At 38.6% G+C, this 111,764-nt stretch overlaps 3 protein-coding genes across 5 annotated transcripts in view; 1 reads left to right on the forward strand and 2 right to left on the reverse strand.

The window, feature by feature from the left end:
* The first annotated feature begins 2,032 nt into the window (after window positions 1-2,032).
* On the forward strand, window positions 2,033-55,771 carry pdlim4 (PDZ and LIM domain 4). Its single transcript, XM_079585046.1, has 7 exons — window positions 2,033-2,206; window positions 12,576-12,727; window positions 29,066-29,147; window positions 36,116-36,315; window positions 41,164-41,327; window positions 47,194-47,347; window positions 54,187-55,771. The coding sequence occupies exons 1-7, from the start codon at window positions 2,114-2,116 to the stop codon at window positions 54,389-54,391; spliced, it is 1,050 nt and encodes a 349-aa protein (XP_079441172.1). The 5' UTR covers window positions 2,033-2,113; the 3' UTR covers window positions 54,392-55,771.
* Window positions 55,772-71,382: 15,611 nt separating this feature from the next.
* Window positions 71,383-93,424, reverse strand: dkc1 (dyskeratosis congenita 1, dyskerin). 3 transcript variants are annotated; one of them, XM_079585239.1, is made up of 16 exons: window positions 93,330-93,424; window positions 88,115-88,285; window positions 87,238-87,299; window positions 85,221-85,307; window positions 84,815-84,906; window positions 83,359-83,543; window positions 83,196-83,260; window positions 80,347-80,473; window positions 79,275-79,405; window positions 78,037-78,180; window positions 77,835-77,955; window positions 77,533-77,651; window positions 73,549-73,652; window positions 72,586-72,637; window positions 71,886-72,038; window positions 71,383-71,755 (listed from the first exon to the last, which is right to left on the reverse strand). In XM_079585239.1, the coding sequence occupies exons 2-16, from the start codon at window positions 88,128-88,130 to the stop codon at window positions 71,687-71,689; spliced, it is 1,527 nt and encodes a 508-aa protein (XP_079441365.1). In that variant the 5' UTR covers window positions 88,131-88,285; window positions 93,330-93,424; the 3' UTR covers window positions 71,383-71,686. The 3 variants fall into 3 exon arrangements, with proteins under 3 accessions (XP_079441365.1, XP_079441364.1, XP_079441366.1); XM_079585238.1 differs by having other exon boundaries at window positions 88,115-88,329; window positions 93,330-93,385; XM_079585240.1 differs by lacking the exon at window positions 93,330-93,424 and having other exon boundaries at window positions 87,238-87,296; window positions 88,115-88,163.
* Window positions 93,425-95,721: 2,297 nt separating this feature from the next.
* The window catches only part of tmlhe (trimethyllysine hydroxylase, epsilon), an 18,780-nt gene continuing 2,737 nt past the window's right edge, over window positions 95,722-111,764 (reverse strand). Inside the window, exons 4-8 of the mRNA XM_079585043.1 lie at window positions 102,786-103,065; window positions 102,547-102,666; window positions 100,837-101,073; window positions 97,286-97,424; window positions 95,722-96,128 (exon numbers count right to left, since the gene is read on the reverse strand). Of these exons, the coding sequence (XP_079441169.1) occupies window positions 95,997-96,128; window positions 97,286-97,424; window positions 100,837-101,073; window positions 102,547-102,666; window positions 102,786-103,065 (908 nt within the window). The 3' untranslated portion in view covers window positions 95,722-95,996. The remainder of the gene's footprint in view (window positions 96,129-97,285; window positions 97,425-100,836; window positions 101,074-102,546; window positions 102,667-102,785; window positions 103,066-111,764) is intronic.

A 111,764-nucleotide genomic window follows, 5' to 3' on the forward strand; every position in this document is an offset into this window, starting at 1 on the left:
TTGTATCCCTTAAAACTCATCTTTGATCACCAAAATGACATATTGAAAGTTTTTTCCTTGAAAATAAATTTCTTCAAGTCTTAAAATATCTTGAATGTAACTCGACACCCTTGCCTCATTTAGTATGCACGGTTCTATGAATATGCAAATGAGCCCCGCCTCCACTCACTCACTCACTCACTCAGAGATCCACTGGTGGACGATCACACGTTGATCTGATTGGTTACAAGGTAGTTTGTGACGTCAGAAACATCAGCGATTTCAAACCGTGTTTTTTGGTTCACTGAAGTTTTAAGGAGAAAATACTTATGAAAAATTATGAATTCATCATCATTATTCATTAATGAAAGTCACTTGCACAGTGTGATATATTTCCTGTAGTTGTGTACTTACAATATCCCAAAAGTCTCCAAAGATTTTTTTATTTCAGAGAAATTCCAATTTTACATAATGGCCCGTCCCAGAAAAAAATGTCGCCTGTCAACGATGCAATATCCGCGCTATCCTCGGTTTCCGCTCGTACTGCCGTAGCCATGAGGTAACCATGGCGACAGACGTGGACAACTGCGTAGTGCGTAACGTTTAGCGGCACGCTGTTCTTATTTCGTTCAAACATTATGGACCATGACAAGCAGACTTTGGGACAAAAGGAGAACTAAAATGAGGCTCAATATCGGCGTGGTGTTTTTTCGAGATGCCTGAGCTAGCGTCCGCGACTAACTTGGACTCGACAGAGCTTCACGAGTCACGACTTGACAGCGACACTGCTCTTGCACATACTTTATTAGACAAGTGAGCAAATGTACATAAAACAAAACAATGATAGCCGATATAGCTCAACATGATGACATAATAATAATAATAATTGCATTTATAATGCGCCTTTCTCATACTCAAAGCGCTACAACATACAGAACAAAATAGTCAAACAATCAAACATTGACGTAAAAATAGGTATCAAAAAATACACAATTTATAAATTAAAAGCTTGACTGAAAAAATGTGTCTTAAGAAGTTTCTTAAAACAATCCACAGAAGCAGCATCCCTGATAGACGCAGGTAATGTATTCCATAACTTTGGCGCATTATGTTAGAATATGATCTGTATGTTATTCTAATGTTGAACTAGCTTACTAAGCTGCTAGTTTCATATGCAAACGAACTAACACATAGAATAACATTATTCGGTAGTTCGGTAGAATTAATCTTTTTTCCTTTAACGTTATATCCGCGGGACTCGCGTGTAATATCTGTCAATCGCGACCTGCTTCATACCACTGTAAAGTTAAAAAACATGAATGTGTTCACTCATCCATTATTAGATCCATCAGATTGACAGCAAATCTCAGCATTCAGCTCGTCACTACGTCATAAACCTACGCCTTTATTGTAAGAGGTTAATAACATAGACAGTATAAACGGTTAATAACCCCAAACGGCGGGAAAAAAAACATAGGCCTATTGTAGCTTTAAAGCATATTAAAAACACCACGTAGACATTTAAACAACATTAAAAAGTTTATTATCATCAGGGGGACTCTTTTACTGGTGTTTTAAATGTTCAAACCATCATATGAAGGTGAGGATTACCCATAGGCATTGGTTGATTTATTGCTTAGCTGTGACCATTGAGACATTTCTTTTATTTTTTTCTTCTAACATAAATAAATAAATATAAATAAAAAGTACAAAAATATGAAAAGCAAATTATAACAAAATAAATTACACTGGGTGTTGATCCATATCGCCAGTAATTTAGAGAGTTTTAAGGCACTCTTCCTTTTTAATTCGGATTAAAATAATATTTTTGAAATGCCGCAAACCATGAGAAACTTTAACAAATCTACATTTGTGTAGATAAAACTTGGCTACAATCAACCAGAGCCGGTGGAAAAACATATTCATATTTAACGGCTCGGCAATCAACAGTTATGGGAGCGTTGAGTTTGTGTACGGTAGTCATGGCGACGCTGGCCCTTCCTCCCCCTGAGCCCCTGTGAGAGTGTGAGTTCGGTTGCTCCTCCTCACTCTCAGTCAAGCACTGGTTTCATTAAAGAGTGAATGAGGACTGCAGTTCTCCTGCTGTGGATACTGGATACTGTCTGAATCAAATATGTCTCACACTGTGCCTCTCGCCGGTCCCTCGCCGTGGGGTTTTCGCCTGGTGGGTGGACGGGACTTCAGCACACCGCTCACCATCTCCAGAGTACGTCTTTCTCATTCTTCTCTTTTAGTGATGGACTGTGTGTTTCTCAACGCGAGCCCTTTACAACCGGCGTGCTATTTCATTGTTGTAACGTGGACATTTGGGTTTACTTCTCTAAATGTGGGGTTACCTCTCCAAATGAACTCGATGAACTTTGTTTTTCTTGTTTGTCGCGTCGGTTCGCCTCGCTTATTCAGTAACGTTAGTTTATAACGAAGATATTTCAATTTCACAAAAGCTATTATGCTCAGTAAACTGAATAGAGTTCGTGTTTCTGTCCCGTTACCTAAAATATAAACGTTATTATCTCCTAAAATTTCTTTGGAGAAATAACAGGAAAAAATGAGACAATACATAGTTGACAATTATTTGAGCATATAGCTGTAAAATTAATTTGACGTTTGAACAATTGAAAGGATAAATGTTTGAGCTCATATTGAGACCTCTTTGTAGACTTTGGTACCTTGGCCACCGTTTTTTAGTTATTAAAATGATTTATTTTTTAATTTGCTGGAGATTTAAGGAGAAGTCTCCATTTAATCTAACTGATGTCTAGGAGAAACATTTGAGACATTAAAGTAATCTTCTGTGTTAATATCACTTTCCTTTGGGCATTGACTCCGATGCTTCTCAAATGAATGAAAAGCTGAATCATGCTCGACAAACCCTATCATTTACTGCACATTTGTGGTGAGTAAATGCCTATGTCAGAAGAAATCTTATTCGACTGCCTTACACTTACATTTAGAAAAAATGGCAGCTGGTTTTCACCGATTAATATTTACAGCCAGTCAGGGCTTTATCTGTGGTCATGGATGTTTAGTCTAGTCCAGCCAACCCTTCCACTGTCCAATGGATGAATGAAGGTGATGCCAGGACAGTTTTCGGGTTGTTTATTGGAAAAACTCAGTTTGAAAGTAATCTAACCCCTACAATAGCCTAGGTAGGCTATACAACAACAACAACACTGGGTTAAAAACAACAACAATTTGGGTTGTTTTTAGCCCAACAGCTGGGTAAATATAGGACAGAACACATGTTGGGCTAATCTTATACCCATAAAATTGGGTTGTTTATTTAACCAAACATAATGGGCTGATTTTATTAATTCATTTTTACAATAATAATACTATCTTATTTTACTTCGTAATTGAATTAGTCGGCCTACTTACAAATTAACTTAAATCCAGCTTTTGAAAAATACTCCAAGGGTTTCTGCAGGTTTTATTAAGGGCAATTTAAGACTTTTTATGACCAAATAAAAGACAATTTACTGAATAAATTAAAAGGATAAAACAATACATCAATATATATTCTTTAAATGTCTAGAGAGAAACACGAGTCGCATTAGCAACAGTTCAGAGTTTGAAAATACCGGTACAACATTAAAAAGATATCGATATCCATTACTTTTTAATTCATTTTACAACAAAAAAAGTACCTTGAATGCTCTCATTCACTAGTAGAGTAAGTTTTGCTGTATCTTCTGATCACACTGCAAAAAAATCATGTTCTTCCTTAGTATTTTGGTCTCGTTTTCCAGTGCAATGTCTAAACACTCTAAAAAAATGGGTTGTTTTAACCCAATTTTGGGTCAATTATGGTCAAACCCAAATGTTGGGTTAAAAATGTAATTATAAAATGTAACCCAACGACTGAGTTTGTCCATATTTAATCCAAAGTTGGGTTAAAACAACCCATAATTTTTTAGAGTGAAGATTCTTAAATTAAGATGCAATTTCTGGAGATACAAAATGTAAAGTCTTGTTTTATGTAAAACTGATCAAAATTAATCGAGCTTAAATGTTTAAAACAAGAACAGATATTTGCTAATGACTGACTCCATAACCTGCCCATAAACAAACAGTTCACAGTTCTGAGGAAATGTTTTAACATCATTGGCATGTAGGTTATTTTTACAAAGGCATGAGGTGTCTTCTCCATCACGTGAAAAGGTGACTTTGTTGCTTTGCACAATAACGATTGTACACATGACATAAAATGTGCACAAACCTGTATTTCACAGAAGAAACGAACTGATTCGGCAACAGAACCGCTCAAGAGGGTGCGACCGCTGGGTAACACAAAAACTACCCAAACACTGATCAAATAACCCCCCAAAAATGACCCTACAGGCTTTGAGTTGAGAATATAGTTGCGTTGTGGTGCTGAAGAAACATCTGCAACATGTACAGATAGCAGCTCGATGCTGGAAGCTGGCGAAGGGCTCATCAACACCACAGGATTGAGTATGAATCTGGTAAAGTGAAGCTGCCGCTGTACGGCTTGGCTTCGGATATCTTGCATTTACGTCCTGTGAAGGCTTCCATCTGGCGCTGTGGACCGAGTTCCCAGTAAATGCTGAGATTAAACCTCAGGTTTTGTTGGGGAAAGTGTCTGTTAGGGTTGCAGATGTTAAGTCGCCTGTTGCCAATGGAAAACCTCCAAATGGAAAAGAGGTAACAGTTTAAACTAGCGGTGTAACGAGACCCTCATGTCACAATACGATACATATCACGATACGATATTATAGCGATACTCCAAGACATATGGTAAAAGGTTAACAAAAAATGTACAGTTGATTAAAATGCTACATTTGATATTACATTGTGTGTGTAAATGAATAGTCTTGGACTTGCTGCTGAAACCCAAAGCACAGGACAATAGAGACACCAGAATAACAATATTCATAATTCTGAAGATGAAAATACACGGATTAGATATATTTAAAATAATGTAGGACACTTTTTACTGGTAACATCAGACATTTGGCATTATCAGGACAAATATTCCCACATTACATTATTATACATTATATTCAACATTATATATAGGCCTACCGTAGTTTCATGCTGACACTAAAACTCTGAAAACATGAATTTTTTCCTCTATCATATTATCATACATATTAAGTAGGGCTGGGTATCGATTCAGATGTTCCAATTCGATTCACAAGCTCTGAATTCGATTCAATTTCGATTCAATTTCGATTTTGATTCCCGATTCGACTCAATGAATATAGATTTAATACAAATCCTATATTTATTTATTTTTAAACGGTGAACATAAGTTTACGAATTAGCCTAATAAATGTGTGTGTGTTTTTTAAAGAGAGCCACAAGAAAAAGAGAGCCACAAACCTGTATATTAAACTTTTTTTTTATTTTAGGTGCTCTTGGGTACATTAAAAGCCAACTTCAAATGCATACAATGAATAGACAGGGTTTTGATGCAAGATGAAAAATTGATGCTGAAAATTAGACAAGACAGAACAGCCGCATGCCTTGATCAATCAGGATCAGGTTATTTTATGTTTAAGATAAAACTAACATAAAATCTCACAGCATTATCTGTAACATGGAGGCTGCAAGCCTATGAACACTGTAGGAAAACTAATACTGGCTTTTGGGTGATAGGTATAAATAAATATGAAAAAAAAATGATTTTTGGCCTTTGAGAATCGATTTTGAATCGACCACATTTTAAAAGTTGATTAATCGAAAAATAGATTTTTTTTTGCCCAGCCCTAATATTAAGCAATACAACTATCATACAAATTGTCACTATCCACGAGATGCATTTTTGTATTGCGATATATGTCCATGTGGTAATTGTTTTGGTGGGTTATTATTCTTCAGTGTTGTTTAGGTAGTGGACATTCAGACAATATAGGAGATCAAGTGGTAAAATGGAGATATTGTGCTTAATTATTACGCAGTTATATTCACAACATTGGACCATTGGTTTGTTGTAAAATGCTTTAGCTTCTGTGCTAATGGGATGAACAGTTGGTGTTTTCCTGGTGAATGTGAAAGTGCTGAGGTAAAAGTTCATTGAATCATTGCCAAGTGCAACACACAACAAATTGTTAGCACTTGTCCGGACCGACTGACAAATGTGGCTATCCATTTACAGGAATTCAGGACGGACAATGTTTTCACTCTTTGCCAAGTCAAAACCACTGAGAAAATCTGAATCTCTTTTTCATTCCTACGGTAAACTTTAAAGTAACCAGATAGACGTACGCCGCATTATAAACATATTTACTCTGCTAATCTTCAATGTCTGACTGGCTCCCTCTGGGATTTCACAGGGCTAATTTATTGCATCCAGGGCCTTCCTCTTGTTTTTGCTCTGTAAGGGCATGCAGTAATGCTGGCGGGCTGAAACTCATTGTCCACTTTTGTTCAGCTCCACATTTATAACACAGACACATTCCAGGAAGCCATGTGACATTATTCAAAATGAGATTAAGTAGCAAACTAGGAGATTCTGAGGCACAGGATTCATCAAAGTTTGCATGTTGCCAAGCTACACTGTTAAAGTTGAGTCTCATTTCACATACTTTCTATGGGTGGTCTCAAATGCTGGGTTCTTGGCTGTAACTGGAAAAATGGGTTGCTCTGTTCTGACAGGGTCACGGAGAGTAGGAGGACAAAAACAATGCTGGAAAAAAATCAATCAAACTCAATGGTATTTCAATGCAAATTGGCAGAGGTCACCATGGACATGTTGTTCCCCCATTCTTGAAAAAACAATGACCAAAACTACACAAGTTAAACCAAAATATGTCCCAGTTTTCAACAAACACGGCTTGAGTTGCAGCAAGGATAAACATAGTTGGTGCCGGCCACAATGAGAGCATGAACCCATCCATTCAGTGTTGCGTGGGAAGCCATTTTGTTACTTTGTTGGTACACTCTAAAAAAATACTGGGTTGTTTCAACCCAATTTTGGGTCAAATATGGACAAACCCAAACGTTGGGTTAAAAATGTAATTTAAAAATGTAACCCAACGACTGGGTTTGTCCATATTTGACCCAAAACTGTGTTGAAACGACCCAGCATTTTTTAGAGTGTACTTGATGTCCACTGTAAAACCGGGATCCTGAAACTAAACCGGTTTAGAACAACTTCTCTATACTTTTTTTTTATATGAAACTTTTTTTTATAAGAATTTGAGAGTAATCATTGATTTTCCTCCACTTTTTTTTATTTTTTATCCCAAAGGTAAAGTAAACAGAAGTGCCAAAAGTTAAGTTGTAAGGCTAGTTCAACATTCAGAATATTAGTTACATTGAAAGCAACATTGTTTTCTCTTTATGTCCAATGTTTTCCAAATCACAGTAAAAAAAAACATTATTAATCAGCAGCTTCATGTGTGGTTTGATTGATTTCCCATCGTAATCATCAACAGTTTTAATGGATATAAAGCTCATATTTTTATCCTGACTACAGTGATCCTTTCTCCTCATCATTCTCTCTACCTTTACAAGTTGTGATAATGTAGGCTATGTATAATGTTTTTCTCTGTAAAGCTTAGGCTAGCTCTTTTTTTTGGGCCAAAACAGTGAGGTCACATTACACGACTTGTTCTTTGTGGCTCAGCGGGGCAAACCAAGATGTTTCAAGATAAAGCACCATGTGTCTTAGTATTACTCAGGACATTCATACACATGCATGGAGGCCTGTTAAATGGGACGAATTAGCCTTATTAGTAGGTCAAGAGCTTCTGTTTGCTAAATATTTAGGGTTGTAGATATGTGCTTGGCTTATTATAGGCAGGTGGATGAGTCATTTAGTTAATGACTTGGATGTGGGCTACATCTGATCCCACTGTAATAACAACAGCCCTCGGTCCCTATTCTTAAGTCAAGTGTTCAGTACTTATGAACAATTTCAGGCAATTACCTGCTTAACATCTAAACTGGTCTTTTTAGAGGTCTATGATTACTTCAACTTAATTGTATCTATATAGTTAACTAGCCTATAGTGTGTAGAGGTGGATATATAGTGCTTACATTTAATAACTTTCACTATGCAGAAGTGCATTAAAATCTCTTCATTACAAAAGCAAAAGAGTTTACTTTATTAAAATGTTTTGATGCCTGATTTCTGACATCCATCCATTTTTCAATCCACTGGTCACAGGTCAGTGATTTATACTTGTAATGTGCCACTTTTTTTGAGAAAGTAAGAGATTAACAGTGTAGTAGATTTACAATATTGACCCTAACATCAAATGGTTATTGGCTATTTGCATTTCAGTTTGTTAGATCTCAAAGCCAGAGGGCACTGGCTGTGTCAGAGATATGATATGATATGATATGATATGATATGATTTGATATGATATGATGATATATGACATGATATGATGTTAGGGTTAACAGTGTAGTAGATTTACAATATTGACCCTAACATCATAGAATGAGATATGATATGATATATTGATGTCATGTCATGTGTAGAGAACATGAGGGCTAACATATAAATGTTTTTTTGAAGGAATTCAGCCATTGTTACTGTAATTGAACAAATTACTGTTCAGTACATTTAAAAAAAATATTGCTTCTCATGAAAACTGCTTGTCATTAAATCCATGACCAGATCAATATTTCACCATACATTTTTTTTTATTTAAATGATGACATTCTTTTAATGAGTCTACTATTTTGTTCCTCATTGTTAGAAGAAACATCTCTTTCGTTATGGCTAAACGTGACTCTACTAGGGCTCTACAAATTGACATTGTAATATATGTTTTTCTGCACTATTATGCAATATTGTGATTTGAAAACAATTTCACCAGATTAATTGAGCTCTTTTTAAAATCAAACTAACTATTTGTAATTAATTTTATGCTCTAGATTGATTGAGGTGATTTTTGTAGGGGAGTGAATCTGCATAGAAAAATAAAAATAAAAATAAAAATTACAAACATAGACAAATACACAAATTAAATAAACAGTGCTAACAGTATTCAGACAGTATTATTATCTAACAGTTTTCAGATACATAAATTGAACAATCAAATTTCAAATAGCACTGAGTTTACTTTTTTACATAAAAAGTAAGTGTCATTTCGACATCAATGTAAAAGTTGGAAAAAACCCTCTTTGCTCAGCTTAAAATTACAAACAATAAAACAAAGATACAAATGAAATATACAGGGCTTTAAGTTTTTTTTTAGGTAGGCCTACATTAGGTTTATTTAAAAGTAATTATTAATAATCAAATGTAAAAATCAAACACTGCTTAGTCTTCACTCTATGAATGAAAAATATATGAACTCTTATTAAAGCTACAAAAATTATTCAGTCGAGAGCAGTGAGTGATTTTCTATTTCCAGTGTGGATTACATCTTTGATTAAAATGGGTTGCATTGTCTTTTGTCACATCGTGTTGCACCGCTCTTGTCTGGTGTAGACACTGTGTTATTGTATTAAAAATCTTTCAGTTATCACAAGCCATTGCAATATAGACATCGCAATATGTAGCCTACATTTGCTATATTTCGATAATTCCGATATATCGTGCTGTCCTATAGTGGTAAGTTATTTTTAAACTCGATAGAGCATTAAAGGGATAGTTCACTTTGAAATTAAATGTTGGTATGTTTTATCTTACCTGAAGTGCATCCAAGATGTAGGTGTCTGTCTCCGCAGTAGTTTCAGTTTTGATATTTTTAGGTCAAACCGTTCTTGTCTGTCAGTCATATAATGCAGGTCTATAGGCACTGCCTCCAAAAGCATGCAGAGAAAAGTCCAAATTAAACAATTCCCCATCGTAAGTGCACATTGATGGCCTAAGCTCGCGCAAACTCATCCGGGAGTTTTGAGTTTTCACTTATTCCCCATTTGTAAGCCTTCTATCTTGACACACGACTCTCTTCATTGTTCAGGCCAATCAAAGGCATACGTTGAGCCGTACAGCCAATCACACGCGTTTCTGCTGAGTTTAAAAATGCATCGTCCAATCGAAGGCGGTTAGATTAGTTTCCGGGGAAGAAATCCGGTGTAAACAGATCACTTGGACGTGGTTGTCCGTTTATACTGTTCGTTTTCTCACACAAACCGCTTGCTTCGTGTCTTAGGCCATCAATGTGCACTTACGATGGGGAATTGTTTAATTTGGACTTTTCTCTGCATGCTTTTGGAGACAGTGCCTATAGACCTGCACTATATGACTGACAGACAAGAACGGGTTGACCTAAAAATATCAAAATTGAAACTACTGCGGAGACAAAGACACCGACATCTTGATGCACTTCAGGTTAGATAAAACATACCAACATTTAATTTCAAAGTGAACTATCCCTTTAACCTTTAAGCGCTATTCACCTAATATTTCACCAAGATCATGGTTTGATTCAATTTTATTAATGCTGATTTTACTAAATAAAAAAATAAAAACAGGTTGTTCTGTTCTCTATGTTGAGTTACAGTAATAAGACTGTTACAATTATGTTCAGTTAGTTTCTGTTTTCATGGACTTCTGGTTTGTTATTTTCAGTCTCAAATATGTTTCTTTGTATTAGGGGCTGATTACACGACACCGTTTTCAACTAAAACTGTACAACGTTTTATGCGTTTTGGCCGTTCATTTACACGACAGCGGTGCCTGAAAACACAAACATTTCAAAACGGGTTTCAAAGTGAACGTTTTTGAAAACAGTCTCTGTTTAAAGCTACACTGTGTCATTTTTTTAAGTTGATTCTTAGCAAAAAACACTTTGTTCTTTCATAATTATATGTGCTCATTAATGTATAATTACTTCTACCAACTAATCAAGTATTCTCGTAAGCCATTTATAATACATTCGGGTGAGCTGCTCGCATGGCGGAAGCCATGTTGCGCCTCCATCTTGAAAATACATTAGCCAAAGAGGGACATACTGGGAAATTCAAGCTTTGCCTTTCGCGTTTTTACACTCAGTGGCACCGTGACGAATGCGAGCGGAGATTACTCGCGACTGCCGGCAGATTAGAAATAATACGGCCACCGTAGGAGTTAAAACGCCCTTGGAATGGGAGGGGCTAGAAAGTAATATTCAGTTGGTATTCATATACAATTTCACAACTAGATGGGAGTAATTCCTACACAGTGTAGCTTTAAACAACATAAACATGAATCTGTGAAGACCATGACGTCATGCACATGTGCATCACGTGTTCAGTCTATAGTGTTTCATCGCCATCTAGTGTCCTGGAGGCAGAATACCGCGCTTTCAGTCGTTTTCGCGGATCCGTGTGAATGGGGATCGTTTTGACAATGGTGTCGTCTGTACACGGGAAACTCAAAGGAAAAACTTCTCTATTTTAAGAATATCATTGTCGTATAACCGTACCCTTAGTTTCACACCAGTCATCAGTTGTCATGGACACTCTAATCTAATCATCACACCTGTTTGTCATCATCTCATTATCACTGTGTATTTCAGGACAGGTTTACACGACAACGATATGCTTAAAACACAGTAGTTTTTCCCTTTGAGTTTTCACAGATGCACCTTTTAGTTGTTTTGTTGTTTATATACCGTTATATACCGCTGTTGTGTAAACGAACGGCCAAAACGCATTATGTTTGTAGTTAAAACGGTGTTGTGTAAACAGCCCCTAAGTTGCTCTGTTTCGCCCTTCATTTGTCGTTTGTGTCAGTGTGTAGACATGCTGTTACTTTGCCAGTTTGTTGTCATTAAAAGACCCTTTTGTTCATTGAAACCTTTTTGAACTCTTCTTCATCTTTGCAACAAAGACAGACATAAGATTGTGATTTTGTTAAAGGTTGTGTAGGTAAGAATTGTCTAAAGAACTTTTTTTCAAATTGGCTTAAACTGTCTTTATATACCAATACATAATTAAAATGTAAGTACTTTGAAAAAGAGAGTATAAAAATTGAGTGACTCTAGTCTATTTAATCTTCAAAAAACACAGCTCATTAATTCCATTCGGGACGAAACAAGTGATTGGCTTGCGCGACTGTCACTCTCCGTCGCCATGACTACCGCCGTTATTACTGGCTCTGCACGTGCGCGCAGTCGCGCACCCGTTTTTAGGTGGGAGTGAATGGAATTAATGAGCTGTGTTTATTGAAGATTAAATACACTAGAGTCACTCAGTTTTTTATACTCTCTTTTTCAAAGTACTTGCATTTTAATTATGTATTGCTATATAAAGACAGTTTAAACAAATTTGAATAAAAGTTTTTTTTAGACAATTCTGACCTACCCTACCTTTAAATGTGTTCAATGAGAACTTAGGGGGAAATATTTTTTTATGCAAAACACTTTTTTTTTCTGTAACATGAATCAGAATTTCCTTTATGAAATATACACGAAGCATAACGCCACAGGCAAGGTCTTACAGCAACTATGGAATTGCCTCGTAAGCATGGATGCATCACATTGAATAGCCACATCTCACACTAGTCAACTGAGTAATTGATCATCTGTCATTGGTGTGTAGTTGTAGGCTTTGTTTTATTGATGGCTTCCAGTAAGTCAGTAATGGTGCCCGTGGCTGCAGGCACTGCAGTGTTTGCCGTGGGTGTGGCACTTCCTTAACCTTTCTTCTGTTTGGCTTTTGTCAGATAACACCTGCGAGTAAAGCGGCGCTGAGCGACTTGTGCCCTGGAGACACCATCCTAACCATCAATGGAGAAAGTACAGAGACCATGACACACATGGAGGCTCAGAACCGCATTAAAGCCTGCACAGATCAGCTTGTGTTGGCCATCAGCAGGTACTGCCTTATAAGCCTGTATATATGCCTTACTATCCTTTAAAGGAACACTCCGACTTTTTGGGACTTTAGGCTATTCACCTTATTCCCCAGAGTTAGATAAGTCCACACATACCTTTTTCATCTCCGTGCGTGCTATAAGTCTGTTTGACGCACCCACCGCTAGCCTAGCTTAGCACAAAGACTGGATGTAAATGGTTGCAGCTAGCATACTAATCCAAATAAGTGACAAAATAACGCAAACATTTTCCTATTTACATGTTGTGATTTGTATAGTCACCGAGTGTACAAAAAACAAAGTCACATGAGACACAGACATATTTTAACCGTATAAATACTGGGAACTATATTTTCTGAAGGTGAAGCACTGCTACTTGGGCGGAGTGATAACCGCAGCACCTGAGACACGCCGTTGTTTCTTCTGTCAACAAAACCAACGTGACTAACTATCTATTAGCGGACGTGAATGGTGATCATGGCTGATTTTGAGGAAATTTCAGATGATTTTTACTTGGTCAATATCCAGAGCAAGTAGCCATTTCTTCATCCGGTCAGCGTTTTTAGTTGGAATTCTATGAAACATCATGGTATCACCTGGTCTCCCTGTTTATTGTCAAAGCTTTTTACAATACAGCGAAAACCCATGATTGTAAACTACGCTTTTACTATTTATAAATTGCTGACTCTGTTACCCAAACTCTGAACGAACTCTCTCTCTGCTTCTCACCTCGGCGCGTCTCAGGTCCTGCGGTTGTCAAGTAGCAGTGCTTCGCCTTCTGAGAATATAGTTCCCAGTATTTATACGGTTAAAATATGTCTGTGTCTCATGTGACTTAGTTTTTTGTACACTCGGTGAATATACAAATCACAACATGTAAATAGGAAAATGTTTGCATTATTTTGTCACTTATTTGGATTAGTATGCTAGCTGCAACCATTTACATCCAGTCTTTGTGCTAAGCTAGGCTAGCGGTGGGTGCGTCAAACAGACTTATAGCACGCACGGAGATGAAAAAGGTATGTACGGACTTATCTAACTCTGGGGGATAAGGTGAATAGGCTAAAGTCCCAAAAAGTCGGAGTGTTCCTTTAAACATGTTTTCACAAAGATATAAGATGGCATGCACATCTGTTTGACTTAGAATTTTGTCTTTGAACTTCCCTCTTTTTTTGCTGGACATCTGTATATTTCTATGCAACACTGTAGATTTCTACCATCAGGCTCTCAAAATTATAAAAAAATGTGGATTTAGATTTATCGGCGAATATATATATATATATATATATATATATATATATATATATAAAATAATAATAGCATATTAGATAACATCAGCTTTCAAGATAAATAAATAAGATTTAAATAAGATTTATTAGATAAATAACAGCAATAACAGCTTTCAAGAATTAGGCTATCAGTTATCGGTTTCTGGCTAAATGTGCATCCCTATCCACACTATTCCTGCGCCCCATGACGCTTTGCGCGAATTATGTGTGTGACTTCCGTTAAGCTGTAAACAATCAGTGAAAAGGCTCGCTCTATGAACGTAATTTAAGAAAGTGTCACCATAAAACGACGTTAATCTACTCACCGTTCAAACGTCGAACATTAAAAGGAAAGTTAAAAGTGTAAAAGCATCAACAAGGTACTTTCGTCAGACCAAATAACCCCAAAAGCGCGAGTCTTTGGTTAAATATCACATATATCTGTAACTTATGTTGCCTTAATCAAAAATGTTCATTAACTTCAGCATTACGTGTTACTATTTCAAAATGATTTTCGTCATTTTGACAGATTATAAAAAATTGCATTTACCTGTGAAAACAAACCTGGAAAGAGACGTGAGGATTTGATGAGAATAACGAGAGATTATTCATGCATTCCAGTGAATTATTAATGGAATATATCGTAAATTAAATTCGGGAAACAGACCATAAATGCGCAGTATATGTTGTCCTTTTTCATACTTTTACAGCGGATTGCAAAGGGAAAAAAGAAAATGATCACGAGGAAAAGAAAGCAGCGACTGAACAGAGCTCTTGCCGAAGATATTTATAACATGTACGTTAAAATACCAAGTGTATGTTATTCTCATGATGCCTGAAAATAAACCATGAAGAGACATTGACAGCTCATCCAGTCAAACTAACGGATACGCTTTATTTGTTTGGCATACTTATGATTTGAAATGATTAGTTTCAGCCTTTTTGAATGGAAGTTCCCCAAACCGGAAGTGCCGCCCATAATTCAAAACGCAGTGAGATCGTCAGGAATAAGGTGGATACGATTTACAATACGTAAATCCACTTCACAAGTAGAGTTAATGAAAGTTATCATAAGCATTGTAACGTTTTAAGCGGATGTCGGAACAAATGTCAGTAGACCGGGAAGATTTTAAAACGAACGGATCATTCTAGGGATGCACCGATATGAAAATTTTGGCCGATAACTCTCTATATTTGAAATTGACCGATATATTTGGCTGATCAATCTAAATCCATATTTTTATATAATTTTGAGAGCCTGATTACTAAAACAAACATCTCACCATTAAATGCCATGTCCCAAACACACAATTGTAACAATGTTCTCATTATAATTAATTTTATGTAGCCGATATGACAGATTTGCACTGCACATGTTGCACTGAACTGTATTTTCCTTTTTTGAAGTGATTCCAATCATATTTCAAGCAATTCAAAGCCATCATGTTGACCAGTGCGCATCTGAAGTGTCTCAGCTGAAGGAAATAATACATTATTTATCGGCTTTAATATATCAGCCAAATTTTCTTATTGGGCCGATACCGATAACAGTAAAAATGTACATATATATCTACCGATATGGTGGCATTCATAAATCAATACGATATATAAATCAGAAGACTCAACACAACAAGCGCAGCGCTATAAAGGTGCTGCATGCGGTCTATAGAAACAGTCTGTGTTTTGAGACGTGCGCTTAGGACTGCATATGCGCAGTGGAGAATCTAGCCTGATAAGTAATCTATTTTAACACTATTTGAGAACAAGTAACTACAGTACATTTATGATACAGTTCATGTCAGATTTTGTTGCTGATTTAGTATAGCAAGAAGTTTTTGAAGTTTCAGGATTCCCCTATTTAAGTAGATAAGACTTTATCTTTTTTTTTTTTTAAAGGGACTTCTTAGTCAATTCTGTGTTGACAGAACAGAAACAAACTCTGCTCAACCATAGAAAACTTTGAACATAATTTCCCCCCAAACTTTAAGCTGTCCCCATGCCAGGCTACACACCATCGAAATGACAATATGATAAAAGACGATCCTTTTCACACACACACAATTTTAGTGTGAGAGTGTGAGATTCACAGAGAGGCATCATATGCTACATCTTGCCATATTTGGTGTGTGTTCTCTGAGCAAGCAGCGCGTGTTATTTGGAAAAGCCCTGACCTCTTGCAAGACCTGCTCGTATATCATCTTTCGACATTAAGTGGTACATTCACATAGGAGTAGTAAATTTATTTAAGGATAATCTGGGTTGTTTACTGAGCATTCGTCTGGGAACGTTTTCCTCCGATTACATTTCAAAACGTTCAGCCTAACTTGTTTTTTACACCAGCAATTTAAATATTCATTACTAAAGTAACTTTAACTAGATTTGTACTACATTTACTAAACAATTAGTTGTTTGCCTGCATGTGCAAAACTGTCCAGCACAACACTAGGATTGCTAATGCCTTATTATTTTTATGCATCATCGATGCAGGATCATTCACATCAGCGTCGCAAAAAACATTATATCCCATCGCTCTAGTGGGTTGGGGATTTATTCAGTTCCTGAACCACAAGTATGAGCAATAGTAAGAGTGAAGCTTGCCTTGCCAAACACCACTAGTATCATTGATCTAGGTAGTCTGGGCCATTTGGAAATTGAACTCTAAACAGTCTTAGAGAGAAAACTATTCCACGTTTTGTCAACATTAGCCTTTTTTCATGGCCTGCATAGATAGCTCTGTGAAGGTCATGTGACACCATTGTAAATGCAAAAGCATGGCCCCCTGTATCTATTGGTATGTGACCTTTAGCATATGCCAATGACTCATTTGTATTTGTCTGCGCTCTTGCTGGCACGATAAGTACCGCTTCGTTCCCGTGTGCGTGATGTGCTCGGCAGATCACAGGCTGCAGCTTCTGTTCTCCGTGTGCTTGATGGAAAAGCAATTACTTGGGACACGGCACGCAGAGTCATATTCTCCTTGAGACCGTAGAGATGTGAAAACATAAATCAGTAAAAACCCAACCACTGTGTTTCTTGTTCACACTGTTTATCTTGTTTATTTAGCATTAAAAAAATTGCAATTTATATGTTATTAGCTCTTGTTTCAGATAAGAGATGATGAACTGTAGAAATGCATGACAAACTTTAATAACAACATGTGAGAGAATACATTACTTAAAGGTAGGGTAGGTAAGAATTGTCTAAAAAACTTTTTTTCAAATTGGCTTAAACTGTCTATATACACCAATTAGGGGTGTAACGGTACATGTATTCGTACCGGACCGTTTCGGTACAGGACTTTCGGTACGGTTCACGGGCACCGAATGCAATCTTTCACGTAAATTAGGCTAGTTTTGTGTGCGGAACATACGTCAATTCCGAGTTTCCACACAAACATATTAAGTGTCGGAAGTCTCCGCGTTGCACTGATTAAATCTGATTAATCGTTTTTGTGATTCAAATACATGTAAAATATTACCATAACATCTGTCTTCCTGTGTGCGGAAATTTGTTTATGTTGCTGTGACAACGAAACGCGTGCATGCGCGCCTGTGTTAAGAGCGCTTGTTGCTCCATGCGCGCTGATGTGCTCATCTGTGGACATTTCCAAATGCCTTTCAGTTGCTTAACAAAAGCGGGCTTTCCACACAAACAAACGTATGAGAAAAAACATATCTTTATGCCTGTCGGGCTTGGGTCGGGTTCGGTTACTGCTGTCTAAAATCTACTGCCTAAAATTCGGCCCGATCACCACATACACACTGTGCTCGCTTTAGCCCAGCCTCTCGCTAGCTACTAGGCGTCATGGCCAATATTGGTTTAAGAGTATTTTATTTAGTGGAGAACTTTGCAGCAGTATTTTATTTCTTATTCTTTTTTTATTTTATATATTTTTTATTAATTATATTTTATTAAAAAGTGTTTTTAAAAAAGTGTAAACAAATTGTTAAAAAAAGTTTATAGTAAACAACCAGCAGTTTAATGTTTTGCATTTCTTTCCCTTACTGTACCAAAAATGAACCGAACCGTGACTTTAAAACCGAGGTACGTACCGAACCGTGATTTTTGCGTACCGTTACACCCCTAACACCAATACATAATTAAAATGCAAGTACTTTGAAAAAGAGAGTATAAAAATTGAGTGACTCTAGTGTATTTAATCTTCAAAAAACACCGCTCATTAATTCCTACCGGGACGAAACAAGTGATTGGCTTGCGCGACTGTCACTCTCCGTCGCCATGACTACCGCCGCTATTACTGGCTCTGCCCATGTCCGCGCCGTCGCGCACCCGTTTTTAGGTGGGAGTGAATGGAATTAATGAGCTGTGTTTATTGAAGATTAAATACACTAGAGTCACTCAGTTTTTTATACTCTCTATTTCAGAGTACTTGCATTTTAATTATGTATTGGTATAAAAAGACAGTTTTTTTAGACAATTCTGACCTACCCTACCTTTAAGCTGTCTGCTCTGCACACAGAAATGAAAGCAAAAATTGTGCCTGAGGAAGACCTGATTGGTCGAAACGCTGCGCTGTTTATAAACAAATTTTTCGAGCTGTAATTTCAGTGTGCAGACATTATTATTATTTTTTCATTTATTGTTATCTACACCAGTGATTTCAAACCGTGTTTTTGAGACTGTCTTTGGTTCACTGCAGTTTTAAGCAGAAAATACTCAGCAATGCTGTCAACTTATGAATTTGCACATGGTTTGTCTTAAAGTATATTAAACACACTTCATATACATATAAATAACATTAAAAGCTGGATTTACACCACAGGGAAACATTTTAGACATCATATTTTCTCACATCAGGCCCAAAGAGAGACAACCATATGTTGATTTGCCCCTCAAACACCCATGGGTCATGGGTTATTATTATGACATTTCTTTCTGAATTTCAGTCTTTCTCTTCAGGAAAATATTAACTGCAAAAACTAGCTTTCTTTATAGCAGTGTTTCCCGACCCTGGTCCTGGAGAACCCCCAACACGGCACATTCTAGATGTCTCTCTTATCTGGTCACCGTGATTTTGTCACCAAGGAAGACATGTTTTGTTGATCCTGGAACAAAATTAATGTCCAAAAATGTTGTCCTAAACCTAGACCTAACCCTACCCATAAGTTATCCCTAAAATCAGAGGGGAATGATATGTGAATAGCACTGACCTAGAAGCACCTAACCCTGGCCGTAAGCCTAAATTTGACTTTTCCCTCAAATCTGATTGGTTGAAAGGAATGTTGATGTTGGTCCAGGAACATGTTGTACTTGGTGAAATCAGGTTCACCCACACCTATCTGAGGTCTTGGAGTCTTTATGAGCTGATGAGCTGAATTGGGTGTGTTTGCTTGGGAAGACGTGCAGCTCTGGGAGTGTGGATCGCCTGTGACCGACTGTATGAACCGAACCATGACGTGCGTACCGTGATACATGTACCGTTATCATTCACTAAAACTAAAACCATAAAATGATTGTTACTTGAAATAAAATCAAATATTTTTAAAAAGCTAGTTGCTGTTTTGCTAGTTGCCTTTTAGTTTTGATGCACTAAAACATCGGTTCCTAACAGGGGGGTCGCGTCGTATTTTGAAAAGTTTTGAGCAATGATCATTAAATAAAAGTCCTTAACTTTTTCTGTTCAAAATTTACAAAATTGATATAATGAGCGAGTTCATCATGAATCCATTTTCCAATCCGTGTTTTTGTCTTATCCTGAACCACTATGGTACTCCTCTAATAAGTGTTTACATTGGGATTATATTACACGGGTTCGGATGCGGAGTAGTCCAGGACCTGCGTGACTCGTCATAGACGTACACAGAGAGAAGTAGTTCCGGCTACAATGTTCTTCCGAAAGATGCATTATTCTGTTAATAAACACAAGTTTATTATCGCTCGCTATAGCGCCAAAAGTGTCAAAAATAAAGCCTCACATTGATAAAGCCTCACAAATAACATGCAAGTATTGAGTTCCCAGACAGCAGGCATTTAGTAATAGCCTATATTCTTTCTTTTTACCTACACACCAGTGTGAATATTTTTGTTATTGTATTTCAAATAGGGCCAATTTATAGGCTACTTCTAGGCTTACGCTGATGAGCTGAACTGGGTGTGTTTGCTTAGGAAGACTGGGAGTGTGGATCGCCTGTGACCGACTGTATTCGTCATCTGACAGTATGAACCGGACCATGACGTGCGTACCGTGATACATGTACCGTTACACCCTTATCATTAACTAAAACTAAAACCAAAACCATAAAATAAATGTTACTTGAAATAAAATCAAATATTTTTAAAAAGCTAGTTGCTGTTTTGCTAGTTGCCTTTTAGTTTTGATGCACTAAAATAACTCAAACGGGACAAAAAACTAGGCCCTATGGCATAATAAGTAATAAAAATGGCAAAACACAACAAAATAACTAACTTTAACTTTAAATGAAAACAGAAAGTATAAAAGAGCGAAAGTATAAAATGCAAAACCGGAAAATGCGAAATCTGGGTTGACAGACGCTCAACAACGGGCCGGACATTGGCCGATGGCTTGGTGTGTGTGTGGCAAGCTTTCATCGTCATGTGTTTTCTTTATTTTGATATATTTGAACGTTCGCCTGTCCCGCCTCCTCCTTCTCTGAACAACATACCTTCGTTACAGTGCGTCACAGCCTTAGAGGATAACTTCTCCGATTTTCAGCCGCCTTTGTATTGTTACAATGTCAGCAGTATAAATGAACAGTGTGTAGTTTCATCGTGTTACCTGCACCTTGATATCAGTTTATGTGTCAGCAAAAGTGTGCCGGAATATGCAAAACGCTTCACCTGGCAGACTTTTGACACCACCAGAGCTTTTGTGAAAACTATATATTTATATTCAATTCACATTTATTTGTATAACGCTTTTCACAATACATCGTTTCAAAGCAGCTTTGCAGAAGTCCACATTACAATTTAGAGTGATGTGTTATCAGAGGTAACTTTCCAAGTTATGCATTTCAGAAATGTACATATACAATCACAGTTAGCTAAAAAATTATTAATTTGACGTCCACATGATATCAAAATTGACCATATTTACTTTGTTTGCCTAAATTGATCGTTTTGTGGTGAACAATTCATCCATGCAAGTCAATCCACACAAAAACATGTTTTGGCTTCGTAATCTTTCATCAAAATCTGAAAATGCCCGTCCCCTCTGCATTGGAGGACCTTCCCTGATGACGCCGGTTTGACGGTTTTGGTGTCTGCTTAACATCCGTAACCACGCCCCTCCAACTGACAGTAGACCGGCTGAATGAAACACCTACTCTTCTAGATCCAATCAGGTGCTAGTTGGAAAAAAAAGCCACGCCCACTATTTTTCCTCATTTAGTATTCCGTTTCTCTCGGAAATACGTCACAACACTGAGATAAAGTCGGTTGCAACTTCCGGTTCACGCAGACTTTAAACAATATAATAATTTAAGGCAGAAACAATGAGCTCATTGAAGTAATGAGCCTAAACCAGATATACACCAGATTTCAAAAACAGAATTTATCTTCGGGGGTTAGTAACTTCATGAGCTAAAAAAAGTGATTTCGCTATACCACCCCTGCACTGCTATCGTGATTTTTCTAGTACTAGGGGCCAAAAATCACTACACTCTAAAAAATGCTGGGTTGTTTCAACCCAATTTTGGGTAAAATATGGACAAACCCAGCCGTTGGGTTAAATTTTTACATTACATTTTTAACCCAATGTTTGGGTTTGTCCATATTTTACCCAAAATTGGGTTGAAACAACCCAGCATTTTTTAGAGTGTATGAGACGTTGTCCCCCCAGATGATACCGATGGACCAAACTTGGGGCCCTGGCTCATGGACTATTGGTATCCCAGCAAGCAATTTTGCGTTTAAAAGACGTATAATAGTCGTCCAAACAGCCCAGACGTCTAGACTAAAACAAGGCAAGTGAACATGTAATAGACGTCTAAACCATCGCCCAAGAATAGACTAGTCATCAATTAGATAACAAAGAAATGAGTGAAGAAATGAAAGCAAACACCTTGTAATCACTAGAGCAAAGAATGCAAAAGAAGTGCTGCTTCAGGGTGTAAAATCTCTGTGCTGTATGGTTACAGAATCCAATAACTTAGGAACTCCAAGGCAATCGAAATAAGTAGAAAAAAGTTGCAAAGCCTTTATTTCATTGATGGCTTTAACATTAAAATTGGGGACAGATCCACCTACGCGTTGCGGCTTTACATGCCTTCGTCAGGGTGTGTGTAACCAACAACATCTCAGGTTCATTTTTAACAGTTAATTAATCAAATTGCAAACACCTGGTCACTCTGTGTAAAGAGACAATTAAGAAAATTTACCTAAAAAGACCCATAGAGGAGAGAGGAAAAAACTTAACCTATACCAATATCAAAAATACCAATAAAGTATGCAGGTCAAAATGCGCCAAACTCTATTGTATACATAACTTTTTTTATAAATCAAATTACATAAATTGAAATTCAAAAATGAAACAATGTATAAATCATACAATGCACAGCGCAGCCCACCCCCCCCCCCCCCCCCCCCCAAAAAAAAAAACTATACCAATATCATAAATACCAATAAAGTGTGCAAGTAAAAATGCACCAAACACTATTTTAAACATGACATAGCTTCTTTTTTATAAATCAAAATACATAAGTCAAAAATCATGCATTGTGTTGTAAATCATACAGATACACAGCGCAACCCACAAAAAAAACTAAAAAACAATACCAAAATCATACCAATAAAGTATGCATGTCAAAATGCACAAAACACTATTGTAAACCTAACATACCTTCTTTTTTTATTACCTTGTAATCACTGTTTACTTTGCTTACATGATGGAATATCAAGTCTTTTGGCAAAAACTACATGTAACCAAATTCAAGGTTATTTTGGCTAAGAGTGGGTTACTCATATAGGCTAGCCGGACTAGCCTATATTGGGGGGGCTAGTTAACCTGGCATTGGTATATCCTTGTATTTCTGGCTGCTACATTCAGTGATGCCATGTCTGGTTCCTGAAATACCGGATGTGTCCCCGGTTGACTTCTGAGTCAGCACTGGACAAAGAGGTTTCATGAAACATGTCATGCAAATCCACCCGGGCATATCCTCGAGCCGCTGTGAAGCAGCGAACAGCTGCTGGGAATCTCTCCGTATCTCCCTAGCCTCCTCCTTTCTCTTGGAGGAAAGCTGCAGTCTGGAAAAGGCGGCGAGTGCGGATGACAAAGATTTGTTTCCACAAGTCATGAAGCTGTCGGAAAGAGCTCGCTGGGCCAAGCAAGTTGAGTCATAAGACCTGGGTCATGAAAGTGCAGGGGAGCAGAGAAAATAAAAAAGAGGAATTAAAGGAAAGAGAAAACAGGGCAGGACTAAGTGCTTAGTGGACAATGACGCATGAATGAAGGATTTGAAAGCTTAGAGGAAGAAACAAAGAGAGGGGAAAGCTACGTCTGCCATTTCTTGACGGTTGAAAAGGGAATTTTGAAGGGATTGGTGATGATGTCATTGAAGAGAAGTTAGTCACTCGTCAAATACCTTTTTCGGTCTCATTGGTTTCCTTGGTTTTTGATTAAAGGGCACCTATTAAAACCTGTGGAATAGTCTTCCTCTAACAATTCCGGAAAAGTCCGATAGTTCACTTGCTTTGGTCCGGACCAAATATAATTTTTTTTGTTTGTTTGTCGGTTCGCTTTTGACACTGCTCTTTTTGCAAGTGAACCAAAATTTGTAAACAAAACCACACGTGTGCTAAGGTCGTCCATTCATTGGACAAGGATTCTCAAGTAGGGAAATTAGGAAGTGCAAAAAAAAAGCTATTGTATATACTGCTAACAAGTGCTGTCAACGTTAACGCTTGCGATTGAGTTTGACCAGTTTAACGTAAATTAACGCAGCACCCCCCCCCCACACACACACACACACCCACCATCCTTGTATTGTAACTATCGTTAAATTATATGAACTCGAGTCGCTCGTATTCATGCAAATGCTTTTAAAGCATTTATGCGCGATTAGACTAAAGAGAACGCTCTGAATGTGAATGTCCTGATGCGCACACACTCATTCATTCATTCCATTCCAGTGATGCACACACGACGCGCAGAAAGACGCGCAACAGTATCGTGTGGCCAGACAGCGCGCCGGAATGAAATTCTCTTTCGCACTTGAACGAACAATAACACAAACCATTATGCCAAAATGTAGTAAATCAACAACAGATCACTTTCCCATAATGCAACTCCGACTATGGAGGCCTGTTAACTCAAAGGCGCAGAGCTTTCTTGCAATTGGGTCGGTTCATGTTCACATCGTTAACGAACCGTACCAGAGTTCGTTTGGAACCGTACCGAGACCACCTCTTCAGCTGGGTCTCGGTTCGATTGTTTGGTCCGCACCCGAGTTCGATTGCTGTATTCACACCTGCCCAAAAGGTCCGCACCAAGGGGGGAAACGAACTAGAGTTTGATTCAATCGAACCAAACAAGGCAGGTGTGAATACACCCTGAGAGAATGCCTTACATATAGCTCGTTTAAAGTCCAGTTGAAAAAATGGTTATGGGCAAACCAAAGTTGCACACATTAGTGGGTATGTTGTATCTTAAAAGGAGGAAGGAAAGATATTTTTTTATTTTTTTTTATTTTTATTTTTTTTATAATGTGTACATGGATGAGTGTTTGTGAAGCTGAATGGATTTTTTTAAGTCTTATGTAATTATTGTATATAGGACTTGATAATTTATTGATAAACGATGTACTTACTGTAGATGTAAATGTTATTTAAAAATCCGCTATCTCAAAATCAAACTCCTCTCACAAAAACCCACGAGGTCAAGATGCGTTGACTTTTATACAGATGTGCGGTTGAGTGGTCTGTTCCCGACCCTGTCAATCAAACGCTGGTTCGGCGGATCATGCCACCTGTCGAAACACTCGTGAAACACTCCGAAGCTTCGTTTAGCCGTAGTCACATGACACGGGTGTTTTGAATCACGCTTCAGATCAGTGTTTCGAAACATCTGCGCTTCGGGATCTCGAAAAGCTTCGGAACGTCAGTTTCGCGTCAGCCATCCCTACCGCGCGCCCCCTTCTGGACTGGAGTGTGTTTCACGCATGCGATTGGCTGTTCACACTTTCATGTGCACTCGCTCCATAGTTATTCATGAGCTCAGGATCAAAGCCTGAGTTGACAGAGAAAGTTGACGATCAGTGTCATGTTACCAACAAAGCCTGATTGGACTGGTTTGGTTTTGTCAACATGGACCTAATCCTGTGTCCCAGAGTTTGTCTCCAGTGCTTCACGCAAAGATGGCATCATGCAGATACAGGTGGTCAACCTATAAATGGCTTACTTATAGCCTAGTTGACCGTGCATTAAACGGAGATAAAAGAAAATATTTTACTATCCAATAATAAAATAAAAAAATAAACACAATTATTACATGCATCAGGGCAGAATGAGCATCTTTGTAAAACACACGGCTAACAATTTATCATGCAATAATTCGCGTAAAAAACATTTTTAGAAATGTTTTACACAGAAATTCTACTCATGTTTTAATGAACGAGGCCAAACAACTTCAGATACAAGTACACACAATACAAACAAGCACAAGTACTAGTGAAAGTGAAATTTGACATGACACATTTAGAAACTCTATTTGAGCAGTTCATTGCTGTGTTTTCTGGAAACATCTGGGTATTAGTCACCTTTCTAAAATAAAATTGGAAAGTCAACAAATGTAGCAAAGCCAAAGTAAATCTTCCACTATATTGTAACTCAGTTACTCATTGAAGAAATCCCAACGAGAGGGGAAAAAATGTTTTATGTAAGACACCCACTTAGTACAAAACCATTTTAGTTTCAATATAATATATTTTTAAAGCCACTAAACCCATTCTTACCTCTAATGTTTGTATCCCACGGCAAGCAAAATAATAAGTATAAAAGTAATAGTTCAGTTATTGTATTTTGAAACAAGTTGGCAGAACAGAATGACATGTTATCGTTTTAAGTAAATTAGTTTTCTGCATTAAAACGATGCGACTGAAAACATCTCCGTGATCATAAATACAATATCAACTGATTAATTCAATATTTATAAATGAGGATTCATAAACATGTCTGTATCTATAATGTTGTTCATATGTATATAATTTACATTGATATTGTATTTTGTTATGCAAGCATAAGTAAATGTACGTGTGTGGTGGTATAACCACACTTAATTCATACATAAAAAGTAGAAATACTCCCAGAAAGAATCCCATGTGTCCCCATGAGGAGGTCATTTAAGTGTTTGTGTCTCATAGTTGTACTGATAAAAGACAGATTTTGAACAGGCTCACAATGCATAATTATGTGCCACATTCTGACTTCAAAATTGCTTGACGGATTATAATGGAGAAAGAGTGGAAACAAACCGGTTTATTGTGCGTCACCACTGCCCACTACATCTGCCTCGCTCATTTTCCTCTCATTCCTAACACACAATACTTCACGTTGTTGAGTACGAGTATGACTATTTATTTGTCTGTGTCTTCTTATGTGACTTTTGTAATTTCTCCAAAAGTAGAAGGCCTTAAACTTACTGTGACACATTTGTCTTCGCTGACTTTAAACACTGGCTGGTATGACCAAATCACGGAAAGTAATTCCATAGCACAGTAATGGTAGAATAATATTGATATTTTTTCTAGAAAAAATAAAATAAAAAAATTATTAGCTTTTCCCTCCCCAGTGAAATTAATACTTTTTTACAATAAAAAAAATATTTTACATCTTATTTTATTATTTCTTCTTTTTATTTGGAAATTGATGGACACAAACCTAAAGGTACTCATCACAAGTAAAGTATCTGTGCCATGCAAGCATGTTAAAAACTAATCTTAAGCCATATTTGTATGGGGACTAGTTTTCTAAACAATGTTTGGAGTTACAATTCTTATCACTGGATATCTGTGACTTCATGTATCTATTCGGACGGGACTGACATGGCAGTGCTTTCTAGATGTGGGTGTTACAGAAGGTCTTTTAATTTATAATTTTTTGAGATAATTGTAATTTATCATAAAAACATTATTTAAAGGATTAGTTCATTTTTAAAATGAAAATTCTGTCATCATATACTCACCCTCAAGTTGTTTCAAACCTGTATGAATTTCTTTCCTCTGCTGAACACAAATGAAGATATTTAGAAGAATGTCGGTAACCAGACAGTTTTTGGTTCCCATTGACTTCCATAGTATATTTTTTTCCTACTATGGAAGTCAATGGGAACCAAAAACTGTCTGGCTACTGACATTCTTCTAAATATCTTCATTTGTGTTCAGCAGAGGAAAGAAATTCATACAGGTTTGAAACAACTTGAGGGTGAGTATATGATGACAGAATTTTCATTTTAAAAGTGAACTAATCCTTTAAGTAAACTATCCGAGTTTATAGCAGCGGCTCTTTATAATAAACACGCATGAATTAGCAAAGAAATCTAAGTATCTTACTCTTATCTGACACTAATATTAAAATGGTTAATGAATGAATTGATTTTTTTTTTTTTTTTTTTTTTTTTGGATACCATCCATATTGAAATTAAATGAAATATTGCTGAAGATTGGTGTGCAAACGGTAGCTCAGATAACACAAATTTAAACTACTCCCGCACAAATGTGACAAATAGCTATCCTGCCCAGTTCCCACACACTTCTGTACTACACACAGCCCTACATGCAACAACTACTATACGTCCCCACTACAACCATTCACACGCCTCCGGTCTGCTGAGAGGGTCTCTGCATTCGAGTGGGTATATGGAAAACAGTCTTTAATCAGTCACATCCAGATGCTCCTAAGTCACTCTGACATTCATTTAGAAGTCATTGCCTCACTTTGCCACATCCAAGCCAACTCAGAAGGGGTGCATTCATGCTCCAGTGATGAAGTTTCCACGATGGGAGGCCCACAGAGCTTTCTTTGTTGCTCAGATCTGTGCATTGCTGTGTGCATGTAGGTGTACGTGGAGTGGGGGCAAAGGAAAACCAATGTCTTTGTTCTTCCATTTGGTCAAAAGATGCTCAATATCTTTAGTTTTACAATTTAACTTGACCATTATGATGTTGTTGTTGTTGTTTTCTTCTTCTTTAATGACAAGCAAAGCAAGCACATTTACTGTAACCCTCATATTCTCTTTACTATGAATAAAAATCTCATTCTAGTTTTATAACACTGCATTGCTTTCATTTGTACTGATTCTAATGAACAAATATATATGTACATTACATTAGAATCAGAACAAATGAAAGCAATACAACCCATACTACCATGACTTTGTATTTTTTTATATTTTTTCAGGTAAAATATCATGACATGGACATATCTGGAAATATTTTGTGAGATCCACCTACCTCAGGACATCTCTCCTGTTGGCTTATGTCGATTTTTTTGTCATTTGTGTGTACATTTATTCTATAAAAGACATATTCTTAACATAACCCCAGACTAAAATGCATATTTGAGCTGTTTTAACTGAAAGCAACTTGCACTGATATATCTTAAAATATGTCCGTGCCAGTGTTTTGCCTCAAGCTGCACAGCAGTAATGTTTTTTCTAAAGCATGTTTATAAAAGCCACTTAAATGTCCTAATTTAACTAAGGCCTAATCCTGGCTTAATCTAAGCCCTGTCTGTGAAACCAGGCCATTACTTGGGCAAAATGGATTTCGCTTTCGGTTAAACTGTATTAAAGAACATCTGGACTTGGTTATCCAGTTGTTGAAGACATTTTGACTGGAGAAGTATAGATTTCACATCAGAACAACTAAAGCAAGTCATCTGAGTGGGATGAAATGCATGCTTGGACGCACTTCTAATTGAATATTGTAAAGTGACAGGACTTGGATAGCAGCACCAAATGCCAAACACAAGGAGTGTGAATTGATAATTGATGTCAATCAATATTGTTATCAGTTATAGATAAAGAGAGGCAGGCTGTTTTCACTTATGTATGTCGATATTTGCCTTCATTCCCCTAACCTTTGGTTTGTTCTTTAGATCTGGAAAGGTTTGGTCTCCAACTGGAATAGAAGAAACCAAGACAAGTCCATACACCGGAATACTGGAGTCTGAGTCACAGGTATAACCTTCATATTTGATTTTCCCATAAGATACTATTACAGACAGCTTCATTTACATTTTAATTAAGCAGAAACTTATCCAGAGAAATTCACAAAATGCTGTGAGCATGTTGTGATCTGTTTCGTTGCCTAGCAACAACCGTTTGCTTCATAGAAATGTAAACAACTACACAATGCCTAATTGTCTTTAAATGTAAAGCAAAAAATTCCATTACAAAAGCCAAATTGAAGCCAAGTGGAAGTCAAATATATTTATTTTTTGCCTTCTGATCGAACGAACTATAACAAAGATGAATAAATACTGAAACGATGAATTTCTTGTTTTTTAATTTTAGTTAAAGTCTCCCTGTAGTCAATAATTGTATCCCTTAAAACTCATCTTTAATCACCAAAATGACATATTTATTATTTAAATGTTTTTTTTATTAAAAATAAATATTTATTTTTGTTTCTTCAGGAAAAAGAAAGTTTCTTCATGGCCTAAAATAGCTTGAAAGTAACTCGACACCCTTGCCTCATTTAGAATGCGCGGTTCTATGAATATGCAAATGAGCCCCGCCTCCACTCACTCAGCTCAGAGATCCACTCGTTGATGATCACACATTGATCTGATTGGTTACAAGGTAGTTTGTAATTTTACACATAAACAACATTTAAAAGCATGATTTTCACCACGGCACTTTAATGCATTAACTAATTTTAGTGTTACTTTTGAAATGAAGGGATGGACATGTTTATTTGACCCTTTAGATATGTCAATATCGTCAGTTAGACTCACAAGTTTACACATACAGTACTTCTTGAAGTCAAAGAAGCTGATGAAGTTTAACATAGGTGCTCTTTTATATGCCAGTGTACATTTTATATATATATATATATATATATAATATAATATAATTGGTGTGTTTGCACACATGCTTCAGACACTGGTTCCTCTAGAAGCATTTCCATAGTGTTAACACCACATTGCAGCATAGAGTTGCCTCAAAAGGGAACTAATAAAGACCAACTTCTGCTGAACTGTCAAAAATGGATAATGTCACTCCCTAAATATTATTTCAAAAGAGTAAATACTTATTTTAACCATTCATTTTTAAATAAGGTAATATCACATTATAACAGGTTATTACATAGACAGTGAAGGGATGATATTTTCACATCAGAAAGATGACTTTTTGGCTGGTGCTCTATAGAAATTAAATGTAATAGTCCACAATATTGCCTTTGAATTCTTCCATCCTAAAATACATTTTCAACATGATGCTAATGTTTTCTTTGTATTCACTCATGTAATGACAAATAGCCTATGTCAGCCATTTTGTGGCAAATGAGACAGATGGTTTGAAATCGTTCTTGGCCCTGACACTGGAGTCGGTTGGGCATTGCACAAATCTTCAGTAAAGTCACATTCACATTTGGTGACTGTATGTCATAACGTCTATAAAGTGTTTCAGTGATTTCCAGAGCAGATGTGTGCCTCATGCTGAGATGTAAGTCATTGTGGCTTTTGCCATGGCCACTGGAAAGTATGAATGTTGAAAATCTGTAAGAATAGCGATAGAACAAGTCACGTCATTTCCAATGGAAGGAGACACAGCCAAGCATGTGGTCGAGCCAAAGAATTTTTCAGAGGCTGTATTTTAACCCAGACTGTGTATGTCGGAGCATAACTGAGGTATTGTTTCATTGCTCGGAAGTCTTGTCACCAGTTGTAATATGAGACATGAAATATGTATTTATTTTATGAATGGAACAAAATTGCCCATTCCTTAAAGTTGGTCACATATGTTCCACCAGGCTTTTAAGGCCCTCTTTTATAGCCATAGTTTATGTATTTATTTATTTTGGTTACCAGTTATCAGCATCATCATTACTCCAGTCTTCAGTGTCACATGATCCTTCAGAAATCATTCTAATATGATGACTTGCTCAAATGCTCAATTATTATTAGGGATGCACAATATATCGGCCACCATATCGGTATCGGTTGATATAGGTTCATTTTTAATGTTATCGATATATTAGATCCGATAAATAATGGATTATTTCCCACAGCTGAGACACTTCAGATGGCACTGTTCAACATGATGGTTTTGAATTGCTTGAAATATGATTGGAATCACTTCGAAAATTATATCGGCTACATAAAATTATCATGAGAACATTATAATTGTGTGCGTGGGACATGGCCAATATATCGGTTATCGGCTTTCAAATATAAAGAATTATCGGTTATCGTATCGGCCCAAAATATTACTATCGGTGCATCCCTAACTATTATTAATTATCACTGGTGCTCAATTATCAATAATGGTTCTTATTATTATCAATGTTGAAAACGTAATATTTAATATTGTTATGGAAACTGTTATTTTTTTTAAGTTCTTTTAAATTGTTATAATAATTCAGGCTTAGTGAACATACAAGACTTCTTTCAAAAATGTATTTATTCCAAATCGTTTTACCAGGACTGTATGCATCTCGTCAGTACTGAAAACTTCCTGAATCTAAGAAGCTATATTTTGTTGTGTTTTATGTTACCAAATATCTCAAAAATCTCACATTGTTTGGTGCATTTTTAAGTCTTGTATGAATAAATCCTAAATTGTGTAATTTTTGAATGAATATCTCTATATTACGTGTTCGGAGAGGGAACGGTGATGTTACGGGGCTGGTGCTGGGAGTGGGTTGGTTTAGTCTGTCAACAGTGGCCATATGGTTTCCATTAGGTCCTCCCTTTAACTTCCCTTGCGGTGTTCAGGTCGATATCAACCTTCATAAATCACGGGTCATTTTTCCCAAAGCAAGCCTTAATTAATAAAAGTAGGTTTGAGGTCAGTTTTGATTTAGTTCATTGCTAGCAGTAGCAAATCGCCTTGTTTGGTTGGTTTCTGAATGTTCTGGCTCTGTGGGCAGTCACCCAGAACCAAAGGGCATGCTGGGATATCACTGTAAAACTGGTCAGTGAAACCTGATGATGGTCAGGATTTATGAGCAGACACAAACACTCCTCATAAATATCTCCCTGGTCTTTCTGTGTTTCTTTTGGGCCCTCACTGGCGATTATGGGAAACTAGCTTTACCCAGCAACATTTACTTCTGGAATGCAACTGTTCTCATTGGTTGTGGTTTGTGTTGAACCCCATCAGACCTGATTTTTTACCTAAATCATTGACATAAAATCATATTAATAAAAGTTAGGGGTCAGATCTTTGGATGATCGAGTGACCAGGCATTTCTAATAACAAACACTACCATGATGTATAATAGGGATGCACCAATATGAAAACTTTGGCCGATAACCGATAATTCTTTATATTTGAAAGTCGATAACCGATATATTGGCTGATAAATCCTAAATCCAAATTTTGATACATCTTTTAAGAGCCTGATTACAAAAACAAAGGTCTCACCATTAAAATCAATGTCTCAAATCAAATCAATTCTCATTATAGTGTTATGTAGCCGATATGACGGACTTGCGCTGCACGTTACACTGTATATTCCTTTTTGAAGTGATTACAATCATATTTCAAGCAATTCAAAACCATCATGTTGAACAGTGCGCATCAGTGTCTCAGCTGGAGGAAATAATACATTATTTATCGGCTTTAATATATCGGGAAAATCTTCTTATTTGGCCGATAACATTAAAAATCATCATATATCAGCTGATACCGATATGGTTGCAGAAATATTATGCATTCCTAATAAATACGTTACAATTTCAACAATTTATCTTTTTTGCATTACAATAATTTGCAATAAGTGAATTATATGAATAAAAAATCAGCTAAAATGTGCTTAATAGCAAAGTAGGCTACACAATACATAATTATTTTTTTTTATATTCATCTCTCATTTGTAATTCTTAGGTTTCGTGAGCCTTCTGACCCATTCAGAACTTCTTAAGAACCAAACTGTTTTAAAACTGTGTTGGATGGTCGCCTGATAAGGGTGTCTTGTAATATTCCCCCTGATATGAGAAGTATGATAAACGTAGCGTGTAAAAGGAGAGTCTGTTTCAAACACTGCTGCTATTTCAGTGATCCTCTAGATCCACTGTACGGCAGAATAGGTGAAATAAATCAATTTAATGAGACATGAGCCTTATCCAGATTTATTAAATAACAAAAATCTAAGCTTATATAGTGAAAATGTATGTTTAAAGGTAGAGAGGTTTTACAAATTAATGGTTTTCAATGTTAGACTACAAAACTGGCACTTTTATAAGCTATACACCAGATGTGTAGACTAGTAAATCTGCCATTTTTATTGCAGTTACACCCATTTGTGGCAGACATGTGAACTAAAGGAGCATGCATCTACATTTCCTTTCCAGCAAAGGTCAGAACAGACGTTATTTCTAAATATTATCATTATTATATGCTTTAGATAACCAGATATAATGTCTCTATTAGTTTCAGTAATCAGCCAGTGGTTGAATCAAAGCGGAGGTAAATCATATATAAGATATATAACACAAAACACCATCATGGTAACACGCATGACTATACAATAATGCAATAAACACAATTTAACAACATATGATGTACATAATGTGCATTACTGATAAAAAAAGCTATAAGAAACAGATTTATTAAAATTAAAAACGATCAAACCATCAACCGTCAGCTTTTCACTGCAAATTATAAGATGATTTGTTCTTTTTTATTACTAAAAATGGTACATTTAACTGTGTTTTACTGCAGAATTGTATGAAATGTAAGGATAGATTTTCCCCTACGTATATATAGTATGTATAAAGTTACAGTTTTCCCCTGTATATATTAAAGGAACTACAGTTCATGTTCTATACAATAAAATTTTCAATGAGGGCATTTAGAAAGATACTGGTGCAAAGATTTCTGTTTTTAACATTATGAGTAGAACTCAAGAGAACAAAAATGATAAATGATATGAACCTATTAAACCCATTATCTCGCACATTTTTTTTTTTAATGAGAGAACAGCTCGCTTCTGTCAGCTCAAACATGAGAAATGCAATAAAACTCTTGTCTTGCTGCCCATACTGACATTTTAAACTGTAATAAAGATTGATATGAGATATTTTTCATAGTCATAAGGCTAAAAACAGCAGAAAACAACAGATCCTTCATGATTCACAGATGAATCCTCCTGCTGTGGGACTGAAGGAAAGAGCACTGCTTACATGGCACAGTTTGACTCATGTGAACATATTTCTCCACTATCTATGAAAATGCTGACATTATTTATTGTCCCTCGGGTCGGTCCAAACCAATATGCAGTTATTTTGCCACACATTTTGATATCGACTCCCGAGAGTTGATTCCAGACTCATTTTCTTGATTCATCTTTTGATACCCAATGCGTTTCCCAATCTTCTGTCCCATGAAGATGCCAATCACAGTTCAGCGTGTGTCCTTGTTCAATTAAATAATGAATTTCTTCTTCTTTTTTTGTTATAAAATCTTTCTTACCTCACACTTTTGAATTGTAGTGTATCGGTTTCTACAAAACTGCTTTCAACATTGATTATAATCATAAATGTTTCTTAAACAGCAAATCGTCATATTACAATGATTTCTGAAGGATCATGTGACACTGAAGACTGGAGTAATGATGATGAAATAAATTACATTTTAAAATATATTCAAATAGAAAAGTTATTTTAAATTGTAATAATATTTCACAATATTACAGTTTTTACTGTATTTTTGATTGGATAAATGCCGACTCGGTGAGCAGAAGAGACTTAATCATTGCAAATTTTGACTATGATATCAAAACTACATCGCTCCCAAAATAGTGTCTTAATATTTAAATGGAAAAGTTGTTGACATTTGCCTGGCATTGCTTATTATAAAACATTTGTGCACACAGTTTTCCTTTTTTTGTAAACAGTTTTTTTGTATAATAATAAATTGAACCGCACATTTGCAAAATTTCGACTTCAGAATTTTCACCATCATTTATTATTTAATGAACTTTTGTTTGAACTTAATGTAGATTTATTACCAGTCATTTTTGACATGCAGAGTTTTAAATTTGGCAGCCATTAATATTAAATGAAGTTTCTTCTTCTCTCAGAATTACTCCCCAAATGTGATACTTCAGACAAACCGTTTAACAAAACAACAACAAAAGAAGAAGTCTCCACTCCATCTGCAAAGGATAACACAATAAGTTGCATTAAATGACTGCCGATGTCATAAAATGGCTGCTAACTTAATCAAAAGCTGACCAGAGGCAAATATGTATGATGGGAATTTGTCTGCAACAGTAAATATTTACATATTTTCTGAGTAAGCTGTTTATTGAGAGCATGTCAGATCTGTAAACCTGTCAAAGGCTGTTTTATTGTTCCAATTAGTCATCACAATTCGGATTATATTAGCTCTTACTTTGAAAGAGTGATAAATTTGCTCCAAATATTATTTTTTTGTGAAGAGATTTGGATGGTATTACAATAGGGGTGTAGCAATATATCGCAATACAAATATGCAACAATATGTATTATGGATAGTTCACCCAAACCAAGACATTAAACTAATGTAATGTAGAATATAATGTATAATAATGCAATGAGGGAATATTTCTGGGTCCTGATAATGCCAAATGTCTGATGTTACCAGTAAAAAGTGTCCTACATTATTTTAAATATATCTAGTCAAATATACGGAGATCAAGCATATTCATCTACAATAATTCTGTGTGTTCATCTTCAGAATCATGGATATTGTTATTCTGGTGTCTCTATTGTCCTGTGCTTTGGGTTTCAGCTCCAAGTCCAAGACTATTCATTTACACACACAATGTAATACCAAAATTAGCATTTTAATCAACAGTAAAAAAAAATGTTAACCTTTTATCATATGTATCGCAATAATATCGTATCGTGATATGTATCGAATCATGACGTGAGGGTCTCGTTACATCCCCAGCTTACAATCAAAAACTACTTTTTTTCCCCCTTTTTTTACAGACCTTTCGACCAATCAGCAGTGGCTATAGTCCCACTCCGAAGAGTCCCTCGCCCAAGAGTCCCATCACAGGCGGTGTGTCCTACAATAACGGCAACTCGAGACCTACTTACAACAATCCAGCCGGACTGTATTCGCACAACAACGGCAATGGTGCTCTTCCCAAGCAGATGGCAGGACTCAGCCTGGGCTCTCCTCACAGGTGGGACATTTTACAGTTTTTCACACATGCACAGGAACAGCATAATGGGCCCTATTTTAAGGATCTAAGCACATGGTCTAAAGCGCTGGCGCAAGTGCACTTAGGACGTGTCCGAATCAGCATTTGCTAGTTTAACGATGGGGAAAATGGTCGGCGCTCCCGGCACATGGTCTAAAAGGGTCGTCTCCATTCTCTTAATGAGTAATGGGTGTGTTTTGGGCGTAACATGCAAAAAAACAAACAGACTCTCCCATTCCCTTTAAAAGCCAGTTGTGCTCGCGCCATGGCGGATTCGCTATTTACATGGAGGAATTTACAAGCGGAAAAATGTAAAGCTTCTCTAGCGAGGGAACGGATCAAGATTAAAGCGTGCAAGAAGACCATCTACGTTTTATCTTTTATTTGTAATATTTGGCATGTTTGTGTGCTGCTACGTGTCGCTGTGTGTGTGTAATAAGCAGAGTGTACTCGTGTTGGACCCGCCTATAGAGAGCCTAAGTCCCGCCCCTCCGCTTCCGGCTCATGGGACCATATTTCGGAAAAAATATGTATCAATGGCGAGAGACAACTTATCTTTTTATTCCGTCTGAACTGTGCCCTGAATTACACATATGATGTTTGTCAATTTGAAAGATAATTATGAAAGTCAAGAAAGTCACAGTTTGTCTTAAAACAGAAGAGTAACATTTAGTTTTATGTGAAAATCGCTCAATGAACTACATCTCTCGTCTCGCACTATACGTCACCGTTGCTCGTGTGTGTGCAGTCTGGTACAACACACTCCGGCATCACGGCGTAACATTACGATTATAACGTAAGACTATAGAAAACATGACTAGGGTTGCCACCCGTCCCTTAAAATACGGAATCGTCCCGTATTTACAAGTAAGATGATGCGTCCCGTATCAAATCAATAAGGGACGCGATTTGTCCCGTATTTTACATTAGGCCCACATATAGTTGAATAAAAACATAAGGATTTTGCAGTATGGATGATACTAATAGCAAATATAAAGAAATCAATTTCTTAGTAGAGAAGCTCATTGCGTGATTGCATTTTAGCGTCTTTGTTTCTATAGCGACTGAGTCTCGTGAACATGCGCTGTAAACCTGCACATGTTTAACCCCTCGTGCGCTGTTCGGGTCTCTGACCCCAAATGACGTTTGCTGAAATAAATAAAACATTATATTTGTCCAAATGATGTGAGACTTTGCACGGTTGACAACACTTTCTACATCTACAAAAAAAATTAAATACATTTGAATAATATCTGTTTTTTATGTTAGTGTGGGGGGAAAAAGTCACACTTGTGTTGTTTCAACAAAATGTCATTTTGAAACATAATAGGTTTTTTTTTTAGGATTGATAGTTTTAGGAGGATTTATTGTATTTTTTTTACTTTAGGCTATATAAATAAATATTTTTTAAACAAAAACAGTAAAAAAAAAAAAAGTTAAATTCACTTTATAAAAGACCCACATTTCTAACGTTCATGGATATAGATACTTTGACATGGTTTAGTGTAAGATTTTTGCCCATCTTTTGGAAAATGCAGTTTTAAAAGTAAAGAAATTATCACTTTAGTAGATGGCTGCAGAGCTACACCATTTGCTATTTGACTAAAATACATATTTTCAAAAGCTTTTAGTTGGATTCATATTATCTACATATTATGAAATCACAATTATAACAATAAAAATGACTTTGTCAAAGTTGAGCATTTGGGGGGGGGGGGGTGATTGGGTGTCCCTTATTTTGCCACACTGAAGGTGGCAACCCTAAACATGACAGACGTTAGCTTCAGTAAAGTTAGCTTCAGTAAAGTTAGCTTCAGTAAAGTTAGCTTCAGTAAAATTAGCTTCAGTAAAGTTAGCTTCAGTAAAGTTAGCTTCAGTAAAGTTAGCTTCAGTAAAGTTAGCTTCAGTAAAGTTAGCTTCAGTAAAGTTAGCTTCAGTAAAGCTAGCTTCAGTAAAGTTAGCTTCAGTAAAGTTAGCTTCAGTAAAGTCAGCTTCGGTAGAGTTAGCTTCAGTAAAGTTAGCTTCAGTAGAGTTAGCTTCGGTAAAGTTAGCTTCAGTAAAGTTAGCTTCAGTAAAGCTAGCTTCAGTAAAGTTAGCTTCAGTAAAGTCAGCTTCGGTAAAGTTAGCTTCAGTAAAGTTAGCTTCAGTAAAGTTAGCTTCAGTAAAGTCAGCTTCAGTAAAGTTAGCTTCAGTAAAGCTAGCTTCAGTAAAGTTAGCTTCAGTAAAGTTAGCTTCGGTAAAGCTAGCTTCAGTAAAGTTAGCTTCAGTAAAGTCAGCTTCAGTAAAGCTAGCTTCAGTAAAGTTAGCTTCAGTAAAGTTAGCTTCAGTAAAGCTAGCTTCAGTAAAATTAGCTTCAGTAAAGTTAGCTTCGGTAAAGCTAGCTTCAGTAAAGTTAGCTTCAGTAAAGTCAGCTTCGGTAAAGTTAGCTTCAGTAAAGTTAGCTTCATTCATTGAGTGAAAAGGTATGACGTCACATGCGCGCCTTTTCGGTTTGTAGTCTTTGTAATGACGTATTTTCACAGTCTTATACCTCAACAGTTTTACATCAAACTGCGACTTTCTTGACTTTAAAATGTGTATTTTAAATTGACAAACATCATATGTGTAATTCAGGGCACAATTCAAACGGGATCAAAATATTTGTTGTCTCTCGCCCTTGACTACCGTACAATATTTTTCCGAATTAAGGTCCCATGGTGGTCCACCAGAAGGGGAGGGACTTAGGCTCTATAGGCTCACATCACTTACGCGCTCTTTAAATGACAGAAAAAATACTGCGCCATTGACTTTAGACCAGGTTTCAGTCGGTCAATGGCTCAGTCTATTTCTGTTCCTCAAAATAACAACGCGCCAAAAATGATAACTGCGTCGGGCTGAGACTAGCGAAACACACTGGCCTGGCGCCGCATTACACCGGTGAATGATAGGGCCCAATGCATTTTTCTTTGGAATAACAATTAGACCAGGAACGCAAGGTAAATATGTTCAGTTCTGAATTCATGTTAACTGTACACAGCTCAGCTCCAGCCAACACAAACCACACCGGTCGTGCAGTGGTGCCAGAAACACATATTTACGATCCTCACAAGGCTGTGAGAAACACAGTGATTTATCAAGGAAGCGATCTCGGGGATCTTTCCCATGTTGGACATCTACAGTGCAGGTCCTGTCTTCACTCAGAGCACTTGCACACAACAATAAACATTTCAGACTGAAATATGCCACAGCTCTTCAGGCATATTGTTATGTAAAAATGAGTTCATGAGTTCAGGACTGGGAGAAGGGAACAGTTTTCAGGGAACATCTGCCGCACTGATATTTGCAAAACATCCTTGAGTTTTTCTGAAGCACTAGTGTATTTGGATGAAGATAAGGGTGATCGAGAACGTTTGGTTGCTTGTAAAACTCACTGTTTACTCTGAAGATGACAAATCCGCTGTTTATGAATTCCTGCATGTACGTAAGGTAGAAGTTGTCATAACACTGATCACTCTCACGGAAACTTCCAACAAGGAAATCCATCAAAGTATCTGCTGTGTACTTGGGGGAAATCAGTTCCTTCAAAGATCTTGACACATTTAACCAGTCAAACTTGTTTGGACATGTCTACTCATTCTTTACTATTAGTAATGGAGATATCTGGGGCCGATTACGATCACTGTAAACACTGTAGTATTGGCCGATACCGATCACCGATACTCAAATAAATAACAGGCATACTACACTAACAATGCATTTAAGTATGGGTTAATGCCCGACGAGGTGTCCATTGTCAGGTTTTAATGGACGACGGCGAGGTGTGAACCGGCCGACGCGCAGCGGAGGACACCTCGAAGGGCATTAACCCGCTTATACCATGGTCACTTGCCAAATAACACATTTTTAAAACCTGACAATGGACACCTCGAAGGGCATTAACCCGCTTATACCATGGTCACTTGCCAAATAACACATTTTTAAAACATTAGTTTATATTTTAATTAGTTTTACAATCGAAATCTAAAGTTACAAGTTACAAACAATAACTTGGTTTCCTTGGTTACGCCTGACAGTTTATTTAGGTGTCCTCTATCACTTTTTAACGGACACCCTGCAGCCAATCATAATCGAGTATTCACCCAGACCATGGTATAAGTATGAATAAATTAAGAGATGAAAAATTATCATGAATTGACAACTCTCAATTCTTTTATTCCATTGAAAGGTGATTAGGAACAGCTTAAAGCTGAACAAATATAGCATTCCTGTTAAATAAATTATAAAAATAAACAACAGAGCCGTCTTTACTTCTACTAAAGAGCAGCGAGTTATTTCCTCTTTGTCTTAATATTAACGGCACAGACGGCAGCAGGAATATTAGGCCTCTGTCACTTAAAGAGCGGACTGCACGGATCCCAGTATATACTGATACACATGCGACTTATTTCCCAACTGTTTGTTTATGTATATATATATATATGTGTGTGTTAAGTGAACATAAATATATTTATTATTTTACACAATTTAATTTAAAGATAGTAAAAACACATGCATGACAATTGCTGTTAAACTGTGATTATTTCCAACATTAACAACTGCACGTTTATTACAAGATTCAGCTTTACTGTGTCCTAACTTTTGACTGTTAGTGAATGTGTGTATCTGAATATTTGCAACCGTGTTGTATTTGAATTTTAAACCAGTTACTTTGGCTTCCATTCCTTCAGAGATGTACTTGAGCTTTTATAAATAAGTTGATGCACTGAGATAGTGTTTAGTTCAGTATGCAAACACATGGCAATAGCAGATGTTTCTGGAAGCGAACGAGATCTGGATGTGTTTTTCTTTCAGTTTCAGCCCCGAACCACCAGTGAATTCATCAGGCAACCGCAATGGTTTCGACCCACAGTCAGACGTCTACAGGATGCTTCAGGACCACGAGGAACCGGTGTCCGCTCCCAAACAATCTGGCTCCTTTAAATACCTGCAGGGAATCCTGGAGGCTGAGGATGGGGGTCAGTTTTACTTCATTACTTCTCTCTCAGAATCAGGGCTTGACGAACGCAGGTGTATTTCAGAAGTGTAACGCAGTTACTCCTACTAGCCAGTTTGGCAGGTTGAATTTTATATATATAATATATGCATTTTTTTATTGTAGTTTTTTAAAAAGGCATCTGAAATAATAAGTGCAGTGTAGTGTTGTCAAAAAATGTATTGCGCATAATTTTACTCATTCCCACAGATTTTAAGCCCAAAGCGCGACACATAAAGCTAGGGCTGTCCGCAATAACGATAACCGCAATATTGTAGTACCGCTCTACTGACAAGCCAACCGCAGAGGAAAACAAGTAACCGCAGCAACCGCGATATTCGCGTGCTTTCTTTTTTCATAAGGCTATATACCCTTATTGTTTTGAATTTGTGCATGTATATTGAATGTTAAATAAGTTAATAATGATAACAAGACTGTTTATCATGGTCATTTGTACAGAGGCTTCATGGGTTTGTACTTAAGCCTAATCAGAATGAGAGAGTCTGAGAGTCTGCGTCTTTAAAGGTCAAGTCATATTCGTGAAAAGGTTGCCGTGGAAATCGAAATATTAGTCGCATCTCTCTTTTAACGTTTAAGGGTATTTACCATGAATGGCGACAGCGCTGGTCAGCATTCCTCAGCGCGAGGAAGCCGCGGGAAAAAAATCAGGGAAAAAAAAGCCGTCTCTATTAGTGAAGCATCAGCTTCAGCGTATGCTGGTCAGCTAAGCCTTGAAAAGTGGAGCTCAAAGTTAAAAATAATTAACACCTCGTTCCATTACATCTATCTTTTAATGATTCCGAGTTTTTTAACGTGTTCGTTGAATGAACGGTATTAGTTTTGGTTACATTGGTTACTGAAAATGTCCTCGTATTTGTGCATGCTGACCACATCGTAACACTTATTTATATGGCAACAAATAAATATTAATAAATCAAAATAAATGACGATAATGACGAAATGGCGCTATTGAGCCACTCAAAATTATCGCAAGGGAAATTCCTTCACCGCGACAGCCCTACATAAAGCCGCCTCTCAGTACTAAAAAAAATGTCCACTGCTTATTGCGCTTAAACAGTCAAATACTCACAAAATAATGTTAAAATGCTGATCTTGTCGAGTATTCACGTAAACACAGTCAGTTATGTTTTATGTGAATGTAAACAGTCGAGAAAGAAAACGTGTAACAGTGTAATGGATCCGTGCATTCTGTCTTAAAGTGACAACAGCCTAATAAACCTGCTGCCAAATTATGATAAAATATTAAAAATATCTATATGACAGTTTTCCCCATGGTATCGAGGTCAAAACTGTAAGCAGTGAAAATGCTGAGTGGCTGTAACTTTGGAAAACCACTTGTCACAGTGGCTGATCAGCTAGAAAGTCAAGTGTTAATTATCGATAATGTCCTATATTATAATTTTTTGTGTGATCAAACCGATAATACAATGATTATCGCCTCAGTATGTTCACTGGAAACAATAACATAAGAATGATGCAGTGTTTTATTACAATACATCGCTATTTACTTGTTACTAGAAATGCTACACTAATTCGAAAATTGTCTCGCTATTCAAAAATGTATTCAGTGAAAGCACTGCTTTGGATTCTGGATTTTTTTTGGGCCAGATTGCTCTCTTCTGTCTCGGAGGCTAAAAAGCTCCCAAAAATGTTGTGCTTTGTGTCATATAAGCCCCAAAATTTATTTTGTCTAAGTCAGATCCCACGGAGAAGCTTCTAGACCGTGCTATACTTACGGCTTCGCCATCTCTCGCACACTGAATTAGATCCCCATGGAGCCACAGGGATCAGGGATCAAGTGTTTAAGTGTGTAATTAGTGGTATTCGCTGACAGGTTTGGAGTAGTAACCTGTCCCAGCAGTTCTTGAGAATAACGCAGAGTTAATGATCTCACTTTGGCACAACAACAGTCAGATGACTGAGGCGGGCACCGCTGAGACAGTTACGCAGATTTCTTTTATCCGGATGTTTCCTCGTTCAGCATGAAACAGAGAAGATAGGAGGAGGCCTTGGCAGCTGTGCTCCATACTTGGCCATATGGCTCTGTCCCAACCATGCCCTGAAGCTAACACACACACACACACACGTGGGATTTTCAGCTACGTCTGCATGGAGAATAGTGTCTGACTCGGGATTGAAGTGTGAAAGACATTAATTCTGGCCTTCTCTTGTTCCAGAGACAGCTGCTAAGCGCTTACTCCGGGAGATTGTTTTGTTTTGGGCTAAACAAGCCCTCTTGGAAAGTCAGAAGTTGCTGTTCAAAGCAATAGTTACAATTCTGTCAATATTTTATCATCCTCAAGTCACTCAGAGCATGTGCTCTGCTGCCACTGGACACAAAATGAGAATTTTTTACTCTTTCCACACCAGCATTTTCTTTGAATCATTTTCACAAAGGTTTCATGGCCCCAATAATATTGTTGTATGAATATCTGAGGATGCAATACAACGAAAGGACAGACCCTCTGCTTTTAAACAACAACAACAAAAAAATGATTAAACTTGATGTGTTTTATCGAGCTGATGTGGCCGGTTTGCACGTTTGCATGTATTGCCTCAGATCATTTGCGTTTGAATAGCGCGCGCTCTCCGTGGGCGTGGTCACATTAAAAGATAACGAGATATAATGAGCTGAAATGAGAACTCGCTCTTTTTATATAGATTACATAGAGAATATTTGTTTTAGTTTTGAATTAGATAATTTAAAAGTACACACTTAAATGATTATAAAGATATATTGCTCATGCCTGGGTGAATAGTATTCGCTGAGTTTTGTTTACAGACGTGCACTAGAAAAAAAAGTTCACGGAGACGGAGAGGCAGAAACACCCTGTTTGTTTTCTTTATTTTACAAAAGCACAATGTTTTATTTCGATTGTAAGTGGACACATAAAAAAAGTAGACATGTAACTGTTGTGAATTTGGCGCTTTTCTTTAATTTTATTTCTTTCTTTATTTCCCCATATACATATGTACTACATATCCCACAATCCCAAGTAGACTACACTACTAAATTGAGTACACTACATTACCCATACACCCCCTGGTTAAGGTCTATAAGTAGGCCTCACTTCCTTCCTTTGTTTCTTTTGCATTGGTGAGGTGTGGGTGTTTGGAGACCCAACCATGTCCTTTGAGTCCTTTCCTTAAGATGCGTTAATGACTTAAACCCATCTTGTACATCCAATCCATCCGGTCCATCTGTTGGCATCTGTCTATTTACAACGTGTGAATCTGCAATCCATGAACTTTATGCCATGTGAATTACCCAAGACTTAATCATCTTGAACTGAAAATAAAAGAGAGCAAAGGACTGGTATTTGTCCCGTGTTTTAATCAGACACGCCATCAAGTTTCTACAACTCTGACGAACTTTGGGTATTTAACATCTGATATCCTACAGTAACAACTTATTTTTCATATTTCTTAAGTCTGTATGACCAGTATTTTAAGTCTATTTTGCTGCTATGTAAAAAAAAAAACGAGCAAAACGCGCCGGCGCATTTGCCGTCCCCAGAGGGTTAAAAAAGCAACATTTTGAGTAAAAAGCTAGAAAAAAAAACAATTTGTTAAAGACTACGTCTGGAAGGGATTCAGAACGATGAAAAAAACACAGATGAATAGATCGAGTCCATCAACGCCTCAAAGCTTCACAGTCCTGTAGCTCGTCCTGGGTCCACATTTGATTGAGTAACATCAGGCAGTTTTGATTTAAATGCCGTCTAATGTTGATGATCGCGTTATTTTACACACGCATCTGCTTGCATATGAGATCGCTTGTTTCTGCTTCTTCTTCACTTTGATCAGGAGATTCAGCACTCTTTCAGAAGCTGAGTAATAGCGCCCCCTACCGGATAACAGTGAAAACACGGAAAGCCCGAAATGAAGCGTTGTCTCATAAATTACGGAAAATTCTGTCAATGTCGGGGAAAGAGTTAAAGAATGAATTTAACTCTGATGAATAGGTTTGTGAGTGAATTAGTGGATGAATGAAGAAATTGGAAAGACTAAGTTAATGGGGAAGTTCTGGAGAAAAGAAGAACAGCAATTCACTTTGGGAGTCCAGTAATAGGAAGCCACAATTAAACAATTATGAAACATTATTTAGGCCAGGTGTGGTCACGTCTGCTTCTCAAACACACCTGAACAAGATCAAGGTCTTCAGAATTAATAGAAAGTCACAGGCAAGTGAAAAAACACCATGGGAAAGTGGATTTCATGATAATGTGAAAATAATGTAATGTAAAAAATAATGTACAAATATTCTTATTATGAGTGCCATTTTCTGAGGTCTCTTCTTTTGAAATCCCCCATCCTGTATGTTAATTTTTCTTCCCCGGAAGAGATGCACTTTGTCCCGGCATATCCCAAAGCAACTTTAAATAGCATTCAAAGTATATATTTGATCAGTTCCCTGGGAATGGAGGCCATGACGCCGGCGTTGCAAGCGCTATGCTCTTCTGTTTGAGCTTCAGGAAGGCTTTTGTGTTACAGATTTAATTTTCAGCATTTCAAGCAACTTGGTAGTAACATGTGCACAACACTACGACTTATCCTGGACTACGATATAATAAGTACAAACTATTTATAGCTCATTGTTTCAAAGTTTTGAAATTTTAAGTTTGCACCCCGAGATGAGTGTACATTGGATAATGTGTGCCTGATAATCACATCATCACAGCATTGATGTCACTGATTGGCTGACAGTTGTGTGACAGTCAATCATGCTTTGTGGATACTATCGAAATTACTGAGAAATGTCGTAACCGAATCACAAAATTGTCTGTGATTTTCTCTTGTAAAACATCAATGATTTCAGTGTAAACTCAAAAAAAAAAAAAAATTGTTTCTTATGTTCGATTAGAAACGATAATGTTCGATTCTTGAAAAAATAGTTATTTTTAGCCGGTTCACAGAATCAAACTGAGGCCACATTTACACATAGCCGGGTATTTAGAGAAACGAATATTTCTCCCCCTCCGTTTTCAATAATAACATCGTGCACACAACCCGCATAAATACGCCGTCGAGCGCCTTTATAACTATGCTAAACCTATAGGCGGCAGTGTAGGGAGAAGGATAAAGCCATGCAAGCCAATCAGAATCCTCAGAATCGACAAGAGAGAACCTAAAACCCCGTTTCTCCCAGTTGACACGACAACATATAACCGGCGTTTTCAGAAATCTCCACTTTGGCCGGAGTTTTTAGAAATGATCGTTTTCTGGGATAAAAACGGCGTTTTCGTGTAAATGACAGGCCAAAACGCAGAGAAATATCTGCGTTTTCCCATCGTGTAAACGGGGCCTGAATTAAACTTTAGTTCCGTGTGTGTGTGTGTGTGTGTGTGTGTGTGTTACTTCAGATGTGCGTCTTCTTGCGTCATACTAGCATTCTCCTTGCCTAATGTGTTTTCTCTCTGAATGAATGCTCACATACTGAACCAATAAGCTTGTCCAGAAATGCATGTTTCCGGTGATCCTGAAGACCTTGATGAGTTGGTGCAGGTGTGTTTCATTAGGTTGGAGGTAAACTCTGTTGGAAGGCCCTCCAGGAAGTGAGGCTATGTTCAGACTGCAGGCCAATCAGATTTTTTTCTCAAATCAGATATTTTCAGGCAGACTGTCCGCACTATTAATTCCAATAGAAGTAGTTATCTGCATGGGTTGCTTTGGTAAGGTTGTAGGCCCAAAGCGGATGCAGGAAAAATGGAGGTGCATCATTTCTGCATCAAATGTCTCTTTCAAAAGAAGAACACTTGGTTTCCAGTCTAAGATCTTATACAATAGTTGATCACTGTATCATATTCTGTGTGTTCTTTTATTTCCAGGGGTCTCACCGGTGGACAGGCATGGGGTGCGAGGCTTGCGATCCCCGGTTAAATCCCCCGTGCCGAAGCTGGGCAGCCCCATCACGGCTCCTCTGGCGCCCATGGCCGGCCTACAGAAGCTGCCTCAGTGCACGCGCTGCGGAAACGGCATCGTGTGAGTGCCATGTGTTGCTGCTTATGGGGGAATTCACTTTTATAATGTTTACTGGGGTGCATTTATAATGTTAGTGTGATTTTTACATCAAAAATTGTCATAATTTAGAAATAAAAGGCATTTTTCATACCCTGATTTTATGCTATGTTTTAAGGGGCGTGTCTCTGTGAGACGCCCACTGCTGTGATTGGCTGTGAGACTTCAGTGTAAACGCCCACTGCTGTGATTGGCTGACAGCTTTGCATATTAAATAAGTATTACATGTGGAACTTTTAGCACGTTTTTACAATTAGAGCTCTTAAAGGAGAACTCCAGCGCAAAATGAACCTTTGGTCTAATTATACATTGTTACCTAGTCAACCGTTATCTGAGATTTGTTTTCATGATTATCGAATGTAAATAGTTTTATCTCTAAAAACAGTTTAGCCTATAACGCTAGTATAACGCTAGTATATTGGGCGTAGAGTAATGACAAATACAAATCGCTTGTTAATACCACTAACAAGGCTCAAAATAGCCCCACACTAACACGGTAGCATAATGAGGGTCCCTACCTTCAAACCGAAGCATTGAGAACTTTGTCAGTGTCCAGACAGTTTAATAAGAAGATATTTTATACATACAGTCAACTTCACGTATACAAGCAGAAGCCATCTTTGAAAACAGACTCGATCAGTCAATCAACGAAACGCCGATCTAAATGCACTGGACCATATGAGATTCTACACAGTTCAGCGCATTTGGATCGGCGTTTCGTTGATTGACTGATCGAGTCTGTTTTCAAAGATGGCTTCTGCTTGTATACGTGAAGTTGACTGTATGTATAAAATATCTTCTTATTAAACTGTCTGGACACTGACAAAGTTCTCAATGCTTCGGTTTGCATGTAGGGACCCTCATTATGCTACCGTGTTAGTGTGGGGCTATTTTGATCCTTGTTAGTGGTATTAACAAGCGATTTGTATTTGTCATTACTCTATGCCCAATATACTAGCGTTATACTGTAGGCTAAACTGTTTTTAGAGATAAAACTATTTACATTCGATAATCATGAAAACAAATCTCAGATAACGGTTGACTAGGTAACAATGTGTAATTAGACCAAAGGTTCATTTTGCGCTGGAGTTCTCCTTTAAGATTTACAAATCGTGAAAAGCGTTGATTATAGCATTATAAGATTGTGATAGAGACACTATAGAGACAGAGCATAACGCGTCATAATCTGATGACCACGCCCACCGGGGGGTGGGCGGGGGGGAAAACAATCCAACCGTCTCCATTGACTTTGCATTGCGAGAGGCTCCTCCTGGTCATTTCTTGCTTCTAACTAAAGACAGAAAAATGGCTAAAAGCTGCTGTGTGACGAGGTGTCCAGCAAACAAGCTAAGAAACCCAGAAATAAGTTTTTATAAGCTGTCGACCCCAAAAAACGAGCGTTTAAGGACTTAAAAGTAGTTTTTTGTTTACACATAGTCCTACGGTTAAAAGTTTTCAACTAAAAGAAAACTTTAACCTATATTGTAAGCTTGTTGTGTATATTGCCTAATCATAAGATTGTTCCCGAAATGGTGACAACATTTTTTCGTTAAAAAGTTTTTCGTTAAACGTCATTTAAATAAACGAATATTGGAATATTAGATTTTTATGAGCCCGAATATTCGAATACAATATTTAAAATTAAAAAAAAATCCCCACAAGGCATCTTTATCGCTTAGTTGCTTGATCCAGTGTTAGCGTCACGTCTGTGTCACGAAACACACACGGGAAAAGGTAGATCCAATAGCAGTAGTTTATTGAGGGGTAATCCGTACTCACAATCCAGTCCAGGCAGAGGTCATAACCAGGGTAGCAATCAAACATAAAAATAAACAAACAACAGGAAAACAGGCTCAAAAGTACAACGGAAGTGTGGGGACAATATACAAGGACTCCGTGACAAACACTGAAACAGACATGGTATATATACACAAGTGCAAACAAGGTGACGAGAAACAGCTGAAGGCAATGAACAATCAGTGACAGACAGGATTATGGGAAATGTAGTGAAAATGCCTAGACACCGTGAAAACTGAGACCTCTAGTGTTAAACCCAGGGAACCACCAGACACTGTGACAGTCTGTTATTTTTCTACTTCTTGTCGTGTTCGAATCAGTGGGCGGGGCTACTGAACTTTAGGGTTAGTGATGTCACCAACCCAGGAAGAAGCTCGTTGTAGTCCGTTTGTTGTAGTCCTTAAAAATCGATTTCTGTAAAAGCAAATATCTCCCTCTGCATTGAACTTTGAGCGTTGCAGATGTTGTTTATGATCAAACAGCAACATTACACACTAACTACAGTTAGAAAAGTGAATTCATAATCAACCACACCTTTAAGAATGTTTAAATATACAGCAATATTTGCCCCTAAATGAACATCAAGACACTAGATGGTATTGAATAGACTTAAAGGATTAGCTCACTTTTTTTTTTAAATTTGCTGATAATTTACTCACCCCGATGTCATCAAGATGTCCATGTCTTTCTTTCTTCAGTCGAAAAGAAATTACGGTTTTTGATGAAAACATTTCTCCATATAATGGACGTCAATGGGCCCCAAACGGGTCAAGGTCCAGATGACAGTGTCAGCGCCGCTTCAACGGGCTTTAAACGACACCAGACGATGAATACGGGTCTTATCTAGCGAAACCATCGTCATTTCAAAAATAAATAAAAAAGTTTTATAAGCACAAACGCTCGCCTTGCTCTGTTCTGTGATGCGCGTTCCTGACGTCACGTAATACGCAATTACGTTGAAAAGGTCTCGCTTCTATGAAAAGTCCAAAATTTCTGTCCAGACTAATTTTTTTTTTTGCCTTTTTAATATTACAACACCCAGGATACGCACACGAAATAGGCATTTTAAACGATAAACTGACACAAAGACATTTGAATATGTGTGTATGGTCCTCCTTCCGCACATGTGTAAACACCAACTCGTCAAGCGTGACCTTTTCAGCGTAACTGCGTATCACGTGACGTCACGAACGCGCATCACAGAACAGAGCAAGGCGAGCGTTTGTGCTTATAAAACTTAAACTTTTTTATTTATTTTTTAAATGACGATGGTTTCGCTAGATAAGACCCGTATTCATCGTCTGGTGTCGTTTAAAGCCCGTTGAAGCGGCGCTGACACTGTCATCTGGACCTTGAGCCGTTTGGGGCCCATTGACGTCCATTATATGGAGAAATGTGTTCATCAAAAACCTTCATTTCTTTTCGACTGAAGAAAGAAAGACATGGACATCTTGATGACATCGGGGTGAGTAAATTATCAGCAAAAGTTTTTTTTAAAGTGAACTAATCCTTTAAGAAGCCAGTGTATGTCTGGTTTATTATCTTTGAACATAAGCCTGTAAGTCGTGCCTTCAGTAGATGAATGACTTTAACAGTGACGTGTGGATTGAATACGTGATGGTTAAATGAAGCCGGGCCTGCTGGAGCATGTGGCACAGGTGTTCCCGATGATCATGATACTGTAGTCACTCTTCTGCTGTTGGCACTTTCCCACAGGAACATCAGCAAACAGTGATGTCATGTGATAAGAGCAGTTCCACCGAAGAAGGAAACAATGCGCCTATTGTAAATGCTGTTGATAGATATTATAGCCTTCAAATATGTACCTGTTCATAGAGATGTGAATAGGAAGTGAATTAGTGATAAGAGATTAGCCAATCAGCCGACAGGTGTGCATCAAAGACATTTGTGCTCTGTGTTTTATATCATGGTTGGGTCATGTCAATTCAGATTTTTTTTTCAGCCCATTTATGAAAGGAATTTATTGTTTGCTCGTTTACTGACTAAACATTAATGCTAATCCTACTTTAGCAATTGTTGACCACTGTTTTTATCATACAAGCCTTTTCAAAAGCTTTTAAAAGTGTAGTATTAGGATAGTTGTTCAAAAACCATAGATGTTTTTTCACTTTAAAATAACGGTCCAGATCACTAGTAGTTCCTAAAGAGTGACTGGGTAACACTTGAGGAATTAACAATGCATTTTAGACTATATTGAGGGTCAAAAAAAGACAGTTACGCACATCTCAGACACGTTAATGTTGTGATTATTACTTAATTCGTAATTCTTTATCATTTGTCGTAGTTAGTTGAAAGTTATTAAAGTCCCCCTGTGGTGAAAATCCAGCTTTTAATGTTGTTTATATTAGAGAGGCACAGATTACAATTTTCAAGGCCGATTCCGATATCCGATTTTTCATTGAGTTTGAGCTGCCGATATAGCCTACATCAAGATGTTAAGTCTGGCCACTCACCATTGGCAGGGTTCAATCCGAGGAGCGGGATAAACGATTGTCTTTCAAATTCCCTCTGCACGCAATAGGATAGCGCTACAACCAACCAGAGCAACGAAGCGGCAAAGATCCGGTCCGGCAAATCACCGAACACTTCTTCCTTTTTTAAGAATGACTTAAGTGCCGTTCTTTGCTCTTTTCTCAAATAAAAACTTAAGTCCTCCAGAGTCGCGGCCAAAGCCGATTCGAAAGACCGCTGTTCTCCATCCGCAGCCGCCATCTTTGTTTTCAAGTGGCAGCCGTCGCAACTCTGTCGTCATATGTTAAGCCCGCCCCGCCTACTCTATACACGACGTGATTGGCCTGACCCAATTTAGGTTTTTGCAGCTCGAAAGTCAATGGAGAGTTGCTAGACTGCCCTGCTGCAGAATACATTTAGCTGCCGCTAGGGGGCGTCTAGATTTCTAGGCTACTGCCGATACTGATTTTAGCTATTTTATTTTTTCTAACCACTTTACAGCACACACAAATATTTATTTTCTATATTTTTTTTATTTATTATAAAACACCATATAGGCTACTTTTACCCAAACTGAATAATAAAAACAAGTTTAAATGGGTAAATTTTCTATAAATATTTTTGAGTCTTCGTTTTCTTTGACATTTTGTTTGGGCACTTTTTGGGTCTCATTCATGAAACACGAGCAGAACTAATGTTTGTGTAAATCGTGTGTAAAGTGGTTCTGGCGTAAATTTTCGGATTCATTAAAATGTTAGTATTTTCCAAATGTTAGTTGGTACGAAATAAATCTCCACCTGCTCCCAGCCACGCGTAAATATGCGTTTAACATCCGAACGTTTTGCTCATTAACAAGGCTGCATTTTAATTCCCCTTAATCGGGTACATATTTACACAGCATTTTGAAAAAATATTATATATAGTAATTACATTCGGTTTTTCTTTTTACTTTTATTATGCGAGCCAGTGATAGCATCTGCAAACGGAAAACTTTAATCAAATAATTAATTGCTTTCAATAGGGCTGGGCTATATTTTTTCGAAGTGAACTAATTAGTTCTTTGCAGTCGCTTCATGTCGAACCATTTTCTCTTCACTTCTGGGACTGTTCGATTAACAGATGAAACTCCAGTAACTGCGTCTGTAATATCTGCCAAGCTTCCTTTTTTTAGGACCTGATACGCCACTATGTACGCTTGAAAATAAAATGTGGCGTTTTGAATGAACTTCTGATAATAAAATATTATCTGATAATGAGAAATTTTTCTTTTTCATTCGCTTTTGAGAAGACATGTTGAAATCCTTAGTTTGGTGTCATAATATGATGCCCATATATGGTTGTCAGTCGGATTTAATGGGCGGGGTTTATGGTAATTGAGAATAAGCGTACACGCGCGTGCGTCCCATTTACGACTGATTGGAATTGATTAACACACACACACATTTCACTATCACATCTGACGTTTACGAAATATTTGTGAATCAGGAGAAGAGTTTTCGGGAAGGTCTCTTTACGCGCAGATCACTCACATATTTACTCGTATATTTACGAATGTTTCATGAATGAGACCCTTTGTGTGAAATCATATTTATTTTGTCCATCAAAAGTGTGCCTTCACTTTAATTGAGTGTGAGCAGCGCAGCAAAAATACTCTGCGGCGAAACCGCAACGCTCCTGCTTGCGGTGTGAACGCACTCATTGATTAACATGTACGGCGGATAAAATACGCGTTGCTCGTGCTAGCGGTATGAAACGGCCATAATTCACGAGGTTTCCTACATGTGCGTTCCGTGTGCACGTGTGATGCTCATGTTGTGCAATGTTAATCATGCGGTGCCCGAGTGCATTGACCGGCATAAAATCGGCATATATCAGACTGACCGGCCGGTCGCCGCTCACGTGAAAATCCTCCAATTCCGATCACCAGCCGATCAATCGGTGCATCTCTAGTTTATGTGTCTATGTGGTGTTTTTAATCTGCTTTAACACACACCATGTGTAAGTTCATAAGTCGACAGCATTGCTGAGTATTTTCTGCTTAAAACTGCAGTGAACCAAAGACAGTCTCAAACACACGGGTTGAAATCGCTGGTGTTTCTGACGTCACACATTACCTTGTAACCAATCAGATCAACGTGTGATCGTCAACCAGTGGATCTCTGAGTGAGTGAGTGAGTGGAGGCGGGGCTCATTTGCATATTCATAGAACCACGCATACTAAATGAGGCAAAGGTGTCGAGTTACATTCAAGATATTTTAAGACAAAAAACAATTAAAGGAAAAAAAACTTTTAAATATGTAATTTTGCTTGAAGGGATGAAATTGTCTACAGCGGGACTTTAAATGGAACCTTTTGCTGAAAATGGCATAAAACATTTTTCGAAACCAACATAAATACAAATAGTACATTTCTTTTTTGGTATAAAGATTAGTCCTTTTCTTTCTCCTGGACCATTGACCCAATCACAAAATGAAGTGACAATAAAAGTAACAATAAATGTAATTTAACAAGTGTCTTAACTGTTTTAACACAGGGGGACGATCGTGAAGGCCAGAGACAAGCTGTACCATCCCGACTGCTTCATGTGTGACGACTGCGGGCTGAACCTCAAGCAGAGAGGATACTTCTTCATCGATGAGAGTCTGTACTGTGAGACTCACGCCAAGGCTCGTGTTCAGCCTCCCGAGGGCTATGACGTGGTGGCCGTCTATCCCAACTCCAAAGTGGAGCTGGTCTAAGCACACACACACTCACACACACACACACACACACACACACAGGTTTCGTTGAGGATTCAGCTTGGCAACGTGGAAATGAGAATAACAAACTCTTTTTTCAGTCCCTGCTCGCCTTCACCCTGGACTCACGCTCTGTAGTCTGCTAACCTCGTACTGACATCTTGCCCTTCTAACAATCCGACGGAGCAGTTCTGGTGTTGCTTTAAGAAGAGAGTTTGACGTGTGAGATAACCGAACGGCCCAGACGAACATCTGTTCACCGAGATCCCAGTGGCACACCAGCGGTTTATTTCTCTGAACGCTGCGGTGAACTTGAGGTGCTCAAAACGGCCACGAAGAATGTCTCAAGCCATGTGGAAAATGGAAACGGTATTCATTTATTCGGAGCGTTTGGGACGCTGTGTTTATTCTTGGGCTGAGAAGCCGAGCTGTGTGTGTGTTTCTCGATGAGCAAGCCTCCATCACCACCACGGCCAGCTTTATCTGAAGAAAATGAGTGCAGGAATGGAAAAATCTGATTGCCGTTGAGCAGATTTAAGGTCCTTGCACACCGAGTCCGATCTTTCGTAAATGTAATACATGTACACATATGAAATATACATATATGAAATATATCCACATATATAAAATATATATGCCCATATATAAAACCTATTAGAAAATGGAACAATTGACATATAAAACCAGCCCATATATTTGATGTATGTATAATAGTGTTTTTTATATACATGTCACATATATAATTATCAGTTTTCAAATAGAATTTGTGTAGTATTTGTTTTGTTTTCATGAGCTGGTCAAGAAGAGGTAAAATAATAATAAATAATACATTTTATTTATAAAAGATTCGAAAATGAGATAGAAATTGAAATGAAATATGGATATGTAGACTTGATCTGTAGACTTGAAATAAATAGTTAAATAGTAAATAGTTTGGCATATATAAATTAAACATATCGGTGACATATATGGTGAAAACATACAGTATTATATAAATAATAATCATATACATCATATTAATATATGTCAATATACTCATTTAATATGGAAAATTTATATATGTTAAAAACCTATATCAACATATATGTAGAGATATATATATGTGATAGCAATATATAGTCTTATATTAAGCATATATGACGGCGTCACGATATAGGGACATATATGTCATATATTACATTTCCGTATGGGCGTCACGCACTGAGTCCGATGCGTCGTAATTAATCCGTTGTGAAAACATTCGTAAAACAATACAAAATGGAGTTTAAAGCAGTGAGGATCATTTAGTTCTTAAAAATACAAAATCACTCTAAACTGTAATGTGGACTCGTGCATTTTCTGTGAAGCTGCTTTAAAATGATGTGTGTGTTGTGAAAAGCGCTATACAAATAAATATGAATTTAATTCAAATGAAAAAATTAATTACAATTGACCCTTCGCTAAGCCCCGCCCTCCTTAGTTACTGTTGCTACGCTTGGCAAGCTTCCGTGCCTGGCACGTCTATTACAGTGTGTGTGACCGGTGTCAGACATTCCCAAGGAGATAATTGGTCATTTTTGGCGAACAGGTGAAATATCTGAGAGAGCGAGACAGAAGGGACTGCAGTGTGCATTCCAGGGATATATCCACAACCGATTAGAGAATAATTTCATCAAAATTGAAGCTAAAGCCTATAGTCCCAGTGCAAGCAGCAGCGCCTCATACGCCGACCATTCACATGGCAAACACACACATTGAGGAACAGCTGTTCATGCACAGCAGGGAAAGTGACATGTGAAAATAAATTATAATCTAATAATTATAAATCAAACAGCTTATCCATAAATCTAGTGGAATAACACTAACAGCGGGAGAGCCGCGATCGGATTGGGGTAACGTAACCTTAAAGTTACTCAGGCCGTCGATTAACAAAATGCTTAAATATATTTTAAAATATGTCAGTGAGCCTCCGTCTTGCCTTTAATCGTCTTATTTTACGTTCAAATATATGCATTATGAACAAAGAACCGTCATTATTTCCAAGCAATATTAGGTTAGGTGTTTTTGTTAATCCAGTCGATGTTTAGTTGTGAACGGTGGCGTCCCACACCGCTTGATCCACACGCAGCATTTCTCCCCTCGGCTTTTAGGTTTCGTAAGGAAAAAAAACACATCTCCCGCACCTAGTTACGGTTGCTAAGCCACGATTGGCCTGTGGCGGTTTTCGGGCGTGGCTTAGCGAAGGGTCAATAGGTCGTTTCACGTGACGTCATGCTGCTGCATCACGAGAGCGCGAAATTCAGATGGAGGACAGGAAGTGAGATCTGAGGATCTGCCGACTGAAAAAACGCCAATGTTTTGTGTAGTTTACGGCTGCTCCAATCCTTCTAATCGAGGAAAGGGAAAGAGTTTTTACAGAGTACCGAAGATTGTCACTGATAAAGGTGATAAATGTAAAAAGCTCAAAGAACAACGCCGTAAAAAATAGATTTTTAAAGGGATAGTTCACTTTGAAATTAAATGTTGGTGTGTTTTATCTTACCTGAAGTGCATCAAGATGTCGGTGTCTTTGTCTCCACAGTAGTTTCAATTTTGATATTTTTAGGTCAAACCGTTCTTGTCTGACAGTCATATCATGCAGGTCCACGGTCACTGTCTCAAAGAGCATACACAGAGTCCAAATTAAACAATTCCCCATCGTCCAAATTAAACAATTCCCCATCGTAAGTGCACATTGATGGCCTAAGACACGAAACAAGCGGTTTGTGTGAGAAAACGAACGGTATTTATATAGTTTTTACCTCTTGTAACACAGCCAAGACCAAGTGATCTGAGGGCGCGAGCGCTTCCTTCTGTGTGACGTGTACGCAGACTGGTGCATAGATATATATACACTAGATGTCGCCTTGGCTACGGCAGTTCATTGGAACGAATGTCTTTAATGCGAAATCTAGTGTATATATATATCTATGCACCAGTCTGCGCTCGCGCCCTCAGATCACTTGGACGTGGCTGTATTACAAGAGATAAAAACGATATAAATACTGTTGGTTTTCTCACACAAACCGCTTGTTTCGTGTCTTAGGCCATCAATGTGTACGTACGATGGGGAATTGTTTAATTTGGACTCTGTGCGTGCTCTTTGAGACAGTGACCATAGACCTGCATGATATGACTGTCAGACAAGAACGGTTTGACCTAAAAATATCAAAATTGAAACTACTGCGGAGACAAAGACACCGACATCTTGGATGCCCTTGAGGTAAGATAAAACATACCAACATTTAATTTCAAAGTGAACTATCCCTTTAACGTACGTCTGCGGTCGGGAGGTTGTCGTTAAATGCTCATTTACTTAGTAATGATTATTAAGTTACCGGTAGTCTAATATGGACTTCATTGGTACCGTTTGGTACCGAGGTTGTGGACCCACCCGCTGACAAAAAAGTTGTACGCCTCCAGACTTTTATATGCCTTCATTTGCTGAGTCTGGTGTAGTACGATGTCTGAAGGACCAGATAGTTGGTGATGTCAACAGCCTCCACTGTCGGCTCATTCATAAACTCACTCATCTTCATGAGGAACGGGTCACGTCCAACATATCTGTTTACTAATTCGTTGTATCTATTTCTTGAAATTGGTTCTAAATTCGTACAATACGGACTCTCCGCAACGGTTTCCTCCATAGACATATTCTCAATGTTTACTTCCTGCCCTCCATCTGAAATCGCCCCGCCTTCGCGCGTCATCATAATCACGTGACTGACACCCAGCTATTGGGTCTATCATCCAATCCTGAGATTGCGTAGAGAGATTATCCCAATGACTCAAAGTTTACCTCAGGATGGCTCAGTTTGATGCTTTGCTAGCGATACTGGAGCCACGTTCTTAAAAAGAAGAAGAACACCGATTTACAAGAACCAATAGAACAGTTCTGGATTTTGGTGTTCGCTTGTATGGTGGCTCTGAGTTGTCAAAACGCCTCTCAAAATGTTCGCTATGGATGAGAAAAACGAATTTCCTCATGACGGACGAAAGTTTCGGTGTGTAATCTGATTGACACAACGTGAGCTCGTATTTATTTTTTAACGTGCACAAATTCCAGACGACAGATTTCGGACTCGGTGTGCAAGGACCTTCAAGCTTGACACATGTAATATGAAAGTATGTGAATGGATTTGACATGTAATTGCTTTCCTAAAACTAGCAAAACACTATTTCTATTGCAACTGTGCATGGCGTTCTCAGAAAAAAGCTTCTACGGATGGTTTTCTCATTCACATCAACTACCATCACAGTGAAGCAACACCTTAATATCTCCTTTCACATGTTTAGTGAATTCATCATGTGTTCTGTGTTTAAAGCTAGCCTCCTGAAAACATTTGGTTTAATAGCACAGACATTTCTATGTGACTCGAGTACTGATGTGTGTGATGTAAACGCATGTACAAAAGCAGAGTTGAAATGTGTTGGCCAAGCGTTTGCATATTTGAGTACATTATGTGATTTAAACTAGATTTTAGTTTTTTGATTGTGTGGATGACTTCTTCATGTAAAACAAAACCAGAATAGTAAAGTAGATATGCTTTTATTTTTTGTCTTTTCTTAATCTGGTGATGCTTTTGTAAATTCTGTAAAGAAAAAAAAAAGAAAAAAGGAGAAATGTTTGTTTTTCTAGTTTCTAATGAATGATATATACGTGTGTGTGTGGGTTTTGTTGTATTAAGAGTCTTCTGTAAATAATTTGAATGCTAACAGATCATCTTTAAACATAATAACAGCAGAAACGGAAAGGATTTCTTTCTTTTTTACCAAGAACTTAATTTTCATTCCAAACTCTTTCTTCCGTGGAAAACACAGAAATAACGCTCATGCTGGACAGCTTCCAAACAACAGCATGAAAGTATTATAAAAGTAGTCCGCAAGACTGCAAGTCTTCTGAAGCCATGTGATAACGTTGAGGAGCCAATATTGTGTTGGGGTCAGTACTTCTGAAGTATAATCTCTCATGTAGGGCCACATATGTGCATGCAGAGTTTTGACACTGATGTGTTTTGGAAAAACTACAGGTTTTGGTTATATTTATTGGTCAAATTAATTTATATGCAAATTTGCCAAAAAGCAACAATTTTGAGGGGTCCTATTACACGCTTTTACGAAGTCTTGTGTTTTTGGTGTGGACCAGAATATGCTTTCATGCTTGGTTGTTCAAAAAACCCGATATTCTTCACGTTTTACATTATTACAGCTCCTCTCTCCCCAGTCTGGTCGGACCAGAGACTGTAAAATGACTGTAAAAGATCTTAATATCATTTAAACGGACGAGTTATCAAAATAATTCCCCCCTCACAGTCGTCACGAAGGGCAAAATTAGCTATAGATTAACTATATGAGAGTTGCGTAAGTTGTGCTTTAGGCATAAGTAGACTGTTCGTTTGGCCGCAAGCTAGAATTTAACTTTGTAACGTGTTAAATATTAATATTTTTCTTACACATTTTTATTAACCCGCCAGAGCCGTGAGTTCGTTTATCATGGATAGATGCACTTTTATGATGGATAGATGCACTTTTATGAGCTTTTGGAAAACTTAGTTTGCATGTGAACTGAAAAAGTTTTAGGCAGCCGACGTCACAGTATGCGACAGAACTTGCACCTGCGTCAAAAGTGTGACTTATGTTTACATTTTCATTTGGCTGTGGAGATCGTGGATGCGTTCAGAGTAGCAGTCGCATTTATGTTGGTGCGAACCCTTTTCGTCTGTTTGCATTTGCAAATACAGCTGCTCTATCATGTCGAGGAGAAGAGACGAACGAGCGCTATTTTCGGGATGCTGATTGGCTAACGTGGGCTTGAGCGTCTCGTTACACTGCCACCTACAGGTTTGGCAAGCTCTAGACGGCATGTACACACGGGTTCATGTAAACGAACACTTCTCTGAAAACTGACAGGTGTGCACGATGTTATTTTTGAAAACGGAGAGGGTGAAATGTCCGTTTATGAAAATAGCCGGCCGCGTGTACACGTAGCCATACACCAAGGGTTAGCAAATCTGAAGAGGTTCCCAGGAAAGAGTGCAGATCCATGTTCCTTCCAGCCTTAATCAAACACACCTGAACAAGCTCGCCGAGGCCTTCGGGATCTCTGGAAAGCTACAGGCAGGGGAGTTTGATCAGGGCTGAGATTGTTACATAAACTCACATGTAAAACACTGGTGTCATATTACCATACGCAGTTTTCCTTCTGTCACAGCAAGCCGTGTGCTTTTGCTCATCAGACACGCTCTACAAAACTGACCAGCATTAAAGTCTTTCTCTGCTTTCTCTTGCTTCCTCAAAGCTCCTCTCTTGCGGAGGTTTCCCCAGCTGAGAAGTTTGCATGTAAATGAGCGGGTTTGTGATTTCAGCTGTCGAGGTCAAACTGCAGATCTGATGCACGCACGGCTCACGCTTTCCTAATCACAACCAGCACTACTTCTGCTCTTCACATTCCTCCTCTTCTCGGACTCGATCCCGCACAATCTCCGCCCACAGCGTCTGACACACACACTGCTTTATATATCCGAGTCTACAGTTCTGCCAAACACAAGTTGGATCATTCTAAAAAAATATTGTGGATTGTGTTGGTGCTTCACACTAAGGCCCTGTTTACACGAGAACGCTCGCGGATGAAAACATAAAAATATTTTATCGGATGTGCCTTTCGTTTACACGGCGACGGCGTTTTTTGGGGCTTAAAAACGCAAAAAAGTGAAACCCCCCTCCAGAGTGGAAATCTTAAAATCGCTCCACCGTCGCGTTCCCGTCTAAAGGGTAAACACGGTAAAGAAACGCAAAAGTCTGCTAGACGGTGAAGGCGTCGCGTACGCGTTTACGTCACAGGCATGCGCTAGTCCAGGAAAATAACAAAACATTATCAAACTAAAATATAGCATTAATTTCATTGACAAAAAAAATAATTCTGAGCGACACGTGAAGAGCACCGAGGGTTAAAGCAGCAGCTTTACCGTATTAAACATGAACAACTGTGTCAGCGTCTCTTTCACTGTCAGTGCTTCACATCGCCACCTAGCCGCCTGGAGTGCACACTACATCCAATCTCACACACTTTTGCGTCACCATATGCACACAGATTTCCCCCTGTAACGCTCGTCTAAACGCAGAATAAAAAGTGATAACGCAACGCCACTTTTGCGTTTTCTCTTCAGATCGTTTCCGTGTAAACACAGCCTGAGACTTTTTCTACTCATCACTTAGTGCTTTAATATATAATTCAATTGGAAATATCAGATGGGTTTCCGCCAATGAATAATGTTATTTTATTTTTATTATAAACACATATTAATCTGTCAAATAACTTTTAAAGTGATATAATCTATCATGCATTGATCGAGTCGCTTCATAAATTGAGGTTAATCCACTGGTTTACTTTAATAATGTCTTTACTAGCTTTCTGGGGCTTCAAAGTGGTAGTTGGTGTCAATGGAGGGACAGAAACCTCTCAGATTTCATTAAAAATATCTTCATTTGTGTTCAGAAGATGAGCGAAAGTCTTGAAACGACATGAGGGTGAGTCATTAATTATTCATTTTTGGGTGAACTATTTGTTACATGGTTAGTTCACCCAAAGATTTTAATTCTCTCATCATTTTCTATCCCTCATGTCCTTCCAAAACTTTCGAAACAAAAACGAAGATATTTTTTATGAATTTGTGAGATTTCTGTGCCTGCGTTGAAAAGTCAATTTGTTCAAAATGTTGACACTTTAAAAAGTTCATAAGGGCTTAATCCATATCGTTTGAATCAGTTGAATACAATCATATCAATGTTTACCTAAATCCGGTATTTGGTATATTGGCGAGCCCATTTTTAAACCCTTTTCTGAATCTGAACGATGTCTTGCCAAGCAGAAGACCTGGTTAAAGTTGGCTATAATCTCATTTCTGCAAAGAAACAACTAAGCTATTAAAGAGATGATTTTTGGAAGTTATCTGGTGTTATTTTAGTATTATTGAGAAACTATTATAGTTGTATTAATAGTTTGAATTCGTTTTAATATATTTATATTTATAACTATAGTTGGTAGTCAAATCAAAGTACTATTTGGCATCAGAATGTGTCAACTATGGGATATTTGAAGGAAGATACACGCCACACATGACCAGCTAACACCAGGAAGACCTGTTGAACAGCAACACAACCAGCTAAACCAACATCGTGTGCGCGGGGTCAGTAGTTCGAAGGATTGTGGAGATACAGAGGCTTGCAGAAGCAGATCTCTGCTGAGTCACGCGGTTCACAAGACCAGGTTTGGACGGCAGATGTGGAGAGCGCTGGGATGGAGTCTGGCTTCCATTAGGAGCTGAGAAATAGAAGCAGAAATCTGTGGATCTTCCTCTGTAACATAGCTAAAAATAAACCAGCAGCTTTGTGTATTATAAAAACCATCAACAATCATTATAGTCCATCAGAGAGTGTCTTCAAAGCCCCCTAAAGGCCAGCTGGAGCAGCTACGTCATTTCTGTGCCAACGACTGGTCAAGAACATGGTGAATTACAGGCAAATATACTGGAACATTTTATAATAATGTGTTCTGGCATGTACGGGGACTGAATAAAAAAGTAACTGCAGTCATCTTTTATTCAGGACAAGAAAGTAAACCAGCATGTTGGCAGAAAGGGTGTTTCCTTCACTCTAAAAAATCTTGGGTTATTTTTTCTAGCCAAATCCTGGGTTGAGCCTATTGGGTCACTTTTTGGGTTATTTTTTGTGTTACCCGGATCCTGGGTCAGACGTAACAACGTCTGAGTGTTTGGGTAGTTTTTGTGTTACCCAGATCCTGGGTCAGACGTAATAACCCAGTGTTTGGGTAGTTTTTGTGTTAGATCCTGGGTCAGACGTAACAACCCAGTGTTTGGGTAGTTTTAGTGTTACCCAGTTCCTGGGTCAGACATAACAACCCAATGTGTGGGTAGTTTTTGTTAAACAGATCCTGGGTCAGACGTAACAACCCAGTGTTTGGGTAGTTTTTGTTACACAGATCCTGGGTCACACGTAACAACCCAGTGTTTGGGTAGTTTTTGTGTTACCCAGATCCTGGGTCAGACGTAATAACCCAGTGTTTGGGTAGTTTTTGTGTTAGATCCTGGGTCAGACGTAACAACCCAGTGTTTGGGTAGTTTTTGTGTTACCCAGTTCCTGGGTCAGACGTAACAACCCAGTGTTTGGGTAGTTTTTGTGTTACTCAGATCCTGGATCAGAGATGACAACCCAGTGTTTGGGTAGTTTTTGTGTTACCCAGCTACTGGGTCAGACGTAATAACCCAGTGTTTGGGTAGTTTTTGTGTTACCCAGATCCTGGGTCAGACGTAACAACCCAGTGTTTGGGTAGTTTTTGTGTTACCCAGATCCTGGGTCAGACGTAACAACCCAGTGTATGGGTAGTTTTTGTGTTACCCAGCTACTGGGTCAGACGTAATAACCCAGTGTTTGGGTAGTTTTTGTGTTACCCAGCTACTGGGTCAGACGTAACAACCCAGTGTTTGGGTAGTTTTTGTGTAACCCAGATCCTGGGTCAGACGTAATAACCCAGTGTTTGGGTAGTTTTTGTGTTACCCAGATCCTGGGTCAGAGGTGACAACCCAGTGTTTGGGTAGTTTTTGTGTTACCCAGCTACTGGGTCAGACGTAACAACCCAGTGTTTGGGTAGTTTTTGTGTAATCCAGATCCTGGGTCAGACGTAATAACCCAGTGTTTGGGTAGTTTTTGTGTTACCCAGATCCTGGGTCAGACGTAATAACCCAGGGATTGAGTTATTTATCCCCCTCTTCAAAAGAGAGCAGTCCATCTCCGTCAAATTGGTGCATGTCTTCAGTAATATACCCTACAGGTTTGTATACATTTTAGTTTGTCTATCCAGTAGACTATTTTTAAAAAGTTTAGAGGATTTAAGTTAATCCGTAGACATGAATGAATGTATGAAGCAAAAAAAGAAAGAAAGGAAAAAGCTAGTAGCCTATTTGCAGGCTACTGAATCCCCCAAGTATGATGGGTTAAATAAATAACCCAATTTTCTGGGTAAAATTAACCCAACATGTGTTCTGTCCTAGCCTTGGGTTGAAAACTGCCCAATTTGGGTAGTTTTTAACCCAGTTTTTTTTTCTTTCTTTCTTTGAGCATTTCGTTAGCATAATCCAAGGTTCTCGCTGTCATTAAATACTTGACCGAGAATTGACAAAAAACAAAAAACAGTGTTTCCACTGGTAGCCTACCCGACACACAACTTGAAATCCGTTTCAGTGATCTCTATTGTTTATGTATAAACGTTACAATTTCGACAAATGTCTAGAAGTCATTGAAATCCGTTGGTGAAAAGGTGTGGGAACTCTAAAACAGACAAAGGTACAATCATCGATTCACCTAAGAGTGCTTTTCTTTCTTTTCTATGTGTGTGTGTGACTGTGACGAAATGGCAAACACAAGCAAACCACCGTGTGATTAGTGGTTTCACAGAATCCAGCGGCTTCTCAAAACAGTTCATATGATGTCATCAAGTGTGTTAAAGAGGTCATTAGAGGAAACATGAGGGAAACCCGGCTCTCAGGAGCCTCAGAAAAACATATCCATGTCTTTCATGTAGAGCCCGAATAACCAGACGCCAGGGTTGCCAAGTCCACGCTTTCCCCGCGGAACTGGGCGGTTGCTCTTTGTTTTGCGGGTAAGAATTTTTATTTTTGGTTATTTATTTTTTGTTTGAAATGTTTGAATGAAATATTTTGCTTCTCCCACTGTATATTTTACCAATGGTGGGACTAAGAGTGCTAAGAGACAGTGTAGGTTTTTGTTTTTGTAGCGGCATTGACTAACAATTCAATTCATGTTAAATTGTGTGAATATTTTGAAATGTTTATTTAGATTTGTATTATTTATTTAAAATTGATTTCAGTAAGGATTACACAGCATGTGACTGCGAGATGGATACATTTGATTTATTTAATGAAACATGTTGGCCTGGTTTTACAGGGTTTAGATTAAGCCAGGATTAGTTCAATTAGGACATATAAGTGGCTTTTATTACCGTGCCTTACAATAAATCAGTGCCATTGTTTAGTCTGTAGATTCACATCAGTAATGTTTTTTTCTAAGATATATCAGTGCAAGTTGCTTTCATTTAAAGTCTCCCTGTAGTCGATCATTTTATTGCTTAAAACTCATCTTTGATCACCAAAATGACATATTTAAAAGTTTTTTTCCTTGAAAAAAAATGTCTTCATGCAAAATAAGCTTGAATGTAACTCGACACCCTTGCCTCATTTAGTATGTGCGGTTCTATGAATATGCAAATGAGCCCCGCCTCCACTCACTCAGAGATCCACTGGTTGACGATCACACGTTGATCTGATTGGTTACAAGGTAGTGTGTGACGTCAGAAACACCAGCGATTTCAAACCGTGTGTTTGAGACTGTCTTTGGTTCACTGCAGTTTTAAGCAGAACATACTCAGCAATGCTGTCGACTTATGAACTTACACATGGTTTGTGTTAAAGCAGATTAATAACACCACATACACACATAAACTACATTAAAAGCTGGATTTACACCACAGGGGGACTTTAAAACAGTTCAAACATGCATTTTAGTCTAGGACCTGTTGAACATGTCTGTCATTTAAAGACAAAAAGAAATTGCCCTGTATATATTTTAGGAATTTCAACAACGAAATCTGTATCAATTTGTGTTTCCTTTATTCTTTGAAGGACGATAAAACAGTGCATGTGATTCAACCTTGTTGCAGGGATTGTAAAAGTGCCGTGCTTTTCTCCTGTTACGGCAGATTGTCCTTCCATGTTTATGGAAAATAATCATGCAACATCAAGTTTTCTTAATAAATACAAACTCATGGCTTTGGTTGTTTCCGGCAGCGAATGGGAACGCTGTCATTTTTTATTTTATGTTTTTGTGCTTTATTTGAACATTCAGATTACAGTGTGAAACAACAAAATTAGAACACAACAAGTATTGAGAATAACAGAAATAGTCAGAGGTGGGACAAAGTCATTGTTAAGTCACAAGTAAGTCTCAAGTCTTTGCCCTCGAGTCCCGAGTCAAGTCGAGTCAAAGATGAGGCAAGTCCCAAGTCGAGTCAAAAGTCAAAGCCAACAAGGCGCAAGTCCAAGTGATGTCACGACTCATTGATGTTAAAGTCCAAGTCGGGTTGCAAGTCTTTGTACATCTTGTCGAGTCGAGTCGGAAGTCATCAAATTCATGACTCGAGTCCAAGTCACATGACTCGAGTCCACACCTCTGGAAATAGTTATAGTTAAAGAAAACACTTCACCAACACCACAGCACAACACAAAACCAGAACTAGTAGTCACTAAAAATAACCGAGAATTAAACAAAAGAAAGGGGGAATTACTTAAATTAAAATAAATTTAACAGTAATTAAGGCACAAAAGTGTGTAGGTTGTGCAAACTGTACATGTTGCGAGTGCTTTTGGGAACGCTGCTCTTCAAACAGCCTCACTTTAGGATAGTGATGAGAACTCAACCAATAGCATGTGTTGTTCACAGCATTGCTTGCAGAAGAAATCTTAGTTTTTCTAAGTTGGTTAGTCGACCAACAAGCAAGTCGTCAAGATATAAAGTGCTTTACAATGAGAAATATAATGAGAGTTTAAAAGAAAGAGCCTATGAGACAAACTGTCTTTTAATGGAGTCGTTATTGGCAACAAGACCTATAGCAAAAACACCAGCTTTATTGTCATTCAGTTTGTAGGAATTTATTTGGCATCCAGGTCTCAACTTCATCAAGGCATGAAAAGACATAATCTAACGAAAATTATTTCCTGGTTTAATTGAAAGGATAATTAGTGTTATTTTTTGTCAAGTAAAACCCAAGGGAAGCAAAGCGGGCCCAGGACGGACCCCAGAGGCACCAAAGTGTGTGTTCCTATCCGTTTCTAATGTTCTGGACACACTTGGATGTGTGAAAATGTTATCAACATTCAACCTACTTATTAATGAGATGAAGAAGCTCGAAGACGACCTCGAGTGATTTCTGATGTTGGCCAACGGCAAATAACCGTCTCACAGTTCAGCCAATCATGGGTTTGAAGCTAAGGGATATTTCACCCAATAATAAACAGTCTATCATTATTTACATGTGTAAATGTTGTTCCACAGCATATACCTCAAAAGACACAATGCAATGTCCATACCATGGAAATCAATGGGGTCCAATATTGTTTGGATCTAGTAAGAATCTTCACCCAAAACACTGCAAATAATTTGTAAACACTCAATTCAATTCAAAAGATCATCAAACGTTCAGTCATGCCAACATGTATTCAGACACTTCAACATTTCTCACATTATAAGTTTATTCGCTATAGTTTATAAAACGGTGATAAAATATGAGCAGAACTCAGTTGATATTTGACTGGTTTTGTCCGTCCTTTTGTTAGACTGTCTCACACACACACACACACAGGTTTTGTCCGTCCTTCTGTTAGACTGTCACACACACACACACACACACAGGTTTTGTCCGTCCTTCTGTTAGACTGTCTCACACACACACACACACACACACACAGGTTTTGTCCGTCCTTCTGTTAGACTGTCTCACACACACACACACACACACACAGGTTTTGTCCGTCCTTCTGTTAGACTGTCTCACACATGAATTATGTTGAATATCTGTCAGCTGGTAAATTTAACTACACGATTAGATAATACCAGTTTAGCTCAACCAGTGACCAAGCAATGCTTCATTGTGTTCAGTGTGTGTGTGAAAACAGCATTAGCAATTATAGACAAAACACTGAAGAAAACATGATCAACTCAAAGTCTCTGAATTATTTTTAGTCCCAAATGTTTATAAATGTCACTGGTAGTCTCTGTGTGAAGAATATTTGGGTATAATATCTCAGTTTACTTTATTTTGCTCTCCTCGCTTACATTAATAAACTATACTGTCCTGCACACACTAGTAAAAAATATCACAAAATTATATCCGATGTCTGAATAATTTTTAGTTTGACTGTACATCCGAATTTCACGATGAAATTGTATTTCCATAATTTTTTTCAAGCTTTATTGGCATATGAGAGGTCATAAAAGCCCAAATATGTTTGTAGGCAGTTCCCAGCTTCAGACTCCCTGCTTTATAGTGCCATCATCTGGCAGAGACTAACACACACACACACACACACACAATGGCAATTCCTGTTTACACACTTCTGCTCTTTAACCAGTTAAAGCCCATTTTAATTTGGTGTCCAGATTTAATAATGCTTAAATGGCCTTTTGACGATCTCTGCTATTGTTGCAATGATCTCGCAGAAATATTGAGTGGTATTCAGGACCTAGATACGGCTTTAAATGTTTATTTACTACCCATGTAGTTCACCTCAAGCTTTCTAAACCCTTAAATGCAGAAATCCAGAAGAAAACACTTGAACATTGTACAGTACCATGATGCCACAAGCGATATTTATTCCATGAAGATCCTTTAAGCGTTTTTTTATGTCTTAGCACGTTATTTTCATATGCCTCCTTTTTGGGATCTTTTCTGTGAAGAATACAGACAAGTAGCAAAACCTGTGTAATCTCCACACTTAGAGGAGATGTTCACTCAGCCTTTTCACTTTATAAGCTTGACATTCTGGCTTTATGTAACAATCTTCATTTATGTAATTATTGGCCTGTCTTTGTGTTCCCTTTCAAAACTTTTCTCGAGAATATTGAAGCCAAATTTGGAGTCGGGGTTCAATCTTCAGCTGGCTGGCAGGAGCCGCCACTGGCATGTCACGTGACCCGTCAGTGGCTCGCTGGCAGCTGGTAGTTTGAAAATTCTCTAAAACATCACTCATACCTAAAGATTAAATGCATGAGATTACATTCATAAAAAAATCAATGTTTTTCCTTACAGCGAGATTATCAGGCAACGCGTTATACACGCCGTTCAGCCGCGGCTGACTGGATTGAGTGTCCAGCAAAGCGTCGGTAAGCAACCAGTCTGATCACGGCCATTTGATTGGTTTAATTGGGATAACATCCTCTAAAATGTCGATCATGCAAAAGAACAATCATATCAACAGATGCATGATAAATGAGCTAGAGAGGGAACAACACAAAAACTGCCAAAAATCAATGGTTTCTGAAACGTGCCAAAGGCAGATTGCCAGACAAACTAACCAGCCACTGACAGGTCACATGATATGCCAGAACCAGACTGGCAGCTGCCACTGACAGGTCACATGATATGCCAGAAGCAGACTGGCAGCTGCCACAGACAGGTCACATGATATGCCAGAATCAGACTGGCAGCTGCCACAGACAGGTCACATGATATGCCAGAATCAGACTGGCAGCTGCCACAGACAGGTCACATGATATGCCAGAACCAGACTGGCAGCTGCCACAGACAGGTCACATGATATGCCAGAACCAGACTGGCAGCTGCCACAGACAGGTCACATGATATGCCAGAATCAGACTGGCAGCTGCCACAGACAGGTCACATGATATGCCAGAACCAGACTGGCAGCTGCCACTGACAGGTCACATGATATGCCAGAATCAGACTGGCAGCTGCCACAGACAGGTCACATGATATGCCAGAACCAGACTGGCAGCTGCCACAGACAGGTCACATGATATGCCAGAATCAGACTGGCAGCTGCCACAGACAGGTCACATGATATGCCAGAACCAGACTGGCAGCTGCCACAGACAGGTCACATGATATGCCAGAACCAGACTGGCAGCTGCCACAGACAGGTCACATGATATGCCAGAATCAGACTGGCAGCTGCCACAGACAGGTCACATGATATGCCAGAATCAGACTGGCAGCTGCCACAGACAGGTCACATGATATGCCAGAACCAGACTGGCAGCTGCCACAGACAGGTCACATGATATGCCAGAATCAGACTGGCAGCTGCCACAGACAGGTCACATGATATGCCAGAACCAGACTGGCAGCTGCCACAGACAGGTCACATGACAGTAGCGGCTCCTGGCAGCCAGCTGAAGATTGAACCCCTGCTGCAAATTTTTAAAACGCAGTGCAGTTGCACAGCAGACATAAGCAGAGCGTCTTCGCACACTCTTGGCTCACAGTTGGCTGCGGCGGCACGAACCGATGGCGAGGCGGCTCTGACGCGGCCTGGGCGCGAAGTGTCCCGATTGGTCAATCCATCAGGCTTTGAGGAAGATTTATTTGTTCATCGGCCAATCATTGTATTGCATTAAACAGTTGTTGGGTAAGTTTATTTTCATTTAAATATCTCACTAAGTCATCATTGGCAGATAGACTGATTAATATTCATACATTCGCTATGCAGTCCTATACTGTGGTCACTTCCATGTTTTCAATTTAGTTTATTTACTTAAGTTATGCAAAATGACTGCATATTCAATAAAAAAAAATAAGGAAGGCCATTGCCTTAAAATTAAGTAAATAAACGTAATGCAAAATCGAAAAAAGTTAGTTAAGTGATACTTTTTACAGTTATGTTACTTTCATACAGTTATAAGATCTCTTAGAATTCTGATAGGTTGTAATGTCAATCTATCATTTTGGTCATATCAATTTAAAATGCATGAAATTGCATATTGTTACTCAGTTTGGATCTCTCCTTCAAGTATAGGCTTCATTTTTTTTCTATATCATAAGATAAACCCTGAACGCCTGATGCATCAAATAATCCAAAATGTTTCTTTTTTTTTTTCTTTAGACAAAGTATTTGATATCACTTTACATGGTTACACTATTTTAATGACAGGCCTCTGCCTGAAAGCTGTTCGCACTGCTGGAAAATCAGTAAACTACAGCAGACCATGTGGTTTCCTTCCAGAATAACTCCTGTCCAATGAGAGGCCAGAAGAGCGAACACAACCCCGTAACCCTGTGCAGATGAAGTGCTGGTCTGGACATCACAGAATGGAGGGATCCGTCGTCTCTTAAACATGATGCAGAAGGAAACAAAGGGGCCTTTTTTTGTAAAAAGTCAGTCATGTTTCATTTATTACAGGATTACACTTTCTGTATTTACAATAATAATAAAAAAACACCTTTCAAATACATGAATGCACCCAGGCAATATGGGCTTCATTTGGACGACCAAAAAAAAAAAAAAAAAAACCGTCAACAAGTATTCAGAACTGCAACCATTTACAGGAACGAGCTTCAGACTCGCGGATCTGGAGCGGCCCGTTGTCCATCATCACACACACACACACTGAAGATCCAGTGTCCATTCGACATGATTACTCGAGCGATCTCTCAATATTACACGCGTCTGTTCATTCTGAGGCAGCTTCTGCATCTTTCTCCTTTTTCTTCTTTTTCTTCTTCTTTGCGCTCTCCGTGACCTGCATGTAAAAGGAGTTGTTTAGTCATCATCCTTACACTGAACGTGTGTGTGTGTGTGTGTGTGTGTGTGTGTGTGTGTGTGTGTGTGTGTGTGTGTGTGTGTGTGTGTGTCATGTGAACCCTGCTGACCTCGGGCTCGTCCTCAGCCGGAGCCTCTTCTGCCAGCTTCAGCTTCTTCTCTTTCTTCTTTTTCTTCTTCTCCTTTTTGGCTTCTTCCTCTGTCTTGGATGTGTCCTGAGCAACAGCGTCGCCACTTTCACTTCCGCTCTCGTCACGTTTCCTCTAGAACAACAAATAGTGTTAATCCAGTACCAGTAGAGAAGAGAAAAAAAGTGTGTACAATCCCGTTCTGAAGACGTTGATGCATTTGGCCATGTTAACCGGTTGTCCTCTACTAGAGCAATGTCATAAACTGCTTAACCCTTTAAGTGTCATTTTATTAAAAAAATGTAAGGCTATTGACAGTATATTCTGATTTACAGGATAACAAAAGTAGAAATCCATAAATCCCTCTAATTTTTTTCCCCAACTAATATGTGAACAATGAAAAAATAATTTTGAACCTAGCTTTATCCAATACTCAGATTTTCGGGGTTAATATATGCAAATTAGCGCTTATTTAATTAGATATTGCCTAGTTTGCATATTTAAACATTAAATTACAGAAAACTTGTAATACATTTTTTTCTCATCTTAATGTAGGGAATCAACTGGGAAAGTTCCATGGTGATATCTGCTAGTTAAAAACTTTACCCTATTCACCTGTAGTGTCTCGCCTTAAACTGATTTGTGAGTTATCACAAAAAGAAAGTTGAGAAATCACACGTACCTTTGCTGCGGTCTGTGCAGTGGCTTCACTCTTCTTCTTCACCTGTGCAGGGCTATGGGAGAGAGAGGGAGAGAGAGGATAAAGTTAAACCCCATACGACTGGTGTTTTCCCCGAGTGTCTGGCGACGGGTTTGTGCCGAGAGCTCAGGGGACGCCGGCCCGGTGCAGACGCCACGCTCCTGAGCACACGGGTTACTGTAGCAGACAGACTCCCGGCAGGGTCACCGCAGACCGGACCGGGATAACAGTCTGCAGAAACTCCTCTAACACACACACACACTGAAGAGCAACAGTGCACTGACATATTAGCATTTTATCTTTATTGCCTTCCAGTTGTGTCAATATATCAGATCCACTGATAAATAGCGCCTCCCTGTGGACACTAAGAATGTAAACCGCATAAATGTGTTTTAGGGTTAATTTTCACCTCGTATTAAGATTAAAATCATTATAAATTTAGAGAATTAAGTCATAAGATTAAAAGTATTAAGAGGAAATCAGATCACCAGTGGATGACTCTAAACAGGAGTAAACGGGTCTAAAACATCCACTTTCACTAGCCAGACGGGTTTAAACTTTATCAGCTGAAGACACAAGTTTAGTTTGAAGAGAAACGCACCAAACACAATGTTCTCTCAGCGTTCCTGGTTTCTAACACACACTCACAGCGTTCGTCAAGAAACTAAAGCTGATGTTCTCCGTGTGTTTTCTGTCGTGTTCATATATTTACACGTATAGCTGTAAACGTGAATGTGTCTCTCGTCTACTTGTGATCCGATCCACCAAAACAGTCTAATTTCCAGTTTATGGCCCAGTTTACAGCTGGTATTGAGATGTTTTCACATGGACAACATGAGTTGCAGACGATCAATTTGTTTTACCCTATTGCTGCTGCTTTGTGAACACTATCACAATAAAAATAACAAAACCAGTAACTCAACCTCCACTAAAGCATCACTGTACCTGTAGTCTACGTATCCCTCTTTCCAGTCTGTAGGAGTGCTGCCGTTCGGTTTGCCATGTTTGTCCAGAAGTCCTTTCTGAATCATCATCTTCTTCTGGCTAGCCTGAAACACAAAAAAGTTGTTTAAATGTTATGTTATGAAACACAAAGTCACACGGCCAGCGACACAATCCCAATCATCTCAATGGAGCGCTGGCGACTCCGGCTACTCGGAGTCGTAATTAGTAAAAGTAGTAATTCCAAGCTTCCCATTTATTTCTTGTGTCTGTGAGGCAAGTAGCCTATACGCTGAGATTCGGTTCATTTATGAGACGCGCTCCAGTTCACGTGCAGTGCAAGAGATCACACGGGCACCTCCGCGTCCTCATATGTCTGCTATATTTGCTTATTAATTCCAGGCAATGGACTTCATGCCCAGCTGCACTACTTCCTGAACTTCAGCCAGCTCCTTTGTTTCCTGTCTGCCATTATAGGAAAAACTGATTAATCCAGGTGTGTCTGATTATTGTTGTTGGTCAGGCACACCTGGATTAATCAGTTTGTCCAATTCTGGCAGACAGGAAACAAAGGAGCTGGCTAAAGCTCAGGAAGTAGTGCAGCTACACATCTTAAAACTAAGATAAAATATATACAAAATGAAATTCAATTTAAAAAAAGGCTTTCTACCAAACAAAACTTAGTTGTCAAAATCATGTCGTACCCATCCTTACTCATGCTGTTCACTTTTCATATAAATCAACAGATTAAATAAATAAATAAACATTATAAACCAATATGGAATATAATTTTTGTAAGATATGTTGGAAAAGGTGTTGAGGGGAGGGGGATTTAAAGCGGTTTACCGCAGGAATTTCTTTTCAACCGCGGTAAGAAAACATTCATACCGCCCCAGCCCTACAAGACACACGACTAAAGTTCAGAAATTTCAACTTTGCAAATGAGAAGCGGTTATCGCGAGCAACAACCAATAGGAAAGCAGACTTTCAGAGGAGCTCACGTCACCGTCTCGAGTGCAGGGAGACAGAAGCTCGAGGGCGATTTCACTGATGATGTGATGTGACTGTAACCCAGAGGTGGGTAGTAACGAAGTACATTTACTTCGTTACATTTACTTGAGTATTTTTGGGGAAAAAATGTACTTTTAAGAGTAGATTTAAATGTGGGTACTTTTTACTTTTACTCGAGTACATTTCTAATAAAAAAACGGTACTTTTACTTCGTTACGTTGAGCGACGTTCCTCTCGTTACTTTATTTTAATGCAATACTTGTTGTTAAATGCGTAGTTTATTCCAAGCGCGCTGTATCTTTTTTCTGGGCATGAGCGATGCTCAATTCACAAATGAATCACTCTTTTGAGTCGATTCTGTTCAAAGACTTCATCAATCAAGTGGGCAGATCTGTCTAAATCGGTTCGCGAATCAGTTTGTATGATCTGTTCAGTTTCCTGCACGCACTGAATCGTCTGAAGCGCTTTCAATTCACACTCGACTCGGAGTCGTAACAGGAAGATTTAAGAACATCAAGAGCGTTGGATGAAGTGGCCGTGGACCTACAGTACAGTCGAGTGAAAGCAAATCTGCAAATGCATAATTTTTGCCAGCGATGAAGATCTCTATTATTTTCGTATGCTGAGGATGATAGCTATATCATGTGGAACGAATATTCGATTTAATTTCATTCAGGTAATACATTTTACAACCAAACAGATTATTACGATATGATAGCACTACTTCAAAGTATGACATTACCCGTTTTTTTTTTTGACATATAGGCCTACATTACTTTATACAATAAATAAGCTACCATTGTCCACATATGAAATGAACACCCGCCATCCCGCGGTAATGTGTGTGTATTGCGCAGTGGCGTGCCAACTCAACTTGAAAACGAATGCCTTTGCCTGCCTTAGACACTGTTGAGCAGTTTAAGCATGCTTGCAGAAATATACATTTGATTACATTTTGGAGAACAGACAGAAGAAGATCAGTCGATGTGCGTTTGATCGTCGTTTGTGTTCAGATGTTCAGTACCGGTCAGCGCGAGCAGTACATGTGAAGAGTTTTAACTCTTTCTTCTCTGTGTCAATGTTTCCCTTTACATGCCTTTAAATGCAAAACTCTGCAGATACACTATATTTCGACATTTTCTAATAATCCAACTGTAGTTGTATAAGTTACTATTATACAAACCAAAGGATAGGCAATGATTTTCGGGCTACAGATGGCAGAAATAATGCTTGTCTCTTCTGTTTTTGTGGCAAAGATAGCCTATCTAATTATGATAATAATAGTCATTTAAATAAAAAATATCTAAATAATATCATGTTTTATATATATATCATAGTATATAGGCCTATGATCCGAAGTAACTAACTATAGCTACTTGAGTAGTTTTCTCATTGGATACTTTTCTCATTGGATACTAATTATGATAATAATAGTAATTTAAATAAAAAATATCTAAAAATTATCGTTTTATATATTTATCATATATATCGGCCTATGATCCGAAGTAACTAGTAACTAACTACTTGAGTAGTTTTCTCATTGGATACTTTTTTACTCTTACTCAAGTAACTATTAAGATTGTTACTTTTACTTTTACTTTGAGTAAATATTTCTAGAAGTACTTGTACTTTTACTTGAGTACAGTTTTTGGATACTCTACCCACCTCTGCTGTAACCACACACGGATATAATAAAATGATGCATGGAAAAGAAACTGTCGACAGTCTCAGTGAGTTTAATTCATGCATTTATAGTTCGAGTGTTGTCATTTTATGATGCAAGTTTAGCACACAGCAGTTCACTTTACAGTTTCCCCTGCATTGTGTTGACTATTAGGGTGCTTTCACACCTGCCTTGTTTAGTTCGGTTGAATCGCACTAGAGTTCGTTTTCCAAATTGGTGCGGTTCGTTTGGGCCGGTGAGAACGCAGCAATCGCACTCGGGTGCGCACCAAAAGCAGACCAAACAAGCGTACCGAGACCTCCTAGGAGAGGTGGTCTCGGTACGCTTTCAAACGAACTCTGGAGCGTTTCGTTTGTGGTGAGAACGTGATCCGACCTCGAACAGACCCAACTGCCAAATAACTGCGCATTTTTGGACTAAACCAGCTGCCGTAGTCAGCCGCGCTGTGCATTATGTCAATGTTTAGCAACATTAATGCACGCGTCGCCTCCTCCTGAAGTGACTCGCTGCGTGCATTGCATAAAACATTATTTTCAAGCCGCATTCTCGCTTCATTCTCAAATGTTATTGTTTGCCTAAAGTGGTGTAGACAAACTAATATAATAAACTATGACCAGGGATACAATCAGCCCACAAAGTCGTTTCTCCATAGTAAAAAGCGGCGTGTTGTCTGCCGGATTTTCCTCCTTGTTTACTTCCGTCAGTTCTGTTGGAATTTTCCCGCACGTTAATTCTGACAATCAAAGTGCAGTTATGAAAATACGTTCAAGACCCATCTGGCCAACGAGTGATGTGGATGTTGTCATGTGACTGCATTTAGTTTCGTTTCATAAACTGATTCGGACCAGAGCAATCAGTGTGGTGTGAAAAGGAACCAAAACGCCTGAAAAATGCTACAAAGTATAATTTTTCTCCCTTGGTTCGGACCAAATGAACCGAACTACAGATGTGAAAGCACCCTAAGAGACAAGAAAACAGATTTGTCAAATTCGAACGACGTTTTAGTGATATATGACAGTACGAGTCCGTTTAATTTGTTGATTGATCATTAATCTAGTAAATGATTTAATCCACTGAACACTGTGGTAATAAAACACTTCCAACAGCATTACTGTTACTTTTAACTCTTTTGAGCCTAATTCCTAGTCAAATTAAAATGATGTAGTTGTATATACCACTTGTGATGTTTTGTATAGATATGGCCAGACGTGCAGTCTACCAATAACATTAGAGCGACTTCACAGTACAGACACTAGCGACTAAACAGCGTGTGATTTCCCAGTGTTCCTCACCTTCGGTCCAAGGCCCCATTTGCGTGGATACGTGTCTCGCTCCATAATCACCCTCTTGATTTTAGCAACGACCCCGTGATCACATGTGGATATGACGGCTGTCGTCATCAGGGCCACCGCTGCAGAAAACACATCAAGGCAATGAGAATCTGCTAAAAGATGCTAACAGATGAAGCATTTCACACAGCCATCAGTCTTGGGTGATAGATAGGCAGTCATCTTTGCAGTAATGCTAATGTAATCTACATCACATCATCATGTGGCTTAGAATAGTGCATGCTGGGAGTGCAAACGTCGTTTACCTGTACAAATGGCTTCTCCTTTAGTAGTTATAATGACAATGTCTTGATTCATCTCAATGCCATCTTCATATCGCAGGACGCCTGGCAACATGATCTTAGCGCCGTAACATATAGCGTTCACCTGGTACAAAAAAACACATTATAAATCACAACATTAAACGATCTACAGCAGTTGTGAAGAGCGTGACGGAGAGTTTCCTACAGCGCTGTCCTTCATGACGATCCTCTTGTGTGAGATGAGCAGCTTCTCCAGAGGGAAGATCACTCTCCTCAGGTACGTCTCGTCCTTGTTGTGGTCGAACTGCCACTGCGCGTCCAGCACGTCGTGCATCGTCACCAGGTTATCCTTGAAGAAACACACACTGATCACACAACTGAACATGGGCCTCAAGCCTTTAATGTCACAACACGTGTGATTAGCTCTTCATTTAAACTAACTGTGCGTTTTAAAGCTACACTGTGTGATTTTTACCCCCATCTAGCGGTGAAAAGGTATATGACCATCCAGTGAATATTAGTTTCTGTTCCTCTCAATTCCGATTTCGTTTTAACTCCTACGGTGGCCAATGTAGTCCAAGATTAACATGGCTTCCAGTTCGACCTCGTCCATGAGTATTCCTTCAAGTGATGAGGTTACTTTAGAAAACTATTATAATTTGCAGTAATTTAATTTGTCAGTTAACATATAGGTTATGACATCTATGTAAAATGAATAACAGTTTTATGTTTTCGTTATTTTTTTACCATTTCATTGCTAACATCAGCTATCAGTCCCAGACGAATGCAAGCTAATCTTAGTAAAGTAACTTTTATCAGTGCTATCGTTATTCTGTATATTGTACGACATCACTAGCGTAAGGCACCGTTTACATTGTAGGCTATATCATTTTCTCCGTGAGCAGAGATCAGCTGATGTGACGGAGGGGAGAGGGAAAGGAAAAAATAAAAACAGGGCCGGTGAATTGCGGAGACGCGAAAGGCGAAGCTTGAATTAACGGGTATGTCCCTCTTTGGCTAATGTACTTTCAAGATGGAGGGGCAACATGGCGACCGACATTCGAACCCCTCACCCGTATGTATTTTCAATGGCATATTATACACTCACGAGAATACTTTATTACTTGAACGAAGTAAATGTACATTAATGAGCACATATTTTAGAAAGAACTAAGTGTTTTTAGCTAAGAATAAACTAAAAAAGTTACACAGTGTAGCTTAGCTTTAAATTAAAAATGCATCAAAATCATCAAGAACATGAGTTCGTAAAGCAGTTTGTGTCGGCTGGAGTTTGATGAAGGAGGTCAAACAAGAACCACTTCATGATTTTATTAACACTCAGCCATTTTCTGTCCCAAAGATTAATTAGCAGAACTGGGGATAAAGCCCAGAACCGAACTCAACACTGTGGGTCTTCAGCCCGAGCGCCGGTTCTCACCGTACCATTTCTCCCAGGACACCGGAGCGGACCCTGCGCAGCTCCTGCATCTGCCCGCCGACCCCCAGCAGCAGACCCAGATGCACACACAGCGTCCGGATATACGTGCCCGCCTCACAGCTCACCCAGAAAATACCTGAGAAACACACAATCTTGCACTTCAGAAACCAAGTCATCATAGTGGATGTAACCCTCTACACAGATTAGCAATAGTCGCCATTGGCTTGTATATTTTATGTGCGTGTGTGAACGATTGCACCAAATTATTTTATCTTTATAAAATGGCACAGATTTTTACATAACCTCTATCATAAAAAATAAAAAAATAAAAAAGCTTGATTGACTTATAATTAGCCTGAATGTCAAACACTGGAGTGGGTCTAATAATTAAAAGCTGTTATGAAAGCAGTCCAGAAAAATGAATGGATCTCTATGGGGCCTCTGCTGGAAGTATATGGCAATTACACTTTATAGCCAAAACTATATTATCTGCAAAAACAATTCAAACCAGCAGATGGCAGAATTATGCATCGAACACCCAGATCAAAATCCAGAAACTCTGATTTAAAATTGATCATCATTAATGTGTTTTTTTAATAAAAATTTAAATTTTTATATGCATGCTAATGGTGTAGTTGAGGGATTTTGCAATAAATGGGTAAGAAAGTACTTCATATCCCCCAAAGCATAGCATAAATGTATAGATAAGTAAACATTATCGTAATAATTTATTATTAAAATGTATAGTTTTTGTACAATCGCTCTATGCATCTTTGGGGTCATATAGACCAGACGTGTAAACCGGAAAAGAAGACCATAAGAGGGTTAACTTAATGCGTTTAAATTTACAAGCCAACGACAGGCATTTAGTCGCCTAGTGTGAACATCGCGTCGTGTGTGTGAACATCTCGTCGTGTGTGTGTGTGTGTGATTAGTGAGGTTTGCACTAAAGCCATCAGTCTTGGGTGATAGATAGACAGTCATCTTTGCACAGAGTGCTAATGCAATCTACATCACATCATCATGTGGCTCACAGATCAAGAGTCCAGAAGAAATGCTAAAGTTCGATCCTCTAACCTAGTCTCCGCTCGGGGTCGTACTCGATCAGCTTGCTCTCGTAGATGGTGCGCACTCGCAGCTGGCGCTTCACCGCAGCGATGAGCGGAGGCCTCTGGAACAGGGCTCCTGTTAAACACTCCATCGCCTGAAACACACACACACTGATCATTATCTCACACACACACACGACTTTCTGCACTCATCCACGGTCCATGTGTATAAGGGCTTTCGCAACGGAGGAACGATTTCAGAGTTCCTACAACTACTGGCGGAAGATCCCGGATTTTGGCGCGTTCGCACCGCAGGAACGATTTCAGTTTCAGGAAATCCTTTTGGAGGAACTAATTTAGCCAACTAACCTAACCCTCCTACTAGGGCTGTAAACGATTAATCGAATCCAAAATAAGTTTGTGTTTACATAATATGTGTATTGTGTATAATTATTTTGTATATATAAATACACAAGCATGTATACATTTAAGAAAAATATGTGTTCTTTATATTAAAAAAAAACTTATTTTCCGGACTATAAGTCGCACTTTTTTTTATTTTGGATTCGATTAATCGCGTTTAATCATTTACAGCCCTACCTCCAACCCTAGAGTCGGTCTAAACCAGCGCTGTAGGAACTATCCGTGACGTTAGTCTTTGCTGATTGGCCGAACGCACGTGAAACAGCACATGTCATTTTAAAAAGGCATACCCTATATATTTACTCCAGAAACTGACTCTAGGAACATGTAAACAGTGATAGATGAGTCTCTTTACACGGAGGAGAAAACCCAACATGATTATGTGTTTCTGCTCAGCAACACTGGACATCAAACACACGGCATACGCTAATAACTCTTCATCACTGTCTACTCTCTATATATAACAGTTCTATATGAGACAGGACTGTTCGACAGATCGTAAACGAATGAACACGGAGAATCCGAGCGCGGGCGCCGTCAAAATAAAAGTCCCAACAGCGAGCGTGTCTGACGCCACTTCAGAGTTCCTGCTGGCGGTGCGAACGCAACCAGGGAAACGCTCCTATGGGAAACACTAGCTCTCGGGGAATCCTCCTGGAGGCTCATTCCTAAAACTAGCCGGTGCGAAAGCCCCTCGTGTGTTCAGAAATGTCCGCTCTTCTTCGGTGAATCCCAGCCCTCCACTCCTGCACGGTCTCGAGCGCTTCTGTGCAGCAAAACACTGCGGCAGAGACACGAGGCCGGCAGAGAGAGAGGGAGGCCGAGAGACACTCAGAGAATGGATAAACAAGTTCATCATGTCACACACACACACAGCAGTGAACCGACACTTGACCACACAAACAGCGTCATTCACAACTACAATGGTAGATTTTTGCATTAATTCACTTTTATGCGTTAGGACAGGGGTTTTTAAAGTCAGTGTTTTTCAGCCTAATATTAGAGTATGAAATAATACAGAAATTGAACTAATAAAAATAAATGGTCTATGGTCTTCACAATGAATTAAATGCGCCTCAAAAGCTTTTCGGTCATGTGACTCGCTCTGTCGTTTGATTACATTGACAGACAGCAACAGGTTTATTAGGCTGCGGTCACTTTAAGACATGAGGAGTGTTCATGTAAACACAGACAGTTAAAGGAGCCGTATGTAAGATTGTGGCCAAAACTGGTACTGCAATCACTTTCAAATTACTGTAGAGCGGTGTATCCCCTCCCCCTGACTCAGGGTTGCCAGATAGGCGTTAACGTTAGAATTTTTTTATCCGACTAGAGCAGAGCTGGCAACCCAGATGCCGAAACGCTACTGACTTTGTGATTGGTGGATAGGTGGAGGGTGGCGCTTCAGGCCAAAACACAACATCAACATCAGTTGAGGACTGCAACTTCACTTTTAAATGACAATATCCTGGCCGTACTACTGTTGTCAGTGATACACGTATTTGAACATGATTTCTTAATGTCTACTGACAAATCAGGGCCATTTTATGATGAATTGAAATACATTTCTTACATACAGCTCCTTTAAATCGGGCATTTAGACACATAAGTGTGAGTATTTGATCAGTAAAGCACAGAACTGATATTTTGTAAATACAGCCAAGTTCCCAAATCTTTAATATCCACCACCCCGCCCTAATATTTTAATTCATCATCTATATAATGAGCGTTTCATGTCCATATTTATTGGTTGTGTTTCTATTCGACCCTTCCCACACCCAATCCCTTGAGTCTTAAAACCTGGGTACTAGTGCTGTACTACTGTCCTTAAAACATGCTTTTCTCTCAATTCTGAACTGAAATTTATTTTTAGATTTGCATTACTTTATTATAGAAAACACATGCGTTAACTTCATTTGAGTATTTCGACAGAATATTAGCAATGAATGAATCTAATGTTTTCATTTGGTCTCCAAGACAAACACACCTTTCTTCAGAATTAAAGAAAAAAACATGAATAATTCCTATTGGATTATTCTTTTTAACAATCCCACAGTACAGGTGAAACTCAAAAGTTAATTTCAGTAATTCAGCTTAAAAGGTGAAACTAATATATTATATAGACTCATTACATGCAAAGTGAGATTTCAAGCCTTTATTTGTTATAATTGTGATGATTATGGCTTACAGCTTATGAAAACCTTTTCACAATATTCTAATTTTGAATTTGGGGTTTTCATAATCTGTAAGCCATAATCATCAAAATTATAACAAATAAAGGCTTGAAATATCTCACTTTGCATGTAATGAGTCTATATAATATATAAGTTTCACATTTTAAGTTGAATTGCTAAAATAAAATTAATTTTTGCACAATATTCTAATTTTTCTAGTTTCACCGGTGTATAGTCATATTCCCCATCTCTGTTTAAAGCAGAACACTTTGCTACTTACCCTGGCTAGCTGGTGTTCGTTCTCTAGTGCATTGTGCAGCCGTACTATGCCCACATACTCTTTGCCTAAAAGCAGTGAGACAAGAGTAGTAAGGAAAGGCTGCTAATTTTAATGTGAGGTTGAACGGGTCAGTGTTGACCTGGAAGTGCTACGGATGACCCACCTGCGCTCTGCTGGGATTTAACCAATCGCGTGGCCCGCTCCACACACACGATCAAGCAACCCGTGACTTTGGGGTCAAGAGTGCCACTGTGACCCGTTTTCTCAACACGCAGAATCCTCTTGATCCACGCGACGACTTCATGGGAAGAGGGATTGGCAGGTTTGTCCAGGTTAATGAAGCCAGCCCTGGGAATACAGGTTCAAAATAACACACGTGTGAACTTGAGATACAACTTCACAACACACTCACGTTTGCGGAGGAGCCATCAGTCTGGGGTGATAGATAAGAGGTCATCTTTGCACAAAGTGCTAATGCAATCTACATCACATCATCATGTGGCTCACATTTTAGGGATGCACGATATATCGGCCACCATATCGATATCGGGTTATGTTCATTTTAATATTATCGGCCCGATAAGAAAATTTGTCTGATATATTAAAGCCGATAAATAATGTATTTTCTTGAGCTGAGACACTTCAGATGCGCACTGTTCAACATGAGGGATTTGAATTACTTGAAATATGATTGGAATCACTTCAAAAAAGGAAAATACGGTTCAGTGCAACATATCGGCTACATAAAATTATAATAAATTTATAATTGTGTGCTTGGGAGATGGACTTTGATGGTGAGACTTGTTTTTGTAATCAGGCTCTCAAACATTATATAAAAATCTTGAAAATAAATGTATCGGCCAATATATCGGTAGATATTTGTTCATTTAAATATTATCGGTATCGGCCCGATATAAAAATTTGCCTGATATATTAAAGCCGATAAATAATGGATTATTTCCCTCAGCCGAGACACTTCAGATGCGCACTGGTCAACATGATGGATTTAAAAATTGCTTGAAATATGATTGGAATCCCTTAAAAAAAAAACACAGTTCAGTGCAACATATCGGCTAGATAAAATTATTGTAAAAACATTATAATTGTGTGCTTGGGACATGATTTTGATGGTGAGACTTGTTTTTGTAATCAGGCTCTCAATCATTATATAAAAACTTTTGATTTAAATGTATCGGCAGATGTTAATTTTATCGGTATCGGCCCGATATAAAAATTTGTCTGATATCTTAAAGCCGATAAATAATGGATTATTTCCTTCAGCTGAGATACTTCAGATTTGCACTGTTCAACATGATGGATTTAAAAGTTGCTTGAAATATGATTGGAATATCATTTTTTTTTTAAAAGAAGAAGTAAAATACGGTTCAGTGCAACATATCGGCTACAAAAATTATTATAAAAACAAGTGTACATGAAACATGGATTTTAATGGTGAGACTTGTTTTTGTAATCAGGCTCTCAAACATTAAGTAAAAACTTGGATTTAAATGTATCGGCCAATATATCGGTTATCAGCTTGCAAACTAAGAATTATCGGTTATCGGCCAAATTTCATATCGGTGCATCCCTATTACATTTATTAATACGAGATTTCCTACCTGACATAATCACTGATGTTCCTCTTGAGCGGATTCGAGCCGTGAGGAAGAGGAGTGTAATGAGCCGTCCGGATGTTGAGCTTATCAAAATGCTGTAGAAAAACATGTAGGTTAGAAGCAGAAGTGACATCACAAAATTAGACCGAAGTGTGTATGTGTGATCAGATATGTTTAATCGTCTTTGTCAGAAGTGTGCCGTTCCCTCGCACCAGCGTCATGAGCCTGACCCGCTGACCCGGCAGAACACCGGCCCAGCCGACAGACCCAGACGCCGTAACCCTGCGACCCAGAACGAGCCGCGAGGCTGGCGAGGGACAGCAACACTGGCGCTCAGCGAATGGATAAACACGTTCATCATGACACACACACGCTTGGTGAAAGGGTTTGTGGGTAAGCAGACACTGACCTTTAAGAGCAACGGCCACTGAGACGTGTCCAAGGTCGCGACCTTCGACTCGGGTTTGATGAGGAAGTCTCCGCTTTCTTGAATGTCCTGAAGGAAACGGTTCAATGAGTTTATTGGTTTACTGATTTTGTAACTTAATCTAGCTTGTGATAAAAATAGGGGTGTAAAAAAAAAAATCAATAAAAAAAAAAGCATCAACTATATCATGTATAGTTCACCCAAAATAACCTTGTGTGTTAATTATTTTTTATTCACGTTTTCAGAGTTTTAGTGTCAGTACTGCATTAAACTACTATATTTAATGTTGAATATAATGTATAAAAATGCAATGAGGGAATATTTGGGTCCTGATCATGCCAAATGTTCACATTTACGGCCCTGTTTACACGTACATGGTTATCTTGAAAAACAGACATTTCCCCTCGTTTACACACAAACTGAGAATTCGCCTCTGAAAACGATTCTTTCTAAAAACTCCGGCCAGAGAGGAGATTTTGGAAAACTTAGTTTGCACGTTTGCATGTAAACTGAGAAAAACTGAGTTTTAGGCAGCCGACGTCACAGTATAAGACTATTTTCGGGACGCTGATTGGCTAACGTGGGCTTGAGCTTGACGTTACACTGCCACCTACAGGTTTGGCATGCTCTAGACGGCATACACAGGTTCATGTAATCAAACACTTCTCTGAAAACTGTCAGGTGTGCACGATGTTATTTTTGAAAACGGAGCGGGTGAAGTGTCCGTTTATGAAAATACCCGGCCGCGTGTAAACGTAGCCTGATGTTACCAGTAAAAAGTGTCCAACATTTTAGTCCGTGGCAGAATTCAAGAATATTCTTCTAAAATAATTCAGTATTTTCAGCTTCAGAATCATGAATATTGTTATTCTGGTGTCTTTTGTCCCGTGCTTTGGGTTTCAGCAGCAAGTCTATCAAATTCATTACACCCCTAGATAAAAATAATCAGGTGGTGTTTTCACAACACCAAAATTGCAGAAGTTGGTATTAATATCTGCAAAATTCAAATGAAAAGATGTCTATAGCTATGTTTCCATCCACACGTTTTTTATCCGAAATAAGTGACATTGAATGAAAAATGCCGTATGGAAACAGTCAATTTGATTGAATTTCATGAATATCGACTCAATTGAAATGCGTTCGGTCTCATCGGATTGTATCTTGATCGATATACGGCTTATGCGTTAAATGCTGATGGAAACGTTATTTGCCGAATAAATAAAGAATTGCATTTTGTCTAGCAAAACTTTGTTCGCAAATGTGGGCTTGAATGTTGTGCGATTCAGTGCGAAAATGAACGGAAACACCCTAAAATGTCTCAAATCAATTCGATATACCAATTTGATCACAAGACAGCATGTGACGTCATTACGCACAGGTTTTTATTCGCTTTAAAGCCGTTGGATGGAAACACACTTTCACCAGCTTTATTCGCATGAGTTTTTTTACCGAACTTCAGATAATTCAATTGACAAGTGGATGGAAACTAAGCTTATGATTGATCAAATGTTCCAGGCAAATAATTTTGATGTAAAATAAAATTCTACCCTACAGTGAATACCCGGTTATACTCGTTACAATATAATGGTTTCAGAATGGGAACACGGTTTCTTTTAGACAAAAAACAAACAAAAAAACATGTTGGACCAGAAATTCTGTTGCGGACACTAATTTGGAGTATCACTAATCTTATGAAATAATAGATATTATGGAAGTGTTACCAATTATTACTCCCATTTTTACACTTTTTTTCATTATATGTTGCCCCATAAACATTAATATGCAGATTAGATACAGGGTATAGAATGAGAAAGGCCCATGTATGGCCATTTTACCAATAAAGTAAAATGGTGCATCAAATAATTCCATTATATATTTCATAACCGTTGAGTATCATCTTTATACAAAGTTTGGATTACAAAAAAATCTGAAATTTAACTACTTAGTCCTGGTGTCACTACAGAGGGCATGGAAAAACATTATAATATATTAAAATTACCCCAACATCCTCTGATGAAACTTTCTGTGACCTTCTTTTCTTCTCTTTCTTAGCTGAACCTACTGAGGACAAAACAAACAACATCCATTAGGTAAATCAGTCGGTTGAGTAATCTAGACATAAAGCATGTTAAATCAAGCCTGGCTTCTTCATCGAGCGCGTGCACACTTCGCGGGACCACGTGGCCTGTGCGAGCAGCACGTGGCGTTTGATTTAAGGCTCTAACTTACCACAAAACAGGTTTAAAATTACATTATTAACGTTAAACGTTACATTAAACCACTGTCTGTCTCTGTCGATCACATTGCGCTACGATATTAAGTAGCAGAGCGAAAAGTAATAAATTACGAATATCAAGTGCACGTGAGGTTTGCAGAAATGTGATAACTTTAAGAAGCCGCAAATCTGCCCATTCACTGCATCATCAGTAATTTATTTACTAAGACTATTTATAAACGGGAAAGTTATCTGGTTTCAATGCAATCAGAAATACATTTAACGTTACTTCCTATATTATATTAGCTAGCTAATGACGGTTAATTATGTTGGGGGAAATAGATAAGCTACCATTAATATTTCCCCCCATTTTCTTTACTTCAAGCGTATAATAAAAATAATACACTACCATTAATAGTAGAATTAATTAGCAATAAGACTCATTAAATGAAAGCATATGCACATGTCACGCATTTCTACACGCACCCGGGAATCACGCGCACTGATGAAGTTAAGACCTCAGCTTTAATCAGAGCACTTCTACCCTTCTTAATCGCATAATATATGTGAATAAATGCACATTAAAGTACAGTTTAAATGTAAGCAAATTTACAGCAATCGTAGCAAACAAAAAAAGCAAATATGTGAGGCATGATCTTACTTTCCACGTCCGCCATCTTCGCTGCTGCGCGCTTCAGAGAACAGCAGCACGTGTGGCTGTTCGCGCATGCGCTTTACTCTGCGGAGGCGGAGCGCGCGGCCTCACGTCGCGGGATATGTAGTATCGCGATATTATAACGTGGTTGCACAAGGGAGCAAGCAGGGCCCCTTCCTATGGGATCACAGGAAAATCAGCGCCTTGTTTCAGGAATGATTCTTGTGAAATGAGGGAAGATAAAATACATGTAAAATCTAAATGTGTTATTGATGACACACTTAATTTTCACAAAATGACAGTAAATGATGAATAAATAACTGATTCTCTTTTTAAAAACAGCATGTCACTCATACAGTGGGGAGAACAAGTATTTGATACACTGCCGATTTTGCAGGTTTTCCCACTAAAGGCTGATTTATACTTCTGCGTCGGGTGTACGCCGTAGTGTACGTCATAGTGTACGTCGTAGGCAGGGGCGTAATTTGTGGGGGGGTTGGGGGGAAATACCCCCCCCCCCCAATATTTAAATCTATGCATTACAACAAAAAAATAGGCTAACGATTGCGTCATACCCACGCGACTCTCTGTCGCACTGTAGAGAAAATACCGTATAGACCGGCTGAGAAGCTCGCAAGCAATCGGGAGGACGTGGAGGCATAAAGTCAAGGGAAAAGTTGCTCATGCTGCTAGCTCATTGACAACTAATAATCACGCTCTCCGTCTCTGCGAGATTCGGAAGGGAATGATTCAGATTTCCCTCGGCACAGCTACTAGAAGACCCACGTCACATCTACGTCGTCAAGCTCAGTTTGAGCTTGCGCAGTTCACCTGGCGATCAGGAAGTGAGTGCTTCAAATGGGCTTCACTTTTCTCCGTTGAAATCTATGGGGTCGCTGTGTCCATCTTATATACTGTCTATGGTATAGATTCCTCGTGGCTGTTTTGATTTGGCTACTACAAGCAATGGCGACTGAAAGAGAGCGGATCATGTTGGAGCTGGAGCTTATCGAGTTGGAAAAACAGTCAATTTTAGTGAAATTTCTGAATTTACAGAACTTCTGAATTTAAAAATGGCGGCCTTGCAGAAGAACTCGCCGGAAACACGTAGGAGGAAACGCAATGCTACCAAGCCGACCAATCACAGATCTTGCGGTCCGCGTCGTCGCGACGTGTAGTTACATTTTTGAGGAGGTGCGCGTCAGGGTACGGCGAAGGGTACAGCGTATGGTACACGTCTGTGCGTATGCTACGCCGTACCTACTGCGCGCACCCGACGCAGAAGTATAAATTGGCCTTTACAAAGCATGTAGAGGTCTGTAGTTTTTATCATACGTACTCTTCAACTGGGAGTGACGAATCTAAAACAAAAATCCAGAGAATCACATTGTATGATTTTCAAGTAATTAATTTGCATTTTATTGCATGACATAAGTATTTGATACATCAGAAAAGCAGAACTTAATATTTGGTAGAGAAACCTTTGTTTGCAGTTACAGAGATCATAGTTCTGTAGTTCTGGACCAGGTTTGCACACACTGGGGATTCTGGCCCACTCCTCCATGCAGATCCTCCAGGTTTCGGGGCTGTCGCTGGGCAATACGGACTCTCAGCTCCTCCACAGATCTTCTATTGGGTTCAGGTGTGGAGACTGGCTAGGCCAGGACCTCGAGATGCTTCTTACAGAGCCACTCCTCAGTTGCCCTGACTGTGTGTTTCGGGTCATTGTCCTGCTGGAAGACCCAGCCACGACCCATCTTCAGTGCTCTCACTGAGGAAAGGAGGTTGTTGGCCAAGATCTGGCGATACACGGCCCCATCCGTCCTCCCCTCACTACGGTGCCGTCGTCCGGTCCCCTGTGCAGAAGAGCATCCCCAGAGAATGATGTTTACACCTCCATGCTTCACGGTTGGGATGGTGTTCTTGGGGTGGTACTCATCCTTCTTCTTCCTCCAAACACGGCGAGTGGAGTTTAGACCAAAAAGCTCTATTTTTGTCTCATCAGACCACATGACCTTCTCCCACTCCTCCTCTGGATCATCCAGATGGTCATTGGCAAACTGCAGACGGGCCTGGACATGCGCTGGCTTGAGCACGGGGACCTTGCGTGCGCTGCAGGACTTTAATCCATGACTGCGTAGTGTGTTATTAATGGTTTTCTTTGAGACTGTGGTCCCAGCTCTCTTCAGGTCATTGGCCAAGTCCTGCCGTGTAGTTCTGGGCTGACCCCTCACCTTCCTCATGATCATTGATGCCCCACGAGGTGAGATCTTGCATGCAGAGGTGGACAGTAACAAAGTACATTTACTTGAGTACTGTACTTAAGTACACTTTTTGAGTATCTGTATTTTACTTGATATTATTTTTTCTGGAAACTTTTACTTTAACTTCACTACATTTGAAAGACAAATAACGTACTTTTTACTCCACTACATTTCTGTCAAGGTCCTTGAGTAGAGAGTATAACGTCAGGGATGATTTGGGTTGTAAATGAAAGTCGGGTTGGCGTCAGAACTCGACTGATGTTGGTTTCTGACGTCAACCGATTTTCAACCACAATACAACGTCTGTCCAACGTTGGAGATTAACGCCAATCTGACATTGGATTCTGACATCAACCTGATTTTCATTTTCAACGTTGGGTTTGGTCTTCTAAATGTGAATTTTGTCATTGTTTTGGAGCACACTAGCTTATAGATAACAAGACTAACATGTTCATACTAAAAGCCAAACAACTGGGAACAGCCGTTTGTGTGTCCGAAACCATTGTGGACGTTATTAAGTGACTTATTCAATCCCACGACTGGAACTGTGTTATAGAAACACATGTGATATTGATATGAGGGCAGGCAGAGATTCAGAGGCATAAGGTACTGTAAGTATTACATGCAACGATAATAAAACAATGCATTGACATTTACTTTTATACTTAAGTACTTTTAAAGTCGGCATGAAATCAAAATTGACCCTATTTACTTTGTCAGCGGATATTACTAATCTTGTGGTGAACAATTAATCCGTGCAAGTTAATACACGGAAAAAAAAATGTTTGCCGAAGTTATCTTTAATCAAAGTCTGAAAAGTTACTTCCGGGTCTGGAATGGCGTTCTATTCTGATGACATAGGCTTGACTACTTGGGTTGGTTAATCGCTTAAAGGATAATTCCGGTATTTAACACCTTGAGTCTATATTGTAGTTTGTTTTGGATGAACAAGAGTGGTGGACAACATTTTTTTGACAATGGTTCCTCTCTCGAGTTTTTGACTATAAAAGAATTGGCCATGGACCATTTAACATTGGAGTCAATGGCCATGTCCGAAAATGTCATTAAAACAGCCTTTAACATTAGTTTTCAAAACTGTGCAACTCACCGAGTGATTAGTGATGTTAGTTTATGTTCCAGAAACAAAAAGTGTTGCGAAATACAGTTTCTGTCGTGTTTTATTCGTCATTTTGTAAAATCCCATTGAATTCTGTTGAAGGACTGAGTGCTCGTTAATATAAATGCGCTACGGGAAACGGAAAGGGGGCTGTTTACATTTGGTCGATGTCGTCTTTTTGCTCGCTTCCGTTTCTCATAAGGTTAGCTTTTTAGGAACTTTACCGCAGTTTTTGACCGCACAAATTCTAACCATATTGAAAGACGTGACCACTGACCAGTGCAATATGAAGTTGAACTCGACTGTGACCGTGAGTGTCCCACGAGACATAAACATCGGTTATCGCCATCAAGTGGTCGGGAGTGTGCTAACGCTTCAGATTCAAATATTGAGCGGAAGTTACACGGTTGTGAAGTGTCTGAAAAAATAGTTCCACTATAGCAAAATAAACGGATTGGAATCATATATTGCGACGATATATTGTTTATAATCATCAACGAACACCACTAACCACTCGGTGAGTTTAACAGTTTTGTAAACGAACATTATTGGCTGTTTTAATGACATTTTCGGACATGCCCATTGACTCCAATGTTAAATGGGTCCATGGCCAATTCTATTATAGTCAAAAACTCGAGAGAGGAACCATTGTCAAAAAAATTTTGTCCACCACTCTTGTTCATCCAAAACAAACTACAATATAGACTCAAGGTGTTAAATACCGGAATTATCCTTTAACCACTCCCTCAAACCGTTACTCTGCTATGGGCGAGAGATGGAGAGGAGGAGCGCTGAAGTAAAACCCTCTGTTCAATATTCCCTTTCACTCGGAAATGCGTCACAACACTTGAGAAAAGTCGTTTGCAACTTCCGGTTCACGCGGACTTTAAAAATGAGTACTTCTGTACTTTTACTTAAGTAAACATCGGTCTTTACAATTTTTACTTGTAACGGAGTAATATTTGACCAGTAGTATCTGTACTTTTACTCAAGTAAGGAAGTTGTGTACTTTGACCACCTCTGCTTGCATGGTGCCCCAGGCCGAGGGAGATTGACCGTCATCTTGAACTTCTTCAGTTTTCGAATAATTGCGCCAACAGTTGTTGCCTTCTCCCCAAGCTGATGCCTATTGTCCTGTAGCCCATCCCAGCCGTGTGCAGGTCTACAGTTTTATCCCTGATGTCCTTACACAGCTCTCTGGTCTTGGCCATTGTGGAGAGGTTAGTGTCTGTTTGATTGAGTGTGTGGAAAGGTGTCTTTTATACAGGTGTCTTTTATACAGGTAACGAGTTCAAACGGGTGCAGTTAATACAGGTAATACAAATTACAGACCTCTACTTTGTAAGTAGGAAAACCTGCAAAATCTGCAGTGTATCAAATACTTGTTCTCCCCATATATGTTCATAAAGGATATAACTACACAGAAAATTAAAAAAATTTTGAGAAAAATTAAAGGGGGGGTACAATGGTGTTTCATATATTCAGAGTTGTTTACAGTGTTAAAGAGATGGATTCTCATGCTAATAATGGCCAAAGTTTGAAAAGTTATTTTGAACGAATAACAGAGAATTTCTGTGCTGAAAATCATACTTCCGGGTTGCAACACGTTTCGGCTGGTTTTTTTCTATCGTAGATCTAATGACGTAGACCAGAGTGGAACTCCTTATATGAGCATTGCTCTCGGAAAAGCGCGTTCACGCACACGTCGACCAGAGGAGAGAAAGACCGCGCTCATCGACGCGCTACTACCGGAAATCATCAGCAGCAGCGCTAAATAGGAATGGTTGATGTCAAGAATGTCTCCAAAAAAGTGTGTTTTGGGATGTGAGGGAAAGTTTACCTTGTTCAGCTTCCCAAAGAACCCAGTGTTACTGGAACAGTGGATGCAGTTTGTATGTTGTGTATGCTCCCGCTTGACTCTATAGCTCCGCCCACGCCCAGAATCAAGGACCTCGGCTTTTTCCGGATAGAATCGGAAAGCTGTATTTTTATTTTATAAATATGATGAAACTAAAGACTTTTTGGAGATATGAAGGACGCACTATTACTCTATAGGTACTCAAGATTAACATGAGATTGACTGAAACCTGGTATTTTACCCCCCCCTTTAAGTAGCCTACAAAATTATTTTCATTTCACATTTTTGTTTTAATTAATTATTAATAATAAATAAATATATTAATTAATTATACCTTTTCATCAACCTATACAAACTATTCCTTCTAACAAAACTCTGACGTTAATACACATCAGTGTTTTGTGTGTGTGTGTGTGTGTTGTACAAGATTATCCTATTCAAATTTGATAATATACTTATATAATATAATCTAAAATGAATCCAAAAGTAGTCAGATTACCTAAAATGTGTAATGAAATAGTTTCTAACTAGTTTTCACATAATTGTTCATAATTTCATCTCACTGTAATTTGACTAATCACTCAGCACGGGTCTTTATGCAAAATACTAAATTAACCATTCTATTTAAAATTGTGTTTTGACAATTTAGTTGAATAACTGATGACAAACAAGGCTTCTGAAAGGAAAATGTATTTTATAATTGAAGATACGTTGTTATAATAACACAGATCATTTAAATTGAATGATTTCACTCAGTTGGCCATTATGTTTTAAGATGTCTGAAACATCACATCTAAACTTAGCAACAAAAGAAAGAAAGAAACAAAAAAGAAAGAAAGAAAGAAAGAAAGAAAGAAAGAAAGAAAGAAAGAAAGAAAGAAAGAAATGTCCCCTTTTCAGGATACTATTAGAGATTATTTTGTAAAATTACTAAATTATGTAATAATTAGACAAGGCTGTAGACAATGTACCTAACCAATTAAAATGCATACAATACATATAAAGTATACACATATTGGCATTTTTACATGTACATTTTTATATGTAAAAATGCCAATATGTCATGTGTATACTTTATATGTATTGTATGCATTTTATTTTATTAGGTACATTGTCTACAGCCTTGTCTAAGCTAAAATAAAATAAAAACCAGTGAGACAACAGTCAAAGTCAACAAGACAAAAATGCAAGGAATTCAATTTATTTTCTAGAGGTAACATTGGTATTTTTGTGTGTACATTAATTTGAGATCATTTTATATAAGAAACAGGGTGTTAAAATGTTACAGATTAAAATATACATACCATGTATAAATATTGCAGGATATATATTTAAACTCTGCATTCTCACATCACTGTTAAGGCACAACCCCATAGAAATACCCTGCATTTACAACCATTTTAAGACATTTCCTTCATTCCGATGTTTCGGTTAAGCGAAGGATCTTCTGTGCAATGTGTAATATTGACACATAGTAGTTGAACAAAATCGATAATGCAGTTTAGACACAAAATATTGGAGTTGATTCTCCCGCCTTTTCTCCTCAGACGCTCACGCGGGTTGCCAGATTGAGAACACGTGACACAACAGCCACGAGCGTGACGAGCTCAGCTTTATACTGAAAGTTAATCAGCTAATAGGCTATATATCCGTTTTAATATTCCTCATATCATGGTAGAGCTTTTTTAGATGGGTTTTCGAGGATTATAAAGTCGTGTAGAATCTGTGATATCTGACCCAGTTTGTTCGCTGTTTCCTCGGCTGCAATACGCGGAGTTTCCCGCCAACTGGCAACCAGGGGTGTCGAAATACTATTGGGTGAATTGTCAGTGGGCGGAGTCACACAGATCAAAACAAATCAGACACTCCGACACGGAACCACATTTCAAAGGACAATAACCGGCTGTAGTAGTGTTTTTCAGAGAAACAAGCATGTGAACTTGTGTAAGCCCTCCTTTAATATATTTCTATGTGAGTTTGTTAAAATGTTTCATGTTGTAAAAAATGTTTCTCTCGGTCAAAACATTTACTATTTAAATATATTTGTCTTTGATGTCTATATCTGTACCTGTTTGTCTTCGCCCTGGCTCCTTTTTCTTTTCTTGTTTTTTCCTTCTCAGATTCAAAATGTGTGTTAGTCTCAATGGAAGTGTCTTACATTGTTGATTGTTCCCTGTTTTGTTATGTACATTCTGCATTAATAATAAAATAAAAAAAGTATGTCAACTTGTTTCCTAAATATCTGTAAAGCAAACATATGGTATTTTTATGCTTTAGTACAGCCAAAACATTTTTGTTTACATACAAACACCTTTGATTACAACTATCTGTTTGTCTGTGGAAAGAAAGCATTTTGGATCAAAAAGATACATCATCCACTACAAAAAACTAATTTAATTAAAATAGTAAAATCATTCTAACAAAGAGCTGAGTTGATTGTTAAATGTGTACAGATAGAGAGACAGATCAATTCTTATACTGTACATATATTAAAATTGAGAGTTAAGTGAAGTCTTTATATCCTTGCTGCCATGATCATAGGTTAATGGCGTCTGAAAGAGTTGTTGTGATCCTGCTGTAAATCTGCTATCGCTGTACACGGGTGTTTTCTGAATGATGGTGTAGCGTGTCCTCGGGGTAGTGGAGCGTTCAGGCCTGGAGTCCCAGAGATCGGGCCGTGTTCAGCACGTCGTCCCGGGTCAGATAGCATCCGCACAGCTGCCTCAGGCCCGTGAACGACTCTCTGCCGTGCAGGACACGCCAGTTATCAATGAACAGAACCTGGGACAAAACAACAGGAGCTGTGTTTACATGCACTGACTTACATCAATAATACATCCAATATGATTCTGAACATCGTTTACATGTGCCCGAAATTATGCAATTAGATTCACATATTCATTTACATCTGTATTGCATCTATTTCCAACTAAATTTTAGTTGCCGCCTTCAGAAATAGAGGGTGCGTCTCAGTCAGCTCCCTAGTTCACAGAAGGCACTGATCAGGGACTCAGCCATATTAAAGGGATACTTCACCCAAAAATGAAAATTAGCCCATGATTTACTCCCCCCTAAAGCATCCTAGCTGTATATGACATTCTTCTTTCAGACGAATACAATCAGAGTTATATAAAAAAAAAAAAAATTTTTAATAATAATAATAATAATAATAAAAGTGCATCTGTCCATCATAAAAGTGCATCTATCCATGATAAAAGTGCATCTATCCATCATAAAAGTGCATCTATCCATAATAAAAGTGCATCTATCCATCATAAAAGTGCATCTATCCATAATAAAAGTACATCTATCCATCATAAAGATGCATCTGTCATCATTAAAATGCATCTATCCATCATAAAAGTGCATCTATCCATCATAAAAGTGCATCTATCAATCATAAAAGTGCATCTATCCATCATAAAAGTGCATCTATCCATGATAAAAGTGCATCTATCCATCATAAAAGTGCATCTATCCATCATAAAAGTGCATCTATCAATCATAAAAGTGCATCTGTCCATCATAAAAGTGCATCTATCCATGATAAAAGTGCATCTATCCATCATAAAAGTGCATCTATCCATGATAAAAGTGCATCTATCCATCATAAAAGTGCATCTATCCATCATAAAAGTGCATCTATCCATGATAAAAGTGCATCTATCCATCATAAAAGTGCATCTATCCATCATAAAAGTGCATCTATCCATCATAAAAGTGCATCTATCCATCATAAAAGTGCATCTATCCATGATAAAAGTGCATCTATCCATCATAAAAGTGCATCTATCCATCATAACAATCAAAATTATTTATCATAATGTATTTTTTAAGCTGATTGAGAGATGCACCCAGAGGAAACTCTTTTCGTGTTGTAAAATATGAGCCAGGCATGTTGTTAGCCGGCTTCCACCAGCGTGTGAGGAGACTGGTACCTTGCCGGGTTTGAGTTTGACCCACAGCTCGTTCTCGGGTCTCCTCAGTTCTGCGGTCAGCTCTCTGTGAGCCGCGTACCAGCGCCGCACCACGTCATGAGCCACTGTGTTCATCACAGAGCGGTCGTAGTTATTATACCTGCAAATCAACCAAACACAACATCAGCAGACACACACACACACACACACTAGGCAGGGTCAAATATTAACGGGGCTTGGAGCAAAAATGCCACCAAAATTAATAAAAATGCTCCCAAAATTTGAGATATACAGGGGAAAAAATGGCGCTTGTTTTTAAAGCTACACTGTGTGATTTTTACCCCCATCTAGCGGTGAAAAGGTATATGACCATCCAGGGAATATTAGTTTCTGTTCCTCTCAATTCCAATTTCGTTTTAACTCCTACGGTGGCCAATGTAGTCCAAGATTAACATGGCTTCCAGTTCGACCTCGTCCATGAGTATTCCTTCAAGTGATGAGGTTACTTTAGAAAACTATTATTATTAGCAGTAATTTAATTTGTCAGTTAACATATAGGTTATGACATCTATGTAAAATGAATAATAGTTTTATGTTTTCGTTATTTTTTTACCATTTCATTGCTAACATCAGCTATCAGTCCCAGACGAATGCAAGCTAATCTTAGTAAAGTAACTTTAATCAGTGCTATCGTTATTCTGTATATTGTACGACATCACTAGCGTAAGGCAACCTTTACATTGTAGGCTATATCATTTTCTCCGTGAGCAGAGATCAGCTGATGTGACGGAGGGAGAGGGAGAGGGAGAGGGAGGGGAAAAAATAAAATCAGGGCCGGTGCCAGTGAATTGCGGAGACGCGAAAGGCAAAGCTTGAATTAACGGGTATGTCCCTCTTTGGCTAATGTACTTTCAAGATGGAGGGGCAACATGGCGACCGACATTCGAACCCCTCACCCGTATGTATTTTCAATGGCATATTATACACTCACGAGAATACTTTATTACTTGAACGAAGTAAATATACATTAATGAGCACATATATTTATGAAAGAACTAAGTGTTTTTAGCTAAGAATAAACTAAAAAAGTTACACAGTGTAGCTTTAATATTTATAAAAGCCTATAATAAAGAATATAGAGTGCTGATTTCCCGAACATCAGTACTATTACATGCGTGAAGCCTATTGATTTTAACAGTGCAAAGCTAAAATTATATATGCATGTCATTTGAAAGTTCAAAGTCAATGAAAAAATTCATACAACTTTATTCTGAACAAACAAACCGAACATCCTCCGCTCCACTGCTCACAGAAATTGTGCTATCCCGAAAAGATCCTCTGCCTTTGCACAGAAAGCCTTCTCATTTAAAGCCATTAAACAATGGAATCAACTTCCAGACAGTCTAAAGTTGTCTGTAGATCTCAATCATTTCTCTCGAAACTTAAAGAAATACATCCTCGATAACCAGCAGTCAGCATCCGCACACTTAAAGTCTACAAATGTAATATTGAAGTACATTTTGTTGATTATGTTGTACATATTTTAGACTGTGCTGGTTTTTTGGTTAGTTTTTCATTTAAACATCTAGTTTTAAATGTTCATTGTTTAACTAATATTGCATGTATTTGTTAGTGCTACTGACAGTTATTTGCAATGTAATGTTTTAATATTGTGTGCACCTGCCGATGGAAAATAGCATTAGCTAACTCTGGGACAAAACATCTTTTCGTAAGATTAATGTATTTTGTACATTGTCCCTGACAAATAAACTAATTAAATTAAATTAAATTAAATTAAAGTTGTGTAAATGTAGGCCGGTGACCAACGTTTTCCACTTTTGATGCTATTTCTAGCGAGAAATTACCACTGTTAAATTTAAAGTTCCCCAAATCATTTTATCCATTAAAACTCATCTTTGATCACCAGAATGACATATTTAAAAAAAAAAATCCCATGAAAAATATTTATTCATGCCTTAAAATATCTTGAATGTAACTCGACACCATTGCCTCATTTAGTATATTCGGTTCTATGAATATGCAAATGAGCCCCGCCTCCACTCACTCAGCTCAGAGATCCACTGGTTGTAACTTCCTTAAATCCTAAAAAAAGTCCACTATATTATCGCCGAGCGAAATATATTAAAAGCTGGATAAATAGTAAACCCTACTTTACCTGAAGCATACCTGCAGTACACTCATAAAAAGTAATATATACTATTGTTTATATTGTCACAAGATGTAAACTATATTATCGGCCAGCTCTTTATAGAAAAGTGGATATATGACAGGGAGGGACGTTTCCTCAGAGGAGGCGAGGGAGGCAGTGTCTCCTTAAAAAAATGAACAATGCAAATATTACAAAATCTGACATTAAAAATCTCTAGTTTTTATGAAGTAGCACTGCACACTCGCGTACGGTAACATATACTATACAGCTAATCTTAACTACTGTATTATCACCCAGCTCTAATCTGCTAAATGTGACAATAAGGCTTTAAGATAGTAAGATATTGTAATGATTAATCCATGTCAAGCTGCTTTGAAACAATGGGCGCTATCTTGCACCCAGCGCAATTGACTTTGAACACCGACGCATGTATCATTCCTATTTTGCACCCGCGCACAGCGGACTTTTCCCTCCACAGACGCGCGTCGGTAAATCAGGGAATGAACTTGCGCTCGCGGGGGCGGTTCAGCGCAAAGAGGAGCGTGTTCCGGCTCAAAACTTCCCTGGTGCTATTTTGCAGTTTTAGAAAGCAATTGCGCCACTGACCAGGAAAAAAAACAGTCTAAAGACAGTGGCGCGTTGCATGTTAGTGATATGGTATTTTAAGGGCGCGTGCTTGGCCATAATGTAGCGTGTTAACGCGCATCCACTTTGATTCTCTAATAATTATGAACAGACGCAGCAGTTTTCATTTTTGCAAATCATACATTATTACAAGAACAAATATTAACAAACGAGGGAAATCATTGTTGTGTCTGTGAAGATGTGGAAAAGATCTATCTAGATTAAAAAAAAAAAAAATCTAGATTAGGCTACACATTTACCCAAATTATACGCCTGTTTAACCGAAGCTAATTTGTGTGGTTTCTCCATCATCCCCAATGTCACTTCTCTGTGTTTTACGGTCCTGACGAGAGCGTCTGTCTCCTCGGCTGTGAACCGCTCCTGGCGTGCGCCGGCAAATATAACCGCCGTTATAATAGCAATCCGCCGTGGAACAAGCGCGCCGGCTCTTAAAGGGAATGTGAGAGGACGCTCTGATTGGTTTATTTCACGTTACGCCCAAACCACACCTATGAATAATGAAGCTACTTCAGACCAACACATTTTAGATTAGCGCCAGGCGCTAGAGGCATTTATCCCGCCGGGAAAATAGCAACAGCGCCAGGGATCCGCCCACAAAGTTACTTGCGCTTTGACACTTGCGTTTCAGAACGTTAAAATAGGGCCCATAGTGTATTATGAAAAGCGCTATAGAAATTAATGTGATTTGACATTACGAAGTCTATTTACTCAATTTGAAGTTTCAAGAAAGCAAGTACAAAGAAACACGAGGTCTCACCGGATCATGTAGACCTCGTTGTTCCAGGGATACACGTTGAGCACGGGGCCGATGCCGATCATGTGGTTGCGGTGCGCACTCAGGTTCTCCACGTACTCGTGTTTGATCGGCACGTGGGAAAGCAGCTCGAAGTTCCCGGGCGTTCGCCGGAGGACGGCGTCAGCGGCGTGGAACCCGTCCACCAGAAGAGTCCTGCCGCCCGTTCCCTCGTGCCTCAGACAGTGAAACACCTGGATGCTGACGGACCCGGAGACCGATTACAACACTTCACTTATCACACTCAAATAAAATTACTATTTCTATCCATCTCTATGGCTGCTCTGCCATTGATGATAAGTATTAAACTGATAACTGGGTAGGGAAGTGTGAATATCAGTAAAGAAATATCAAATCTCTTTATATGTAATCTATATATAATTTTAAAGGGGTGGTAACATGCCATTTTCACAAGATGTAGAATAAGTCTCTGATGTCCCCAGAGTGTGTGTGTGAAGTTTTAGCTCAAAATACCCCACAGATATTTTTATATAGCATGTTAAAGTTGTCACTTTTCGAGGGTTTGCAAAAACGCATCGTTTTGTGTCTGGCCCTTTAAATGCAAATGAGCTGCTGCAGAGGGCGGAGCTTCAAGAGCTCACGTGTGTTAGGAGCTGCGATTACCTCACACACACACACACACACACTAAAATGACAGAAACTGTTCTGCCTTTAATGTTAAACCGGAGTCAGACAAAGATGGAGAGACTCAAGAAGAACAACATGTAGAAGCAACAGGACGTCTCTGAATGGTTAGTTGATAAGTTTATGTCGCTGATGTGGAGTTAACTATCTTCAATTAGCATATTCTGTCATGATAATCTATAAATCGCTCGTATAGGAACTGTTGTGAGATGCACACAGAGTGACTTTCTATTGCATGTGAAAAGATGGATGCTAAAGTTTGAGCTGACTCACAAATGTGCTCGACTACAACAACTCTTCCTCTTCTCAACATGGACTGCGTGTTCAGGGGGCGGGGCTTATGTAAATTTAGGGTTGGTGATGTCACTAACCCGGAGGAATGTCGTGTAGTTCCTACCAGCCGTTTGTTGTAGTCCTTTTCTTTAAAAGCAAATATCTCCCTTTGCTTTGAACTTTGAGCGTTGTAACTTTGCAGATGTTGTTTATGATCAAACAGCAACATTACACACTAACTACAGTTAGAAAACACAACATTACACACTAACTACAGTTAGACAACACAACATTACACACTAACTACAGTTAGACAACACAACATTACACACTAACTACAGTTAGACAACACAACATTACACACTAACTACAGTTAGAAAACACAACATTACACACTAACTACAGTTAGAAAACACAACATTACACACTAACTACAGTTAGACAACACAACATTACACACTAACTACAGTTAGAAAACACAACATTACACACTAACTACAGTTAGAAAACACAACATTACACACTAACTACAGTTAGAAAACACAACATTACACACTAACTACAGTTAGAAAAGTCAAATCATACTCAACCACCGCTTTAACTATAATCTAAAGTTACTTCAGTGGTCACTGTTTACTCTAAGCTCTTATAATAGAGCAGAATGTGAGTCCCTGAGATCGACTACACATGCTGTGAGGAACTGGATCTGGCCGACAGGAGTTAAGCCGGTCTCATGTTTATGAGTTTCATGTTTACCCGCAGGGTTCCTGAAAGTATGAGGTGTCGGTGTGGCGGTCCAGGGCCAGCTTTGTGTAGGCCGTGTCTCCACGAGAGAAATCTGAAGTGAAGTTCCACATCCGCCCATACATGGTCTCTCTGGACATTCCCCAAAAGACACAAAACATCGGATGACGTTACGGTAAAGAAATGAGAGGAGAGAAGATCTATCGCCTATCAAAACAAGTCATGTATGAGCAGACACCGCGAGGCCTGACCTGATGAGGCTCACTCTTTGGGTCACGGTTTCTGTGGCTTCGAGGGTCGCTGGGACGTCTTCGACGAAGGCGATTCCGTAAAGCAAGAAGCAGTTGAGGAAGTTCTTCAGCTCCTCGTCGCAGCTCATGAACTTCTCCCAGCGTGCACTGGGAACCCGAGCGCTGGCGTAGACGTCCGCGTCCCACAGCACACGGGGCTGCATGGCACTTCTCTTCTGGCCCTCGTAGCTGTTCTGCGCTAGCCATGCTAGGCCGTAGCGCGTCACGTGACCGTCTGGCCCTGGAGGGGGTCACGAAACACTTCGTCAAGTCAAGTCATCTTTATTTATATAGCGCTTTTTACAATACAGTGTTTCAAAGCAGCTTTACAGAGATAACAGGAAAATAATGCAACACAGTTTGTTTCTAGAAGAAAATAGCGTCATAGTCCAGCTTAAAGGATTAGTTCACTTTTAAAAATACTTTTGCTGATAATTTACTCACCCCGATGTCATCCAAGATGTCCATGTCTTTCTTTCTTCAGTCGAAAAGAAATGAAGGTTTTTGATGAACACATTTCTCCATATAATGGACGTCAATGGGCCCCAAACGGGTCAAGGTCCAGATGAGTGTCAGCGCCGCTTCAACGGGCTTTAAACGACACCAGACGATGAATACGGCTCTTATCTAGCGAAACCATCGTCATTTCACAAATAAATAAAAAAGTTTAAGTTTTTTAAGCACAAGCGCTCGCCTTGCTCTGTTCTGTGATGCGCGTTCGTGACGTCACGTAATACGCAGTTACGCTGAAAAGGTCACGCTTCTGTGAAAAGTAAAACATTTCTATCCTGACGAAAATTTTCTTTTAGGCTTTTTAATATTCCAACACCAGGATACGCACACGCTACGGGCATTTTAAACGATAAACTGACACAAAGACATGTGAATATGTGTGTATGGTCCTCCTTCCGCACATCTGTAAACACTGACTCGTCAAGCGTGACCTTTTCAGCGTAACTGCGTATTAATGACGTCACGAACGCGCATCACAGAACAGAGCAAGGCGAGCGTTTGTGCTTAAAAAACTTAAACTTTTTTATTTATTTTTGAAATGACGATGGTTTCGCTAGATAAGACCCGTATTCATCGTCTGGTGTCGTTTAAAGCCCGTTGAAGCGGCGCTGACACTGTCATCTGGACCTTGACCCGTTTGGGGCCCATTGACGTCCATTATATGGAGAAATGTGTTCATCAAAAACCTTCATTTCTTTTCGACTGAAGAAAGAAAGACATGGACATCTTGGATGACATCGGGGTGAGTAAATTATCAGCAAATTTTTAAAAAGTGAACTAAGTTAGTTCAGCGAAACTTTTAGATCAGCAATAAAGAACAGATATAAGATTCAAATAATATCAGATTTTGTCTAATTTTAAATAAACACAAAAAAACAGACATGAAAAATGTATTTTGCTATGGTTAAATAAATGTTCAGTGATATCTTCCATAGATTTTTTTTTAATTTTGGTGCAGTTTTTCTCTATATAGTGTTGATATGGCAACTAGTAAATACACTAAGTTTCGTCATGCTGGCATGTGTGGACAGTTTTAGACCATGTGTGTTACAACAAGTGCTCACCCCTATAAAATATGTAAATAGATAAATTGCTTGCTAACCTTTCCTATGTAAGGTAATATCCAATTTCACAACTTCATCGCCATGACATCACATCACAACACTATAAACCCTGAACTGTAACTGTAAAAATTATTATTTAAACAGCTTTACAACACAAATTATACACAAGCGTTCACAGAAGAATTCATGTTAAGGGCTTTTATGAAATGACAAGCATATCATTTCTGTTTTCTCCAAAAAAATATCCAAAAAAAATATCCAAAAAAAAGTCCCCCTGTGGTGAAAATCCAGCTTTTAATGTTGTTTATATGTCTATGTGGTGTTTTTAATCTGCTTTAAGACACACCATGTGTAAGTTCATAAGTCGACAGCATATATCCCAGTGATATAGCTCTCCATCATTTATTATATTGCATTACGTTTTCATCCGATGCAGTCCGTGATGCAAAGATCAGCCAGATTAGTGTGCAGACGGTGGCTCAGGTCAGTCAAAAACACATTGAACAGACATTCACATTGGGACGGGATTAGATTTCGCAGAGGAAAAACAGCAGGTCATTTGCTCTGGAATTTTTGTAGAGGTTGTGTGAGAAAAACAGACTTGACATTCAGACAGGATTAAAATCTCAAAAAGTGCATCTGTGAAACACACATTTCTCCAGGAAAACTAGTCCTGTCCGAATAGGAAAAGTGCTACCTAAAAATAAACTGACAGTATTGAATATGTTTAATGCAAGAGCTATTGCGTATCTGTTAGTCAGTCGTGTCACAAATGGCTGTATTAATGATGTGCACGATGAAGGAAATAATATAAGGACAATCTTTAATAACACTTAAAGTCCCCCTGTGGTGAAAAAACAAGTTTTTAATGTTGTTTATTTGTAGGGCTGTGAAACGATTAATAATAATGTTAATAAAGTTTGTGTTTACATAATATATGTGTGTGTACTGTGTATAATTATTTTGTAAATATTAATACACACACATGCATGTATATATTTAAGAAAAATGTGTTATTATATATAAAATATTTCTATTTCTGTATAATATAAATTATATAAAAATATATATGCAATATATAAATGCAAATATTTCTCAAATATATACATGCATGTGTGTCTGTTTATATATAAAAATTAATTATACACAGTACACACACATATATTATGTAAACACAAACTTTTATTTCGGATGCTATTAATCGTGATTAATTGTTTCACAGCCTTATATGTGTCTATGTTATGTTTTTATAAGACAAGCCATGTGTAAGTTCATAAGTCGACAGCATTGCTGAGTATTTTCTGCTTAAAACTGCAGTGAACCAAAGACAGTCTCAAACACACGGTTTGAAATCGCTGGTGTTTCTGACGTCACAAACTACCTTGTAACCAATCAGATCAACGTGTGATCGCCAACCAGTGAGTGAGTGAGTGGAGGCGGGGCTCATTTGCATATTCATAGAACCGCGAATACTAAATGAGGCAAGGGTGTCGAGTTACATTCAAGCTTATTTGGCATATTTTTTCAAGGAATCGTTTAAAGATGTCATTTTGGTGATCAGAGATGAGTTTTAAGGGACAAAATGATCGACTGCAGGGGGACAAACGCTGCGGCGGCCATTTTGTGACTATTGTTTTGTTCGCTGTTGGATTATACGATACAAACAGGTACGGTTTTAATTTAATCTGAAATCAATATCTCAAATAATTATGTATGTGTTGAAATGTTGTGTAATGTTGTGTAATAAGTGTTATGACTGTATACCGTATCCTTTAAATGTCCGTCTAGTTTGAAACTGCTCTCTTCGGGAAGCTTTGCGTTTAAAGACCTAATCAAATATTTCAACTCAGATCAATATTTTGTGTCTAATAATTTACTTCTGTGGCAAGTAGCCGTGTAATAACCGGGATAATGTACATCCAGCCGGTGGGTCTCTTAGAATAACCTCGGCTTCGGGTCCTCATCATCCTGTCGGGGGGGAATGTTTAGAGAACCACCAGCTGGATGTACATTATCTTTTACTTACACACCAGTTGATTGACAATCTTAGGCCAAAGTATCACATACACTAAAGTCATGAGAAAGTGTTACTGTGTAACTGATTTAAAGTGAATCTCACAGATGGTCCTCTGCGTTTCGCAAGAGTCAAAGTCTCGCGGAGCCTTATCTTTACTCAGGAAGGAGATATCCATCTTTGTTTGGGAAGAGTGTTAAACTTATCTGAGCACAATAACACCACAATCTCTGAGGATTGAAACATGAAGACACAGGTCAAGAGGTTCATCTTCCTATCCCAATATTAAGCAATCCTGCATAAAACAGTGCACATTGTGTACAGGTGCCATTTTAATACAAAAAATTTGGTTTGGTTTTGAAAACCAGGATGTTTACTAGGAAATGAGGGATATGGAATAAATAAATGTGGAACAACAACCAATGAGAAAAATCTCAATCCTTAATGGTTAGTTGAAATTTAACCAAAAACTGAAAACTGTCTTCATACTCTTTTCAACAACAGCTCTCACGTCTGACAAGGTCCAGAAAACAACAACAAACATTTGAGATATGAAATGTTTGTTGAAGCGAGAACGGATCAGAGATTTGGCCAAGGACAAGATTATCAGTTCTCGTATGCACATGAGACTTATACTGCACTGTTCAAAATAATTCTGTTAAATTTACGGTAAAAAAACCCGGCAGTTGTGGTTGCCAGAAATTTACCATAAAAAATACAGTAGGAACATTTTAGGTTTTACAGACTTAACTTAAATTTACAGTAAAAAAAAACATATTTCATTATCTGATGGTTCGGAGTAATTTCAACCTAGGGTCCTTTGCACCATGACATTATTAAAGTTAGAGCTTATTTAGAGATATCAGTTATTTCAACAAAAACACATCAAATGTGAAGCGTCACGCAGGGAATTGTGGGAATGTCAATTTAATTTTTTTCACTGTAAATTATACAATGACTTAGCCTGGCTAACGCCAGACCCAATTCTCGTTGAGACTTGGGTCTGGGAACCACATGTGCATTTTCTCGTATTTGAGGCGTGGTTTACGAATGCGCCGGCGCCGTTTATTGGGTGCTAAGAATGTCTATCAAATGCGCCTGTACGTAGCTCATAGCCAATCGTTTCTATTATACCAGATGACGAATGTAGAGAAATGGTTTAACGCCAAACGCTGCTCTTTTTTCTAAATAAACTTGCGATCTAAACTACTTAGAACAATATCTAAGGCTGCATCAAAAGGTAGCTTCGCGTCTGCTGCCATGTTGACTCCATAGATATAAACAAACTGCTTAGTTGTGTCGCAAAGATGTCGTCATCGTCTTGCTGCTCCCTCCCCGTTCTGTGATTGGTTCCCTAAACGAGGCGAAAATCAGGTCCATGGTTTCCAGACTGCCTTTCAGCGAGAATAAAATCGCGCTGCGCAAAGGCAGTCTGGGGAAACCCAGGCTAACAATGACTTGTTTTTTTTCACTTTCAAAAACTGTAAAATGACATTAAATGTACTGTTATATCTATCACAGTTATGTACCGTATATTCGAGGTCTGCAAGCCCGTCGGGACCTGACACGCTAAGCCCAATCGGGCCGGGCTCGGGTCTTTTTTCTTTTCTTTTTTACAGATCGGGCTCGGGTCGGACTCGGGCTTATTTAGCTTCTCTCCTTTTATTGTGCCCATAATATACGTGCAGAGCACACGTCACATAGTGTGTATGAAATATTGTTAGCTGTATATTGATTATATTATAAATATTATACATCGTCTGAGCAACACAAACGCAATACGCATATACGCACGTGTCACGACAGTTGACCATGCAGAGCATCAGGGAGAAGTCGGAGCGTGGGGAGTTAATAAAAGTTCACATTAATATTATGTAACATTAGCCAGTTAGCGAAGAGTTAGCGAACATTGTTTTGAAAAGCAAAGAAAGGTAAGCCGTTTATTTACTTATTTTTGCGGTTGGATCCCGTAGTGCTGTATTCTCTACTGCGCTTATGCTTCTCTGTAATGTCTGTCCAATTTTTGCGGGCATGATGTTTCAGGGCTATAATAAAAGTTTACCTCTTAGTAGCGTGTGAGTTGTGTGTGTGTGTGTGTGTTTGCGTGTAGCAGAGACCGCACACATCAGAGAGCGCGCATCAGAGAAATCACTTAAAGTGATATTAATGTTGGTCTCGGGTCGGGTCATGTATATAGTACGGAAACTTTCTGTTAACCAATTAACAGTTTTTCACCGTAGCATTTTTACAGTATTTTACCGTTAAAATCACGATCATTTTTGTTTTTTATCTCTTTTTGGAGCGTGAGATTATGAGGGCGAGTAAATACTGCCAGAACTATCCCTGTGAGGCTGAAGTGAGTGAGATGAATCGCTCATATCAATATCAATAACGTCCACAATGGTTTCGGACACCCAAATGGCTGTTCCCAGTTTTTTGGCTTTTAGTATGAATATGTTAGCCTTACTGTTATCTATAAGCTATGTGCTCCAAAACAAAATTAAAATCAGGTTCATATCACAGTTATGTATTGTGCATATAGTCAGTCCCTCCAGAAAAACGCGATTATGCGATCGCATGATTCAATGCATAATCAGCCAAAGTCCGCATATTTATGCGGGCGATGCATTTTTTCAAATACGCCGCACTTTCGCCGCATAAAGTGCAGATTTCCGCGCGCAAAATATGCGGGCTTGCATGATTTCATAATCCCCGCATTTTCGTTGCAAAAAGTCACATATATCTTAGCAGAAAGTTGAAAAATGTTGCGTTTACTTCACACAAGCAATTTGCCCTGTTGCCATGGGAACGTTATGAAGTGACGTAATTGCGCGACATCATTGAAAAGCTGCAAACCCCGCGATGCCGATGAAACCATGATGAAGCCCGCAAATCATTCTCATTTGCCAACAAACATAAGCGCAAAAGACCGCGCAGAGCAGTTTCCCAGTGTGTCACATGACAGTGGGGGCAAATTATTTTGCACTCCGTGCAACTGTGTGTGTGTCGGACCACAGGCGGAAGTCGACGCTGGACAACCACTTTGCCACTTTGTCATTTTTACAGAAGTTGCAGCATATTAATTTTGTAAAGCTACAGAACTTGTTCGACTCATCAATGTTTTGTAAGTTTGAGCATGTGTTTATTAAAGGAGAACTCCAGCGCAAAATGAACCTTTGGTCTAATTACACATTGTTACCTAGTCAACCGTTATCTGAGATTTGTTTTCATGATTATCGAATGTAAATAGTTTTATCTCTAAAAACAGTTTAGCCTATAACGCTAGTATAACGCTAGTATATTGGGCATAGAGTAATGTCAAATAAAAATAGCTTGTTAATACCACTAACAAGGCTCAAAATAGCCCCACACTAACACGGCAGCATAATGAGGGTCCCTACCTTCAAACCGAAGCATTGAGAACTTTGACAGTGTCCAGACAGTTTAATAAGAAGATATAAGAAGACAGTCAACTTCACGTATACAAGCAGAAGCCATCTTTGAAAAACAGACTCGATCAGTCAATCAACGAAACGCCGATCTAAATGCGCTGGACCATATGAGATTCTACACAGTTCAGCGCATTTGGATCGGCGTTTCGTTGATCGACTGATCGAGTCTGTTTTTCAAAGATGGATTCTGCTTGTATACGTGAAGTTGACTGTATGTATAAAATATCTTCTTATTAAACTGTCTGGACACTGTCAAAGTTCTCAATGCTTCGGTTTGCATGTAGGGACCCTCATTATGCTGCCGTGTTAGTGTGGGGCTATTTTGAGCCTTGTTAGTGGTATTAACAAGCGATTTTTGTTTGTCATTACTCCATGCCCCATATACTAGCGTTATACTAGCGTTATAGGCTAAACTGTTTTTAGAGATAAAACTATTTACATTCGATAATCATGAAAACAAATCTCAGATAACGGTTGACTAGGTAACAATGTGTAATTAGACCAAAGGTTCATTTTACGCTGGAGTTCTCCTTTAAGGTCTGAAATAAAACAAGATGAGAACTTAAATATTCCCAGCACTTTATGTGAGGTAGTACGCTTGCTTATCATAGGAAGTAATAAGAAATGACTCTTTACATTTAAAGTAGTAGCCTAGTGAATAGGGTGTTGGGGGAAAAACTCTTTTTTTCTCTTTTCCATCAAACCGTAGTTTTTTTACCGTTAAAATCACGATCATGATCATTTACCGTTAAAGGAACACTTCACCCATTTGCATTAGACTTTGTATCTTTAGAAACCCAGTCACATTTTCGAATGGTCATGGTTTATTCCCTTATTTTCCCCTGAGATGGGAGAAATAAGGATTTAAGTGTTCCACTTCCTGCTTTTTATGACGCAAAAATCGTCAATTTGCGTCATAAAAAGCAGGAAGTCACATTTCTTTGAATAAGGGTAAGACTACAAACACTAGCTCATCATTTATCCAGTAGAAGGCGCTGTTCCGCATGTTTTCAACCCGCCCATAGAGGGATCTCACTCACAGAATGTACATATAGTGTCAGCCATTCTTTATTTGGAAGCTAAGCTAACATTTTCTTATTCTGTGGAGAAAGCTGAGTAGTAGCGGTGACCATCCTCTTTTTCCCGGACATGTCCGGCCGTCTAGATCGTCCAAAATGTCCAGGATTCGGCTTTTGCTTTCTGCAGTCGCATTCATAGTTTACATGCACACCTTTTGTTTCAATCTAACTGAATTCATTCCGATCGGTGAATCTGAATGTAGTGTTTACATGAACGCTAAACAAGTGATCGTTTGATGTGCGTTTTAACATTGCTAGGAAAATTCCCGCTCCTTCGTGAGAGATACGAGACCGGTGCGTCTCACAGGCGCCGGCGCCACTCATCAGTAATCACGCCACCGGGCTCGCATCGTTCTCCGCGGCCGTCAGTCTCGTTCCTGCTCGTCACAGTAAACATGAGGAATGGCGACTGAAGAACGCAAAAGCCGAATCCTGGACATTTTGGGCGACATCAAAATACTGGGCAGACTCACGGAGACCATAGGACGGAGACTCACTAGTAGCATAGCCTTGTTGTTTACTGCGATCTCTTACCGGTAGGCGTGGCCTCCTAGGGCAGCGAAGCAAGTGCATTCTGGGAGTTGTTGTCTTTCATCCCCATAAGCCAAAAATACATTTTCTGGCTTTTCTCAGTCTAGAGGGCTCCAAATTCAAAAATAATTTCACATTTCTTCTACATAAATGACCCATTTTAAATACACATTCATCTTTCCAGAGGTGAAGTGTTCCTTTAAAATCTGTTAAAAAACATTTTTGTTTTTTATCTCTTTTTGGAGCGTGAGATTATGAGGGCGAGTACACACTGGCAGATCTATCGC

This window comes from Phoxinus phoxinus, assembly GCF_949152265.1.
Source record: "Phoxinus phoxinus genome assembly, chromosome: 17".
NCBI lineage: Eukaryota > Metazoa > Chordata > Actinopteri > Cypriniformes > Leuciscidae > Phoxinus > Phoxinus phoxinus.

Excerpts from the sequence above, each read along its gene's own strand:
- pdlim4 (XM_079585046.1), top strand. The coding sequence starts at position 2,114 with ATGTCTCACACTGTGCCTCTCGCCGGTCCCTCGCCGTGGGGTTTTCGC. Across the intron at positions 36,316-41,163 it reads AGCCTGGGCTCTCCTCACAG|TTTCAGCCCCGAACCACCAG; the intron begins GTGGGACATTTT and ends TTTTTCTTTCAG. Across the intron at positions 47,348-54,186 it reads CGCTGCGGAAACGGCATCGT|GGGGACGATCGTGAAGGCCA; the intron begins GTGAGTGCCATG and ends GTTTTAACACAG.
- dkc1 (XM_079585239.1), bottom strand. Across the intron at positions 78,181-79,274 it reads CCGGTGTCCTGGGAGAAATG|GATAACCTGGTGACGATGCA; the intron begins GTACGGTGAGAA and ends TGTTTCTTCAAG. Across the intron at positions 71,756-71,885 it reads CGGCTGAGGACGAGCCCGAG|GTCACGGAGAGCGCAAAGAA; the intron begins GTCAGCAGGGTT and ends TTTTACATGCAG.